This window comes from Pituophis catenifer, unplaced genomic scaffold, assembly GCF_029215685.1.
Source record: "Pituophis catenifer annectens isolate HBS135680 unplaced genomic scaffold, rPitCat1.0.hap2 SCAF_7, whole genome shotgun sequence".
Lineage (NCBI taxonomy): Eukaryota > Metazoa > Chordata > Lepidosauria > Squamata > Colubridae > Pituophis > Pituophis catenifer.
In genome coordinates this window covers 19,609,754-19,753,932 of record NW_027256887.1, presented here as the reverse complement: position 1 = coordinate 19,753,932, position 144,179 = coordinate 19,609,754, and the positions used below count along the sequence as shown (strand labels likewise).

Below are 144,179 nucleotides of genomic sequence, written 5' to 3'. Positions count from 1 at the left end.
AAATCAGTCCCATGCTTGATTTACCCCTCCAATGGTAATCCTCAATTTACGACCTGTTGCTGTTCAACTGTTCAAAGTCATGACAGACTTGAAAAGAGTTACTTATGACCTGTCCTTTTAGTTATGACAGTCACACCAACCCTAAACTCATGTGATCATATTTTGAGTACTTGGCAATAAGTTCAGATTTATGATCATTTGCAGCATTCAATGTTTACATGATCACAGTTTGAGATGTTTTTGTTGTTTTAGAACAAAATAAAAAAATGGCAAAAAACAGCCACTACATAATCTACATTTGGACTTAATCGCCATGTGATTTACTTAACAACTGTTGTAAAAATGATTATAAAATCGAATACTGTCCTGTAGTGACTTGATTTAAAACTGCAATGATTTACCACCAAAATGTTGAGCTCAGTTATTGTCATAAATTGAGGAAAACTACCATAGGTGGAAAACCTGTGTATGTTTTCCATCTATGTAGCAAACAGATTAAATTTCAGATTAAATATCTCTATGTCTTTCAAATTTTCTCCCTTTGTTTGGAGCCATAAAGTCCCCAGTCATTTTTCAACTTCCCTCCTTAGTTTCTGTTAGAGAAACTAACAGGGGTCGTTTGGAGGTCCACCAGGGCTGATTTAACTCCCTTCAGCTCCAGCACCAACTAGGGGAGCCTTTTCCCAGCTCAACGAGGTTTCTCTCACCCTCTGGATCATCGGAGCTGAGCAGATATTGGCATGTGAAGGCACCATGGGAGGCTAACTCTAGCAGTTCTGTTAATGGCAGTTACATCAGTTCCTCCATTCTTAAAGCAACGGCGGTTGGAACGACAATGGTGGCGGGCGGCGGTGACGAACCGCACCATGGCAGTCCCTGTTGAGTCCTAGACACCCTGGGGGCTCCGAATTGGTTTGGGGACTTGCCGGGAAACCTGAAGCTGCCCTCACCGATGATAGCTGCTGGGGCAGTAATGACTACCTCTTCGAGAGGCCTTAGCTAAGGCCAGTGACAGCTTGCAACATCATCAGAGGGAATCTAAAAACTATTAACCCCTGGAGTGCCTTGAGTGCCCTGAATCACGCAAGGTGTTTAGACTCTTGCTGGAATTGGGAGACATCATTATAATCTAAAGTCTGGAGCCTGGCAATATATGCAGAGAACTATTCAATATGCTGAAAGTAGGAGAGGCCAGAGGTTGACAAAAGACTATCTACCTGGTCACCTTGGAAGCCTCCCCCACCTTTCTCAATTCTCTGCCTCGGCCAGTCCCTAACTCAGCTGCCTCCAGTTTATACATTACCACCTTGATTTGACACTGACCTAGCTACCTCCAGACTATACTTTCACTACCTAGACTACCTTCCCTCTTTATATACATCTACCCCCCACATGGAGCTATTATCATTCTACCTTCACTGTTTGGCTTTATTTCCAACTGAGCCACCTTCTTGTCATATGTTGTCTGGGCAGCTACTAATGTGGATGCTGAGGGAGTTTTGAATTACTGACATCATTTGAGCAGACAGAATAACAAATTTATTACGACCATCTCATTCAGAACGAGCTGCCATGAGAGGATGACTAGTTTTTTATCCTCTGTCCATCCTGAGATAGCACTAAACTCCTTCCCCCTGCCGTGAGAGGGCAAGGGAGACCAGTTTCTTACCCACACTGAATTTATTACTCGTCTGCCTCAAGACTCTTACATCAGACTGTTGGACCAGACCCAAATGCTATACCCATCTGACTTACTAGATGTATTTGGCAACCAAACTCTTGGCATTGCGAGATTCCCCCCTCTCGCAAATTTGGCCCTCCACATTATTGAGGGCCTACCTTGATGACGGATTTTGGAATCCCGAGAGGTGGCACAGTGCTAAGAGGGGATTAAGGGCTTTCTTATCTAATTTTCAAACCAAAATTTTAATGGCTTATGAAAGGGGGGTGGGTATAAACAGGGTGAATCATGTGGATTTGGGGGGCAATCCACAGAGGGAGGGATTAGCAAATAATTTTCCAAAAGTGAAGCCAAAATCCACACAAAATTACATCATAGGAAACTCGGAACTGGGAATAGGCAGACTTAATACTGGCATGGAAATGGGCTGTTCCATGAAGGTTATGGTTGAGAGGGGCAGATATGGTGGGAGCAGGAGGCCACATCATGTCAGGGGGGTACACACCCACTATCTTCAAGCGGTGGCGTGCTCTGACCTCCAAAGCTCTTCTCGTTCCTTGGGTTGCTCAAGGTCTCAGAGCCCGAGTCTTAGGCTGATGTTATGCAACGCCAGGTCTGCGGCTAACAAAGCCCCCCTCATTTGTGACCTAATTCAGGAGGGGAAAGTGGACCTGGCAGGTATTACAGAGACCTGGTTGGGCAATGAAGGGGGGGTCTCCCTCGTAGAAATGTGCCCACCAGGTTTCCGCGCATTCCATCAGCCAAGGACTCGGGGCAGGGGTGGAGGTGTGGTGGTCATTATAAAGGAAGGTCTTGATCTAGGGAAGTCACTGTCCCACAGACAACCGGATGTGAGTCCCTCCTCGTGAAGTGGGGTTATGGGTTACAGATGGACCTGTTGATTGCGTACCTGGTTCCCTGCCACATATCAGCAGCCCTGCCTGAGCTCCTCAACGTAATAGCCGAGGTGGCAGTTGAGACTTCTAAGCTACTGGTTATGGGAGATTTCAACCTGCCATCCATTGGTGAAACGTCTGAAGAGGCTCGGGAATTTATGGCTTCCATGACAGCCATGGACCTGATCCAATTAGTTCATGGCCCTACTCACATGGGGGGACACACTCTGGATTTGATCTTTATCTCTGACCAGTGGCTGAATGGTCTAGATATAGGGGATATAGTCATCGAACCCTTGTCATGGTCAGACCATTCTCTCCTTAAGCTTGACCTTCTGACCACTACAACCCACCACAGGGAGGCGGAATCAATTAAATGGTTCCGCCCCAGGCGCCTGATGGATCCTGATAGGTTCCGAATGGAGCTTGGGCCATATCCTGAGACCTTGGCTCATGACTCGGCTGAAGACCTAGTGGTGTCCTGGGATAGGATGGCCGCTGGTGCTTTAGAGTGGTTCGTGCCTTTGCGGCCTCTGACCCGGTGTCGAACCTACCCAGCTCCTTGGTTCTCTGATGAGCTGAGGGGAATGAAACATTGGAAAAGATGCCTAGAGAGCAGTTGGAGGACCAGCCGTTCCGAATCTGACCGAACACTAGTGAGATCTTATATTAAGACCTATTTAGTGGCGATAAAAGCGGCAAAATGTAACTATTTTTCCGCTCTTATTGCATCGGCAGATAATTGCCCAGCCGCCTTGTTTAGGGTTACCCGCTCTCTACTCCAGCTGAGAGCCCAGGAAGACCTCTGCAAGGACGAGCTGAGGATTTTGCACAATATCTGCATGATAAAATCGCTCAGATTCGGGAAGGCTTAGACTCTAACTGGGTTAATTCAGATGAAATGATGAGGGCAGATCTTGAGGACATTATCTGGGATGAATTTGATATTGTGACTCCTGAGGATGTGGATAGGTTACTGGGGAAGCTGAATGCAACCACATGTTTATTGGACCCGTGCCCTTCCTGGCTAGTGCTGGCTCCCCGGGAGGTTACACGTAGCTGGCTCCAGAGAATTATTAACACTTCTCTGAGCGAGGGATTCTTACCTCCCGCCTTGAAAGAGGCGGTGGTGAGACCCCTCCTTAAGAAGCCCTCTCTGGATCCGGTTTTTTAGCAAACTACCGTCCAGTCTCCAACCTTCACTTTTTAGTGAAGGTTGTCGAAAGTGTGGTGGCACGACAGCTCCCACAGTACCTGGATGAAGCTGTCTATCTAGACTCATTCCAGTCCGGCTTCAGGCCTGGATACAGCACAGAAACAGCATTGGTCACGTTGGTTGATGATCTCTGGAGGGCTCGGGATAAGGGATGTTCCTCTATCCTGGTCCTATTAGATCTCTCAGCGGCTTTTGATACCATTGATCATGGTATCATGCTGCACCGGTTGGAGGGGCTGGGAGTGGGAGGCACTGTATTACGGTGGTTCTCGTCCTACCTCTCTGACAGGTTGCAGTCAGTGTTGACAGGTGGACAGAGATCGACCTCGAGGCCCCTTACTTGCTGGGTGCCACAGGGGTCGGTCCTCTCGCCTCTCCTGTTCAACATTTATGTGAAGCCATTGGGGGTGATCATCCGTGATTTTGGGGTGTGATGTCATCTGTACGCTGATGACACTCAGCTGTACATCTCCACCACAAACCACCCCAATGATGCCCTTGAAGTGATGTCCCAGTGCCTTGAGGCCGTACGGGTCTGGATGGGGAGAAACAGGCTTCGACTCAACCCTTCCAAGACTGAGTGGCTGTGGCTGCCAGCGTCCCAGTACAGCCAGTTAGTCCCATCACTAACTATTGGGGATGAGTCATTGACCCCCGCAGAGAAAGCTCGCAATTTAGGCATCCTCCTGGATGCATGACTGTCTTTAGATCATATAACAGCCATGGCCAGAGGAGCTTTCTATCAGGTTCACCTGATTCGCCAATTGTGTCCCTTTCTAGACCGGGACACATTACGCACAGTCACTCAAGCCTTCGTCATTTCCCGACCTGACTACTGCAATGCTCTCTACATAGGGCTCCACTTGAAGTGAGCCAGAAGCTCCAACTGGTCCTGAATGCGGCCGCGTGAGTAATTATGGGAGCAACATGGCGCTCACATGTAACACCTCTTCTACATGAGCTGCACTGGCTTCTGGTGGCCTTCCGAGTGCGCTTCAAGGTGTTGGTTCTTACATTTAAAGTTCTCCATGGCTTAGGACCTGAGTACTTACGAGACCACCTGCTGCAACCGATAACCTCCCACCAACCAATACGTTCTCACAGAGTAGGCCTACTCATAGTACCATCATTAAAACAATGTTGTCTAGTAGTTCCAAGAGAGAGAGCCTTCTCTGTGGGGGCACCTACTCTTTGGAACAAAATACCCCCTGGAATACCAATAATCCCAGATCTTCGCACTTTCCCACGTGCCCTGAAGACCTTTCTGTTTCAACAAGCAGGGCTAGCATAAACATCTAAATTCTATGCCAAGGTTTTAGCAGATACACTAAGTTGACTCAATTTATTATTTACTGTTTATAAATAAATAAATAAATTATTATATGTATATGAAATCTTATTCTGTTCACCGCCCTGAGTCCTTCGGGAGAAGGGCAGTATAGAAATTCAATAAATAATAATAATAATAATAAACCAATCACAGGGTAGCTAATATGTTTGAATCTCCAGGGTCCTACCCTAACTGTCATAGTTAGAAGTATAAAAGGAGATTGTCAGAAACTCTTTGCTCTTCGATCTTCACTCGTCTTAGCTATTTGGTCTTAGGTCTTAGATCTTAACTCTTCTAGGATCTTCCGTTAAACAACTGTGAGCAGTTTGGAAGTCTGTTAGAAGAGCAGTTCTGTTGGCTTATAATAATATTTCTTCTGAGGAAGAATAGTCAAAGATAACATAGCTTAGAGAGAATAGATATAGATATATAGCTGACAGGATAATTAATCATAGTAACTAAGCGCTGTTTATTAATTATATATATATTGTTATGTTTTTATTATGTAAATAAAAACATTTACTATTAAATGATTTAAAGGCTCATTTGTTAAAGTAGAAATTCATAGAGACAAAGGTTCACGGTTCATTGATTTTATTAACCTCCACAACAGTTTCCTCAACTTTCATTTCCATGCACGTGACCTAGCAGTAGAGGAGCTGTGACCTCCCATCCTCCACCGTTGATCCACCTATATTCAAGGATGGGTGAAGATAAGTTCTACTCTATCTCAGGAAATGGCCCTTCATTTGTTCCATCTACAACTTACAGCAATTATTTGTAATAGTTGAATTTGCTCTGTTGTACTTTCTGACCTTATAGCAAATCCTGGTATTTGCTCTTCTAGATCATTGGAAGAATGGACCTCTCTACAATGAAGTTCTCCTTTGAGTTTCAAAGATGGCACTGAGACTGTGTGTGTTGTGTAGCAGATGCTAACTATGGTATAATTGGTTTTAATATGCTGCAGCAGGTTGGTAGTATGGAGGATTGGACTAAGAGATGGTTGAATTTCTGCAAATGTGAGTTTTTCTTCTATCAAATATATGGTTGATACTGATTTTGCCATGTAATTTGTCTCTTCTTAGGCTCTTTAGAAGCTTGGACAAAATTTCACAGGGTGCCTGAATCCCGCCTGCTTGTTTGAACTGTCACTGACTGACTATCATCTCCCCAGGATAGATGAACAATGAAACACTGTAAATCCATGAACTCTACTGATGGATAGACTAGGTTTTTTGATGGGAAAGTGTTTTTTCTTGTATCTATGGGACCTTTATGTGTCCCCAATTACATGCCACCCATTTAAGGCAAGCATAAGATAAAGAATACAGAAGTTCAGTCAAAATGCCTACCTTCAGACTTTCAAGATTCCGTTAATGTAGTCTTGCAATAAGATAGAATTAACTAAATCAATCATGTTTCCTGTCTGGTTTACCTGGGAGGTCTGACACAATGTCTGGAGATTTTATGGGGTATGTGTGTGTTTATGTGGTAGCTTCCCAGGTAAAGCAGACAGGAACCATAACTAAATGTGTTAATTCTACCTTATTGTTAAGGCTACATTAACAGAATTTTGAAAGTCTAAAAGTAGCTCTTTTGAGAAAAGACCATATTGTATGAATAAATGTGATGACACTTCCCGTCTGCCTATTTGGAAACCTGCTCTCATAGACAGACGAATCTTAACACAAAATATAAACTATAGATCAAAGGTTCATCAAAATGCCTGTGTTGCCACCAGTTCCAGCATAATTTATCCATTGACCCACAACCAAGCAACAGCACTTCCACCCAATCAAAATACAGCTATGTCATCAGCCAATCAGAATACAACATGTCGACCAATCAGAATACACCTTTGCCTCTTTTCATAGAAAAACGTCAGTTACAATCTCACAGTTTGCCCATAAGCACCAAACCGAGAGCATCAGACAGAAGATGACGAATGCGATTTCGTCGAAACGTCGCTACTACCCTTTTAAGGATATGTTTACAATTACACAGGAAGAAACCCGAGATATTAACTGTACACATATGTACCTATATGTATATGTATTTATTTTTCTTGTCATATTCTGTTTTTAATGGTTTAATTGGTTTTATGGTTGTTTGCCACCCAGTGTCACTTGTTTGAGATGGGCACCTGTACAAATTGAATAAATAAATAAATACACTTTGGATATTATTCCTTGACCTGTTTTCCTAAAAAATATATGCTCTTTTTTTAATTTCATTATTTTTTAAAACTTATATTTGTTTGGTTATCTGATCCCCATATAAGTTTGTGTCTTGAAGTAAATTCTGCATTGGATCCATCTAGGGCACCTTCTGTCCATAAAAACTTTTGAGTATAACTGAACTGAAATTTTAAACAGCCAGGAGAAACAAGCCCATGGACTTGTTGAGAACCTAAGGAATGTTTTATAAGAATTTATAAAGTCCCAAAAGAACAAACATTTGTTTATTTGTTTGTTCATTTGTTTTAAAAGCATCATACAGTATATCTTTAGGAAAAGATTGAGGGGACTTCCGGTGCAGCAGTCAGGGCGGAAAGATCATTGTTGCATTAGCTCCGCAGCGACGAGCGTTTTCCAGATCCTCCGCAGCTTTTTTTTTGCCGTTTTCAGCCCCGGAGAGGTTGGGAGAGCAGAGGGGCTTTCTTTGGAGGCGAGGAGGGGGAGTGCGACCCCCTCGCCACAACGAAGCGTGAGCTCCAAGGATCCAGAGGACAGGAAGAGGGCCGCGGAAACAGCGGCCCCAAAGCCAATGACGCTGCGTTTCTCTTTGACCGGCACGGGGAGACAGGACGGAACGAGATAGGGAAGAAATAAGGAAGAGACTGACTTAAGAATTAAAGGGACGGTACAGCGATTGGAGATAACAGCGGCAGCTGAAATTACAAGTGAAGGGAGCCTTTTTGCACTAAACTTTTGAATATCTCGCTGCTGTGGATTTGGAAGGCGGAAGTATGAACTAAGTGGCGTAGTGAATTACAATGAATAAAAGAATAAATTTGGATTTATTAACTGTATGAAGTGGATGATGATCAGGGGGTGACTCTTCTCCTGAACCCCCTTCCTCCCAGGAGCCTTAATAGTGAGCCCTTTCCGGTGTAACTTAACCACCCTAATGAACTGAATTAATCAAAGTGAGATTGGAGATTAACACCCTCTGAAGAGTTAATTAATAATTGATATATGCTCTTTCAATATCTTTAATATTTATTTATTGTATATAGTGATTACTGAGTATTGATGAATTGATTGATTATTTACCTTTTTGCTTGTTTTTTTTTCTTGTTTTTTTGTTGTGATTTACTATTTACTATCATATATATACATTTAGATTGTATTTAATTGTGGATAGATAAGTTAAACTAGAATTGATTAGCAACTATATAGAATTGTGATTGAACAATAGTAAGAGTTTAGTTAAAGGTGAATATTAATTTAAGTAATTTAAATAGTATCTGTGCATGATAGTTTGGAAAAACCTTCTTTGCCTAGCCAATATGTCCACCATAGTGACATCTACAAAAGTGGCGAAGAAACATATAGCCTCCACTGTGGCATCGTCTCCGACAACAACCCCTCCAGGAGTAAGGAAATCATCAGAAAATTTACCAATAGTAGAAAAACCAGTCACGATGCAAGGAATGCAGGCGATGTTTCAAAACATCCAAGAAATAATGGGAAAAAATCAAGAATCAATTTCTAAAAACTTTGATGATTTGAAAGGGGAGATAAGTGGATTAAGAGGAGAAATTGTACAAATAAAAGAGACCTTGGGAGAAATGAGAACAACTATTATGGAACATGAGGAGCGATTGATAGAGGTGGAAAAAACTACAGAAAGAGTTGAAACCCAGATTGATAGATGCGAAAGGAAATGTGCGCAAGCGGTGGGGAAACTTGAGGACGAAGTAGTCTTTTTAGAGATGGAGAAATCCGCCTTTTTCTTACGTCTTCAAAACGTGGTCAAGGACAAAGAGGAACAACTGGATGAAATTGTGGGTGAAGTGATTGCAGAGGTAGTGGGGAGGGGAAAAGAAGAGGTCTGTGGTGATATTGATGAAGCATATCGTGTGTATACCAATTATGCAAGATATCATAACTTGCCCAGAGAAATACATGTGAGGCTAACTAAAAAGGCGTTAAGAGATGAAACTCTCCACAAAGCTAGGGATCAGAGTGTTACATACAAAGGACATCAGATCACAATTCTGAAACAGATCCCTAGAAGAGTGAGAGAGCAGAGACATAATTTATAACTACACAATTGAGGAAACACAATGTGCCGTACAGGTGGTTATTACCAGAAGGACTTTTGGTGACATGGCAAGAGCGGAAAATTAAAATTGAGAACTTACATGATGCACAGGAATTTTGTGAAATTTTTTTTGAATTTGATGAAAGTGAAAGAGACAAAGAAGTAGTCAAAGAGAGTCAGAGAGATCAGAAAGAGGGGTGGAAAAATGAGAGAGGAGCACAAGCGTACTACGGAAAGGGGAAACGAAATGAGAGGAAGGGGGAAGAAGGAGAGGTAGAAGAATACGGGGTAGAGACTAGATTAGCAGCTAAAATTAAAGGGATTAATAGAGAGAAATGAATCAAGGAGTGAGATTACTGACGGTGAATGTCAATGGTCTCAATGCTCCGTCCAAAAGAAGACGTATTTTAGCTAAAATTACTAAAACCAAAGCAGATATAACATGTTTACAAGAGACTCATATTAAACTGTCACAAACAAATTTATTGAAATGCCCTAAAGCAGGGAAATTATTTGTAACTGCTTCAGAAGAGAGGAAAAGAGGAGTAGCAATATTTGTAAAAAAATATCTCTCGCCGAAACAAATATTTGCAGACGAAGAGGGAAGGATGCTAATATTAGAAGTGGAATTATTGCAAAATAAGATTTTATTGATTGGAATTTACGTCCCTAATACTAAACAAACATTATTCTTCCGAAGATTACGAAGAGAAATTCGAGAATTGGAATACGAGCAAGTATGTCTTATGGGTGACTTCAATGCAATTAGCAATAGGATTCAGGATTATAAAACAGGAGAAAATTCCCCAAAAAGAAATAGAGGACAAGATAAAAGGATTCTTCCAGCCATTTGTGAGGGAATGAGAGACGAATTAGGACTGAAAGATACATGGTGTGAGCATAACCGGAATGTAGAGCAATTTACTTATTATTCTCCCAGACATAAATCGTGGTCCAGACTGGACATGATCTGGATGACACAAGAACTTAATTCCCAAGTAGAAGAAATTAGAATTCTACCGAATGATTGGGTGGACCATAATCCGGTACTAGCTGTATTAAAAAAAGAGGGGAAAAATAGAAGAAGGTGGATGATGAGATCAGAAATTTTAAAGGAAATTGAATTTACACAAAAGCTTAAGACAGAAATAACCCTGTTCTTTCAAGAGAATAAAACACCGGGAATGCCACTTCAAACAATTTGGGATGCTGCTAAAGCCTTCATAAGAGGTCTTATTATAAAACATATGGCCATAAAACACAAAAAAGAAGAACAGGAAAGGGGTGATCTAATAAATAAACTAAAAAAGGCGGAGGAACAGCTACAAGATAACCCGCTGGCTAGAGAGGCGAAAGAACAGATAACATTGTTAAAGCATCAGCTTAATCTTTTAGAATTGGATAAATTGAAAAATAAGATAAAAGCTGCAAAGCAAAAACATTTTGAATCAGCTAATAAATTAGGAAGATGGCTTACATATAGACTTAAAAAAGAAAAACAGAATAGACGAATTGATCAGTTAGAAGATAAGGAGGGAAACTTAATAAGAGACAAAGGAGGAAAAGAAAGAATTGCAGTGGATTTCTATAAAGAATTATACAAAAAAGAAGAAATTTTAACAGAGGTGACAAAAAATTATATTGAGAATTCGGATTTACCTAAAATACCCAATTTATCAAAAGAAATATTAGAAGAGGAAATTACCCTAACTGAAATTGAAAGAGCAGTCAAGAAACAAGGGAATCTGAAAACACCGGGTACAGATGGACTCCCCGCAGAGCTATATAAAACAATGTTTGAGGTAATGGGAGAGCATATGAAAGACTTATTTAAAGAAGTCCTGGGGAAAGCAGAAATTCCGCATTCATGGAGAGAGGCTAATATTAGCCTAATTCCAAAAGAAGATCTCCCCTCGACAGATATAAAAAATTATAGACCAATATCTCTCCTGAACTCGGATTATAAAACTTTTTACAACAATTTTAGCAAATAGATTAAAAGGTTTCTTGAACGAATTTATATATATATATATAGACCAAAATGGATTTTTACCATCACGCCAATTACGAGACAATCTGAGAATCATGTTAAATATATTGAAATATTACGAAGATCATCCCGGTAAGCAGGTCGCACTAGTTTTCATAGACGCCCAGAAGGCCTTTGATTGGGTCAACTGGGAGTTTATATTACTACAGGTAGAATATATGGGTTTTGGACAGAGATTTACAAATGCAATTAAAGTGATCTATTCCAAACAAACGGCCAGACTATTGATAAATGGGGATTTGACAGAAGAATTTTTTATTAGTAAAGGCACAAGACAGGGTTGTCCCCTATCCCCTTTATTATTTATTTTATCACTAGAAACCTTACTACGAAAAATAAGGAACGAAGAAAGAATAAAAGGCCTCAGAATCGGACAACAAGTATACAAAACCCAGGCTTTTGCGGACGATATGGTTTTTATTTTAGAAGACCCCATAAAATCTGGCCCATACTTATTAGAATTGATTGAGGAATTTGGAACAGTCGCAGGATTATTGATTAATAAAAAAAAAACAAATTTATTAACGAAAAATACTTTAGAGGAAGATAAGAGGAGTTTACAGGAAGCGACCGGATTGAAAGTAGTTAACAAAGTTAAATATCTGGGAATTTGGTTATCTGGCAGATGCTCGAGTATACAAGAAGACAACTATAATAAATTATTAATTCAAATAAGAAAAGATTTAAATAAATGGGGTAAAATTCAACTTTCACTTCTGGGACGAGTAGCAACAGTTAAATCCTATATTCTACCAAAATTTAATTTCTTATTTCAAACGGCTCCAGTGAACCTATCCAAAAAAATTTTTATGGAATTAAATCAGATAATAACTAAATTTGTTTGGCAGGGGAAAAAGCCTCGGGTTAAAAGAAAGATGATGTAGGAGATAAAAGAAAGAGGGGGCCTGGCTTACCCTGTTGGGAGAATTATTATTCAGCAGCTTTGTTAGTATGGGTAAAAGAATGGATTACCTTGGGTAACAATCGTCTTCTCAAATTAGAAGGTTATGATCTACAACAGGGTTGGCACTCGGCCCTCTGGCGAGATAGTAACCCACAAAGTAAATGGTTTAATAAACATTATATAAGAAACATCTTAATTCGAAACTGGGAAAAGATTAGCAAAAAATACTATATTAAAACACCGTGCTGGATATCACCGGTGGAAGCACAGACATATCCCAAAATCTACAATCCGACAAAAAAATTAATATATAAGGAGTTATTGAATGCACAGGGAAATTTAAAATCCAAACAGGAATTGAACTCTTTAGGAATACAAGTGGACTGGTGGACTTACTTACAGATTCAATCTAAATTTAAGAAAGATAGAGATGGGAAAGGCATACATGTGGACCTACAAGAATTAGACAAAATTTTGATGGGACAAGAAAAAGGTATGATTGCAAAAAGTTACAAATTATTAATGAGATTAGAGATAGGTGAGGAGGTAATCAAAGATACAATGATCGCTTGGGGGAAAAATTTTGGTTACCCAATTCATTTAGACAAATGGCAAGGGATTTGGGATGAGAACATGAAATCAGTGGTATCCACGGCATATAAAGAGAATATCTATAAAATGATATACAGGTGGCACCTTTCCCCCGATAGATTGGCTAAAATGTTCACTGGACAATCGGCGGAATGCTGGAAATGTGGGCAGGAGAGAGGCAGTTACTATCATCAATGGTGGACATGCCCGGAAGCACTTAAGTTTTGGGGAAGAATTAAAAAATGGCTTAATGAGATTGTAAACCAAAAGATGGATTGGGCACCAGAGACATGCTTGCTTGGCTCCAAACCGGATAATATAAAAAAAGATTTATGGTATTTAGCTCTACATATTATCACAGTGGCGAGATTGATATACGCACAATTTTGGAAAAACAAAAATATCCCATCGGAGGAAGCAACTATAAAAAAGATTTTGGAATGTGCGGAAGCAGATAAATTGACTAAAAAATTAAAAGAGAAAGATCTAACTCAAACATGTTTATCGTGGGAAAAATTTTATACTTGGTTAGCGAAGAGAAAGATTCAACCCAATTGAAAAGAGGAAAAGTATTTCTTGAGAAACCTATATTATATTAACAAAGTGAGGTCGGATAGACCTAATTGATGCATAAAGAGAGATAAGTCGTTCTGTCTCCCTCAGAATATAATGTACTTGCAGATATGTTTATTATTTGTTACGTTGTCTTGTATGTTATTTATATGGTGTGTTGTTCTTTTTTTGTGTGTGTGTGTGTTCTCTTTTTAATGGAAAATGTAAATAAAGACTATTTAAAAAAAAAAAAGGAAAAGATTGAGGTGCCCATTAAGTTAACTGTATTTCACCATAAGGAACAGAGATTATCTCTATGATCGCAAAAAAGAATAAGATCTGAATAAACCTAAAGGATGCTTCTTAAAATTAAGTACATTTTTAGGAAAAGGTTTCACAAGGGCATAAGAGAATCATACATTGGGTGTTGTTTGATATGATTTATATGACCTGGGAAATAAATAAGACAAAAGACAGAGAAAGGCCAAGTATTGCAGGAAGTTAAAACAAAGACAAGGCAAGCCCTGAAGGAGGGTGCTAAGACTGAAGGTAGAGTCCCCTAAATTAGACCAGATACAGGACCTCATCCATCCTCTGTGATTCACAGATGGTCTAAACAGGGTGAGAGAGTAAATGGAGGTGGGGGGGAGAGAGAGGAAGGAAAGTAATGGGAATAACAGCCAAAAAAAGAATAAGAATAAGATAGTTGGTGTTTCCATGTAGGCAACTTGATTTTGTAGGAAAGGTAAAAACAAAAGCTTTAAGTTTGATGACTTCTTTTTCAATGTGGTAGATCTAATTGTCAACTCTGAAGCTGGCCTGACTGAGGCTTTAGTGTTACCACTATGGAGATGAGGGTTAGGAAGGGGGGGAATAGAGATAGTTGTGGGGGTTAGTAACCAAAACAAAATAGTTTCCTCTGGGAACCAAGGACATTCCCACAGGTGGCTAAAGAGAGGAGTAGTGAAGTTACCAAACAACTGGACAGCACATTGATTGGACTACGTGACTGACTGATTGGGAAAAAGGGGGAAACTTTTACTTTTAATTAGGTGAAAACCTTGGGAACTGTTAGAGTCGGTTTTCACCAGTCTGTGCCAATATAATGTATCCAATAAAATGTTCTTTAAGAAATCTACCTGCCTTGGAGTTCTGTTTGCCATGGATATATTACTTGGAACCCTGACACTAATAATATTACCAATGCCTAGATTAGAATTAGCAACTATCTATCTATCTATAGGTGGCACCTACCACCGGCGCGGATTTCTAAAATGTTTCCCAGTACATCTTCACTCTGCTGGAAATGTAAAGCACAAAAAGGGACATACTACCACATGTAGTGATCATGTCCCAAAGCTAAACAATTCTGGATCAATATTAAAACCCAATTGGAACAAATAACAACTCAAAAAGTACCATTAAAACCGGAAACATACTTATTAGGAATACCTACACGTAAATATGAAAAAGAAATAATATATTTAATAACACATATCTTGACTGCATCAAGAATCACATATGCACAAAATTGGAAACAAGAAGAAATCCCAACTCAAGATAGAATAGTATCTAAAATTATGGAGTGTGCTGAGATGGATAGACTCACCAAGGAAATTCAAGGAAAGGAAGAATCTGAATATTATCTATCTATCTAAAAAAATTCTGTTGGGCAGCAAACCAAAATGGCGGCTCCGCAGTGAACCCCGAGCTTAGGGAGGCGATGTTTGACATTTTCAGGGGTGTTGGGGGTCAGTTAACCATCTTTTGACCCCCTCCCAGCGAGCCGAGGTGTTGCCGGCTCGATAGAGCCATGAATGGAGTCCGAGGAACAGCTGACTGTCGGGGAGGAGGTTAGAGGATGGCGGCAGTACCTGGAGGCTTGGCTGCAAAGATGCCCCTGTTGTTGGTGGAGAAGAGGGCAGCATAATGAACGTTAAGATCCCTCAGTTTTTGAGGGATCTGGACACTCCCCCCCTTTTTTTCTGAAGCATGGAAGGGGCTTAATGGGCTGAATGGCCTGAAGATCAAGCTTATGGGGAAAGAACTGAGAATTGTCAGCTGGGGGATGACAGTTGGTCTCCCCCTTAACTGTTCCCCCCCGCTTATTAGGCTTAGGCCTAATAGGGCCACTCAGCATAAATTTACAACTTTTGATTGATCTGCAGCCTTATTTGACCATTATTCGACCATCTTGTCCTCCCTGGGTTACCCGGATTATTCAATATTCAATCATTTATTCCATCCTACGACTACATCTTGCTTTTTTCTGAACTAAGCCTCGGCTATCGCTGGTGTGAGAATGGGAGGAGGCACAGACACCGAGAGTCTTGGACTATGGTGGTACGGACCATCTCTCATTTGACCTTATGACTCTGGTTTGGGTCACCTTGAAAGGGCGGCCTTTGAGACTTTTTTACCCACCATTGAATAGACTTATTATAATCACAAGACTTCCCATTGTCATGATAGGACGATGATGTCCCGATGCTCAGAGGAGGGTGGGACAAGCTATACCTGTGATGGTGGGAAGGGGTAGAAGAAATCGAAATAAGAGTGGGGAGCATCACACCAGATGCATTCGGATGGTGACTTGTTCCCATACCTCCTGCTCACCCTGCTTTCCTGGGAGACTAGGGTGGGTCTTGAGAATAATATCTGGATTGAGTTTGACCCTGTTTCTGTCAAGGAAGTGGACAGGATTGTGGGCAAACTTAGTTCCTCCACTTGCTTATTGGACCCTTGTCCCTCCTGGTTGGTTTCGGCTGCCAGAGAGGTGACTAGAGACTGGATCCAGGCAATTGTCAACGCTTCGTTGAGAGAGGGGAACTTCCCCGCCTCTCTTAAGGAGGCGGTGGTTCGACCTCTCCTCAAGAAGCCTTTCCTGGATCCAGACTCACTTAATAACTATTGTCCTGTCTCCAACCTTCACTTTATCGCGAAGGTTGTTGAGACTGTAGTGGCTCAACAGCTCCCACAATTCCTGGAGGAAACGGAATACCTTGACCTGTACCAATCAGGCTTCTGACATGGTCACAGCATGGAAACGGCATTGGACGCTTTGGTGAATGATCTCTGGCGGGCTCGGGATGGGGGTTGTTCCTCCATCCTGGTCCTACTTGATCTCTCAACGGCTTTTGATACCATCGACCATGGTATCCTACTGCAGCGACTTGTGGGGTTAGGGGTGGGAGGCACTGTTTTACGGTGGTTTTCCTCCTACCTCTCGGGTCGCTTTCAGTTTGTATGGGCGGGAGGGCAGAGATCCACTCCGAGGCCCCTTAATTGTGGGGTGCCTCAGGGGTCGGTTCTCTCCCCCCTGCTCTTTAACATCTATATGAAGCCACTGGGTGAGATCATTTGTGGCTTTGGGGTGAGATATCATCAATATGCTGATGATACCCAATTATACATCTCCACCCCAGACCACCCCAGAAATGCCCTTTCCGTGATGTCCCGTTGCCTGGAGGAGGTACGGGCCTGGATGGGCAGAAACAGACTCAAACTCAATCCCTCTAAGACTGAGTGGCTGTGGATGCCGGCATCTCGGGTTTCAGAGGCTCCATCACTTTTGATAGATGGGGAAAAACTTGCACCCATTGATAGGGCTCGCAACTTGGGTGTCCTCCTGGATGCTCGGCTATCCCTAGAAGACCATCTAACAGCCGTGACCAGGGGGGCCTTCGCACAGGTTCGCCTGGTGCACCAGTTGCGCCCTTTCCTGGACCGAGATGACCTTCACACAGTCACTCATGCCCTGGTTACTTCCCGCTTGGATTACTGCAATTCCTTCTACATGGGCCTGCCCCTGAGATGCACCCGGAGACTCCAGCTGATCCAGAATGCAGCTGCACGGGTTGTTATGGGAGCCCCTTGTTACTCCCATATAACACCCCTCCTGCGTGAGCTGCACTGGTTACCAGTGGTTCTCCGGGTCCGCTTCAAGGTGCTAGTCCTCACCTATAAGGCCCTTCATGACTTAGGTCCGGGATATTTGCATGATCTTCTCCTGCCTGCCTCTCACCGTCCTGTTCACTCACATAGGGCTGCTCTCCTCAGGGTTCATGTCACCTTGCTGTGCCCAGGGGTAGGGCGTTCTCTGTGGGTGCTCCCACCCTCTGGAATGAATTACCTGCTGAGCTCTGGACGGCTCCTGATCTCCGCTCCTTCCGTCGGGACTTGAAGACTTGGCTTTTCAAACAAATAGGCGGAGACTGATTCTGGGCTTTATTATTTACTACTAATTAATTATTTGGATTAAATTATGATTTTATTGTACTTGTTTCTTAACTTGTGTTTGCTGCCCTGAGTCCTTCGGGAGAATGGCGGCATATAAATACATGTAATAAATAAATAAATAAATCTGGTCTGGCAAAGGTGGTATCAATGGTTAGAGGGGGAAAAAAAGAAAGAAAAATCAAATAAAAGGAAGAGCAAAATAAATTTCTATATCAAATGAAATTTAATAAAGAAATACCAGATATCAATAAAATAATATCATTATATAAGGTGAGAGAAAGAATATATACTGAAGAATATAGGTTATTGATATTGTAATAATTCAGACATTACATTTAAATGTCATTAAGATGATGCTTGTTGTATATTGTTTTACTTGTATTTATAAATGTATTTTGTGGTTTCTTAAATTAATAAAAGTTTACAAAAAAAAAAAAAAGAATTAGCAACTATGATTCTGTGCAATTCCCAGTCTCAAAAGACAATTTGCCTTTGGGAGTTGTGGGTGCCCCAACACTCACTTTTAAGAAGAGACTGGAAACCATTTATCAGAAATAGTATAGGTCTCGTTCTACAGCAGGGGGTTGGATTAGATGACCTCCAAGATCCCTTCCAACTTTGTTACTGTACAAAGTAACAAGCAGGGCTGTCCATGTTGCCCCTTATTATTTAATTGTTATAGAAACCCTAGTAGTAGGTCTTTGGAACAATAAAGAAATCAAAGAGAGAAAAACGAGAGAAAAATTACCTACAGCCTCTGTGGGCACAGCCAAAGGGAGGCAGACCACGGATTACGCCGAGTCTTGAACTTCTGGCCTTCACGTTCAGAGGGTAAGGGGGGAGGGGGCCTTCTAATGCTGTTCTTGTTTTTCAGCAACTGCCCCCTCGTTCTCTGGCCATTTCATAAGTGGAGAAGAAGAGTCTAGTGAAACTGCTTTACTGCCTCCTCTGTCAGGTTTTCATGTGAACCCAGATTTCAAAAAAGCCATGCAACTACAAAGAAGCCATATAAATATTGCGGGGGGGGGGGAAGGAGCTGGAGGGGAGGATCATGTAGGTGAAGAAGTCCACCCCCCCTTGAATTCCATTAACTCTTACCTAGCACCAATTTAGTGCTGACCATTAGTGGACTAGATTCTTGTTTGTAGGCCTGAGCAATAAATCTTTTGAATTTAACATGTCCTGATTCTTCAGGATTAACAGTACTTTTTTTTTCAAAAGTCAAAGTTCATGTTCTTTCATCCCTTTTCTAAAATACTAAGTGAGATAACTAGTATTTTAAATATATCTATGGAAAGGAAATCCTTCAAATCTCTATGAATTAATATTATTAAAATATCAACAAACCATTTAATAATAATTTCATCCCAATATTAAAAAAAAATTAAAAAAGAAATGACAAAGTGGGATAAAAATATTTAAATATTCTGAGTTGAATTGTGGCAGTTAAAATGTTGGCTCTTTCAAAATTAAATGTTTTATTTCCAGCTCTTCCACTAGAAGTATCAAATTAAATTTGCCTAAGAAAAAATGATTTTTCTAATTTTAGAAGTAAAAAGTGAAGAATTAATAGAAATACCAGATATAGACCTCAGAAACAAGGATGATAAGGAGTTTCATTTTTATAAATATACTATCAACATCAGATTTGAGGCACATCTTTCTATAAAATGGGAACTTCCCCACTACCACTACCACCACACCAGTCTTGATTTAGGGTTTAGCATGAGGGAGAATGCATCGTGATGTTGAGTTGGAATGAAGAGGAAGAGATAGAAACTGATTGCTGATCTTAAGATATGGCTCCATGTCTTGAGGAGGATGTGGTTGAGAAGGGATATTCTCTTTCTTGCTCTCTCTTGTACATGGACTTTGCATGCAGAAGAAAAAGAAGGGTATCTTCATCCAAGCAAAAAAAATTGAGAAGGCTGAGCAGTGATGTGGACCACAGGGACACTGCCAGGAAAGTAACTCGAAGAGAGCAGTACGGTAATAAGCAGTCTTGTTCAAGTGGGTGCCTTAACAGAGCTTCCATACGGTGGCAATCTACACTGGGAGAGCTAGGGATCAAAAAGTCTGATCCTTTGCCTTCCTTGAGCTGGATCCCTCACCTTTGGAACATGTCTAAAAGAAAGTTATGTGATTTGGGCCCCTAGCATCATGAAACTACACCATATTTTGTCTGGGTAGAATGTGAATATGAATACATTTTTTTCTGGATTGGATTACTGTATGAAAAATGAGCTCGGTAGTTAAAAACCTGGGGAGTATTTTAAGGACAGAGAGCTCTGTCCTTAAACTCAGCTCTTTCTAACAATTCTCTGGCATACAAAAAAGCATATAAACCAAAATAACAGAGGCAGCTGATCCTAGACACAGGGTTGAAGAAAAAAAAAAAACAGCCTGTCATCTCCATGGGAATTCTATTGGCTTTATGATTTCATCCATCCAGGCTCAACTGTCACTAATTATCAGTTGTCAGTTAGTACAGAGAAAGATGTAAGTTGTTCTTCAGAAGGGCTGCTCTAGTGCTTTTCTTAATGTTTTCTTCTTATTTGGGGTGGGTGGGTGAGGTTTGTTTGTATGTGGGGAAGGAGATAGACTGTAGAAGACATCTATGATCTGATGTTCAAAGTTGTCCAGAGGGAACAACACATCTGATCACTATATACAGCAAAGGAGAAAAAAAATATTCCTACTGATCTGTAAAAAGCATTGTGGTGAGAAGACCATTTGCCTAGGAATGGGGTATTGAGAAGGGTAAGGTAGGGAAGGGATGCCCTCAGGACTGGGCTCCTTCACAGAGATTTATTCAGAAGGAACTTCTCTCTCTGCCAAATTCTCTCACCAGCTCAGAGATTGAGCAGAGGCCAAATCTTTTTTGAATCACTAAGAACCCCTTCCTATTGAAGCTCTTCTGACCACCCTGCCTTCCCTTGAGGCTTTCTGCCTTCTGGGAAACACTTCAACAATTTACCAGAGATCCACACTGGCAAATTTAGACTGTGATTATCCTAACCAGGCCAAAGAGTGCTATAAAGAAAATAATTTCCAATGGTAAGAAATTATTTTAATATTGTGGTAGAGGAAAACAGGAGGTATCTTCATCCAAGCAGAAATAAAATTGTGAGCTTACGCACGAGAGGGGGATGTAGGGACAGCCACAGACAACATGCTTCCAAAAGTCAGTGAGTCTTGCTCAAGCAGCTAACTTAATGGAGCTTCCACATTAAGAGGCAGTATACATCTAAAGAGCTAGTCCTCTGCAGCAATACAATGGAAAATAGGCTGTTTTGTGATTTTAGAGGATAACTTCCCAAAGACACCGGCCTGGCATTGCTAGTATGCAGAAATGCTGAGCTAAAGGATGACAGCTACCACCTCACAATGCTTAATGGCAAGGAGGTCTGGAGTCTCCTTGGAAACTCCAGGGCTTTTGTGTCCTCCTCCATCTGCCTCTGGATTTAACTCTCAGTTATTCCCTTTCCTCAGTGAGTGAAAAGTTCCATTTCCAGAACTTCCAGTAAGTTGGATTTCTCAAGAGCTGCTGGATTCAAAGCAACCCTACTCATTTTGTAGCTAACCTCTCAGAGGATTGGGATAGTCCAGAGCTGGGTATTTGTTGTCATTTTAGGAAAGGGAAACGGGGCAAATGTGTTCCAGAGCAGTTTTATCTTTTAATCTTTTGTGGTGCTAAAAGATTTATTCTTGGATAAAAAAGTTGGTCGCTTTTCCAGTTGATTGGGATCACATAGCATCCTTAACCTCTGAATTAGGAAAAGCTTTACAAATTTGATAAACTCATATAGTTTTGGAACACACTGTGATTAAATCTACCATTCATCCCAAAAGTTTGATTTTTTGACTTTGGCTTCTTTCCATCACAGGGATGTTGTTATAGGATCTTGTGTTCAGTTGAGTCAAAATAAGTCTGGCTTTAGTTCATTTTGTTTCCTTAGATTGCTTTTTCTGCGTTTTGGGACATTATTCAGGTGTTTCTCTTTTCTGAGGAGAAAACCAAGAAAGGCCAGAATAGCAAGTCCTCCAACATGTAAATTGGATGACACGAGCTGGCCTCCTGACAGAAGAATCAGATTTGTGATTGATATGGAACTCCACAAAGTGAAGCAGTGTGGTGAGTGCACACTTTGAGTTGGGGGGGGGGACTTTGAGAGGGAAAGAAAGGGAGTTTCTTCAGGAATGGACTCCTCCACATAGGAACCACTTCTGCCTCTTCTTTTTTAAAATTTTCGGTATTATTTTATTTAAAGGGAAGTTGAAATACAAAAAACACAAAACAGTCAAGACATTAAAAAATGTATTAAAAGAAAAAAACCCATCACATATACACGTTACCCCCTACTTGAATACTGATTAATATATTACTACAATAATAGTGCCCATCCCTTGAGAAATAGCCCACCAATTTTTAAACTAGTAAATTTACAAATTAGTGACCTGTTATCATTATACTATATTAATGACAAAATAGTTAACAAGAAGGACAATAATAATAAAATAAAATTGCAAAACTCTCTATTAACCAACTGTTTTTCTTTGCAGAAAATTTGCCATGGCAACTTATTTATGCCAAATCATCCCAAAAGTTAAGAGTAATTCATCCTGGATCAAATATCTATGTTTGTTTCTTAATGGCATCTCTTATCAATTGTCTAAATAAATATAATAAATTCATTCTCCAAAGTAGGTCTATCTTCCCAACAATGTCCAAATAGAAGTAGTTTCCAGTTAAATGTAATAAATCCAATCTCCCTCAGTCCTCCTAGGAAAAAACAATTTGTCACTTCTCCCTTCAGTCAGGCTTCTAAGATTGTAAAAAATGCAGGCCTGAACTTCAAAGAGACATATGCGAGTTAGTTTTCGGTCTATGGGCCTCATAATATTTTGGACTGCAACTTTCATATTAGAATCTTTTTGTGAATCTAACTTATCCAAAGCTGCAAGCCTCTGCATATTTTCCACAGCCATTATCATCTCATCAAACTTCTTTTTTAAAATCCAACTGAAAGTTGCCTATTACTAGAAAGTCTTTTCTCAGATTTCAGCCACTGTTGTTTGTCTGTAAGGTGATAAATAACTCATAAGTAAATAATTATGTATAATTTGATCAGGAAGCAAAGAATGCTGAAGCAGAAGAACAAAGGAAAGAGATATTTTCTGGATATTTTGATGCAGTATTAAAACAAAAATCCAAAAGAAATAAATTCCCAGTATTTTGCAAATACAAAAAATGCAAAAACCTGACAAGAGAGAAAAAAGTATCTTATTGTACAGCACCCATCTTTGGGAGCCCACTTCTGTTTTTTCCTATACTCAAGGATGTACACTGGGCCTGGACAGAGGTCAAACTCTTCCTGACCCATTAAGCACCCCTGTTCCTGAAGCTCCTGATTCCACCCTGACTTTTGACAAGTTGTTCTGCTTCCATGGGATTCTTCTGGGAACCTTCTTATTTGCTCAGTGGCATCTATCTACATATTGGCAAATGGGGAGGGAGAATATAGAAAATGCAGTTTGTCTAAGGCCCCTATGAGGTTTCTCATGGCCTGGAGACTTTTCCAGCTCTATGAACCACAAAAGCTTTTGAATGGATGGAATCGGGTCTCCAAGGGAGGGACATAAAAAGACAGGGCTGATTTTGGTGTTTTTTCTTCATCGGGAGGAAACTTCAAAATTTGCTGAGGATCCCCCCACCTGTCTATACCTTCATTATTCAAATTATTGGAAAATAATTTCCAATTGTAAGACATTATCTTAAAGTTGCGATAGAAGGAAAAGGCAAAGGTTCAGGGAAGAGAACCTTCCTCATGGAGCCCAATAGGGGGCAGGCTGTCTAAGAAGAGACTCGAGGACCAGCCAAAATCTATGGCAAGAGGTCCAGGAAGAAAAGCAAGACAGCCCATGCAGTAGGTATCTCTTGCAAGTAGAGGTTTCCATGGCTGGGCTTTGCCCCCAGGTTTCAATCCAATTCTCTTTTGTCCAACTCAGTGTGGTGCAAAAGATTCCTCAGGATGGAGAGAGTCTCAGAAGGATTTCAAGTTTTCCTTCTAAAAGGAAGAACACTGGGGATCCTGGGAGAAGACACCCCACAGCCTTCCTGACTTACAGCCTGACTCTTTTTCTTTGCAGCAGGAGCACCTCCTCAGTGCAATCCCTGCAATGTTTTGGCTGAAAAGATCGGGCAGATGAGATTCCAGTTGCTCAGGAACAACAGCCTGTATAGTCTTGCTATGATGGTAAATAAGTGGGAGGGGGGTTTAAATGGTTGGCAAAAAGGAGGATAGGAAGATACTGGAGAGAGAGGGGAAAAGCTACCCCTGGATTCTCAGAAGGTTTAGCAGAAGCTCATCTAGTCTGTCAGAGAAACAGAATGCAGCTTTCAAAAACTGCCCGGGAGAAAGGTCCTTAACCTAGAGGTAATTTTCCTTTGCACTGAAAGACAAGCTATAGCAGTATAGCAGGTCAAAAGGGGCTGGGACAAAGAGGAAGAGCTGGAGAAGCCTGGTTGAACTTGAATTCTCTGCTTCTCTCCACTCCTGCTTCCTGCCAGGATATCCTGGAGGACAATAATTTAAACAGTTTCGCTGCTGGACTAGCTACCTTGCTCACAATATATGACATCAGGTAGCCTTTTGTAGTGGGTAAAGAAAATCTGTTTGCAGTTTTCAGCAAGTAAGAAGGAAGAAGCTTTTCAGAGAGTCACTCATACCAGTGGTGGGTTTCTACCGGTTCGCCCCAGTTCGGGCGAACCAGTAGTGGCAGCGGTGGGAGGCTCTGCCCACCTGCCGAGACGTCATCATGGACCCTCTGCGCATACGCAGAAGCGCCATGCGCGAGTGCGCTCCCGGTTCCAAACCAGTAGCAAAGGTAAGAGGAATCCACTACTGACTCACACCCTGGTCATCTTGCAGCTTGATTAGTACAACACACTTCACATAGGGGCTGCCCTTGAATAGCACCCAGAAGCTTCAATTGGACCATAGCCATTTGGGACTTTTTCAGCTGGGGTCACCAAATCAAAAGAAAGGTTTTTCCTCATGAGGTGGAGAGAAGAAAGGGTAGTTTGACCTCCCCATTTCTCTTGGCAGCTGGCCCATCTTATACTAACTCAGAGCACTTCATTTTTATTTTGAAGGTAAAAGGATAGAAGGAGATGCAACTATTTGCATGTCAAAACTCCTGTTAACTGTCCCACTGTCAAACTATCCACAATAACTGGATATTGTGAGTACACACATCAAGTACTATAAGAATATGGCTTGTTACAAAAGATGTTTTTCTCCAGGCAGGGATCTCTTCATAAAGATGCATATTCAACTGTAATGTCTCAAGACCAGAATTGCAGAGGAGAGGGGACCAGGATCTTTGTAGGAATCTAAAGTTCTTTTCTGGAGGTAACTATTATGCATCCCAGGGACTACAAAAATAACAAACAAGTCCTCACCAAAAATATCACTTGAAGCCAAGATCACCAAACAGATCCTGAAAATACTTTGGCCATGTCATGAAAGCTGACTCACTCGAAAAGTCAATCATGCTGGAGTGATCAACGGAAAAAGGAGAAGGGGCCATCCTAGCACCCCTGGCTAGACAGTATAAAAGATGACACTGGAATGACCATAGCAGATCTGAAGGAGACAGTGCAAGACAGAGAGGCATGGAGATTGGTGACCCATAGAGTGATCAAAGGTTGGACATGACTGAATGACTGACGAGGACAGAATTCTTTGCTGAAGTATGCATCCCAAAGCTTCCTCCTTCTAAGAGGCTGGATTTTAAGAAAGCTGGAGCAATATTAGAGGGACAGGATGGCTCCAATGATGGAGAAAAGGCTTTATTATCAGTTGCATGTCTATGCTTTGGAAATGAGATTCTTGATTCAAGAAAACGAGCAAATGTCCTTTTTCAGTTCACTTTGAGCCACACGGATGGAGATTGTTCTCTGCGGTATTGAACCAGCTCGTCTACTGTGGGAACCATCATCCTAGGATCAATGTAGGTAGCAAAGCTAAAGTACCATGAACTGTAGGCTTTGAGTCCCTCTTTGCTCTTGGGAACTCACCCTCATATAACCTCTCTCTTGGAACCAAAGGGCTGTTCTTTTTCCTCTCATTCCACTTGACAGTCGACTAAGAAATCCCTGAAATGGATGTCTTGCTGGTAATATTTCTGTTGATGGACCAAGGGAAGGAGAATTACTCTCCAAGACACCTTGGCAACAGTGTAAGACACCTCTTTATCTTACAGCTCGATGAAGTCCAGCAGGCATTTCCAGAAGTCAGGGAAATCTGGCATGCTGCAAAGACATATGCTTACATTAATGAAGGTAACTTTATATAAAGGCGTGACGGTATTGGCACATGAAGTGACAGAAAACCAACAGTACAATTTGAATTTCCAATGGGGTACAGGTAATCAACAACTTACAAGCAGACATTTAACAACTGTTCAAAGTCATGACAGCGTTTTAAAAAGTTATTTATGACCTCTCTTCAAAGTTACATTAGCCCCCGGTAAAGTAGGACGTAAAGTGAGATTTGGATATAAGAGTGAAATGATACCGGGTTGGCTTGGATGATCTCTAAAGGTCCCTTGACCTAGTTATTGTAAGAGACAGTTTCTGAGTTCAAAAAGTCAAACCGCAGAGTTAGCTAACTTTCTCACTTCCATGTCAAAATGCAGAACTAAAAACCACATGGGTCAATACTTCCTGCATGACACCTGTGTCTCAGACACAAGATATAATCAGCTTTTCTGCCCAGCAATAAGGGGCCTAGCCAATAGGAATGATTTAACATATTTCCATGTTTTGCTGCTTTTGGAGACTATAAGAATGCGTGTTCTGATCAGAACGTTGTTCAGATGTTAGATGGTTATCTTTTCTGTCTGAACCTTTGGCCAAAATAAAGCTTCTCTTGCTCTCGAAATCCGAGTCCTTTGATTTTCTGCAACACCACCTCCTATGATATTTGGCAACCACCTGAAATTTATTGTAGGAGGTTAGCACCCACCCCTCTCCTAGAAAAACGAAATATTTTAGGAAATATTTCCTAAAATTTAGGGCAGAATATTTCCCCTAAAAGGGAGGCAGAAACTCAGCCCCCCCACCCCTTTGTTAATGGGCCATTAAGGCCTGAGCCAGTCCATTCTATAAAACAAAGATAGTATTAGCTTCCTTTTTTATGGACAAATAAATTTACAAAGAGAAGCCTAGAAAGCAAAGGTATAATCCCAATATATAATATATAGATTATTAAAGCAGAAGTCTTAGAGAGGAGAAGAGAGGAGAGGGAGAAAAGGCAAAAAGAAATTATTAAGTTAAGATTTAGGGGAATAAGTATTACTGTACTACTTGAAAGACCATTACGTAACAAACGCTTCAAATGATTGATTATTTATAAATGTTTATTGTACAATGTATTTTAATGTTTTGGTTATATGTGTTATATGTGTTTTATATTTGTGTTAATAAAGTTTATAAATTTAAAATAATAATAATAATAATAATAATAATAATAATAATAATAATAATAATAATATAGTATTAGCCCTCTATCCATCTCACCACATGGCACCTAGGAAGATTACATCAACCAGCAAGGCTCAACCCCCTGGGAGTCTGACAGCCAATGGGATACATTTCTTGTACAGGAACAGAAAACTCTAAGGTGGGGCCCAACAGAGGGCATAAAACCAGGGCACTCTCAGCATCGCTGCCCTTTTCTGCTCAGGAACTCAAGCCATGTGATCCTTTTCAGGAACTCAAGCCATGTGATCCTGTCCATCTTTCAAGCCATGTGATCATTAAATCATCTTTCCAGACAGTCTCCATGTTTCCACTGTCTTTTTCCCCACTTGGAACTGAACCCAGAAGGATATTTCTTCCAACATTATGACCAGTTGCAGCATACCATAGTAATGTCATCATGTTTTGGATTGGGTTTTTTGTTGCAAAAAATGGCAAAAACACTACTTCATACGCCTTCTGGAAGCTCAACCATGTGCTTTTATATAATATAGAGAACTCTCTGGGTAGATAAGTGGCAAATGGATGTTTTTAAAGGGGTTTGAAGGAGAATGGGAAGTGGACTTACTACATTTAATTGGGGAACAATCTTATCTGTTTTTTGGAGAGGGGAGATAGATTGGCTTTACTGTATTCAATCGACTGATAAGAGATTAAATTAAGAAACAAAAGTGGATATTTGATCTGGGACAAATTAGGGTTAATATTTAGGAGGATTTGGGATTGGAGACATGGTAAATTTTCTGAGTAGATTACAATAACAGTTTGTTAAGAGAGGGTTTTAGAATTTCAATGTTGTCTTTCTTTTGTTACTATTAATAATTCTTATTACTTTCATAGTTTTATGTAATTATTATTGTTTATATTGTTAAATATTTTGTTAATATAGTATATAGATGACAAGATAACAATTTACAGTTTAGTAATTTAAAATTCTTTTGGCCTGTTTCGCAAGGGGTGGGAAATTAACACTATTGTATTATATTAATTAGCATTCAATTGGAAGGATATTATGTGTATATATATATTAATCTTTTTTTCTTTTTTAAGACACTTTTTCTATTTAATGCCTTGTTTGTTGTGTTTTTTACTCTTTTGTTTTTGTTAATGTTTTGAAGGTTTCTATTTTAACTATTTTTTAATAAACTAAATATTATAGGGGGGGAAATTCCTCAGAATGGAGAAAGTCTCAGAAACATTTTAGGTTTCCTTTCTCGAAGAAAGAGTAATTGTGACCCTGGGAGAAGACACCGCACAGGGATTGCCACTATTGTATAGTCAGACCATGTATAATTGACACTAGATTTTATTATAGATTTTAATTGTTATTTATTATTTTATACTAGAATTTTAAGTGTATATATACTGAGTGCTTTTATTTGTTCTGGTCTCTGGTCTAAGACTGTAATAAATTGTTGTTGTTGTTGACTTGATCTAAAACTGCACTGACTTACGACCAAAATTTTGGTCTTAGTTGTTGTTGTAAGTTGGGGACTACCTGTATATTTTCCAGCTATGTAACAAAGAACTTAAATTTCGATATCTCTGTGTCTTTCAGTTGTTCTCACTTTGATTAGAGGCATATGGTTCCATTTGCCAAATTCCCTTCTGCCTTTTTCTCATCTTTTTTTTACCATGAAGGTGACCTAGCAGTAGAGAAGCTATGACCTCCTTCTTGCCCCTATTTAACCAGCTAAGGTGGACAATCAAAATTCAATGTAGACAGCACCTGGGAATGGACACATGTTGCATTTAGGCTATTTGTTCTCTTCTCTGGAATACTGTTCCTTTAGATAGATATGCACAATCTTTTGTGCTACATTTTCAGTACCCTTGAAAAGCTTTCTCTACTTTTTCAATATTGTATTGATATGTATTATATGGATGTGTTTACTGGATTTTAGATAACCATTTTATTATCCTCACTACTTAAGATTTATTTTATTTATAAACAACGTAGAAATATCTTACAATAAGCAATATGTAATAAATACAACTGCATATTGCATTTAAAAAACTGTGCTTGATTACATTTATTTTAATTTCCATAATAACACATGATCAAGTAGAAATTGAATCTGGAGTATTTGTAGCATAGTTCAGTATTTTTTTTAAAAAAAATATAACTATGAATAAAAGTGGCCAATTGGTGGCCCACAGTCTATAACCAAATCATACCTGGGTTTTGCAATCACAATTTATTTTACCAGATGAGAAGTGGGTCCTTCTCCTAATACTAAATGAAGGGTGGCACAGATATTCATCAGAGGTTTAGTAGCTACTCTTAGGATTTGCATAAATATTTGTGATATAAATATAAATATCATAGAATCAAAATTTCAGAGGGGGATTTGTTTACTGAATTGTTTGATGTGCCTGACTTGAAGCTAGACAGTCATCTTCATCCTAATTCTCAGGTGACAGTGTAAAAAGGAACATGGCGATCTTTTTTTTAACATTCAAAACCAATGAGAGATATTTCCATCAGCCTTTTCAAGGTAAAGTCATTCCATGCCCCTTTTTTTCTCCTTGTGAATACTGAATGGAATTGACCCATTCATTTCCCATTTAGGCGTTTCTTTTAATTTGCCCAGTTTTTGTAATTGGGGAGATTTAATAATTTGGTGTATACAACCATAATCTCTCCAGTAGGCCTATTGTGAGCTATCATAAAATTATACAACCCACTCTAAACATCAAAACTCCTTCTATGGAACTGCAAGGTTTTGCCATTAGTAAGTTTCATATAGTGGCAAGCAATACCATCTGTCTTCAATCTTCATTCTATAATTCCTTCCATCGATATAAAATTCCAACAAGATAAGTCAGAAAATATTCAATGAGAGTTGGCATGATTTTCTCATTTTGCTGAATGGAAGAAAGCACTTAGTTATTTTTAATGTTATCTAGTCTATAGGACTTTCACTGTAGTTTTAGTGTGATTCCTACTTCTAAATGGGCAATAATATTGTCTCCACTTTTTAACAATAGCCATCAGAAGAGGCTCTAGAGCAGGGGTGTCAAACTTGAATTCATTGAGGGCCGCATCAGAGTTGTGTTTGACCTCAGGGGACCAGGATGGGCATGGCTGGGATGGGCGTGGCCAGGGTGGACATGGCCAGCTGAACATCACTCATGTCCAGGGTACCTGTGGTGGCCAAGTGCTAAGGCAGGACTTCCCTCAGACCCTCCCTCCCTCTAATTATAATGTATTTATTTCCTTCCTTCCTTCCTTCCTTCCCTCTTCCTTCTCCTTTCTTCTTCCTTCCCCTCTTTCCTTATTTTTCCTTCTTTGCTCTCTTCCCATCTTCCCTTCTTTTTCTTTGTCTTTCCTCCTTCCCTTTCTCCTTTCCTGCCTCTTCTTGGAAGCTCAAATGCAAAAGGGGAAACATTTTGTTTTGCTTTTAGTTTGTTTTGCTAGCCTCTGCCAATGAAAACGGAGCTCGGGGGGTGGGGTGGGGTACCAGTGCTCCATTTTCTCTGGCAGAGCACCACGAACGGGTCCTTTGCTGTTTTCAGGATGGCCCCCCGGGCCAGATCTAAACACCTCGCAGGCCATATAACGATATAACGAAAGAATTTTGCAAGCCTGAGACTTCCTCTCTACTTTGTAGAGAAATTGTATAAAATTTGTGCAAAATTACTAAATTAATATGCCACCCATTTTCGAGGAGACTCTGAGTGAAAAGTTATAAATCATTGTACAATTAAATTTATATATTTATATCCTGCCTTCATAATTTTTATAAATAACTCAAGGGGATGAACATATCCAACATTCCTTCATCCTCCCATTTTCCCCATAACAACTCTATGAGGTCAGTTGGGTTGAGAGAGAGAAACTAGCTGAAATCCACCCTGCTGGCTTCATGACTAAGGCAGGACTTGAACTCATAATCTTTTGCTTTCTAGACTGGTGCCTTAACTATTAGACCAAGCGGTTTGCAAAAGTTTAAAATATTTTTTTAAAAAATGATTTTGGATCAGAGAGCCAGTGGTGCCTTCTCAGTTACTGCACCAGCCACATCCAGCAAACAGCTTTTCTTTCCAGGCCCCATGCCAACCACCATGGTGGCCTTACAACATCAATTGCCATTCAATTGTTAAGTGAATCCTTATGGTTTTTAAGCAAAACATTACATGACTGTGATTTACAATCACAGTGATTGATTGTGATTTACTTCCACATTTTCCCTTAATCTGCTTGTCACAAATTGGTTCAAAGTAGTTTTCCTGGCAGTGTCCCATTGGTCCACATTATGACTCAGGCCTTTCCATTCCTTTTGCTTGCATGAAGACATCCTACTTTTTTTTTCTGCACCCCAAAGTTGAAGTACAAGAGAGACAAAGAGAATATCCCTCCCAAACCATGTCCCTCTCCAAGACATGGAGTTTGCCTTAATATCAGCAATCACTTTCTATCAATTCTTCTTTAGCCCAACACAGGATAATGCATTCTCCAATATGTTGAACCCTAAATCCAAATTGGTGTATGTGTGGTTTCCCACTTTTATAGAATATATATTCTGCTCAAATAAAAAGCCACATGGTGTTGTTATTCTTTAGAATGAGGAATGAATTCATGTGATCACTACCCAGTTGATCAGGAAGAAATAGAGCCATCAGCTGAATATTTTATGCGCAAGGAGATTTGCATCTCCTTTTACATTTGTTCATTTTTCCTTAGAAAGTATGACCCAGATTTTGAGAACCTCTGCTTTAGAGAGTTTTTTTCATATTCCATACAGTACCTCACAGGTTTGGGATATTTCTATTTCTGATGGTCTCTTATATTTCAGTTACTTTTCCTTGGCTGAGACATACCCTGGCAAGGTCAAGTTTTGATGTTGATTTTATTTTTGCACTGAATCAGGCTAGATCTCAGTGAAGTTCTTAAGTCTAAATTGGATGTGAGGGGACATCTTGTGTTTGGGGACCTGGGAAGTCCTTTTCTGGTTTTTATGTTCTTTTTATATATTGTTTTTACTATTGTTTGCAAGCTGTCTATTGTCTTAAAGTCACTGGAGAGAAAACAAAGGGAAGAAATGGATGATAAACAAATAGACACATACAGAGGGACAAATAAATGCTGGTTACTGTAAAATCTTCTTCCATAGTTTTCCAATGTGAAGGGAATGATATGACCCAAATGTAGTGCTGATAATATCAATTGGGATCACACAATGCCTTTTATTTGCCAAGAAAACATGAATTTGCCTCATTGCCACTGTCTTCTCCCTCTGTGCTCTAGTGCTTTTCTCAGTGTTTTTCTGTTTTTGGGTGAGGGAAGGCTTGTGTATGAGGGAAGAAAGAGGCAGGCTATAGATGATATCTATGATCTGATGTTTAAAGTCTAGAGGGAGCAACAGACTCAGTTACTTTGTATAGGAAAGGAGGAAAAAAAGCTATTTATTCCTACTGGTCTCCAAAAAGCATTGTGGTGGGAAGATCCTTTGCCCTGGGATGAGGGAACTGAGAGAGGTAAGATAAAGAAGGACTGTCTTCAGGACTGAGATCCTTCAGAGAGATTTATACAGAAAAAACTTGTCTCCTTGCTCAAATGCTCTCTTTGGCCCAGAGGTTGAACAGAAGCCAAACCTTTTCTGAACCATTAAAGAACCCCTTCCTACTGAAGCTTCTCTGACTGCCCTGCCTTCCCTTCAGAATGGGAAAATGTTCTCCAAAAGGACTGGCACTATCTCTGTGTTTTCTGTCAGATGGAGAAGACGTTTGCTTTGCCTCATATTCAGAGGCTTTCCTTGGGCACTCTCCCACCTCAGAGCACCTCATTTTTATTTTGAAGGAAAGGGGGAGACAATTAAGCAGCCTCTGGTTAAGGAGGAGGCTGATTACACTGGCCCTTCCATCTCTAGCCTTCAAGCTCTGAGGGGGAAGGGGAGGGGCCTAATGGTATTCTTGTTTGCAGCAACTGCCACTTTGGCTCAACGGCTATTTCAGAAGTGGGGGGGGAGGAGGTTTTTTGAAACTGCTTTACTGCCTCCCCTGTGAGAACTCAGATTTTGAACAGCTTTGAAAGAAGGGAAGGGCGACGACAATGAAGCCATGGAAGTTGGGGTGGGGGAGGTAAATTGGAGAAGAGGGTAGTGTAGGAGAAGAAGAGGCAGAGCCTCAGTGGCTAAGACACTGAGCTTGTCAATCAGAAAGGTCGGCAGTTTGGCAGTTCGAATCCCTAGTATAGGTCTTCTGCGTGAGCAGGGGGTTGGACTAGATGACCTCCAAGGTCCCTTCCAACTCTGTTACTGTTAGCCTAGGGGTGAAGTCAAGAGAGGAACCGATCTGGAGTCCTTAAGTTTCCACAAGCAATTCAAGTTACACACCCCTTCCCCCTCGAATTTTGTTAACTCTTATCTAGCACCAATTTAGTGCTGTTAGTTGACTGGATTCTTGTGTATAAGTCTGAACAATAAATCTTCTGAACTGAAACTTAACCAGTGGTCCTGATTCTTTGCCCCTGTCAAGATACCTGATTCTGCCTTGATTTTCATTAAGACAAAGAGCATGTTTTAGGAAGGAAAAAAAAAAAGATGATCAGCTCTGGTGCTGTACAGATTTTTCAGACCACAATTTCCATTGTCCCCATGCAGTATGAATATTGATGGGGTTAGAAGAATTTTCTTGCTCCAGTTTCCTAAGCTGGATCATGAATAAATACTAATTTCAGCAGCTGGAAAATTACTTTAATCACAAACAGTGGTTAAAGGTATCCTATATAGTTAGCCTACATAGATACCAGTAGAGGTATATATAATGACAAGCAGGCTTTAATCTTTAGATTTGCATATTGAGGTGGTTCTGCCCTGGGCTTTGATCATGAGGAGCATACGTTGGCTTTATATATTCAAACATTGCCCAGAAGAAATGAGAAGTCTAGAAAGGAAGATGGCCCTTAGATATGTAGATTCCTCCCTAAATGTAGATTTGTTATGAGGGGGTCATGAATTCTCCTTATCTTGAGGGTATTCCACTTCTTTGATGGAGTCAGTGATATGCTCTTAATTAATTTACCATATGTGTTTGTGTGTGTGTGTGTTTTACCAAAAGGAATAAAATACAAAACATACATCCAACAGTATGAACAACAACAAAAAGAAAAAATGTGTACATAAAAGGAAGAAAAGAAAAATGACCCAAACATCCAATATTAAACATATGAAAAAATCCACCCTGGCTGGATGCTGAAAAGAGAAATAAAAAAACCTGATAAATTCTCCTCATAGTCTAACTTCTAACAATGGAAAGTTGAGCCCCACCCATCTAGAGGTGCATCAAGTGGGGGAAGTTGATTACTGGTAGTTGGTGATAGCAAATCTGTTCTTGATTGAAATGAAAATTTCCTTAATTTCCATAGTTATTAACACAATAAAATGAATAAGAAAATAGTAAGCATGGATTTTGTAGTATATAATAGTCATATTTGTACAATAAGGTGAACACGACTTCAGATTTCCTTTAATAATCTTTAAAAGGTACATATAACTAAACATAATAATACCTATCTCTCTTAAATAATAATTGATCAACTTTAATGTATATTATATCAATGATATATAGCTTGGGTGTACTAAGCAACATATTGTTTATCCTTTTTTAAAAAGTCACTTTTTATTAGCACTAACTTTATTTGATTATCAAAGATATGAATTAATCTTTATTACTAACTCAGCTAAAAACCATTTTCATTTATAAACCACAGATTGTTTTCAATGTATTGATTGCAATATGCTTAACAGTGAATGAAATGCTGATGTTAATAGTGATCTAGTGTCCTTCAAGCAAAGGCCACATAGTGATCTGTCTGAAATGTATTAATTTGGATTCCTGTGCTGAGCAGAGGGCTAAACTTAGTGACCTCAATGCCTCCTTCTAATTTTATGATTCTATTATGACTGGAAACATTTTTGTATTATATACAAAATGTGGTAGGCTTTGTTCAGAATCCAGAAATGAGATGGCCAATTCCCTGCAAGCTATGTCTGTTCTATTATTACTCCATGCAACCTCTGGCACATTGCGCTGTATATAATATATAGTAGCAATTTATGCTGGGATGAGGAAACTTTTCTGCCAATCTGAAGTACTTCTAACCCTCAGGTGCTTTTCCATTAGGTATGCTGACCAGTCTCATACAAACTAATAGGGACTTAATTAGACAATTTATTGATTAATGGGAAGGCCTCAGTTGCCAGAGACATGTGGACAAATCAGAATGTGAATCTGCAAGGGATAGGAACAGGAAAAAAATAATTAAAAAATACACTACAGTAGAATAATTAGGTTTCCAAGGATAGGATAAAATAGAAAAGTGAAAATAGAAAGTGAAAGAAAAAGATAGGATGGAAAAGCCAGATAAGTGAATAATTATCCACAAATAGAATATAAGAAAGAATTAAGCAGAAAGATTTTTCTTAATGTGTGTATGTGTGTGTGGCAAAAGTAAATACACACACTAAATTGTTTGCTTTAACTGTTGTAATTTTAATTCATTTTAATATTTATAATCGTTGAAATGTTTTGTTTTATTTTGTTATAAACTCAGTCACCTGAATTGCAAGATGGGTGGCAATTAAATTTGATAAAGAAATAAAATAAGTAATTCACTTTGACCCATGCTGATTGCCATCCTGTCCCTTTTTGGTAGAGAAAGAAAGTGATTTGGTAGTCTTATGGGATATTTTTCTCTACTTCTCAGTTTAGCCATTAGCCCTGGAATTTCCAGGTGATCCCAATCCAAGTGTTAACCTGAGTCAACCTGGCTTAGTTTCTGAGATCAACTAAAATAAGCTAGTTGCTGCCACCTGCTGAGGATAAATGTGAACCACATACTGAAATCTTCAAAATGTATTAAATATGCAAAAAAAAATAAATTAGAAAGCATTTATTAAAGAGCATCATAGAGAAAATCTGTGCACATATTGAAATTATGAAGTAGGCTCTGAAAAAGAAAAGCCCATTTTGAAAGAAGTGATTGCCTTTTTTTCTCCGAGTGCCAAAACCTGCTTTTTTTAGATCATAAAATTAGGAGAATTCATAGAGGACACTGCTCCACACCAGGCTTGAGAAAATCCAAACTGCTTTTCCAACAACTTCATTCAACCTTCCACAATAGTGTGTGTTGTGATTTGAGATAGCTGTGCTCCTCTTCTGAATGACAGGATGTTCCTGGCCAAGCAATTTAATCAATTCTAAGATGACGAGGATATGTGTCTTGTTTCTCTCAGCAAAGAATACACAAGCCTATACCTTTGGTGACTTCTGGGAGATCAGAACACACTGTTAATTAAAAGCACAATTAAATCCAGTGGTTTATAGGTAGAAAATATGTAGGTTTAGAATAATGTGGTTGTAATTCTGCCTTTCTGGCAATCATAGTTTATGTAGAATCAGGTAGCTTTAAAATGAAGATATTCTAGTTTTTAATGTTAAAAAGCGGGTATTATTTGCAAAACTTGATTTACAACCCATCAGCTGTAAGTTGTAGCTCTGAAGCAGCCTTAGACCTTAAAAGTCAGCTGCTTTTCTAGAGAAAGGAAGAAGTGTCACTGTTATTAAATGTAGGTTTGCATCTAATGTCAAGTTAATCTCAGAGATCTCATTGACTGCCAACTGTTTAAATGTTGGCCTTAGTGGTCATTCAAGGAATTATGCAAAACAAAACACATTTTTCTTCTGTTATTACCAGATTGTACAAGGCCTGCCTGTCAGTTTTATTTTGTCACTGAGCCTTTGCCTACAAAAAACTGCTACAGTTTTGTGCCAGACATTTTGGTGAGTTTTGTTGAGAAACGTAAGAATTAATGTTTATCTCACTATCTCTTTTTTGAACCTTGATTCCAATATAGATTATAATTTGAAGATCATCGTCTTCATAGCCTTCTGAAATGTTTAGGTTGATATCTTGGTACAGGTCACAAGCCAGTAATTTCAGGTGAGCAATTGTAGAGACTAAGGAGAAGATAGAGAAGCTGTTGCCTAACCAAAAAGGGCTAAAACATTCTTTTTTAAGTTCAGAACAACCAGAAAACATTTGGAAGTGGCTCAGACACCTCCATGATTCATTGGGGGGGGGATGTATAAGAAGGGGGTGGGGAGAAATACAGCATTGGCAGTTTTACAAAATTCTTTTATAGCCAATCTCAATAAAAAGTATTCCAGTTTTCCTGTGGTGTTGATTTCATGGTCTAGTCTACCTAATGGAGCTGACAGTACTTTGCATTCTATCAATAAGGATAACAACAAATTACTTTGTTTTTATCAACATGTATTGTGTAATATTCCCTCTGCTGTTTTATAGCTCAAATTAGAGCCTTTCCCAATTTGCAACTAACTATGAGAAAAACAAACATACCTTAGCAAACTTTTTCTGCAATATTCCCATACTTTTGCTTCCATCTTATATTAAACTTATACTTAAGGCAGCTTTTGTGTCTAAAAGCAAGCAAAAGCCCCAGAAAAGTAGATGGATGCGACACTTCACCTACCATTTGTTCAGCATCAGAGATAGATGATTCCTGGGGTGGGGTTAATTCAGTCCCTATAAAAGTTTAACAATGATCCCTTCTCTTTGGTTCTTGGGCACTTGCAGATCCATTCTGCTTTAGACAAAGGGAGAATCCAGTTCTTTCAAACTGAACTGTCTAGTGGCGGATTAAGGCTCACTGGTGCCCTAAGCACTGACAAATCTTAGTGCCCCCCTCCTTTGTACATACTGCAAAATCTATATATTTTTTCTTTAACTTTGTGGTGCCCTCTTTGGGCCTGGTGCCCAAAGCATGTACTTAATTTGATTAATGGTTAATACACCACTGGAACTGTCCCTCATGTCTACTAAGTCCCTGCACTGATTTCTGATTTAGTGACTTAGATCAACCTGAATAAGAATCAGTGGCTTCTCAGTAAAGTGGGAAAGAAAAAAGAGTGCTTCCTGATATTTCATGGTGCAACTCTCTCTGTGCATGGGGGCTGTTCTTTTTTGAAGATGGGTTTAGCTTTCTTTTAAAACAGTTCTAAACCCATGTCCAAATGAACCAGGATGATCAGATCTGATTTTGATAATGTTTTGCACAGGTGTATTCAAAGGGAGCCTGAGTATCATCTGATACTGGCTCCCTTTGAATGCACCCACAAAAACACACAGCAAACCAGATCCTCCCCCAGCCTCATTCTCATCCCATTTTAAGGTGAATGTGGGTGATGAAATTTTATGGACAGAGAGGAAAACAAATTAAGTCTACATTTGATTGTCAAGCTAACAAAGCCTAGCCTTCCAATAAATTTCACAAGATCATACCCACCCAGTGTATCAAGAATCCCATCTCCTGGTTGTGCTAAAAACCATGCATTACAACATTCTTCTCAATTGCTGTATACATTTTAATTTTTGTAGTAGATGTAAATTTGTTTTAATTGATTTTACAACTGTTCACTGCTCAGAATCACTTGTTGAGATTGGCAGCCAAACAGAAAGAAGGAGGGAGGGAAGGGAGGGAGGAGGAAGGAAGGAAGGAAGGAAGGAAGGAAGGAAGGAAGGAAGGAAGGAAGGAAGGAAGGAAGGAAGGAAGGAAGATCACAAAATATTCTTTTAAAATAATAGAGTTTATTAAGAACACAAAGATTTAGTGATTAAAGGCATAGATTTGAAATTGGAAGATGGTGAGTCCTAGCCCTATCTTAAACACAAAGCCAGCTGGGTTAACCTGGGCCAGTCCCTCTTTCTCAGCTCTTGAAAAGGGGAAATGGCAAGCCACTACCAAAATATTACAAGAAAGCCGCAGGGACATGCCCAGGCTGTCATCAGGAGCCAAGATTGAACTGAAGGCACAGGAAAGCAAAACAAAACAAAGCAAAACCACATGATAATCTGGTTTGAATAAAAGGTTTAATCTCTGAAAGAGGAAGGATGACTAAAGTCAATAAGGTCTCAGAGAAAACCAGATTGAAGGAAACTGGGAGAGGCTTGATTTGAGTCATACAAAGTAAAACCAAATCATGATCCCACTCAAGTTATTGCTTCTTGAGATGTGGATGGGTTAGATTTCTTCTTTGTTCTAGAACAGGGGTGTCAAATTGGATTTCTTCGAGGGCTGAATCAGCATTGTAGTTCTTCTCTGTGTGCCAGTGGGCAGCTGTGGTGGGAGGGAGGATGATGCCTCCTGCAGCACCCTGTCAGCCAAAACGGGGCACGGGGTGTGAGTGTGTGTCCACGCATGCCCCCCACCCCGTGCCTCATTTTCACCCTCCATGGCCGCCTCCAGCACTCTGCCGGCTGTTTTTGGGCCCGTTTTCAGCCCAGTTTTTGGTCGGCAGAGTGCTGCAGGAGGCCATGGAGGGTGAAAACCAGGCGCGGGGGGCGCATGCGGCCTTGTTTTAGCCACCAGAGGCACCATGGGCCATTCCTTTGATATTTCCAGGCTGGCTTCATGGGCCGAATTTAAGTACCCCATTGGCCAGATCCAGCCCACAGGCCTTGAGTTTGACACCCCTGTTCTAGAAGATTTAATCCTACAACTCTTAGGGTGGGGAAACATAGATTTCTTTTTTTTCCCACTGTCTGCTGCTGCTCTAAGGCAAAACCAAACAGAAAAAAAACAAGTAGCAAACTTCTCCCTTACTATTCACAGTATCATTAAGGACAAGGGCTATTAGTCCTGCTCTGGGATTTAGTCACTCACAAATTAAGGCAAATATATATGCCCCAGGATAATGTTGCAGGATCCAATCTGAATCAATCACTGAGACCAGAGTTTTAGTTTTCCAAACTTTCAGACTCATGCTGGACCCCATCCTAGAGGAACTTATCTCTCTCCAGAAAGTGTGCACTGGGCTGGCCATCAATACCACAATTAATGACTAGAAGCCACACACAACCAGGCACCACATAAAAGCTATGCATAGAATAGCCCAGTGCACATATTCTAGAGAAAGAGAGAGAGAGAAGTTCCCTGAGAATGGACCCCTTTGCTGCAGTTTCAAGAATAAAAATGGAAATATTTAACAATGTTTGGCTATAAAAATGTGTTACTTCTTTAGCATATCTGAAATTATTACTGTTTCTGTAGTATAACATTTTATAACATATTAAACTTTCTTTAAAAATTTAGAAAACTTAAATAGTGCCGTTTTGAGACTTACATAACTAGGTAGATATATGTTGGAGTGATATGCAAGTATTCTAATGTGTGTGTGTGTGTACACACACACACACACACACACCTGTAACATGATTTATAGGACTTAATTTTGTATTACCTTTCCTTTTCATGTCACTGATTGTATAAATCATTTGAGGAATTATAGGATAAAAATGTTTTAAATAAAAGATTACATAATCTTGAATATTTAAATGAAAGAAGGCTACACATATTTCTACCCTATTTGGTGTATAATTTGCAATTATGTCTATACGAGTCTATTGCTATTAGGATTTTTACTAATCTCAGAAGGACATGTGTGTTGGCAAAGTGGGAGGGGGCATTAAAAAAATCAAGATTGTGACTGCAACCATGCAATGAAACCCTTTTGTAACATGTATTAAATACAAAATGCATTTTGAAAAAATATGGGTTTTTTTCTTGGTCATATCTGCCATCTTGACTCCAAAGATCCTTGCAAGACAATGTACTGTATCTTAAATCAACCCATTTCTGATAATCTTAGCAATTCTAGAACATTGATGTCTTAAATCATCTTTTTTGTACTTTTTGATCAAGTAGCTTCACTTTTTTTTTTAATTTCAAATTTTGAAACATTGCTCTACTTACCTTAATCTGTGACCTTTCATATAACAGAACATATTTTACAAAACAAAAAGGTGAATGAATATTAAAGTCAATGCCATGGAAAGATGATCATGGAAAAACTGACGGTACATGAGGATGAATTAACTGAAACAAAGTATCACATTTTGTACATACATATGTATATATTTTATGGGGCAGGACCCACCTGAATTTTCTAGACCAACACTAAGAATAGATGTGTATAAAATCATTGGCCATTAATGGTGTAATGGTTAATATACCAGGCAAGAAACTGGAAAACTATGAATTCTAGTCCCATTTTAAGAACAAAGCCAGCTGGTTACTTTGGGTCAGTCCTTTTCTCTCATGCCTAGCAAACAGGCATTGGGAAAGAACTTCTGAAATCTTGCCAAGAAAACTGCAGGGACTTCTCCAAACAGTCTCCAAGAATCAACCCTGACTCAGAGGAGGAGAAGAAAGGAAAAGAAAAGAAAAAGTATCACCAATTATAGTATCAGGGCAAATAAACTCTTCAAAGAAGCAGCATCTGTAGATCTACAAGTAGTAGACTAACATTTCCTTAGGCTATAATGCAATGCTTTGTCACCCTACTGGCATCTTCCTCTCATAATTCAGCAACAAAACCAAACTACATTATGAAAGTACGACTTTTCCAACCAGGAAGAGAGCGGTATTACTAGTAATATGTTTCCTTTTCACATCTTCACTGTGGCCATTTGGCTCTCTATTTGGTCCTCAGGATACAGAATGCATTTTCCAAGGTAGTGTGTTTGACTCTGATCTCTCAGTAATCAAGAAAATTATAAAATTCACATCTCCTTATTAAGTTTTATTTGTTAACCAAATTACTTTTAATAAAGGTTTTAATAGAATCACTCAGCTTTATATCTCTATCCCAGGCCCCTTGAGTAATACCATGGATGTCCTATCCTAGTGACTGAAGGTTGTTGGTATCGATGGGGCAAAATGGGTTCCAACTCAACCCAAGCAAGATGGAGTGGCTGTGGGTATGTGGATCTCTCAGAGACAAGGTTCTTCCATCTCTGATTCTGGATGGGGTTGCACTATTCCAAACAGATTTTGTGCACAATCTGGGGGTCCAGAGAAGGTGGTAGCTGTGGTTAGGAGGGCCTTTGCATAACTCCAAGTGGTGTACCAGTTGTACCCATACCTGGATCAGGAAGCCCTGCTCATAGTCACTCATACTCTTGTAACCTCCATATAAAGTACTGTAACACACACTACATGGGGCTGCTCTTGAAGATCATTCGGAAACTCCAACTGGTGCAGAATGTGGCCGCACAAGTAGTAAATAGTGCCAGATATAAGACATATGCAACACCACTTCTGCATGAGATGCATTGGTTACTGGGATGTTTTCAGATGTAATTCAAGGTGTTGGAGGTTAGTTATAAAGCCCTACATCATGGCTTGGGACCGGGTACCTAAGGGATCCTTTTTTTTCTAGAGTCTCTCTACCTATCCAATTAGGTCAAGCAGAATGGGCATGCTGCAGAACCTGTCAACTGGTGAGGACCAAAAGGTGAACTACTTCTCCAGTAGTCCGGGCTCTTTGGAACATTCTCCCTTCAGAGATCTGAATGGCCCCAATCCTGTTAGCCTTTCATAAGGCCTTAAAAACTTGGCTATGTTTCTGACCCTGGTTTGCTGAATGTGCCAAAGGCCCTGCTTCCAAGCTATATTGCTAATGGGCCAAATATCTTGCTCTTGTGTATTGAATTGGATGTTTTCAATGTGTTTTTTTTTTACTGCTTTTATTGTTTTAAAATGTTTTTTTTTAATTTTGTAATATTTTCTGAATTGTCCAGAGGCATTGACTGAAATGGGCAGGTCTAGAAATTGAACAAATAAATAGTGATTTTAATTTAATTGTATTTTTATTATATTTTACAACTGGTATTTTGTTATTTGTCTAAGATGCCTTGAGTCTTGCATAGACTGATAAAATACAAATTTAATTTATAAACAATAAATAAATGCTACAAGGAGGTGCTGCCACAATGAGGTTTAGGCAAGTCTGCAGTGAATGGGAAAGTTTTTCATTTTTATTTATTTGGATGCATATTGAAATTGTTTCTTAAGAGCAGAGGGAAAAGGGGGAGGGAAAAAAACAATACTTTAAAAAAAAGAGGACAGATTTATATGTACACTAAAAATATTGCCTTAATACTGCTGCAAACAGGAAACATTACATGCCAGGCAAGCAAACTACCAAATATCTCTGTGCAATTCTGTTCAAGCAATTTGTGTCCCCACATTTGCTGTGAAACTGATTGCCCAAGTACTAGGTTTAGATGAGAATGCAACTCTCAGAGTCTCCAATACTTCCAATTTTAAAAACTAAACTCTAGAGAGAGAAAAGTAAACCCAACCATATGCTTCAATAGTAAAGTTCAGCCAGCTGTGCTTCACAGCTGGAAAATCACAGGGACAGCTACCTGTGGAGCAATGTTCATTAATAACTAATGTTATTAGTAATTCACATATTTTTGTTGGATATTTACTGCCAAATTGCAGGAGAGATGCTTGTGAGATTGTTTTTTTTTTTTAATTTCCAATGTCAGAATAATTTAGATGGTCTTTGGTGCATCACATCAAGCAGTGCTATAAGTTTGTTTGTTTGTTTTATTTGATTTGTATACCGCCCTACTCCCGAAGGACTCAGGGCGGTGAACAGCCAAGCAATAAGATACATAAATACAAAAATTTAAAAAACCAGTTAAAATCGAATTAAATCATTTTTTGGCCCAGACAAATTAAAACACCCCAATAATTTAAGAACAGATTTAAAATTTATATATTAAAAGAGGGAGGAGATTAGGCCAAGCCTGCTTGATGGAATAAAAGTTTTCACAGCGCGGCGGAAGGTGCGCAGATCCGGGATCCTCCGTATCTCTGGGGGGAGCTCATTCCAGACGGTAGGTGCCCCCACAGAGAAGGCTCTCCCCCTAGGGGTCGCCAGCCGACATTGTTTGGCTGACGGCACCCGGAGGAGTCCCTCTCTATGAGAGCGTACTGGCCGGTGGGAGGCTATTGGTGGTAGTAGGCGGTCCCGTAAATAACCAGGTCCTAAGCCATGGAGCGCTTTAAAGGTGGTAACCAAAACCTTGAAGCGCACCCGGAAGACCACCGGGAGCCAGTGCAGCTCGCGCAGGAGAGGTGTCACATGGGAGCGCCATGACGCTCCCATTACCACCCGCGCGGCCGCACTCTGCGCCAGTTGGAGCCTCCGGGTGCTCCTCAAGGGGAGCCCCATGTAGAGAGCATTACAATAGTTGCTTGGTCTGGCCTTGGCCATTGCTTTTGAGAGAAATATTAAAATAAGTAAACAAAACCTTCATTTTGAAAGTTCCAGACTGGCAGCCAAAAATACAGTAGCATGAAAAAGGTGTGGTCCAACCCTGATGAAAGACCATGGATAGTGTTTAATTGAGAGGCTCACTTGCCTGGAAGGCCTGAATTCTTGACCATGGGTGAAGGAAGTGGAGAAAACGCCATCATTGGAGGAAAGACAAGTTATGGTTTCAGAACAACGGCCCAGCTGGAATGTTGGGTGATGACAAGGTTTCCTATTGAGGGAAAGAGGTGATATGTAGGTGGCCGTGATGACATACATTTGGAAAAATTGTTTACATGGGCGTGTCAATTTGAAAGGAAGTTAGAGTGACTCATTGTTCTTTACACCCAGATTTTCACATTTGCGCTGAAATGCCTGTGACAAGATGGCCACAATGCCAATATCAAAGAATAGGGTCCTTACACAGATAGTCCTCACTTAATGACTGCCCTGTTTAGCAGCCATTCCAAGTTATAGTTGTGCTCAAAAATAACTTTGCAACCAATCCTCACATTTATGACCATGGCAGTGTCCCCACGGTTATGTGATTGTGATTCAGGTACTTTGCAAACTGGTGGGACTTTAGCAGTGGTGGGATTCAAAATTTTTTACTACCGGTTCTGTGGGTGTGACAGGGGGAGGATACTGTAAAATCTCCATTCCCACCCCAATCCAGGGGAAGGTTACTGCAAAATCCCCATTTCCTCCCGATCAGCTGGGACTTGGGAGGCAGAGAATAGATGGGGGCGGGGCCAGTCAGAATTTTTACTACCGGTTCTCCGAACTACTCAAAATTTCTGCTACCGGTTCTCCAGAACTGGTCAGAACATGTTGAAACCCATCTCTGGACTTTAGCACCATCACAGCATCCTGGGGTCACCATTTGCATGCTTCACAACTGGCTTCCAACAAGCAAAGTGAATGGGGAAGCCAGCAGTAAAACTACAAGTCTAGGTCATGTGATGTCTTGCTTAACAAAATCAGATGATTCACTTAATGATTAATGGAAGTGAGGTAAGTCTGTCATGGTCACATGTCTTGCTTAATGATTGTCACTTAGCAACAGAATTGCTGGTCCCAATTGGCAAGAACTGCCTGTACTCATACATAAGGGAAAAAGGAGTGATGTTTGATCACATAATCACATTTTTAAAAACTTTTTTTTTGATGTTAACCCCCTCTGGAAATCCTTGCAGCAGCTCTTCACATGTAGGTGTTACTTTTGCAGACAATTGCACTAGTATTTGGCTATTGGAAAACAAAATGGTTTTACATTAAGAAACATGTTTTTAACTTCTATTTCAAGCTAATCATGGTTTAGCTTTATGTCTAAATCCCGACAAACTATGGCCTTGATTATGCTTACCTTTAAGCTATGGTTTATTAATCTGAATTTGTTTCAATAAAAGACAGTAAAGAACAGCTATAATGGTAGGATTCAAATATGACACAACACTGTAATTAACAAAGCAGAATAAGAAACTTGTAGGTCTTTCATTTCTTGAAGCTCAGGACCATTACAATATCAATAATTTATCATTGTTATGCCATATCCAAACATTGCTTTAATTATTACTGGTGCTACAAAATTTTGCTAGCATTATGCTAAGACAAAAGGATACGTCAAGGCAATGTACTAAGCCAATCCAAACAATAGTTTAAACTGCTTTTGAATCCCGCAGTGTGGTTTTCTAAACAATGATATATGGCTTAGTGTTTTGTATAATCCCAGCCCAATGTAATTTATCCTGCAAACCATAGATTAGTGCAATGTGAAAATCAGATTTTGGTGTCCTTGCAGTTTGCTTTATGAAACACTATAGGCTTCCTCTGAAGGAAGACTTGTGAATCTGGAACTAGATTTTCAAGACATGGAGTTACATGAGAACAAGCTCTGAGTGCCCCTGTTAAGCCATGTTAAATGATGTAGAGCTACCTGGAAGGGTTCTTGGGTGGATCTCTGTGGGAAGGGCAACCCTTTGCACAGGTTAAAATGTGACTAATTCATCTTTCCTTCCTTCCCCTTTCTTATTTTTCATTACTTTTCTATGACTGCAAGGACACATCTTAAAACAGCAAAACCATAAAGACACATCCTAACTCTAATTAAGAACATAATAAGATTTAAACAGCATCCTGCCAAACAGATGGCAGGCAAAGCAGAGATATTAACAGCATGTTGGAGCAGCTTTCTGAAAGATGATTACTGTATAATAGAGGCCAATTGGATTTTTTTTTTTGGGTGGGAGGTATTAGTGATGGAGAAGACCTGCTTCCAAGCTCCCAGCTCTCAAACTGAAAGTATTTGGCAGGATGTTACAAAAGATAGGTTGAAAAAAAGTCAGGATGGTGGGTGCAACAATGCCATTGTGGCTATCAAGTTGCCTTTTTTTACCTTCTTTGTACCCAAAATTCTACTCTTTTGAGTAGAATTCACTGTCCAAATAGAATTGAGGACAGGAAGAAACTCATAGGTTTGAGTCCTTCCCCTCTAGGACTTCTTCAGTTAAAAGCAGCACCTTAAACCTATCAGAAGCCAAAGCAGCTTTTGCTGTGTAGGTGATCTGGCTTGTGTTGGTCAGGAAGTATATCATTATTGTGTAATTTCCTCTCCAGTGTGGCCTTGAGGAGAAAGGATGCTTTGGGACACTCCTTCATTTGCAGTAATTGAAGGTATACTTCCTAGCTAAAAAGCTGGCCACATTAGAAGTTTAGCCCAGTTCTAACCTAGCAACAATGCAGGCTTGCCTCAGTTTTGGCCTCCTCTCAGCACTGATAGCCAGTGGTGAGTAGCTCCTTCATTGGTGGTAGTGGTATAAATTGGTGGAGGGGAAACAGATGTGGTGCCTTTCTGTTGTCCCTTCTATGGGTACACATACACAAATGTTTGGAAAGATTGACACAATAAAAGTTATTTATTTTTCTATAGAGATCGGATTTTTTGGATTGGACAAAAGAATACCAAGTGGGATTCATGTTCCTTGGTTTAGAATACAGTGAAACCTCATGTTAATGGACTAATTGGGTGGGGAGATGTTCCTTATTCCTTTAAACCTTGTAAATTGAAAAGTAAAGCCTTGTAACAGTGCAAATGATGCAATTGAAGTAATTTAAACAGTCTGGGAAATGACATCATTACATAGATGATGGAAATAAAAAAATCACATTATTTGGACCACTTATATAAGAATTTTATTGTGCAAATGACCAGAATATCTGGTCAAGATCCGATAAATCAGTTTTTCACAATGGAAAACCATTTTTGAAAATCTTGCTAAGAAAATGCAGGGACTTGTCCAGGCAGTCTTTCAGAATCAAACAAGATTGAACAGGAAAAAAAAATATTTACATGACATGTAAAAGAAGAATTCTGCTGTTACAATATTTGCTGGTTCTCAAAAAAATCTTCCTATTTGGTCAGGCATCCTTTTTTATTGAATGGCTAGGTTTTGATCTAATGCCTTGTTTTATCTGCTGTACCCCTTTCAGGTTTTATTATTTCAAATATGATTTCTTACTGTTTGTAATTCATACTTGTTTTCAATCATCTAGCTGCCTTCAGGGAGTACATTAATATTTAAAAACTCAGATATAGGCATTTCTGTAGCTACATCATTAACAAACAAAATAATTGTATGTTCTTCATTTTCTGAAATCTCCTGGCATCTCACTGAATGACAGATTTATTTGTGCAAATTTGCCTGATCTATATAAGGTTCTGGGGATTTCACTTTCTTGCAAATTTGTTTGTATTATTTGTAGGAAAGAGTATGTACAATGCAATAAGTTTGTGAAATGACATAGCTTACAGAATAATTGTTTGATCTAAACCAGAGAAATGTTTTACTAATGAGGCCAAGCTGGTTTATGAACAGGTTTACAAACAAGTAATACGTCCTGGCAGTCATGCGCTTCCATTTATCCCTGATCTCTGGCAAAAATCCAGAATAGCGTTGCAGAATAATTAGTTCATCTATATGAAGTATGTGGGCTCATTTAATATTGCCCCAAATAATACAAACTTCTTGCGCTCTTTTTTTTCACACGTCATATAAATAAATGAATATATATATATATATATATATATATATATATATATATATATATATAATTTTAGTTAGCAATGGGAATTGCAAATAATATTTTTGGTTATGAACCCTAAGGGGACATTTCAGACTTCAGAATTAAGTAAATTTAATAATTTCTCTTCCAAAAATTAAATAGGTATATATAAATGACCATATTTTTCTTTCTGCGTTCTCTAGGTATTGCTCTGAAATGTGAAGTTTGCATTGGTCAAGGTCATAACTGTTCTGGTAATATAGAAGTATGTCCTCCAGAACATGATTTTTGTGGTATTACTGCATTTGAGAGTGTATTGGGTAAGTAACATTGGAAAGTGGGTTTTCCTTTGTAACCAAAATTATATGTTGATTTCAGTATACTCATATATTTTGTGTTCTCTGCTCTTGAAGATTGATAAATAAACTTTAAAAAAGAACTTCCATGAAGAATTGAATGGGTTAAACTAATTTGGCACAACAAATACCAATTGCATGTTAGAAAAATAAATCCTATGAATAAAACAATAAAAGTTGTTTGAAAATGGAACCATCTTGAAAATTAAAAAAGAGAGGGTGTGGTGACCCTTCAAACAGAAGCCACACAACCACTTGCCATGGAATACATTTCTACATGGAGAAGGAGGTTGGACTCAAGGTTTGATGGACCAGAATCAAACTGCAAAAGTTCAGCTGGCCAGTAGGCAATAAAACTTTAGCCATCTTCTCACCATTTGGAGACCATCTACAGTTTTGTAGCCCTGATCCAGTAATCCTACTGCATAATCCCTTCCCACTCTGATGCTATGAAACTACAGTGGGACTTCTTGGTGGAGTCCTATTTTTCTATTATTTTCTATCTGGGGAGAGTTGGGTATCCAAGAGGGTAAAGGTTCCCTGGTAAAGGTTTAATAGTACTTTATTCTCCACTCATTTCATTTGTTTTAATGATTATTAAATTTATATGCCACATGACTGTGCAGTTTTGCATGCTTGCATGCTTATTCTGCAATTTGTTTATTAGTAAACTTGGCTAGAAGGTAAAGAATAGCAATAGAAATAATTTATAATAATATTTTTTACATTTGTTTGTTTATTAAACAAATTTATATAGCCGCCCAACACACGCACACTGACTCTGGGCAGAAATCAATATTAAAAATCCACAGTTAAAAATTCACAATTTAAACCCGTACCCCATATCCCACCGCAACATCCACTTGATTGGCTCCAAATGGGATTCCCAAGCTTCCTGACAAAACCGTGTCTTCGGGCCCTGTAGAAAAGTAGGGTGGGAGCCAATCTTATCTCTGGGGAAATGATATTTCAAAATGAAGAGCCCTATAGAAAAGGCCCTTTTCCTGGGTCCTACTAGGTATACTTTCTTAATAGTTGGGATCAGTGGTGGAATTCACATTTTTTTACTACCGGTTCTGTGGGTGTGGTGCGGCTTGGTGGGCGTGGCTTGGCGGGCTTGGCAGGGGAAGGATACTGCAAAATCTCCATTCCCACCCCATTCTGGGGCCAGCTAGAGGTGGTATTTGCCAGTTCTCCGAACTACTCAAAATTTCCGCTACTGGTTCTCCAGAATCTGTCAGAACCTGCTGAATTTCACCCCTGGCTGGGATCCACAATATATTCCATGTTCCTACTCTGGTGGGCCAGGTAGATGTAGCTGGGGAGAGGCTGAGGAGAGGCAGTTTTGACCTAAAGTTTAAATTGTTGATGCAGTCCAGCAGTGAGAAATCCTACAGGAGGGGAGTAATGTGGTGTGGGAACTCAAATAGGAGGCCCTTTAATCTAGCTAACTAACACTAGGAGACTGGATGTAGGCTTAAACAGATCCTACTCATAAATCAGATTAAACTAATTGAATCCCCTTTTATATGTGCATTAGCCACAAGCATTTACAAAAGTGGTGAAGCTTGTGGCAACAATGCCACAATATTGCTTTTAAGGAAAATAGCAGGGTTCTGGGGATGCTCATGCCAACAGAACAGAACAGAACAGAACAGAACAGAACAGAACAGAACAGAACAGAACAACAGAGTTGGAAGGGACCTTGGAGGTCTTCTAGTCCAACTTTAGTTCTCCAAGAAAAATTCCTGAGGAGAAAGAATGGCTAAGAATATAAGGGCTGCTTATAAAACACACATTTCAAACCTGGGATGGCTGCAGTGACCAAGCTTTGCCAACTGCTGCATCTCTGCCTCTATGGCTAGTGGCAAATAGGCTACAGATATTATGAAATTGCGTCACTCTCGGTGCAATGATTAATGGGTGGTGGAGATTCTATTCCCAAATTATGACAACTGAACTAGTTAATAATGGTTGTATGATACACCAGTCACCTGTAAAGTTCTTTCCTGATTAGTGATTTTCAAGGTCATACATGTTATCCGAACAGGGTGCTACTCTTTGTATTTACTGTAGTTTTAAATAGGTTTTGCTACTTTTAGTGTCGGCCTATTCTCATTATCTGCTAGAAATGTCAATTTATTTTCCTCCCTGCAGAAGAACTTCAGGCTCAGGGGATTATTAAAAGCTGTGTTCCATCAAGCATCTGTGAAGGTGGTTCTGCTCACATTAATCTGGGTAAAAAAGGAAGATCAAGGACAAGTGTTTTTTGCTGTAAGCACGATGCCTGCAATACAGATTTTCCAGTCAAATGTAGGTATCTATCCTGAGCTTTACTCCCTTGTACTTTTGTACAAATGATTTCACTCAAGGAACGTTTATTAAAAGCAGAGTGACCAAGCTAAGAGCAGGCTAAAAAAGAAAAATTAAATATAACCAAATAGCCTGATAAGAAGGAAAAAGTCAGCACGGAAGATTTAGACCTCCCACACTGTACAAGGAATGGCCCTGGTTCAAATCTGATTAAATAAATTTTAAAAAGAAATTGGGGAAATACATCATTTCCATATTATTCATTTTAAGCCCAAGTGATCAGCAGACCCTGACACATGTTGTTGGCTTGTACTTATAAACTTAAACTTAATTGTACACTTTTGGAAGGATCATCTTAAATCTCTACATAATCTAAAAAGTGAACTTGTTGCTCTCAAGGTCTTTCCATTTCCATATTAGCAGATGGAGCAGAGGAATGAGATGTAAAATGTTTCAATCTGGAAATGGCTATTCCAACCTCTTTGGAAGAGTTATGACAACATTGTTCTGAATTGGAAACTCGTCTTCAGGGGTCCTGCCCTTCTGGCAAGGTTGGAACAAGGAAGAGGAATATTGACATGACAGTGAAGTAAACAAAAGAGAGGGAAGAATTCCAAGGCCATTAAAAATTTCAGAAAATGCATTTCTTTTTTTAAGATCATAGTGAAAGCAGAGACAGCATAAAAAGGACATTAAAAATGACTCACTAGATATATATAACAATATATAAATGGGTAATTCGCCTTGTGCACATTTATAACAATTCAATGAACAGTCTAAAATGAAATAGCCTAAAGTTATCAATAAAAGCAGTCAAACAAATCCTTTATAAGAAGCATTCTTTCATTCACTGGGCTCAGTTCTTAGGGACAAGAAAATTGCTCGAATAAACATAAGAATTATGATTGATGAGGAATATGAATCTTAAAATGCTTAGTTTAGGTTTACTTCTATTGTGAGTGGGGGGAAAAGATCTTGATAAAGATAGAACAAGGTACAAAATTGTTTTATCTTCTGTAATATCCCATCAACTGACTAATTGAAACAATTCATCCTGAGCTCGAAACAAGGAATCCCCTCCCCCCGCAAATATTTAACCCATAGAGATGTCATTGTCTTATTTAATTATGCTATTTGATATAGTTTCCACAATTTTTCTATTTATTCAGTGCCAGAACTAGATACCAAGGTCAATGGTCTTCGGTGCCCAGCCTGCTATGCTTCATTTCCTGATTCTTGTAAGGATGACACTGTTGATTGTGTTGGATCCGAATCTCAGTGCATTGATTTGGCTGGATACATACGTTTTGGTAATTCATTCAGCATTTTATATGGGTTCTTATGGGGTTTGATAGTAGACTGCATCTTAGAAAACATCAATTTCTTTTAAATAAAATGTATACAGCATGGAGAATCTCATGTAAGGCATGGAAGATTAGAAAATAATAATTGTGTCTAATGAAAAGTATCCAAATATATATCCTATGACAATTTTATGCAAAAAGTTTTCAAGTAATTAAAGAGTTTACTGAATTCCACTAAATTTCTTCCTAGTATCTTGGCTATGTCAGTTAGCCACTATGGCCAATAGTATTAAAAGTCACCAAGATATTTTGTTATAGTTCCTTTGTCTCTCTCTTAATGCAGAGCATCTATCAGGGCAATGAGGCTGTCTCTGAGCAAACTCCATGTCTCAACCCAGACTGGTGACTATCTAGATCAGGGATGCCAAACTTGCGACCCGCAGCCTGATTGTGTCATGCACTGGCCACGCCCACACCCGGTTTAGTGAATGGGGAAAGAAAATCACGATATGTCACATGATGACAACATGACGCCGCGAGTTTGACACCCCTGATCTAGAGAATCAATTTCCAGTAAGAATTCTGAGGTTGCAGTACCATTGCCTTGACTGTTCATGTGATAATAAATATCAGCCAATCTTTGTTAAACTCATCAGATGCAGGGATTTTGTGAAACTGGGAACTCTGGCTGTCATGGTGTTAATCTCAGGAATCATTTGGCAGGACATAGTCCTTGAAGGCTCTTATATGCCAAGCCAAGGACAGGTCCAACAAGAAAATAATGGCATGGACTGATTCAGGCACTGTCAATTTTCTTGAAAGATTAGTAGTAAAACTTGTTTGGAGACGTAATTAGAAGATGCATGAAACACCTTGGATGTTTTTAAAGTATATTGCCAAAAGGAACATGAAGTCCAACATGAATCTAGGAAAGTTAGAGATGAAGAACCACATCAGCAGCTAATGACATTGTGCAGGCATCTGAAATCTTAAGCTGGAATGCAGTCTTTAGCCAGTGTTTTCTCAGCTGTGGCTCTTGAAGATATATGGACTTCAGCTCCCAGAATTCCCTGGCCAGTATGCTGGCTAGGGAATTCTGGGAGTTGAAGTCCATACTTCAAGTTGCCAAGGTTGAGAAACATTGCTTTAAGCTATTTACCTGGTATTCAGAATCTGAACTATGAAATCTGCAAAATACTCATAGGAACAGGACAGGCAGAAATGAATGTTGTGCTCATTCAGAGATACAGATGCATTCAGGTCTTGTGCAGTATGTGTGTTGTGAGGGAGGAGGTACATGGCTTTTTCTTGCATTAAGATCCAATAACATGAGCAATGGAATGTTGCCAGTCAGATGTCATCAGTAAAATAGATGAGAAAGTTTTCAGCAGGTATGGAATGTACATTTATAAAGAGGAGGTTTAGGTCTTTAAACGTTTGGGACATTTCTTTCTAGTGCAATATTTGTAAACTATTTTGTATCTTTGAACCTTCTCAATTTCTCAATTTTTCAGATAGATACTTGGCAGTGCTTAACTAACTTTGGCTTGTCTTCACAAGCTGAGCAAGATCACACATGGATAGTACCTAGATTAAATACCTTCAGAATATCCCAGGGTTATAAAATATATGGGACAGGGATCAAAACAATTTCAGGAGGCTATGGCAAACGGCTTCCATGACATTCCCCTGAAGTCAGACTTGAAAGAAACTTTGCTTTGTTGCAGTAGATGAAACTTTCATTTAACATGTCAGAGCTGCATTTAAAATGTAGGGCAAGGAATCAATTTTTTAGAGTAGCTAAGTGTGGAAGTTGGCATTGTGGATTAGAATGATGAGACCCTAATTGGTATCTCTACTCAGTCTTAAAATTCACTAGTTTATTTTAACCAAAGACCATGTCACAGCCCAAATTTACCTGGGAAAATAAGATAGGAAAGGGAGAATATTAATTCTACCTTAAGACACTGGGAAAAAGGCAAGATAAACTGTTAGACAAATTGCCCAGCCTGTTTTGAGCTCTCCTGACCTGACACTCTAAGCAATGCCAAGACTCTCTAAACAATGTCAAGACTAAGTGATCCCACTTCTGAAGGAGCTGGCAGACCTGATCTCATAACCATTGAACCATATTTTTCAAAGATCCTGAAGCACTGGGGAACTACAAGATGCATGTAAAAGGTCTGATGTAATTCCCATCTTCAAAAAAGGGGGGAAAAATCTTATCAGCCTGACATCAATACCTGGGAAGATTCTGGAAAAGATAATCAAGCAACATATTTGCGAACACCTAGAGGCAAACAAAGTCATAATGAGAAGCCAACATGGGGTTGTCAAAAACAGATCATGCCAGATAAATCTTATTGCATTTTTTGACAATGTGACAAAATTAGTGGAGCAATGAAATACTGTGGATATAATTTACTTGGACTTCAGTAAAGTTGATAAAGTAGACCACAACCCACTACTTGAAAAAAAAATGGGTTAGACAGCATCATCACCAGATGTATTCGTAACTGGCTGACCAACCACACGTAATGTGTATTTCTCAATGGAACTGTATCTACAGAAGGATGCAGTGGGGTACACAAATCTCTGTCTTAGGCCCAGTAGGCTCTTAGGCTCAATATTTTCATCAATGATTGAGATGGGGGGATAGAAGTGGAACTAATCAAATTTGCAGACAACATTAAATTGGCAGGATAGCCAACACTACAGAAGATAGGCTCAAGATACAGAAGGACCTTGACAAACTTGAATAGGGGGCCCTATCTAACAAAATGAAATTCAATGGTGAGAAAAGTAAGGATCTACATTTAGGCAAGAGAAACCAAAAGCACAGGTATAGAATAGGTTGTATCTGGCTCAATAATACATAGTATCTATGAGAGGGATCTTGGAGTCCTAGTGGATAATCATTTAAATATGAGCCAGCAGAATGTGGCAGCTGTCAAAAAAACCCCAGCACAGTCCTATTTCCTGCCAGTTAAAAATTTCCTGCTTGAGCAGGGGGTTGGACTAGAAGACCTCCAGGTCCCTTCCAACTCTGTTAATCTGTTAAATATCCTTCTGATGATCCTTTCTATTTCCCATAGCACAGCAGATCAATATTAGATGTGGAAGAAAAACCTATTTTTCTGCAACTATTCTGGACGGTCTTGCTATTTACTCCAAAATATGTCAATGCTCATCATAAGAGGTCCCAAAAAAGTCCCAATTTTTTTTTTTTTACTCTATAGGCAAATGGCTGGCAAGTTTCCAAGTATGTTTTAGGCCCACTACATCATTCAGCTAATTTATGGGAAATATTCTGAGTTTACAGAAGCAAAATGAATTAGCTGAGGCAATATGGTTGATACTGGGTGTTGATCTATTGTCTGTAAAAGGTTTTGTGTTATTGTCCTCCTTTATTACACTGCTTTCTGTTTATTAGGTTGCATAGGATTTGACTGTTGACTATCTTTAACTTAAAGGAAAGGATATCAATCATTCTCTCAAAATACAAGTTATAGATGCAGCAACTTGGTTCCTTGGGAGAAGGAAAGTCATCTGGGAGAAGTGGGTGTAGACTACAGTATTTCTTTAGCCTTGAAGAAATGGATTGATGTGTATCTGTTGCCCCCTTGTGGTTAACATTCATTTTGTAATTTTCTGTCTTTCTAAACACCAGAAGAAACATCTACAAAAGTTGCCATGAAGGGCTGCACTACCCATGCTGTCTGTGATGCTACCATTGGAGGTGCGGCAACATTTAGCCAGGCCAGTTCAGCAATCACCAGCCTTGAATGCATGCCAGCCAGTAGCACGGCCAGCAGCTCTCCTGGACCAACGGGACTCTTCTTTTTAGTCATGATGGGCTTCCTGAGGCTGCAGCTCGGATCCTAACGAGCCAACTATGTTTATGAGCAAACGATGCAGATGCTAAATCAAAGATGTTAATCTTTGGCTCTCTGGTATCACTGATGGAAAAATTCTGGATGAGCTGAGCATTAGCTAATAAGGCCTAATCCATTATCATGCTGGTTGTTTATAGCTTATATAGCATCTATTAAGGAAAGCGGTTATTTAATGACCGGTTCTGATTTGAATTGATTGTTATCATGGTCATAGCAGTTGGTGTAATACTGACATATTGATGTGTTGGTCAAAGATTGAACTCATTGTTCATCTCTTGGATTATATTTGATACAGCATTTTTAGCCTTCTCATTCAATTTGATGGGAATTGAAAGGGCATGTGAAAAAAATGATGCGCTGTTTTTTCAGGCAAGGTTGAAAAATTGGAATCCTTGATCTTAATTCTCAAGCAGTTGAGCGAGTCCCATTCTACACTGTACAATAGCCTCCCAAGCTGTATGCAGCTTTCTAAGCCCTCAATAAAATCCCAAGGGAAAATGTAATATAACAAGTGAATTCTCCAGAGCCTTTCGCAGCTCTGGAGAAAGCAGGAACACTTAAAGGGAATGTCATCTTGCAATGATAAATGCTTGAAGATTCTTCTACTGTAAGATCGTTTCCCCACCGACACTGGCCCCATGTTATTTTATTGCTTCGTGATATTTCATAAAAATCCTCATGGCTGCACCCTAGAGAATTGATGAAGGGAGAGACATGTGAAAGGACCATCTGACAGATGGAGGAAATTGGCACTTCAGCTTCTTCCCTCTACCCTCTTTGCTTCTTCCACAATATGGGGGGAGATACTAACTTTCTGGGTACTCCTGAAGGTACTCAGGGCAGGAAGAATATAAACCAAGGAATTTGAGGACTTTGACTACAGATGGCAGTGTAACAATTCAAGAAAAGTGAGATGAGATGAAGCCGAGGCTCTCAAAAGAGAAGTTCTCTTCTTTGCTACCATCCTTGATGTATTTTGACTGGAGCAGGAGCTGAGCTGAAAGTTAAGCTTTCCAAAGCTTTTGACGTCATAAGAATAAAGAGGTGCACTGATCTGAAGCCGATGGTGGCCCAATGTGGAAGGAACTGGGGGAAAAAAAGAATGTTGTAGAAAAACAGATGCCTTTTTGAGGGAAGAACAGATTTCAGTTCAGAATTAGTATAAAGTTTTCTCCTTTCACACCAATGTTAGAATCTTTTCTGTGGCAAATGTGAATTTTGAAGAAATTCGAATTGCTATATGCAGAGGTGACTTATGGCTATTGATACTAAGCCACAAACCCGACTCTCTATCATGTTCCCCTACTTATTCTAATGAATGAATATGTATAGTCATTGACATTAAACCAGAACAACCATTTGATTAAATGTTGGATTGAATTTGGCTTCTAACCAGTTTTTTTTATTCAATAAAGATTAAAATCAATGAAAGAAACAAAACGCAGGACATTGATTTATTTGTTTCTTAAGTTTAGAGGAAGATTTTATTTATTCTGCATGAACTTTACCACCTCTTTTTAAACCTTTGATCAATGCTTAGCTTGATAGATGAGAATAATAATGATTTTTAGTTCTGTTTCACATATTACCTCTTCTTTGCTAACACTTGGGCAAAAGCTTTAATCTGGATGTCACGGGCTTTAGGAAACAAATACAAGGTAACTGATCCCAAAGTCCTGATGGGCCTTGATGTAAAATGTAAGACTGTTTTTAGTGGAATCTGTTTTTGAATGAAGGTAAAATGAATTCCAGGGCTGATTTAAATCCACATTGCAAAACCTTTCTCAAGACAAAGACAGTATTCCTGCATATAGATCTGGATCAGTGGTGGGTTTCAATTTTTTTTACTACTGGTTCTGTGGGTGTGGCTTGGTGGGCGTGGCTTGATGGGCGTGGTAGGGGAAGGATACTGTAAAATCTCCATTCCCATCCCACTCCAGGAGAAGGTTACTGCAGAATCCCCATTTCCTCCCAATCAGCTGGGACTTGGGAGGCAGAGAATAGATGGGGGCGAGGCCAGTCAGAATTTTTACTACTGGTTCTCTGAACTACTCAAAATTTCCGCTACCGGTTCTCCAGAACTGGTCAGAATCTGCTGAAATCCACCTCGGATCTATTTTCTGGTTCAAGCTAATTCAATTATACTAATTGTCAATTAGAGATTACTATGGTTTCATTCACTTTAGCATTGGAATCATAGGTGCATCTGGGATCAAGATAGTGATCATGATGGTGCAATCAAAACTGTTATCTACAAAACAAAATGGCTGGAAATTCAAGCACACCATTGTGGCTATCATCTTGATGGTTTTTTTACCACACATGCTGGCTGGGTGTATCCCACTTCTCAATAATGAAAATTTTGTGATTCACGAGTATTTAATCAATGTTGGTTTCCGTAAGTCACTAGAACTTACAAAACAGGCTTTATTTATGCATATACACAAGCTGGGAATACGGTATGGGTTCTATTGGATATACATATTCCTCCAATGTGTCAGGTACATGTGAAAAACACCATCAACTCTGTTTTGCATGACAGCCAACAAGCCTCCAATGTGCTGGAGAGAGGAAGACAAATCCATATGATTATTTTAATTTCAGAAGTCTATATTTTTATTTTGTTAGTCACAATAGTACATGTACTTTTAGTAAATAATGGCGTTCTTGTGAAGATCCTTATCTGAGGTCTTTCTCATTTATTAATACTTTTGTTTATATTTTTATTCTTTAAAAAACTTTTCAAATTCCAAATTGGATGTTTCTTGTTCTTTATACATGCATAGCACTTAGCCAACATTGATGGAGGGGGAGTTTAATGTTGTCAAGTCTAGGGTGAGGAACCAAGAAATTCTAGAATTGAAGGCTAATCTGAGAAACCAAAGCAACATGCAAAAAAAGTGAAAAAGCTCTGGGGAACTGTAGCCAAGAAACCTCCATGGCAGTGGTGAAATTCAATTTTTTTTTTATTACCGGTTATGTGGGCGTGGCTTGGGCGTGGTGTGGCATGGTTGGCATGGTGGGCATGGCAGGGAAAGCATACTGCAAAATCTCCATTCCTACCCCACTCCAGGGGAAAGATATGGCAAAATCTCCATTCCCACCCCACTCTGGGGCCAGCCAGAAATGGTATTTGCCGGTTCTCTGAACTACTCAATTTTTCCGCTACCGGTTCTCCAGAACCTGTCAGAACATGCTGAATTTCACCCCTGCTCCATGGACATGTCCAAGTAGTCACCAGGATTGTGAGCTTCATTTAAAGTAAATTTCTTTACAGGAACAATAGATGAGCCAACATTCCACCCTCCTTTGCAGGTAAGATGCACCATTGCAATTCAATGTTTCTGCTTCAACATTTGACAGTAAAGCTTCAGAACCTCAGTTATCTCCAAACCACCCTTCACATGAAGTATCTTAAAGGAGATGCTCATAATCAGTAGCAAATTTATATAAAACAGGGCAGTGGTAAAATCCAATTTTTTTTACTACCGGTTCTGTGAGCGTGGCTTGGTGGGCATGGTGTGGCTTGGTGGGCGTGGCAGGGGAAGGATACTGCAATATCTCCATTCCCACCCCACTCTTGGGCCAGCCAGAGGTGGTATTTGCCTGTTCTCCGAACTACTCAAAATTTCCGCTACCAATTCTCCAGAACCTGTCAGAACCTGCTGGATTTCACCCCTGAAACAAAGAGAGGAAAGTGACTCCCAGTGGAATGAAATATCTGTGCGTACCATAACCAGCAATTGTTGGACAAATGATGATTGTTGAAACTGTGTGAGTATAACAAACCATTAATGCTGGTTCAATTTTTATATATTTTGTAGTAAATGTATAAACCATAACTTAAGCCACCTTTATCAAATACCACATTTATTTAGATTTCCATACAAATATTAAATATAAATACAATTTGAGCATCATATTAGAACCATAAAGCCATAAGTTTACATACTGGTTAGTCCTTGACTGACAGGCAAAGTTGGGATCAGAATTTCCATTGCTAAGCAAGGCAATTAAGTGACTTGGGCCGATTATGAATCTCAGCCACAAAGCTAACCTTTCTTGCAGGGTTGTTGCATAGTTAAAATGGAGTCAGAAGGTTTTTATCCCTAGGGCAGGGGTCTGCAACCTTAAACATACAAAGAGCCATTTGGACCCGTTTCCCACAGAAAAAGAAAACACCGGGAGCCACAAAACCCTTCCCATGCCTGACTATTTCTTGAGCGGCCACAAAACTAGCATATGTAGTTGAATTAAACATTGTTTTTCTTCTGAAACTTTTCTTTTCTTGGATTTATCCATGGTTGGCCTACCAGGGGTTGAAAAGCTCAATAAATCGCATGCCGGCAGGTGTCGCACATTGCCGGTTGTGACGCATATTTTGAATGACAAGGAGCCGCAGCAGAGGGGTGAAAGAGCCACATGCGGCTCCAGAGCCACAGGTTGCTGACCAATGCCCTAGGGCATCCTTGTGGCTTCTTCTCCATACACAAGTTGCTCTGCATAAGGATGTCCAGGGTGGCAGTAACTATACTTAGACGTTGTAGAGGTGAAAAATATCGGTCTGTTGAAAGCAGCACCCCAATGAGAACATGCTTAAATGATACTAAATTATTGAAATGATTAACTGAGAAGACACACATATTCCAATGATGTCACTTTACTCTCTTTGTTTCAGGGGTGAAATCCAGAGATAAGGAGAATCCAAGACCTTCGTGCCTTCCCCCTTTCCCTTAAAACTTTCCTTTTTCAACAAGCCGGGCTGGCCTAAAAAATCCTTTTAAATGATTTTAAATGATTTTAAATTCGTTTCTCTTTTTAAATTTTGGGCCAAATTGAGATATAGAGCCTTGGTAGTACAGGGGTTTAAGGCACCCTGTTATTAAGCTGGTTATTAAGACCAGCTGCCTGCAATTACTGCAGGGTTCGAATCTCGCCAAGGCTCAAGGTTGACTCAGCCTTCCATCCTTTCTAAGGTAGGTGAAATGAGGACCCAGTTTGTGGGGGCAATAAGCTGACTTTGTATAAATATACAAAAGGATGAAGGCTATTGCTGAGCACATTGTAAGCCGCCCTGAGTCTTCGGAGAAGGGCGGCATATAAATCAAATTTAAAAAATATATATATTTCCTTTTAATCTGTTCTTAATCTATGTATTATGTATTATGTATTTATGTGTTTTTACTTGGCTGTACACCGCCCTGAGTCCCTAGGGAGAAGGGCGGTATATAAATTTGAAGTAAAATAAAATAAAAATAAAAAATGTTTTGAAATAAACAGCAGCGTCCGAAGGAAGTGCAATAGAACAGGGGTCTCCAACCTTGGCAACTTTAAGACTTGTGGACTTCAACTCCCAGAATTCCTCAGCCAGCAAACCAAACCAAAGCTGGCTGAGGAATTCTGGGAGTTGAAGTCCACAAGTCGTAAAGTTGCCAAGGTTGGAGACCCCTGCAATAGAAGATGAGGGAAGCTGAGAACGAACACAGCCACAGCTGGGCTGTATGGAAAACGAAGTCAGCAAAGCATGAGCTATATAGAAAACCAGGAATGGATTCCACAAGAAATTGAAAAGCACCGAAATAAAGAAAATGACCTTTTTTTTTAAAGGTTGTATTATTCCTAATGTCTTCTACACACACGTTATTTAGTAATGAATCAAATGCAATACAACATTGTTCTTAAAACACTTAAGACATGGAGCTAACATAAGAAAGAGTAGTATGTTGTAGCATGCAAACTTGTTTCCAGATTCAGTCCAAACCTTATTTCGATTAAAGTAACAGCGCACCACGCATTTTTCCCATGCTTTCCCCCAATCTCTTCTGTGTGCTATTATTGGCAAAGAGTAGTCGGATTATCCAATCAGAGATGGAAAGGCGTAGACAAGGGCGGGAACTGAACATTTGTGTGGCAGATTGATGTTTCCCCGCCTTCTTTGCACTCCTTTTCCCGATTGGTCCGACTCAACATTCTGTGTACACATTCAAGCCAATAAGACGTTGCAGATTGTCCTCTTCTTCCTCTAAGCACTTTGATTTTCCCTCCCCTGCCTGCGCCCAGTGGTAAGAATTTAACAGAAGCTGCAATCCGGGTAGGAAAGTTTTGATCTAAATGCCGTTTGACATTTTTCCTGTAACTTGAGGCTGAGTCGCTGATCCAGAAGTGAGGCTTCCAGTAGGCTAAAATGAAATTCGGAATTATTGCAAAGAAGAGATTCTTTTGAGATCTTTCTTGCCAACTCCCATCGCCTAATTTCAGATGTTTTGAATCGACTGTGCTTTCTTTGGAGAATTGGAATTGCTTTCTGCACATGGTCAGAGGAGTAGATTTTTTAAAAAATTGCATTTGCACATTCGGAGCTTAATCTTGCTGGAGACATAGGTCTCCCCCTCCCCTTTTTAATGTTACATTTTACACTTTTGAGGATAGTACACAAAATTTGCAACTGTTTTCATTTTAAATGAAAATTGATTATCCAAATTTATTTAGACCAGTATTTTTCAACTCTTTGGCAACTCTTACAGTGTGTGGACTCCCAGAATTCCCCAGCCAGCTAGAGAATGGCATCTAATGTCTTCCAACTGGATAGGAACATTCTCAAATTCAGTGTTTTTCAAACTTGGCAGCTTCAAGATGGTCATGCTGCCTGGGGGATTGCTGGGAATTGAAGTCCACAGCATGCTCAGAGTTTTATCTTATTCTTGCTAGATCCTTCGACACTGATCCTGAAATTATTTTCTTCAGCAGGATTTTCTGGATTGCACCTAACAGGTAAGAAGAGAGTAATGTTAAGGGCAGCATTGGGTGGTATTTCAAGAGATTGAGAAAATTGTTCTTCTGTACTTATTCAAGTCTTTGGACCAACCTTTCTCTCTTAGCTCAGTGTTTCTCAGCTTCAGCAATGTTAAGATGTGTGGACTTCAACCCTCAGAAATTCCTTAGCCAATTTGAGAATAATTTCTACGGTAAGTCCAGCTGGATAGGAACATGCTCAAATTCAGTGTTTTTTCCAGCTTGGCAGTTTCAAGATGGTCAAGCTAGCTGAGGAATTCTGAGAGTTGAAGTTCACATATCCTGAAGTTAGCATTCAGCAACTTTCTTTAGTTCCAGTTCAGAACTTATGCAATTATTGGGAAATATGGTTGTTTTAACCAATGAACTATAGCAAAACAAACTAGAGCTGGAAATAGTGGTTGGATTTTGCCTTACTTTGGTCCTCCTGGACTCACGGCTGTCTTTAGAAGAGCACTTGACGGCCGTGACCGGGAGGATTTTTCATCAGGTTCGCCTGATTCGCCAGTTGCGTCCCTTTCTAGATCGGGACTCGTTACGCACAGTCACTCATGCCCTCGTCACCTCTCGTCTGGACTATTGTAATGCTCTCTACATAGGGCTCCCCTTGAGGTGCACCCGGAGGCTCCAACTGGCGCAGAGTGCGGCCGCGCAGGTGGTTATGGGAGCAACGTGGAGCTCCCATGTAACACCTCTCCTGCGCAAGCTGCACTGGCTCCCGGTGGTCTTCCGGGTGCGCTTCAAGGTTCTGGTTACCACCTTTAAAGCGCTCCATGGCTTAGGACCTGGTTACTTACGGGACCGCCTACTACCATCAACAGCCTCCCACCGACCAGTACGCTCCCACAGAGAGGGGCTCCTCCAGGTGCCGTCGGCCAAACAATGTCGGCTGTCGGCCCCTAGGGGGAGAGCCTTCTCTGTGGGGGCACCGACGATCTGGAATGAGCTCCCCCCAGAGATACGGAGGATTCCGGATCTGCGCACCTTCCGCCGCGAGCTGAAGACGCTTTTATTTCATCAAGCTGGCCTCGCCTAAATCTTCTCCCTTTTAAGTGTAAATTTAAAATTTTTAATGTATTTTAAATTATGGGTATTTTAAATTATGGGTATTAATTCAGCCAAATTTATTTAATTCATTTTATTCGATTTTAAATTTTGTATATGTGTTTTATTTCATGGCTGTGCACCGCCCTGAGTCCTTCGGGAGTAGGGCGGTATAGAAATTCAATAAAAAAAATAAATAAATAAATAAATAAATAAATAAATAAATAAATAAATAAATAAATAAATAAATCATAGGTGATAGTTTATCCTTGTCAAACTAACAATTATGAGTAGTTTGGATTTGAAAGAAGATGCTTTTAGTTTCTTCCTCTGGAATGGTCTTGATGACTGGAAGAAGTTGTACTCTGTCTGAAGCTTAAATAAGCTTGTTCACATTGTGCTCAGCTACAGTTTAATGTTAAACTGAACCAGGTTCAGATGATTGCTCTATTAAAATTTGTGAGCTGTAGCATCATTTCAGACTGTCAAGCAAAATAACAATTGATGTCTTGATTTTGCTGGTTCCCTTCTTGATGCAAGTTTTGTTTCTTTAATGAACCACATACCAGATATTTGCATTGTGTTTTCAAACAAAGTGATGGCAACTGGAACAGCCTTGGTTTACGATGGTGAAATGATCAACCATAAGCTACTTTGGGAAGAGTAAGTACAGCTTTTGTTGTTGTTGTTGTTGTTGTTGTTGTTGTTGTTGTTGTTTCATTTAAGAAACCTCTACTTTGCAATAAAAGGGAATTACAGATACAGATTGTCCTTGAGTTACAATGGTAGTTAGAACCAGAACTGCCTGGGTGGGGGAGGCCTGGGACAGGATGTGCAGAAGTTGGGGGAGAGGATGCTGGGATGCAGATATGTGTGTGTGAATGCAGCAAGGCCCAGGGAAGGAAGGCATAGCACAGTGTGCAAGAAGATAGGGGATGGGGACATGCCAGAGTGACTTGTGACATTCCTTCTGACTTTCCTTATGGGAGGCTGGCACGGAAGGTCACAAATCATGATCAGATGCTTGCTGGACAGTGAAACTGTTCAAGTAAGCCAATTGCACTCACCCAGAGCGTCAATTATAAGTATCCCTCATTGAGTATAGTTTCAACTTTGAATGGTTGCTGAGTGAGTGGTCTATAAGCAAGGATTACCTGCATGCGTGTTTGATTCAGGGAAAAGAAAGAATGCCAAACTATTACAGAAAGGATATTTGAGTCCTGGGAAAGTAGAACAAAACTTAAAACAATTCCAACTTGATACCGTTAGGTATAAATTGTGAAATTTCTAACCACATTAAGATACATTTCAAGATTCCTAGCAATTTCTATTTCCTGATCTTGACAGATTACACAATCTTGAAAACCTGTCAGACCCTCTGCTTCAATTTATACTGTACCTATCCTAATTAATATGAAATTGTTTTGTGTTTCTTTCGCATAACTTTCTACTTTCCCAACATTTATATATTTGCTGCAGTTGCATGTACATAAAGAATGGAATGCTTTTGCATTCTTTTAAAGCATTTGAGACAAAATAACCAGAACAAGTAGAATTTATGTTACTTTTGGTGGTTACGGGATGATTTGAACATGGCTTATTTCATCTGCATTTAAATAAGATGCCCTGAGATGCACTGACTGCCTGTCTTTGACATAAAAAAGTTCCTTAACTTGGGCTACAAAGACCCAGTCATGGTTTTTCTTCGCAGGAATACAGAAGTGGCTTGTCACTGCCTCCTTCTGGATTCTCTTTTTGACATCTCGGTCTGCTTTAGGATTTCCTAATCATGGGTGTCCCATCCAAATACAAACTAGATCTTATATTTCTTTCCTTAGCCTTGTAAGTATCACTTTCTGAAGTAACATTGTTGGAGGAAGTTGAAGAATAGCTAACCTGAGATCCTGACACTTAGGCTTCTTCTGGGGGAGGGACACAATGATGCCCTTTCTGCTGTTAGAGGAAACCAAGAATAATGGTTTATTCTGACAGAATTTACAGACAGTTCTGAGACTTTTTCCCAATAATATTTTTTTAGGCACATTGATCAGTTAGCTATCAATTCCAAAGTTCCACAGAACTTCATTAATCATGCATGTCACTGTGGTCCCCACAGCTGTGCTCCAGGAAAGATTTAATAATATACCTGTGGTTCTGAGGAGATGGAGACATTCTCACTTTTTTTTTTAACTATGCCAGGATCTAAAGACTGAAAATCTTTTTATAAATAAAGAGAATCAGATCTTTCTTCCTTGATTCTCCGGCTAGCTTATAAAGACCAGACCAGATTCTGTGCTGCAGCCGATAAAATTAGATCAAAAGGCAATAAGGGAACATTATTGATTACAATCTGTTCTTTTGTCCTGTTGCTGACTGGTGTGGTTTCATGATTTATGTTTATTGCACCACTGGAAAATTTTGTTTGTTCAACAATTATTGATAAGGCTTTATTGTACTCTGTTTATGATGCATGTTGCTGATGTACACACTCCTACTAAAAATGCTCATTTGTTTTATGCTGGTTTTTGTTTCTGATAAACATTAACAAAGGAACTCTTAATTCCAACCAGATGTGACTCTGCTTAGCTTTCTTCAAGATCAATAGGTGTTGTTTCACCTGGTGTGATACCCTGCTATAATGAGATTTGATCCTTATATGATGTTGATTTCCATACAATTTGGGATTTTGTGCTCACTCAAAAAAGCACTGGTGCCTTGGTCCCTACTTAGCTTTTTTTTTTTTTTTAGGTCAGCCAGGCTGGCTAGATGGTGCTCGTGTGCTATGATGCACGTGCAGATTTTTTACATGCATGAAATATACTAATGACCAATACTGCAGTTTATTTCTATTTATTCAATTTCTATAGCCGCCCCTATCAGTCAATGGAGCATCATGATCAGAAACCTGCATCTTTTGTATGTTTGTGCATCGTTGCTGCATGTGCAAAAGGAGAGGGGCTTTGATGCTGATACATGCACCCTTGCTGTGGATACTATTGCATGCTTCAAAAAGAAAATCTGGTTTTGATTTTGCTTAATCCATTGTAGTGCTTCTCAACCTTGACAACTTTAACATGTGTTGACATGATAGCTGGGGAATTCTGGGAGTTGAAGTCCACACATCTTCAAGTTGCCAAGGCTTAGAAATACTGGTCCATTGTTATCATAGAATCATAGAGTTGGAAGGGACTTTGGAGGTCTTTTAGTCCAATCTCCTGTCTAAGGCAGGAGTATCATGGCAAAGTTAATTGTCTTGCTCTTTTTACCCTCTGCATGTGCAGAGGGTAAAAAAAGGTTATTTCCTGGTTAAAACCAGGAAGAAACAACCGGGCAGGTGGGCGGAGCCTCGTGCCACCATTCCTACCGGTTCTCTGAACCACCGGCCGCCATTGCTACCAGTTCAGTCGAACCGGTCTCCAAACCAGGAGCATTTCACCTCTGGTTTTAGTTAATATCTGAGGTATTTCATTATCAATACTATACTAAAGGTCACATTCCTTCCTTCAGTTTTTTTTCTTTCTAATAATCAAAAGTATCTTCTTTCTTAGCTGCAACATAGATTTCTAATGATTTAACTGGGAACCCAACTCGTGGTCTCATTTTTAGCCCAACATGTGAGGTGGAGGTCCCTGAACGGCTTTCTTGCTGCTATGGCCGCCTTCAGCACTATAACCTGATTGAAAGATGCATTTCGGTCTCTGCCAGAGAAGGAACTGAGAGTGAAATCATGCTGATTCACAGGTATGCTCTGAGTAATTAGATAGTTACCAAAAGCTAGGAATATTTTAATTTCAGGAAAATTTTCCAGTATGGAATAGATTGCAAGGGAAGAATCAGGCAAAAAGCAGCAAACAAAATATCAACCTATAGATAAAGAAGCTTTTACACTCCAGTGTAAAACTTTTACACACTACTTCTACTGTATATAAACCTCTCCCAGCATATGCACAAAGAGATTCTCTTTATCTCTTGTTTTGTAATCTGGAGTTTTTGTTTATTTAGTTTGTCAAACATGTATAAGATAACAGATACAAGTGTAAACATAATTATGAATACATAAAATGGATATGAATAAAAAGAAACATTAGGACAGGGATGGTAGGCACGCTGGTGCGCTTATGCATGCCCCTTACAGACCTCTAAGGAATGAGGTGAGGTCTACAGTAGACAATCTAAGGTTAAAGTTATGGGATTTGGGGTTTTTTTGTTTGTTTTTGTTGAGCATATGGGTCATTAAGCTCATTATCCTGATAACTAGAAAAGGTCATTTGCTGGGCAAGCTGCAAAGAGGTAACATGCCATTCAGAAGTGGATTCTGTTGAGATCCTAGAAAGAATGGAGAGTAGAGCAACAAAATGATAAGGGGACTGAAGGCTAAACCATATGATGAACGATTGAGGGAACTAAGTATGTCTAGTCTAAGGATGAGGATATGGTAGCAGTCTTCCAGTCTTGAGCAGCTGTCAAAGAGAAGAGTCAATTTATTCTCCAAAGTACCTGAGGTCAGGACAAGAAGTAGCCAGAGGAAATTCATTAAAAAATCCAATCTAGAATTAAGGAGAAATTTCCTTGACAATGAAAACGATCAGTGGCTTGCCTCTAGAAGTTGTGGGTGCTCAATCATTGGAAGTTTTCAAGAAGAGACTAGACAGCTATTTGTCTAGAATGGAATAGGATCTCCTGCCGTGGGCAACGGTTGAACTAGAAGACCTCTAAAGTTCCTTCCAACCCTATTATTCTAGATTCTATGTTCTTCAGTTAAACCTTGATTTCTGAATATTTAAATTACCCTTCCAATGAATTTTCTCTTGTCTTCTAGGAGCTCTCCCCTGCTTCCCTTAGCTATGGCACCAGACCATCATCTCCTCTTTAATGGCTCCCAGCTTTTCCACTCCCCACAGTTTCTTAGCATCAACACTGATATAAATATAATTATTCAGATTACTCCATAAAAAAGAGGAAAAAGGGAATATGTGTTTGAATAGAACGAGGGATGAGTTCAAGGCTGACATTAATTCTCTGTCTCTTAAACTTGGGCGATTTATTGTTGCGCTGAACTGAGCCACAGTAAGGAATGAAGCATCAGTAAGAAATGTGATTTTGTATTACTAAATTCAATGCATCCTAGATGTCCCAAAGGTGCTTTTTTTCAGGAGGCAACTCAACTTTCTTGTTTTTTCTTTTGAAAAAGAAGCTTCTTCAATTCTGACAGGATAGTGGGGAATGGAAGGATTGATATTCCTTGCAGACAGCTGGTCATCTGCATCCATTTAGCGGGTTGTTGAAGCACTTGGAGGTTTATCTGTGTCCTCAGGGTTTTTCCAACACAGATGACCCTGAGGGCACAGATAAACCTCCAATCAGCCCAGTTTATATACATATTGGTTTAGCATCTTGTCTCAGATCTCAGTTGGCTTGTTCTATATAAATAGCTGTCCTGTCACTTTATCTGCAACCAGATTCCTGATTAGCAGAGTAATAGAGACGGCAACATTTTATTTATTTATTGATTGATTTGATTTGATTTGATTTCTATACCGCCCTACTCCCGAAGGACTCAGGGCGGTGCACAGCCAAACAGTAAAACACATACATACAAAATTTAAAAGTAGAATTAAAATCAAATTAAATAATTTTGGCCCAGACAAATTAAAACCCCAAACTATTTAAAACCAATTTTAAAATTGAATATATAAAATACTAAAAGATATTTAAAAATTAAAAATGTTTTATAAAAGAGGGAGAAGATTAGGCCAGGCCCGCCTGGTGAAATAATAAGGTCTTTAAAGCGCGACGGAAGGTGCGCAGATCCGGGATCCTCCGTATCTCCGGGGGGAGCTCGTTCCAGATAGTAGGTGCCCCCACAGAGAAGGCTCTCCCCCTGGGGGCCGCCAGTCGGCATTGTTTGGCCGACGGCACCCGGAGGAGCCCCCCTCTATGGGAACGTACCGGCCGGTGGGAGGCTATTGGTGGTAGTAGGCGGTCCCGCAAGTACCCAGGTCCTAAGCCATGGAGCGCTTTAAAGGTGGTAACCAAAACCTTGAAGCGCACCCGGAAGACCACCGGGAGCCAATGCAGCTCGCGCAGGAGGGGTGTTACATGGGAACTCCAAGTCGCTCCCATTACAACCTGCGCGGCCGCACTCTGCGCCAGCTGGCTCACACCCTACGTTATGTCTATGGGTGACACCATATTTCTTTTTTTTTTTTTCCAGTATGGATTATGTGGAAATTGTGAAGAGCACTGAGAAAATGGAAAAAGAAGAGCTCCAAAAAGTCTCTGCTGAATATGATGCTGTTTACTTTCATCCAGTATGAAGCCTAATCGAGAATTCTTCCTAGATATAATTTACCTTAGTCATAAACCGTTTTCTCCAAATTCCGCTGTCCACCCAAAGAGTTGTGGGGTGACTGTTCTTCAAAATTAAAACATATTGTTCTTAAGACATAAATATTTCTCAAGGATCCAGGGTCATTTTGGAGGAGATGGAGAGTCTTTGATGACATGGTTGCAGCTGTCATTTTGGCTTTTTAGCTTTCTTATGGAAGGCCTGAAAAGGATCTGTTGCTGTTGCTACCACCACTAAGCCCTTTTCTGATTTGGAGATTTTTTTCCCCTCCATTTTTAAAATCTCTAATCCAAATTATGTAACGAGTAAGATGCTGAACACCATAGTCATTTTGTTAATGTTTGCAGAAGGAACCAAATTTAGCCATTGTTAAATAACTCAAAATGGGTTTCAATGGCCATCCTTAACTTTAAAATGTTTCTACAGGCTCACAGTTCTGCCTTCCCTGGAACTAAATATATGTTCATAAACTTGTCCCTTTGAACAGGTGGAACTTTTCTTATGGCCAAGACTCCAAGCTTCCTCCAGATGTATCCTTCTCCCCATCTCCCCAAATTCCTACTTTCTTAGTTCTCCTACTCCTGGAAATGTAAATTGGGAGAAGGTGACTGCTGAGTGCTTCTTTGAATTACAGTTCTAATACCCAATGCCTGAATGAGGGGAAATTCAGTGTTGTAGAGTGCCAATCTGTTCCCATCTCTCCAGCCTTCATTCATTCTTCTCAGAAACTGCAGTAGAGTCTTTGAATCATGAACTTGTTCTGTTCTTCAGACAACATATCGTTGTGCCAAAGTGGCTGTGGGAGCAACACTGCAACTGGTAGATGCTGTGATGTCGGGAAAGACCCGTAATGGCTTGACTCTAATAAGGTAACCAAATTGAACTGTTCTCTAGGTCAGGGGTCTGCAACCTTAAATACTCAAAGAGCCATTTGGACCCATTTCCCACAGAAAAGAAAACACCGGGAGTCACAAAACCTGGGTGGGCGTGGCCAACTCGATGTCACTCACTTCTACCAGTCACATGACCCCCCCAGCCACGCCTACCCAGCCGGTCATTAGGGCAGAGAACCAGTTGTTAAAAAAACCACAAAATCCTTTTGACATCTCTCTCTCTCCCCTCCCTCCTTCCCTCCCCCCTCTCTCCCTCTCTCTCTGTATCTCTCTATGTCTCTCTCTCCCCCTCTCTCTGTATCTCTCTGTCTCTGCCCTGGCTGCTTCTCCATCCCCTGTCGCCCTTACCTTCTCAGGCCAGGTTAGGAGTGATTGGGAGGGGAGGGCGAGGGGCGGAGCCAGCCAGTGGTGGGATCACCTGATAGGGAGCCACAGCAGAGGGCCCAAAGAGACAGGGAGCCACAGGTTGCTGACCCCTGCTCTAGGTGAATGTTCTTTGGTATAGTTTATGGTTAACTGACTTAATCATGCTTGGTTGCAGGCCTCCAGGTCATCATAGTCAAAGAAATGCAGCCAATGGATTTTGTATCTTCAATAATGTTGCTATTGCAGCAAAATATGCTCAGAGAAAATACGGCTTGCAAAGGTGAAGTATATATATTTAAAATCACAAATCTTTGAAGGTCTTACCTTTTAATGAATGTTGTTGGTTCATGCAGGATCCTCATTGTTGACTGGGATATACATCATGGACAAGGAATTCAATATGCATTTGATGATGACCCCAGGTACTGCATGAGTTTCAAAAAGTTTTTATTTTGGAAATGAATTACCAATAAACTTCAGTAGCAGACAGCAGGCCTCAAGATATTTTGATAGCTTTCACTACACAATTATGTATCATTTTGGTTTTTAGGCAAATTGTATTAATTTTGCTATAACCTATATCTTACAGTCTGTGTTTTTAACGTTGTAAAACTCCCTTCAGTGTTGAACTAAAGTGATAGATGAGGTCCTATTCAAAGATAAATAAAGATGAAAACAACTGATTAAAAGTATACATGTTATTGTGAGGTACATTTACAAAATGGATGGCACTCATACCAACCCCCACATTTTTGCAGGAAACTTTAGTGACATCTTAAAAACTACTCTGACTCTATAACTATGAAAAATTAAACTCGTCCAGAACACCCTATATTTAAATCAATTTATAGAAAACTTAAAATAGTGAAAATTCATAGATTTCAGACCTAGTTCAGCTATTCTGTCCTGGAATAAGCACTGCTGAGAGTAGTTTGCTTAGTGTATCAGCAACTTCATTAAATACTATTTTGTTCTTGTTAGTGTTCTCTATTTTTCCTGGCATCGGTTTGAACACCAGAACTTTTGGCCTTGGCTCAGTGAGTCTAATTATGATGCGGTTGGTCAGGGGAAAGGAAAAGGATTCACCATAAATGTCCCTTGGAATCAGGTAAATGTTGTTTAATAGCACTATAATATAAATAGATGTTAAACTCTAGCAGTCATGCATTTGATGCAGTTTTGTTTTTAATTCCATTTACACACCTAATATACATATTTGCAGTCAACTCAGAACTCATTTTGTAATTAGAATAGATTTGTGTTCTCATATGCAGCTGATGAATTATGCACAGTGAAGCATGGTTTCTGCTGAAATACCGTAATTTAATAAAAACACTCATTTTCCTACTCTACTGTTTATAAAAAATTTATTTGTAGTACAGACTTTTAAGAAAAATAACAGTTTTATTACTGTGGTAATATTAATGAGGGCAATATTTGAGGCTAAAAAAGTAAAATACAGATTGTATATTGTCAGACGGAACATAATACACATTTTAAAATGTCCATATAGTTTTCCTTCCTGGGGATTTAGAAAACTGTTTGCTGAATACAATTTAGAATTTGTTGGAGAAGCACAATGCTCTCCAGAGACGATTTCCACAGATATTTGTGGACTTAATAGGCCCATATAATGGCAGTTTGGGGTTGTTGGGTTTTTTTCTGTTTTAAAAGAACTGTTATTTTGTATTATGCTTGGTTTTGCAGGTTGGAATGGGAAATTCAGATTATGTGGCTGCATTTCTTCATGTCTTGCTTCCAATAGCTTTTGAGGTAACTTTTGAATTCTGGACCTTTTCCTCCCTAATTGCGGATGCTATTTCAAAGTAGAATACAATAGTAAAATACTTTTGTATAGTATCAGAAATAATCTTCAATTATTTAAAAGCAACAATTTCCTTTTTTAAAAAAATTACGTTTAGGATTATCTGCAGGAAGAAGGCCCAAAAACCAAGACAGCAGCTGTACTACACTCTTGGTTTTTTTGCTACCGTTGGGATCTCCCCAGATTTGTTGTGCTACAATTATCTCTGTATAACGAGAGCTGCTAGTTGTTGTTTTTTAAAAAGACTATGAGCCCCTTCACAAATGTTACAACTCTTGTTGTACAATTGTGTAACAGAGCCAATTCTCTGACATCTCTGTAGTGGTGTGAAAGAAATAGCTCCAGAAATGCTACAGGTAGTCCTCAATTTGTAACCATAACTGAGGCCAGAATTTCCATTAGTAAGCAAGGAGGTTGTTTAGTGAGCTACACCTCATTTTATTACCTGTTTTTCAAAGGCTGTTAAGGGAATCACATGATCATTAAGCAAATCCTGCTTCCCCCTTTGACTTTGCTTGTCAGAGGCAGGTTGGGAACATTGCAAATAGTGATCTACATCCAACCTTGGCAACTTTAAGACTTGTGGACTTCAACTCCCAGAATTCCTCAGCCAGCAAAGCTACATGACCCCAGGATGGTACAACTATTGTAAACACATGCTGGTTGCCATATTTTGATCACATGACCATGAGGATGCTACAAGGGCCATAGGAGCATAAATCACTTTTTTTTTTACTGCTGCTGTAACTTCAATCACTAAACAAATGATTGTGACTTGAGCTCATTACCTGTAATGAGAATGCCCTTGGTCTTCACTTTTCCCTGTCTGTTTGAGATCCATGGTTTTAAAATGAATGGAAAATCTATCAACTCAAACTGCTACTGGGACCGAATTGGACAAGAAACAAATGAGCAAGGAGTGAAGAATGTGTGAGGTCTGATTAGACAATTTTTGGTCCTGCATATTCTACATTGGTCAACTGGAGGGATTATTTGCACGCAAATTCTTCTAGCAAAAAGGCATCAAAGCAGGGAACTTGTGGGTTGCTTTTTGTCAGCATTTTTCAATTGTCTGGGGAATTCTGGGAATTCCACACATTTTAAAGTAGCTGAGGTTGAGGGAAAACTGCTCAAAGGTTTTATGAAAAGTTCGAAAGGGAACAGTAGGTCAGAAATCAAATCTTGATTAATTTAAGGACTAGGTGGTTGGACATGCCTTGAAATATGTATTGGAGAACCTGTGACTTTTCGGATCTTGATGAATTACAACTTGCAACATCTTTATAATGTGCACATTATACTAAAATATAAACTCTGTTGATTTTTTTCCCAACTGTAGTTTGATCCAGAACTTGTTTTGATTTCTGCTGGATATGACTCTGGAATAGGCGATCCAGAGGTAAGCTCTTTTCTAGATACTGTTTTTCTTTCTTTTTTCCCATGAAAATAGATCACAAAATGTCTTTGTTTCTGCTTATTTTGTTTTTAGGGGCAGATGAAAGCGACTCCAGAATGCTTTTCCCATCTTACTCATTTTCTAATGAATTTAGCTAATGGAAAGTTGTGTGCAGTTTTAGAGGTATGGATTTTATTACAATCTTATTTCCAACGTAATAAATGCTTTTTAATATAGTTACTGTTCAAATTTTTCTTGGATTATGAATATTTACATATTGACACAAATCTCAGATGCTCACTGGTCTATGAATACAGATAGTCCTTGACCTATGACATATCGCTTAGCAAGCAATCGAAGTTCCAATGGGCCTATCTGAGGGATACTTACAACCTAAATTTGAAGTTCCAATGGCCACCCTCCCACCCACAGTCATATGACCTCACTTTGTGTACTTGGCAACCAGGCCACCTAGGCCATTCCAGAGATCATAAAAACATTTGAGGTTTTGGAATATTGAGATAATACTATTACTACTTACAATTATCTTACTTCTTTCTTTATGAAATGAGTTTTTTTTGGGGGGGTTACTTATTTTCAATAGTGATTGCATCAGGTGTTTGGAAACCAGCATACGCTGGTGTCTTATGAATACCACTCTTTAAATTTTCTAATAATTTAACACATCGATGTTGATTGCTTAATCGTTGCTTGGAATTTTGTATACTCTTTTATATTTTACATTGGTTTGTTTTTATTTAGGGTGGATATCACTTACGGTCACTCTCTGAATCCGTCTGCATGACTCTAAAAGCTTTGCTTGGAGATCCTTTACCTCCTTTGTCTGGTGAAATGATGCCATGTTTAAGGTACATGTATGACAATGTTCATGTGTGTAGGCCAGCAGTGGGAATCAAATCCCATCGCTACTGGTTCGCTCGTGGGCACTCTCACGTGTGCACAACAGTTCTGCACATGCACAGAAGCTTCTGCGCAGGCACAGAGACATCCGAGCAGGTAGGTGGAGCCTCCTGCCACCGCTACTACCGGTTCGCCCAATCTGGGGCGAACCAGTAGCAACCCACCACTGGTGTAGGCATGTAATAACTAAAAAGATAGATCTGCATTGACAAAAGGCCAGTTCTAAACAAGCCTGTGGCTGGGACAATCTTACAAAATTATTTCCACTAAGGGATTGTCAAAAAAGGCAAAATGGTGATCACGCAATTGAAACCACTATCAGAATTTTTTTTATTCCTGTGTGAGCATTTCTGTACATAGGATTTCACTATTTTGATCTTTTGAGTCAGGCAACAGTGCAAAGTCCAGAATGCATTTAGGTTTTTACTGGTCTACCCAAGCCCTGCATTTAAATGCAGCTTCTAACAGTTTTCTGTATGATGACTTGTAGTAGACAAACCTGTGAAGATTTTACAGTGGAGAGATTGGATGTACACTTGGTATATACCTGTTCTTTTAGTGTTAGGTCTATAAACCATATTGCATTGTTCCATCATAAAATCATTGCTCAGTGAGGAAGATATGTTCTTAAATCTGTTCTCCTTAATTGTAGGAGAACAATGGTGTACAATTACGACATGGCTAGGTTATAATCTTTTTAATTTGAAGATTTCATATGGCCCACCATATCTTTAAACTAGCGTTTCTCAATCTTGGCAGCTGGAAGATGTGTAGGTTTCAATTTCCAGAATTCCCCGACCAGCATGCTTTAAACGTTGAATGACAAAGACAGAAGCTCATACAGAAGTGTTACCCTAAAGAATGGGAATTTCTAGTGACCTTCACACACTCTCTTGATAAATGGCATAAAATATAGGCAGTATTGGATGAGATCTCTGAAACTGGTGCAGGAGGCATCTACCCACAAGGTATTTACTTGCGCAGTGGATTAGTCCTCACTGTTTGGAGGTGGTTATAGGTAATTTGAAAAAAGGTAAAGGTTTCTCTTTCAGTCGTGTCCATTCTAGGGTGCAGTGCTGTGCTGAACTCTGCTTCTTGGCCGAGGGAGCCAGTGTTGTCCACAAACATTTTCCATAGTCATGTGGCTATACTCCAAAAGCACAAAGCAGGCTGTTATCTTCCTACTGAAGAAGTAGTCATATTTGCATGCTTTTGAACTGCTAGTTTGGTAAGAGCGGGAGCTCACCCTGTTGTTGAATGAAATTCAGAATTAGTATTAAAAAATATAAAGGTTTAAAAATATTTTTTAAAGAGATTTAATGCATTTGATCTTTTTTAGTGCAAGAGAATCCATTCAGAATGTGAGAGCTGCACATAAGCCATATTGGAAGTGTTTGACATATGAAGGTAATGGCAGGAATTGCCTTTTTTCTTTATATATTTCTGCAGATATTAAAACATTTCTGGATTTAGTTTACTGTCTATCTTTTTCTTAATTCACAGAAATCTCACTCATCAAGTTTAAATATTCCAAAGCAGATCTTTAAGTAGAACAAGTCATCAAATTCCTATTTCAATTTAGAAGCAGTATTATAAACTAGATTGGCTAATTTTAACATTGCCAGGTGATAAAGTCACAAAATTGTCAATATATTGACTAAATTAATTTAGTCAATATAAATTAACAACTTGTCCTAAAGTTATTCTTCTTCTTTCTGAATTGTCAAATGAAAGATTGACGATATAAAGGATGTCGGTGGCAAATTTAGCGTGAATAATTATGACAGTATATTTGGTTGAAATAACTGGAGTTGAATTAATTTAAAAATTTGAGTGTACTTAAAAATATGCTGCATGTACTTAAAGACTGCATACTTAAAAATATCAACCAAAGAAGTGTTTTTCAGAATGTGGGAGCATAAGCACAATGAGTTGCAATAAGGACATGATGCTTTGATTCATTAATGCAGGGCTGTCAAACTGCCAGCCCGCAGGCCAGATGCGTTATGCGCTGGCCACGCCAATGCCTGGTTTAGCGAAGGGGGATATATCACGTTAGAGGTGGGTTTCAGTAGATTCTGACCAGTTCTGGAGAACTGGTAGCAGAAATTTTGAGTAGTTTGGAGAACTGGTAAATACCAGCTCTGACTGTCCCTGGCCACATCTATTCTCTGCCTCCTGAGTCCCAGCTGATAGGGAGGAAATGGGGATTTTGTAGTAACCTCCTTTTGGATTGGGAAGGGAATGGAGATTTTACAGTATCCTTCCCCTGGAGTGGGGTGGGAATGGAGGCTTTAGAGTATCCTTCCCCTGCCACGCCCACCAAGCGACACCCACAGAACAGGTAGTAAAAAAAATTGAAACCCACCGTGTCACGTGACACCGCTGTGACTACATGAGTTTGACACCTCTGTATTAATGGAACTACATCATCATCTTTCTTGGAGCAGTTGGGAAAATCCCAGCTGCTTTAATGAAGTAGTGTGCTCCCTCTACTTTGAAACATTTCTTCCAACTCATTTTCAAAGTAGGCACAACCCATCTATCTGACTTGTAGATCATAGTATATAGCTCCAACGATAAGAGGATTGTTAAATATTATACACTAGGCAACAAAAATGTAAAAACTGTCTATTTTTAATATGTTTTCTACTAAAAACAATAAAGTTAAAAAAAAATTAAAATAAGTTTATTTCCATTTTTTAAAAACCAATTCTTTGCATATACACATACAAAGTTATTGCAACGAACGTACACACATATGCCCCTATACAATTTAGATCACTGATAAGATCCATTTCATTTCCCTCTCTTTTCTTTCACCCAAATATACCATAGGTTCCAACATTCGTAATAATCTGAATCTTTTTGGTTCCTAAGTAATTTCGTTAACCGATCTGCCTCTGTGCATTCTAAAATTTTCCAAATCAATTTATTCTCTGTGGGTATTAATTCATTTTTCCACTCTTGCGCGTATAATATCCTAGCTGCAGTAGTGATGTGGAGGATCAAGTACTATTTTTCCTTAGTTATTTTATCTGGTTTCATTCCCAATAAGAAAACTTCTGGTTTCAGCTCTATATTATAACCTGTAATTTCCACTATCTAGTTCTGGACCCTCGACCAATATTTGCCTGCTTTAGGGCAGGTCCACCATTATTGGTAGTATGTCCCATTACTGTTCCATAATGTTAAAATTTTGAACTAAACGAATCATTTCTGAGCTAAATGCTTCCCCCTCCCCCCGGAAATCTGTTCAGAGATTGGAAAATGTGGCAATACCCAAGCCCCAAGTATAACTAGCATAATCAACTTTCCATAAATTGGCTAGAATTTTGAGAGTTGTAATCCCAACAGATCTGGAGGCCACTGGTTTGACGAAAACTAGGATAATTTGTCTTCACTATGGAGACAGGCTGTGTTCTGTTGTTGTTTCCAGATGCAACTCCAGTGCAAGATCTCAGTACTATATCCTGTCAAGCAGAAAAAGCTGAGCTTACACAGACCAATGTGGAACTCCTGAGTCCTCAAGAAGTTGGAAAGGGAGATGTCAATGAAGTCATCAAAACAGATAGGTTTTTGGAGACGCATATGAAAAGCATTTTGTCTTTGAAACCTCCTATTAAAACCGCAGCCGCTGTTGATGAGAGTGGCACACACCTGCTCCCACCAACTGTTCACATTCCAAAGGGACTGGATATGAAAGAGTTCGAAACTACTATCAGGTTAGCCATACTGTTCACCGGCTCCAAACTGGGTGTATCGTGATACAACCAAATATTTAGTATTCAGCTTTCGGTGAAAAAGAATGTTCAGCCTCTCCAGTTAAAAGGATTGGTAGCAAAAGCTTGTTTGTGTAAAGTGCAGGAAGTCCTCTACTTACAACAGTTCATTTAGTGACCATTCAAAGTTACAATGGCACTGAAAAAAGTGAGTTATGACCATTTTTCACACTTGCAGCATTCTCCATGATCATGTGATCAAAATTTGGATGCTTGGCAACTGGTTCATATTTATGACAGTAACAGTGTCCTGGGGTCATGTGATCAGCTTTTGTGACCTTCTGACAAGCAAAGTCAATGGGGAGGCCAGATTCACTGAACAACAGCGTTATTAACTTAACAACTGCAATGATTCTCTTAACAACCCGTGGGAAGAAAGATTGCAAAATGAGGCAAAACTTACTTAACAAATGTTTCACTCGGCAACATAAATTTTGGGCCCAATTGTGGTCGTAAATCAAGGATTACTGGTAGAAGATCAATTAGAAGTGGCCTGTGATTATTTATTTATTTTGCAAAATTGTAAGGCTGCCAAAGTCACACAGAGGTGTTTCCAGGCGTCTTATAACATTTAAAAATCCCCATATTAACAAACAAAAAACAAAAAACCCCACCCTCCCCACAGTGATAATTTGTTTATCCAGAATTCAAAAGTCCTTCTATTATGTTGCAAGAAGAAATTGCTATGGGTTAATTAATGTTGCAGTTAACATAATTGTTAGGGTGTGTGTAAAAAGTATTTGTTGCTTGTGCAACGAGCAGAGCAGAAACACACAGGGAAGGAGATAAACGTCCAGCTCTTGTGAGAATAATACTTTATAGATAACAGTCTCGGTGTAAGTAAAACAGTCCAAGGTCATAAACAGTAATATCAGTCCAGTAAGTATCTTCCCTTACCAAAGCAAACAGACTTTAGTAACTCTTGGTATACAGTACCATACGCAGTAAGCAACAGGATACAATCAGGTATCAATCCGGAAGAAGCAGGAAAAACCAGGAAGAAGGAACGCTTCTCTGTGCTGCTTATTTATGCACTGTAGCCTAATTACAGGGTTCAGCAAACCCTGATTACGTGGCTCAGTTGTTTCTTAAAGAAACAGATATTGCCTGGCCAACAAGTTAGGAGTACGCTGCAAGCTGAACCTAACATTCTCCCCATTGGGCAGGACAATATACACAATAGATACAGAAACAAAAATACACATCCAAATCATACATTGTACAGTGGTATCAGTTACATTTCAGATTCTTAATCCAAATCTTTCACAACAATTGGTGTGTTTAATGGCACCTTGCGCTTTAGTAAAGTTGTCGGCAATATTGTCCTCTGATGCGCAATATTCCAATGTAATCATGTTATCCTTAACACATTGCCGAACATTCAGATAACGTATATCAGTGTATTTAGTCCTTGTCTTTACAGAAAGATTCGTTGCCATTTTAATGGCTGCCTGGTTCTCCTCATAAACCGTGATAGGATAATCCATTTTGAATCCAATATCTTCCATCAACTGTTTATAATAAATCAGTTCAGTACATGTAAGTGATAGACAAGAAAACTCCGCTTCCATGGTAGACAAACTTATGTGTTTCTGGCGAATTGATTTCCATCCAATCAGGCAGTTATCCAACATGATTGCTATTCCAGACGTAGATTTTCTGGCAAAACTGGCATCAGCATATGCCTTTAATATCATATTGGCATTTGGTTCTAAATACATAGCAAAATGCAATGTTCTTTTAAGATACCTAAGAACACGTTTAGCAGCCTGCCAATGCCTATCAGTAGGCTCTGAACTATATTGTGCTAGTTGATTAACACTAAAAGCTATATCAGGCCGTGTCCAGTTGCTCAAATACGACAAACTGCCTATTAATGATTGATACAGTTCTTTACTGAACTGTGGACTCTGCAAACTATCCTGCTGAAATTCTTGTGCCATAGGAGTCTTGGCAGGTTTACATAATTCCATCCCATATTTTTTCAACAATTTGCAGATCTTATTAGATTGTGATATTTTAAATCCTCTAGATGTTTTCAGGATATCCAGCCCTAGATAATGCCGTATATGTCCTAGATTTCTAAGTTTAAATTTTGTTTGCAACTGACTGATAATCTCTCTGGCCTCAGCGTCAGTTCTGGTAATTATGGCAATGTCGTCTGTAAAGAGTAACAAGAATGAAACACATCCATCCTGTTCTTTTTTAAACAGACATTTATCTGCTACGCCCTCATAGAACCCAATGTTATGTAATTCCTGCACTATACATTGGTTCCACTCGTAACCTGATTGCCTTAAACCATATAGGCTTTTTTGTAGCCTCCAACACTCAGTTCTATCCTGTGTATCATAACCAGGAGGTTTCTTCATATATATTGTATGCCTCAACGGAGCGTTCAAGTAAGCTGTCTCGACATCTAAATGAGTAATAGAGCATTTATTTCTAGCTGCCCAAACAAGCATCGTTCTCAAAGTGCTCGCTCGTAGACTTGGAGCAAAAACCTCATCATAGTCTCTATCTGTCTGTGAGAACCCTTGTGCAACAAGCCGAGCTTTATGGGTTACTAGCCCATCTACACTTTTCTTTACCTTATAGACCCACCTACAGCCTATAAGTTTCTCATTTGGTGGTATTCTTACAACTTCATAGACACCAAGCCTCTTCAATGAATCAATTTCTCTATCCATTGCCTCTTGCCAGGCTTTTTGCTCCTTTTCTGGATATAATTTTATATCATGATAACTGGATGGTTCGATATCTACTTGGCAAACCACTGTGGCTTTATAGCGATCTGGTGGATGCCGGTCCCTGGAAGATCGTCTAGGCATAACAGGACTAACATCAGGTATATTGGGTTCATCCTCCCCTAACCCTGATTCCTGTTCCTGTTCTTCAACCTTAATAGATGGTTTATCATCCATCTCAGATGAACTATCATCAGGAATATGGTCTACCTTAACATCAATATCTGTAAAACCATAGTCTGCTTTTTCTAACCTGTCCCAGCCTTCATGTTCTAGGAATTTAGCATTAGCGCTACACAAAACTTTTGTTGTTCCTTTTTCCCAGAACCTATAGGACCTATGGTTAGCCTCATAGCCAACAAAAATCATTTTCTTTGCTCTCTGTTGGTCCTTCCTTCTCTGACTAACCGGTATATGCACCCAGGCTGGTGCACCAAAAGTATGTATATAACTTAAATCAGGCTTCCTCCCGTGCCATAAAGTAAAAGGTATTTTTCCTGTAGAGGAGTGCACCACATTATTTAAAATATGATTGGCACATAGTATTGCTTCTCCCCACAATTTATCAGGTAAACAAGCATCAGCCAGCATAGTCCTAGTCATAGCTTGTAGGGTCTGGCCTCTTCTTTCTATATATGCATTATGTTCTGGCCGAAAAGGGGCAGAACGTTTATGCTGTATCCCAGCATCCTTCAAAAACTTAGCCAACTGATGGTTAGTAAACTCAGTTCCATTGTCAGTAACAATGCATTTCACCTTAAACCTCTGCTTCCTTTCAACAAAACGAAGCCAATTTGTGATACATTGAAACGTATCACTTTTGGACTTCATAAGGTAGCAAAAACCATATCTGGTAAAGTGATCAACTATACTCAAAATATAGCATGCTCCCCCTAAACTGGGTTTCTTTGGCCCTATTAAGTCTAAAAAGACTACCTCCAAAGGTTTAGTTGTTTTAAATCCATTGCAGCGGTTTGCAGGTGTAACTTTACTTTTATGCTGGTTACAAGTATTACAGTTCAGGTATTTGCTGCAAGCCCTTAAATTGATGCCGTTAGACTGCTTAACAGTCAAATTCAACAACCTGAAATTCAGATGACCAAGCCTTCTATGTAGTAAATGTACGCATTCATCATGAGGCTTTACATTTCCAAATTTAGCTTTTGACTGAACTAACAGTAATGACTTATCCCTAATGACAAATAAGTCGTTTTCTAATTCTGCAGTAACTACAGTGCCTTCACATTCCAGCAAACATTTGTTATTTTTAAAAGTTACTGTAAACCCAGAATGTAGTAATGACTTTACAGATAAAAGGTTATATTTCAAACTAGGGATATAAAGCATGGGTAAAGGGTGCTTACTAATAGAACATTGAACAAGTCCCTCCCCAGCTACAGTCACATTCCAGCCATTAGCTAATTTGACCTTTTTAGTACTTTTCTTCATATTTAGAAACAGTTTTCTGTTTTTTGTTATTGATTGAGAGGCACCACTATCAATCACCCACCAATCATCTCTTATATTATTAGATGAACTGGTTGCTAAATTACACCTTTTCCTGGGTTTAGCAGAGTTTCTAGCAGACACTTTCCTATTTTTACAATATTTTGCAATGTGCCCCTTAGCCCCACATGCATAACAGCGTTTAACAATATTGACATTCTCATATACAGCTTCCACTTTTGGTTGCTGTTGCATCCTTAACTGGTCTCGTTCTTGCCTACGTTTGGCCTCATCCAGTAACCTACCAGTTATACTGGCCAATGTTAGTTCATCTCTAGACAATACTTCTAATGATGAAACAAAAGAGTCATAACTGTCATCCAACGATGAAAGAATAATATAAACTTGCTGCAGTTCAGTAAACACAAGGTCTTTCTCATGTAGCTCCTGGAAAAGCCCTGTCATGGAGTCCAGGTGAGCCATCATGTCTCCTCCTTTCTGAAGATGTAAGCGAAATAATTTCCGTGTCAGGTAGATATGGACACCCACAGAGTCACGAACGTAGAGCTTCTTTAGCTTTGACCAACACCTCGCAGCAGACTCTTCGCCCCGGAAATGGACAAGTTGCTGGTCTCCCAGTGTCAGGCCAATGATGCATAAAGCACGCTCGTTGTCCCTGTGAAACTTCACTATCTTTTTGGCATCTTCTTCATCATCAGCATTCAGTGCAGTTATGTCCGGTGGATTATTAACCATGTCCCACAGTCCTTCTTTTCGCAAAAGTAGACAGCACTTTGTGGACCAAGTAACATAGTTTGTTCCATCCAACCGGGTTATGGTAGAATAACTTGTACCTTGCTCAAAAGCCATCATCTTGACTACTACACCCACTGCCTGCACTTCTCACTTCCACAAAAACAAATTAAAGAGCCCTGGAACGTTCTGGGCCCATAACCAATGTTAGGGTGTGTGTAAAAAGTATTTGTTGCTTGTGCAACGAGCAGAGCAGAAACACACAGGGAAGGAGATAAACGTCCAGCTCTTGTGAGAATAATACTTTATAGATAACAGTCTCGGTGTAAGTAAAACAGTCCAAGGTCATAAACAGTAATATCAGTCCAGTAAGTATCTTCCCTTACCAAAGCAAACAGACTTTAGTAACTCTTGGTATACAGTACCATACGCAGTAAGCAACAGGATACAATCAGGTATCAATCCGGAAGAAGCAGGAAAAACCAGGAAGAAGGAACGCTTCTCTGTGCTGCTTATTTATGCACTGTAGCCTAATTACAGGGTTCAGCAAACCCTGATTACGTGGCTCAGTTGTTTCTTAAAGAAACAGATATTGCCTGGCCAACAAGTTAGGAGTACGCTGCAAGCTGAACCTAACAATAATATTCCTCCTGAATAATAGGGACAACACTTTTAGTGTACAGTACGCAGAGTAATTTATAATTTGGGCAACTTTTATATGTCCATTAAAAAGTCATAAATTCAAACCTCAACATGTTGTTCAAGTAGTACAATTGTTCCAAATGTTCTGGTGTATAATGATCATTCAAATATATGTATTTCACAGTGCATTTGATGTGAAAAATATGAAAGAAGAAGCTCTAAACTTACTCTTGAACATGCTGGCTGTCCTTAACAAAATCATTAAAAAGGAGGTAATGTTAATCATTTGGAAATCTGGGTTGATTCGAAATGACATATTTTCTTCTAGTTAGTTTTGAGGAGAACTAAATATATTTTAGTCCAGTTGCCTTTTTTTTCCAAAATAAAAAAAACCACTTGATATGTTTCTTTTTTGGTCATTTTCCATAGCATCTTAGATGTAGGCTGGTGGATCTCACATTATGTCTCTCAAGCAATTAGGATGTAAATTCATTCTCTTTAAAGAGATATATCACAAGTTCCATCTGCATGCTTAACTACCCAATTATTATATGGCTGGTTAACTCTTTATATTCTCCTAGAACAATGCATTATTATCCCATTACACTAATTGCTGCATAATTTCTCTATTACTGCTAAGGTAAAGGCTGCATATATTCCCACCTTGGGCATCGTGCTGTAATGTAAATGCTAATGCTAGTAACAATAACACATTTCAATTAACTCAGTAAACCTGTCAACTGTATAGAGAGAAGACTAACCTGGGTTACAGAGGTGTGAATAATTTTTCTGAAACCAGTAAATCACATCTTATGAATAAATATTAAACATTTTTGCTAGAGCTGGAAAAGCTTGCTTGACGTCAAGACGGGCTGCGTGCATACAGTAAATGTCCTCAGGTAACCACAAGGCCAAAGAAATAACAATGCAGATCTTGGCTTTTGTTCCAGTGTGGGATATAAGTCCCAGAGCCGGCTGGGTGACTTTGGGTCAATCACTCTCTTTCTCTCAGCCAATTCACCTCACAGGTTGGAAAAATTTGTTGTTGGAAAATAGGAGGAAAAGGGAGTATTAAGTGTGTTCACTGTCTTGAGTTGTTTTATAAAAACAGTAAATTGGCAGAAGAAAATATTTAAATAATAATTGTGGCATCATGATATGTATTTCATTATTTGCCTCCATCCTCCCTATACTGTATATCTGTGGCTGTATAACTTGTATACATGCCTGTACAAAATTATGTAAGAGTTTGAAGAGGCCCAGATGGGAAGTAGTCCATCTCTATGCCAAAGTAGACATTTATTCATGCATAATCTTTGCTAGGATAAAAGTTACTGAGTAGAAAACAACTTAAGTCAGTCCTAATACTTTTGTTAACTTAAATGACAATAATTCCCTCTTTGCACAGTTAATATGCCCAAATGAATAGTAGAGGGTGGTACCAAATTATTAGTGTTTAGTTAATTAGTTAATCAAATTTCTTTGTGCGAACAACATGCTTTTTAGAATTGGAATCCTTCTGTTTATACTTGGGGAAGCCTAAGTTTCTTTCTATTTGTCCCATATCAAAATGTTTTCTTAATATTGGTTGATTGAAATCAGAACATGAATGTATCCTGTAAACAGACTAAACATTCCTATTTTGTGCATTACTAAGATTTAACTGACTGTTTAATTTAAGGAAAATATGTCATCAGACACTTGTGTTTGCTGGTAGCTCTTCAAATAGAGATCCTTCTCTAGATGTAATAATGTAATAAAGTTATTCTTTTTGTGGCAGAATAGGAACATATCCAGACTTGATATGCTTTTAAATGTCCAAATATTTTGTTTTGATATAAATTTTACAGTATTTGCAGAGACTTTATTTGTTCTTATAACTATACCAATCTAGACATTCATATGCAATGAATGTATCCATATAAGGCAATACAGCTATATAATCTTGATTGTAAGTAATATTAAATAAAATAGTAACATTTTAATTATTATTATCATGTTATTTAGGTGATCAATGGGCTTGCAGTTTCATCTACACCTTCACTTTCTTCTGCCATTGCGGTAGCACATTGTCAAAACCTGAAGGTACAAAAGTAGGTATAAGAACGTTGTGCCTAATATTTTCTTGCACAGTTGTGTACTTAAAGGACAATGTAATAAATTATTATTCAAAAATGATTCAAAGACATTCTGTGAATGTCACATTAAGGCAGCACCTCTCTACTATTCATTGAAATAGTTAAATTTTTTTAGCCATCTGCATGAGCCTGAAAAAAAGTATTAATGTTTTTAGGAATCATACTAACTTTAATTAGCCATCTTCTGCAAACCAAGTGCATTTTTTCAATGGGGTCCTTGGTGTTCTCTGAACTTAGTGGTTTTCTTGCAGACTTTTCATTACCAAATAGATGTTAGCTAGTTTGGCAGTGAAACGTCTGCAAGAAAACCACAAACTCAGAGAGCACCAAAGACCCCACAGATATTCTCTTTTATCAACACCTTTTCAAAGCGTGCACAACTCTAAATATTGTGACTTTTTTGACTAATGCTTTCAGTTCTTAACATTGTCTATTATTTAGGGACTTGGGAAAATTCTTGACAGATTTTGAAAAGCAATGAATCTGTCATAACCTGGGCTATTTTATATACATACGCACTCTATATGCAAAGTGAACAGTACTCATTAGTATATGAATAAACTCCATTTAACACAGTGGGATTTTTTTCTGAGTAGTTTATTCAGAATTGCACTGTGCGCAATTTGATCCATTTTAAGAATACTATGAATGTATATGATAACGAAGACGCAAAAGACTACATAGTTGTGGTGGTAGAAAAAGACTAAATAGGTACCGTATACCTAGGGGATGGTTGGGCTACGGTAAAAAGCAGAGGTTTGCTGCTACTGAATGAATACAGAATATATTACTTGGATAGAAATAAATTAGACTGCACATCTGTTGTTCATGATGCATAATATTAATTTATAGACTAGGAAACTTTTGCCATATATGCTATAATCCTTAAATTGTTTTTTCTAGTTAGCATATTGTCAGAATTATACATATAGAATTATAAAAGAGCTCTTAAATTTAGAGGTTTAGATTATCAATTCCTTCACTGAATTTTCAGGATTTGTTATTCATACTGCAATTATAATGGTAGCTGGCTATACATGGTGAATTTTGTTGGACTCTCAGCTATGCCAGTTTTTTTATGTAGTCCATTATCAGATTACCTTACATAAATGAAGCTATTTATCATAAAGTTTTGTCAGTGAAATCCAGAAGCTTCTGACAGGTTCTGGAGAACTGGTAGCGGAAATTTTGAGCAGTTTGGAGAACCGGCAAATAACACCTCTGGCTGGCCCCAGAGTGGGGAGGGAATGGAGATTTTGCAGTATCCTTCCCCTGCCACGCCCACCAAGCCATGCCACACCCACAGAACCGGTAGTAAAAGAAATTGGATTTCAATTAAGTTTTGTCTACTGAGTTTTGTCTACTGGTTAAGGCACCAGGCTACTTCTAGTTATGCCTTAGACTAGTCAGTCTCTCTCAGCCCAACATATCTCACAGGGTTGTTATTGCAAGAAAATGAAAGAGGAAGATGTATTTGGTAAATTTGCCACCTTGAGTTATTTATAAAAAATAATAAAGGTAGGATATAAATAAATATTATATATATGCATAACAGATCTTGAAATATTTTGTTTTGCAGAGTCCTGTGTGTATTTGTTGGTGACATGGACATGAAAATTGAGTTGGATGATGAGTAAGTCTCAGTATTGCAACCAGTTTATTTAAATTTGTGCAGTTGGTTCTGAAAATGAAATTCTGCTAAGGTCAGTGGGGCTTCGTAAGAAAAACATGGAACTTTGAATCTCTTTTTTTTTTATTAGAATAATTTTACATCTAAAACATGTATTTGATTATAGCAGTTCTTTACAGTTTGTATATTTCCCAGATATGTGTATTTGCTTTATTTTATTATTACCAGTGTGGCAACTATTTTATAGAGTTAATATTTATAGAACCTATTTTCTTTAATATTTTACAGCAAAGTGCTCTTGATCAATATTTGTGCTAAACATTTTGAACAAGTTAACACCAAACACAATATCTCTCTCAACTGGAAAGAAGTAGGTGTGGCATTTTATGGTCTTTTTTTTATCACCCAAGTATGATTTAGTGAGAATGCAAGGACATAAATTTTGAGTTGAACTATATATTCAGCAATTTTCACTGTGGAGATTTAGAATGTGGATGACATGCAAATATTTGAATATTGTGCTCCAACTGATAATTCTGCCTGCTGGAAATGTACAGTTTGCCACCTAGAGTCATGCTTTGAGTTGGGTGGGCTATAAATTTAATAACCAATCAATCAGTCTTGTAGCAAATGCTATAAATATATTTGAGATAAACTGAAGAACTGCTACGGTGGAAGAAATTGGCACATCATTTTTAGAAACTTCGAAACGTTAGCACAATCTTTAACCCTTGTCTTCCTGGCATGAATTGGAAAGGACTGAGAAAAAGCACAATTGTAAAACAGATAGATGGTTTTTCCCACCACTGACTTCCACATAGTTTTTTATGGACATCTGAATCAAGGAAGTCTGATTATATTAATCAGACATGAAAAGAGTTACTTGTTTGTTCACTCTGGGATCCAGGAACAACAAAAGTTTGTTCATGCAGACCTATTCAACCTATTCAGTTTATCACAGTCATAGAGCAGTACAAATAAAAACACTCCAAGATTTTACTAATGATGTTCAGCAGCAAAATGGCCAAATTTCAGCAGCATAATTTTGAGGGTTTTTTTAACAGTATGAATGCACATAATTTGAATGTAGGAAGCCTCCAATGTTTAAAGCAAGAGGCTAAACCCCTTCCCCATCCCCCCCAAAATTCAAAACACCTCTTCTGGTGAAGTCACAGTCAGCAGAAGGTGAATACTTCCTACCCCTACTTCACCCCACATAGATGAAAGTAAACATCAAGCTTCTGAGCATTCATATACTTAATTATTGGGCTGGAAAGAACTGCATGTTAGTGTTATGGCCCTATAGATCTCTCAGGTTTTTTAATCCCTTTACACAAGTAATATGTAAATATCGTTTTTATATTGAGAAATTGAGAAATTTAGTTTTGGATAATTTTAATATGCTAACATTCATTAACATAAATAAAACCAAAATATTTTAATTTTTTGTTTCTTTTTGGAAGGATCCTAAAACCAACAACTTCTTCTCTGCTACCTTTGGATTTATTCTTCCAGTTGCATACAGCTATCAGCCTAATTTAACCATTGTAATTGTTGGACCAAACCAGAACCTTGGCAAAAATAGAATTTCCTTGCTTATTAGTTTACTGCAAGGATTAGCAGAATCTCAGATTCTTGCTGTAATTCAGGTAAGGAGTACATAAGTGGTTTTACAACAAAATAGCTTATTTTTTAGAAGAAAGGATCCAGGGGAAATGTGTGAGTAATTCCTTCTAAAACTGTCTATAGTTTCAGATTCTCTTGTTTTCCTGAAGCAAATACATGAAGAATCTAGTAAGGTGCTATAGCATTTCAATTTCGGTTCTAAAAGAGAGTGAAAGGCAACTGAAAATTCAAAGAAAAGATGTGTTGTCTTTAAAGTGGTTCAGACAATATTTTGTATCTGTGTGCCAAAGCATCTTTTTGAGATTCAACCTGAAGAATAGCTTTGCTTCTAAGTTTATGTTCCTATGCCTGGATCCTGGAAAAATCTAAATAAATCAAACAAACAAAACATGCATAACAATTATTGCAGGGGTTCTTTAACTCTGCAGCATCATGACATCTCTAAAATAATAAATGAACATATGTGAAACAACACCCCTCCCAAATACAATGAATGATTTCATTGTGGTTAGAATTTAGCAAGAAAGAAATATGAAGCTTCCTATTAATAACTCAATTTTAATATATTTATCACCAGGGGTTCTCAAACTTTGTAACACCACAACTTTCCATTGTTAGACCAAGCTGATGCAGGCAAAGCAAGGAACAAAACTCAAAGCAAGTTTTGACAGGACACCATCATCAAAATCCATTCCACTTTGGGAAAACTTTTAGCCATCATGCCCAGATAAAGGGAGGGGGTGGGGGAAAGTTGAGAGCAAGATTTTGACAGTGCTTCTGTTTCATTGCTCTAGCTCAGGGCTGTCAAGCCCACGGACTGGATGCATCATGCGCTGGCCACATTCACGCCTGGCTTAGTGAAGGGGAAAAATGTGATACATCACGTGACGCCATGAGTTTGACACCCCTGCTCTAGCCTGATTACACGTACACATACAAACTGTTTGCTTCTCATCTAAGAAACTTTTTCAGAAGAAGCTTCTTGGATGACAAAACAAACGTTTTCAAGGGAAAAAACCAAAGTCCAGTTGCCTTTTAGGAAAAGCACCCTGGGACAATATAGACCAGTGATGGCTAAACTTTTCCAGACCGAGTGGCCAAAGCATGCATGCGCACGAATGCATGCGTGTGCACCCAAACACCCAAAATGCGGGTGCAGCCCCCACATGCGCCCCACCCTGGCCATGCACATACAGCTCCCCGCATGCGCCCATCCCCCACTCCCATGTGTGTACCCCCACATGTGTCCCACCCGTGCATGCACACGCCCCCCACACGCCTGTGCCCTGCCCCCTGCGCATGCGCGGCAGAGACACAAAGACCAACTGGCTGGTGGGAGGCGCATGCCCAGTGGAACTGAGCTGGGGTGATGGCTCGCGTGCCCACAGAGAGGGTGCTGCGGGTCACCTCTGGCACACAAGCCATAGGTTCGCCATCACGGATATAGACAGATACTTATGTAAGGATTCTGACCTCACAAATTGCTGAGAGATTTCTCGGGAGTTCCACCTCACAGTTGAAGAAGACTGATTTATAATAGTAAAGATAACTGACTCCTAAATGGATATATTCCCACATTGCACTAAGCATGGTGTGTTTCATTGTGTCTTACCAAATAAATCCAATTTGTTTGGGTTTGCAGAAAATGCCAAGCTATAAACCAAGGTTTACCAACCACAGAGGTCTAGTTATACAATTCACTAAACCAAAACTAAGCAAGCCGTATTATGGCTTAGTCCAGTAATTCAATACAGTCATTCAATAGACTACAAATTCTCAGAAATGACACTGCAAGCAATAAAATGCTGTTTCTTTTTCTTTTTTGGAGATCAGTACACATTTATGCAAGTGTTTTACTTTATTTTTAAAGGATACTGAAGAAAAAATAATGCAAGATATAGCCAACATCTTAACAGGTGACTTTATACCCAACTTTGAGAACTTTGCACCAGATTTACAGGAGAATGTGGAAGTGATAAAAGAATTAAGAGCGCAATTTCAACAGGAATGGAAATTGCTTCAGTGTTCAGGTAACCAATCAGAGATGAATGAAAACAAAATGTAAATCTTCATTACCTTTAAATATCTTACTGCTGAGCTTTGAATTACTTGAAGTTAGAGATTCTCAAGAGCATTTTTGTTACAAAATCTGACTACATTGTCTTTTTGTTTTGTGTAGCAAAAAACTTCAAAGATGGAAAGTAATCTTGATTTCAACAATCTCTTTTCTTCCTCAAGAAAACAAAACAAAAGATCAGAACAAGATATGCTTTATGAATAAAAGGGCACAAAATCAGTTTCTGAACTGATTTTTATATAATTTTTATATTGAAAACTATCTTCCAGCCTGTTAACTTTAGAAATGCTGTTGGCTTTGCTATAAAGACTTTTTAAATTTTTATACAGTAAAAATGTATAAATATTTTATATCTACTGTATAAATGTATGAATATTGCATGAATACTGAATGAATGCATGAATAGAAGGGAAACTCATCAAATTTGCCAATGACAATAAACTGGCAGGAATAGACAACACTACAGAAAATAGACTCAAGAGCCAGATAGATCTTGACAGATTTGAACACTGGAACCTATTTAACAAAATGAAAAATAAGAAAAATAATAAATTTTATACTTAGACAAGAAAAATCAAATGTACAGGTATAGATTAGGTAAAATTTGGCTCAATAGCAGTAACTGAGAGAGAGATCTTGGAGTCCTAGTGGACAATCACTTAAAAATGAGCCAGTAATGGGTAACGGCAGCCAAAAAAAGCCAACACAGTCCTAGTTTGCATTAAGAGGGTTAAAATCAAGATCACGTGAGATATTAATACCATTTATAAAGCCTTAGTAAGACCACCCTTAGAATACTGCAACCAGGTTTGGTCACCATATTATAAAAAATGTTGAGACTCTGGAAAGAGTGAAGAAAGGAGCAACAAAGATTATTATTATGGCTTGGGACCTGGTTACTTACGGGACCGCCTACTACCACCAACAGCCTCCCACCGACCAGTACGCTCCCACAGAGAGGGGCTCCTCCAGGTGCCGTCGGCCAAACAATGTCGGCTGTCGGCCCCTAGGGGGAGAGCCTTCTCTGTGGGGACACCGACGATCTGGAATGAGCTCCCCCCAGAGATACGGAGGATTCCGGATCTGCGCACCTTCCGCCGTGAGTTAAAGACGCTTTTATTTCATCAAGCTGGCCTCGCCTAAATCTTCTCCCTTTTAAGTGTAAATTCTAAATTTTTAATGTATTTTAAAATATGGGTATCTTAAATTACGGGTATTAATTCAGCCAAATTTATTTAATTCATTTTATTCGATTTTAAATTTTGTATATCTATGTGTTTTATTTCATGGCTGTGCACCGCCCTGAGTCCTTCGGGAGTAGGGCGGTATAGAAATTCAATAATAAATAAAATAAATAAATAAAATTAGGGGCTAGAGGCTAAAACATAAGAATGGTTGTAGGAATTTGGTTTGTCTAGTGAAAAGAAGGATTAGGGGAGACATGATAGCAATGCTCCAATATTTGAGGAGCTGCCCCAAAGAAGGGGGATCAACCTATTTTCCAAAGAAGGCAAGACAAGAAACAATGGATGGAAACTAATCAAGGAGAGAAGCAACCTAGAACTAAGGAGAAATTTCCTAACAGTGCGAATAATTAACCAGTGGAATGGCTTGCCTTCAGAATTTGTGGGTGCTCCATCACTCAAGGCTTTTAAGAAGGGACTGGACAGCCACTTGTCTGGAATGATATAGGGTCTCCTGCTTGAGTAGAAGGTTGGACTAGAAGACCTCCAAGGTCCCTCCCAACTCTGCTATTTTGTTATTCTGTTAGTTGGTTTATTGTGTCCTTTTAGTCTTTACAAACTGTTCTGGCAAACAAGGGGTTGTGATATATAGGCTTTGTGTGGCCCTGCTCTTAAGTAGGCAGACATATGGGATAGCCAATTAGCACTGTACAGCTCCACTTTTTTAATATGGAAAAGGAGGTTAATATCTTTAGCTCAAGCCAAGGAAAAAAAGATATAGGGATCACAAATGGGATTGCATTCCTGTAGTAACTCCCCACTGACATGTATATTTATAAATTAAATCTGAATAATGTCAACTACTGAGTAAAGCCTATTTCTCATGTATAATTTTTGCAATGTTAAATAAACTTAATTACAAACTCTCATGAGATTATCTTACATGTGTAAGAAATCACTTTAATGTATGATCAGTAAGATTACTAATATCTATGAGATGTTAGTGAAGTTTTAAATATTTCAACAATGACCAATAATTGGAGCAAAAAGCCGTAACTGGAGGAAAAAATGTTTTTTTATATTACTCAGCAGGTCATGGCATCTGTCTGATGTAGTCTGGAACTGAAAGTTAAATAGGATTGGCACTGGTTGTACTTGGAGAAATTGCAGGTTGGACTAAAGGAGGAAAGGAGTCCCTGTGGATTTTACTCCGCTAATAGTTGCTGACTTTAGGGGATGGTGCCCATCTCTGTTTCAAGGCCATTGAGCCAGCATTGTCCAAAGACATTTCCATGGTCATGTTGGCCAGCATGACGTCACGGAGTGCTGTTATTGCAGGTTGGACTAGGAAGTTAAAAAACATCTCCAGAGAAAGCTTCTATATTGTTTCCAAGATCACTACATGTATGTGTCCAATTACAGTACATGGACTTGTACTCAATTTTTGCAAACTTTTTCAGTAAAGACTTAGCAGAAAAAACAATTGCTATCAACCTGCCTTCCATTGAGGACCTGTATACTGCACGAGTCAAAAAGAGAGCTGTGAAAATATTTACATACCCCTCACATCCTGGACATAAACTGTTTCAACTCCTACCCTTAAAACGACGCTATAGAGCACTGCACACCAGAAGAACTAGACACAAGAAGTTTTTTCCTGAACACCATGCCTCTGCTAAACAAATAATTCCCTCAACACTGTCAAACTAGTTACTAAGTCTGCACTATTATTAATCTTCTCATTGTTCTTATCACCCATCTCCTCCCACTTATGACTGTATGACTGTAATCTTGTTGCTGATATCCTTACGATTTATATTGACTGTTTCCTAATATGATTTGATTGTTTATTTGTTTCCTATGACTATTATTAAGTGTTGTATCTTATGATTCTTGACAAATGTATCTTTTCTTTTCATGTACACTGAGAGCATATGCACCAAGACAAATTCCTTGTGTATCCAATCACATTTGGCCAATAAAGAATTCTAATCTATTCTGTTCAGATGTGCTGGGAACTGAATAAAAGTGAATTTGGTTCTGGGGGGGCCATCAACTAGATGTAATGAAGTTGGAATATAATTTGTACATGATAATTATACTGAATTCATTCATGATTATCTACTATGCTGCACAAAACCACAGGTTTTGTATTCACACAATCCCAACCTGAGCCAAGATATACACATTAATCCAATTTTAGATTCGGACGACTACTTGAAAATTAATCAATTCACCAAAGATACAGGCCAATCTAAGTATTAGCAAGCATCACCTGTCATATATAAAAAAGCCAGGTCCCATCTTGAAGAACTCAAACCCCTTTTCTTGTCCTCGGGTGTTTCACTGCTGTTAAGCTTGAAAATCTTAAAACCTCTTGCCTGCATTTCTATCCCCACCCGTGGAGCATGTTCACGTCAATTGCTATAGCCAACGCGCGGTGGGAGGTTTTTGGATTGGGGGTGGGGCGTATTGTTGGAAACCTACACAAGCCATTTAATTCAGGACCGGGAAAAAAATCCGAGCTTTAATCTCGTACAGCGGGGGTCTGCAACCTTGGCAACTTTAAGACTTGTGGACTTCAACTCCCAGAATTCCTCAGCCAGCAAAGTAAAGCAAAGCTGGCTGAGGAATTCTGGGAGTTGAAGTCCACAAGTCTTAAAGTTGCCAACGTTGCAGACCCCTGTCGTACAGGGTAGAGTCCCAACATAGGACAGCGCGAGATTGTTGCTTCAGGCGCGCGCGCCTTGCATACATACCCAATAAGCACCACCCGCCGCCTCCCAGTCAGCCAATCGCCTCCCTTCTCCCTTTACGCCCCGCCTTGTTGAGCGCCGGAGCCTGAATCTTCCTCCCTGGCTTGTCAGGGTGAGATCATCGATCCCAGCCCACCCCCCTATTACGTGCCTCCCTTTCCTACCAGAGCGGCCCTTCTGCGCCTGCCTGACTCCTCCCTCCTGCGGTAGCTCCGCCTCAATCCTGCTGTTTCTTTTCGTGCCCCGCGGTAGGTCGGCTTTTCTTTGAATTTTAAGCGTTGGAGGCGGCGGAAGGTCTCCCTGACTTGGCGACCGGGATGGGATGAGGGAAAGCTTTTTATTATTATTATTATTAATAATAATTTATTTGGGAGAGGAGGGGGAAATGGCGCCTTTTCGACTCGGCTACCCCAGGCTCGTCAAGGGCGGATTCCCCCAGTATCGGTTGTCCAGTTAGGAGCTCCGGCTTCTCTTGCCTGCCTAAGTTTTCAGTCACCTCGGGAGGGCGGCGACCCACCAGAAGTGGCTCGAGACCCGGACGACCCACCTTTCCTGGAGACGGGAACCGGGCCTGTGGTCCGCCAACGCCCGGGTTTCCTTTCCCTCCGAACGCCATAGAACCCTCCGCCTTTCTACGTGGGTCCCCACTTTTTCCCAAATTGGTGGCTTCTAGGATACCGACAACAGCAGCAACAAGGATACCGAACTATAAGACCCATCATCCCCAGCCAGCACTGGGGCGTGCCGATGGCGGAGAGAGGAGGCATTGTACATTGCTACTTACCTAGGGAATTCTACCCGTCGCCACGCTACGGTAGTCCCTTCTCTGCAGGGGAAGATAATCTGCGAGGTAGCCGTTGTATCAGTTGAAAATAATTGTAAATAATAAAATAATCTCCTTCTTCCGAACTTCAGGTGCATCCTTTCCGTTTTCTGACCATTCTTAACAGTATTTAGAATAGAATAGAATTCTTTATTGGCCGAGTGTGATTGGACACACAAGGAATTTGTCTTTGATGCATATCCTCTCAGTGTACATAAAAAGACAAGATACAGTAGTAATATTTATTTATTTATTTATTTATTTTTCATATTTGTATACCGCCCTACTCCCGAAGGACTCAGGGTGGTGAACAGCCATAATAAATACAAATACATATAGAAGTTAAAAACTATTAAGAAACAGATTAAGTAATTTAGGCTCAAAGATTAAAAACATCCAAATTTATCTAAAGAGGTTTAAAACCCAATTTAAAAGCCAGTTTAAAAGCCAATTAAAAAGGGAGAGTTAGGCCAGACCAGCTTGTTGGAATAGAAATGTTTTCAGGGCACGGCGGAATATGCGTAAGTCTTGGATGTTTCGTAACTCCGGGGGAAGCCTCTTTTTGTTATTTAGAGACTAAAAAATGTTTTAGCATTTGTTTCAGTATCATTCTTGGTTGTTCTTATCATCCCATGCAAATCTCTTAAATGCTCCTTGCAATTCCCTCTGTTACAGTTTTATTCTAAATAATTTTGTCATTTTTAATTCCCTTGGACACGCAGGAGGCTCCATGTTTCGGCCGCTCCATACATTTACAAAACATCTTTAATCTTCATGAATTAACCCATCTTCTCCCACTTATGACTGTATGACTGTAACCTTGTTGTTGGTATCCTTACGATTTATATTGACTGTTTCCTAATATGATTGCTTATTTGTTCCCTATGACTATCATTAAGTGTTGTACCTTATGATTCTTGACAAATGTATCTTTTCTTTTATATACACACAGAGCATATGCACCAAAGAGAAATTCCTTGTGTGTCCAATCACACTTGGCCAATAAAGAATTCTATTCTATTCTATGAAAAATGCTTCTGCAGCTTTTACTCTGACATTCTTGTTGTCTTTGACTGCCTTCTTTGCAGTGTTCAGTGTAGACCCTAACTCAAAGCATTTCAGTTTTTTGCTATTTTAATAGAACTATTTTTGCTAGTTCTTTTCCATGGTCTCTTTCACTTCATCACTGTACCAAGTTATCTAATTTACATTTGTGCTGGGCAGAAACTGGCATCTAATACTTTTTATTCTTGCAGATTATACTTCCCAACTTGGTTCTTCATCACAGTTATATATACTTCATTTTTTGCTATAGTTGGCACCATCTGCCCTAGGTAGTGTGGGGTATAAGCCCAACAGTTGATTCTATATAAAGTGTGTGTGTTCTTTCTTGATAGGTTATGCATTTAGTTTACGCTGGATTCTTTTCTGTCATGCTCACCCCTTTTTCTCTTGCATTGTTTTTATAATGTTTTGCCAAGAAATATAAAGTAAATAAGTGGCACCTTGAAAGAAATTACAGAAAATAGTGTCATAGCCTAATTAAAATAAGCAGAGACTTGTCCAGGCTGTCACCAGGAGTCAAAAACTAACCTCAAAGTGCTCACATGCAGTTCCCACACACATACAAAATGTGGCTAGGGTCTTCTGAAAAAAGAGTAGCAAGTTTTGATTAAAGATTTGTGTATTAATTAGACTAAAAGATTTAAAATAGATTATTACTCTGACAAAAACCTTAATAGTTACCTGAGCTGCTATGACAGTGTTATGTTTGCAAGTGGGACATTACCAAAGTCTTGGCTGTTAATTTTATAATGCAGAGAAAATCAATAGAGACAGCATTCATTATGTTAATAATTTTTCTTTCTTTCATTTTTTTAGGAACACAAATCAATGCTTGTTTGACTATTGGTGCTGGATTCATTCTGAGTTGATTGTGGATATCCATAACTGATGGAACCATGGAGAGTATTACAAAACTATTTGGTGACTTGTGTGAGGCTCACATAGTATCTGTGTCAACAAAGTTCCATTTGAACAAAAGAAAGAGCAGCAAAAAAATTTCAAGGAAAAGTCTCAAAAAGATTGTATATAATACTTTGTTTGCTAATCTTTTTCTGGATGAAACCCACAAAGTTCCTCAATCAAATTTTTCTAGACTCCCTGTGAAAAACAAAATATTAATGCTGTCTTTCAATTTGAGAGTTGCTGGACTGAGCTTAGAAGCAGACAGGCTGGAGCAACTTGTAGAGGAATTAGAAAAGTCTACTTGCTTACCATTTACTGAAATTACTTCTATTTTGGATTTTCTGGTACAGCTTGCAGGAACTGGGCCTCCTCATTGTTCACCCCTCAAAAAGGATTATTTCGTGAATAACAAATATGTAGGAAGAAACACTAAATATCAAGGTTATGATTATTATGATGTTAGCATATTTGAAGCAGACGTGCAGGCTTTTATTGCAAATGAAGAACTTCAATGTAATGATACAATTCAAAAGACCTTGCAAATTATGGAGGCAGCACCTGGTACAGGTCTTCCTATGGTGGAACTGTTTTCACAGAATTGTTCAATGGGGGACAGATATGAGAGAGAAACTCGGGTCTCGCTCTTTGGTGCTCTCATTCACAGTCGTACATATGATATGGACATCAAGCTGGATTTGCCACCAGTGCCTGACAATGCAGATCTGTCTGGACTTGCAATCAAGGTATAAGATTGTTTTGTCTATGCCAATATTGGTCTTAATGAACTCATTGATATTTATACTTCCTCTATAGAATACAGATGACATTGGTTAAGAAGCACCACTGTCTCCATTCACTCTACCTCTGCAATTCCACAATTATTAGCTCATTGGAAGGATAAACAAAGCAAAAATGTAGATTTTCATTTTCATGCATCCCTCTGATCTGATGCTGTATGTTTCCATCTTGAAGTATAATGTGATTCACATAAATATACTAAGAAAATCAGTATGTCTTGTCCCTATCTCAACATTACAAAATGTTTCTTGACCAGTAATATGCTTCTGACACGTCAACCAATATTTCACAACAACTTAGGGTTCTAAAATGTTTTATTGCTTTCATTTATTGATATTGTTTATTCCTGTTTGAATGGTATAGTGTAGCACTATTATCTCGTGAGATTTTCTATAGAAAGTTGGATACAAACTAAATCTAAGTATTAATTTTAATTTAAACAATTTGTTATAAGCTCTACTTTTATTAGAACAATCCCAGAGCACAATTGTTAAAAGTAATAATATAGGAACAGTAAAGGAGTATGTTTATATTTGCAGGTTCCCCAAAGTATTGATCCTTCTGAAGATGAAGGATTCCAGTCAGCATCCAATCTTACTCCAGACTCTCAATCAGAACCCAGTGTGACACCAGATCTTGATCTCTGGGAGGCAGCACTTACTTATGGACCTAGTAAACGACGGTGCTGGGAAAGAATTGGATTGTAAGTATTTTGCTTTATATTTTTAAAAAGTGCTTGTAATGAGCTATTTTGGGGCAGGAGGATGCTGTGATTAGTACAACAATGTTCCAAGTCTTTTCATTAGATTTCATACTACAGTTCAATTTCCAGAGTTACCTTGCTGACAACTAAAATCTATTTGTTTGCAATGAATGGAAAACTGGAGAATGGCAGTCTTTGGATCCAAAATATCACATTCATATCTAAGTTGTTCAGTTATGTTTCCTTCCTCTTTACATTTTTGATAGTGGCAAAACACAGGAAATGTGTGGAGTTGCACACCTAATAGTGTGGAGGCTGTAGTAGTAAAGGAAAACTGATAAACAATATGCATATTTGCATTCCTTTGGATGATACATAATTATTGATGAAAAGGAATGCATAGTAACAGGTTTCAGAATATAATGTACCCTGTTTTCCCCAAAATAAGACATCCCCTGATAATAAGCCCAATTGGGCTTTTGAGTGCATGGCAATAAGGCCAAGTGCTTATTTAATGCAACAGGTATTAAATAATATTTAATAAAAAGATCTTTACTCAAAAGGAATTGTGAGCTATAATGCTTAGATGCCAGTAAATTGGAAACAGCTTGTAATCTACATCTCTTTATAACATGGTGGATACTTATGCATGATTCATAGCTTAGCTATACTGAAGATCAAACAGAAAAGGAAAACCGTATATGTTATTCATGATTTTGTCAATAATCAGTAATTCAGACTTCTAGTTTTAACATTTTTGTGGTTTTTCCTGACAGTCCACCTGGGAAAAAAGAGGAGCCATATCTTTCAGAAGCTGGAAGAGAAGCCTTTGACAAATTTTGCAGACTTCGAGAACAAGAACTGCAACTTTTCAGCAGTACTAAATTTCAGTTACCACAGCGTGTATTAGTAAAAGAACCAGAAATTGTTAAAGATGTGTTAAATGTTCTTATTGGAGTTGTATCCACTTCTTTCTCATTTAATCAGGTATAACATTTTGATATAGTATATAATAGTTTTATTTTTAATAGAAAAAACTATATATGCATTTTTGCATTATATCATGCTGGACAAAGTAGCCTAAGAAAAGTATACATTTCTCAATTTTGCAAAATCTATCAATGGTATTGTTTAATGCAAGGGTGCCCAAACCATGGCCCACTACTGGGCTGGGTGCCATTTTGAACTCGGCTGTGGAAGCGGGCAAGTGAACGGGTGCGCATCCCCATTTGCACGAGTAGTAGGTGAGCGTGTGTGCTGTTCCTTACCGCTTGCCTGGAACCATCCCGTCTTCCCCCCCCCCCCCCCCCCCACCAGTCCACAAAGCTGGAAAGGTTGAGGAACTCTGGTTTAATGCCACTGATTTAGGAACAGCACCATACTGTGAGCAGAGAGACTGGTTCACAAAATGGACCTTATTTTCCCCTCTCTTTTGCAATACTTGTCCTCCCCCCCTCCCCAAATACTTCTAAGGTGACTCAAAAGAGTCCTCTATCCTGAAATAAACATTGATTGTTGCTGGTGAGGAGGTATAGTGGAAGGAGAATGGTTCTTCTCAAGCAAGATGTTTTCATAAATGGAAATGGACATTGGACTGCTCCTACATTTTGCATATTCTTGGAAGACATGATTATTAAAAAAAACTCACTAAGTAAAGGAATTGAATTATGTAAGTACCCAGTCTTATACTGTGGAAAAGAATACATTAGTTGCCGATTTTAAATGCCCACATTATTAAGTTAATTTGTTACTAGTTACTAATGTTTTACATTGTTCTACTTTTTAACTATTATAAGTAATTTCATAAACTGTCCAGATTCTTTTTGAATGGTTTAAAAATATATTATCAAATATTAATGGCCATAACTTTGATTTAATTTTAAGACATGAACTGTGTATTCAGTAAAATTAACTTTTTGTTGTTACAAAAGAATATTTGCCATATATTTACTGATTAATTATCAATACCCTAGGTCAGTGGTCCCAACCTTTGTGGCACCAAGGACCAATTTTGTGTAAGACAATTGTTTCACAGATCAGGGAGAGGAGGAGTGTGCAACCTAGATCCCTCAAATGTGCAGCTTGCAGTAGGGTTCTCGCTCCTATGAGAATCTAATGCCTGATGATCTGAGGTGGAGCAGCTACAAATACAGATGAAACTTCGCTCGCTTGCCTTCAGCTGTGTGGTTCCTGACGGGCCACGGCCTGGGACTGCTCCAGTTGTCCTATATAATCAAGTTCAGGCTATAATTTATTTATTATAAAGACATTTCATAGAAACGTATAGAAAAGAAATGTTCTAGTGCTCCTTTTAATCAGCAGTCTCCAACCTTTCCGGCTTGACAGACTGGCTGAGGCAGGACGTGAGGGGGATGGTTTCATGTGTGTGCACATCACTTTCACAAATGCAGCTTTGCGCATGTGCACATACATCCATCACTTCTGCGGCCCAGTTCCAAACAGGAACATGGGGCCGCCCAGTTCCAAACAGGGCGGCCCCCTGCCCTAGATAGTAAAACCTTCCTATTGAATTAAAATACAGATTTAAATTACTTAAAATGTATTTAATTTTACTGGAAGCTTATATATTCTTACAATGTCAAATTAGTATTTAGCATTGAGGTAATATTTTCTTAAAATTGTTAACAGTATTCAGTAGGTTTTTATTTTTAAAATTAATATAAAAATAGTACATTTAAGTATTCACAATTGGATTTATGAGGACGTGCATTTGTTTAGTAAATATATTCTATGCTGTGCATTTTAGTAATTTCCTGTTACTGTTTTCCCAACTTTATAGGCAGTTCAGATATTTGTGGTGAAACAAGGCATTTATGTATCTGGAACTTCACCTGAAAGTATGAACTGTCTACTGTCAGAAGTGGCTGAATATGGAACTTATTACACACGACTGAGCCGTTTTTCTGTTCAACCAGTCCTGGACTCCTCATACAAAAAAGGGCTTGTATTTCAGGTAATGAACTTGCAGTTTTTATTATTAATTTGGTTGAATGTAGTCTTCTCTTTACCTAATAGTAACGTCTGGTATATCCTCTGTTTTGGAATAAAAAATTGCCTTTTGTTCTTATGCTGTTCATTTAAATTCCAGTTGTACAAAACTCTTCTTCACAAAGTGTAGGGAGAATGAGGTGCTGAGAGCAAGCAAAACCTTGTCCATGCATAAACCTAACTGTTACATTTCACTTGGGATTCAACCTGGTTATGAGATTGAAGATGTGTTGGTCCTTCTTATAGATAACTTGCACCAGAACCTAGATTGTAGTCATGCAGCCCTCTTAGTCCTATTATATTTTTCATTATGTTCTAATACCATTGATCATAACATTCTTGTGGACACTTGTGATGTTACAGACAGAAGGTACTATTTTGTAGGTCTCCATTCTGAGCAGGTGATTCCAGTCAGTAGTTTTGACCAATCAAGCTCTTTGTCTCTCCAGGATGCATGCTACATGATTCCTTTCTCTCCCAATACTAGTGAGACACATCATTTGTTGATTCTGGGTGAAGTATAATTAATTTGCTGATGACATTCACTTATATAATACTGAGCCAGGTAGGGGGATGATGTAAATTTCTTTATAGAGTCTCTCGAGATCATAAGATAGTGGATGGGACAAAGCAAGCTTCTATTGTGTCCCAGAGGATAGTGCTGCTGTCTCTACAGAAACCATCAGATCTCTAACAAGGCCTAAGCTAGCTCTTCTTGGGGACTGGATTTGCACTTTCCTGAAGAAACAAGTTCATTATTTGGGACTTCTTCTGGATTCTTACCTTCCTGCTTGATAATCAGGCAGAGTACTTGGCTAGGAGAAGGCTTTGCCAAGCTTTGGTGTAACATTTAAGGTGCTTTTTGGATAGGAGGTACTGACAACAGTGCCTCATGCCTTCATTAACTTATTAACCTCATTAACAACGTCTCTGCATACAAAAACACATGCAGATTCATGTCTTAGACTTAGCCCAATATACCTAATAACTGAAACAAATATTCCTTACACTGTATATCTACACATAAAGACACGAAAAAGCCAAGGGAGCATCCATATATCTTTGTCTTATTCCCTGCTCAGCATTGTATCATTTGTTATGCATTCCATTTATTCTCACAAATGCCTTCTATGATATACTGTTCTTGATTTATTCAGCAACCAACATTCAGATTCGTATTTGTGCCAAAATTCTATAATGTAACCTAAGACTAATACCGGTCAATTTTGGCACATTTTGGTTGATATATCACAAGGAATACAAAAGCCCAGTTCCATTCCATACTGCTTATGCTATTTATACATTCAGGGGTCTCCAAGGCTAGAGTTTGCCTTAGAATTCAACATACTGTTGTCCACATCCCACAAAGTAGTAGGTATATGTAGTGTACAGAATATATTGTTGATTATATTAGGTAGAAATCTTTCTGTGCCCACTGCTATATATTTATAAGTGGATATAAATTAAACCAAGTTTTTAACTGGTTTTTGGTTTTGACTCGGCGTATTGTAGCCCTCATGGTTTATACTGTAAGAATTGACAGTAATGCAGTCGTGTCTCAATTATCAACTGATTAAGGAAGCCATAACTTAACATGATACACAAGTTCATTTGTTCATGCATAGAATGTGTGCCACTACTGAACAATGGTTTTATGTTTCAAAAGGTTGGTGACTAAGCTGTAGTGTGTGAAAAGACCCTTATCCACTGAAAAAGATTAACGTATCCTATCTCCATTTTCCAGTTTAGTAAACTATGAGATACATTGTATTTAATATTTTTAATTTTAAAAAAACCTTTCTTTTTCCTGTTGTTAGGCATTCACAAGTGGACTGAGGAAATACTTACAGTACTACCGAGCGTGTGTTTTGTCCACTCCCCCGACTTTAACTCTTCTAACAATCAGCTTTCTCTTCCGAAAACTAGGACGACAGCTAAGGTAACATTGTAGGATTAATGTAATAGGACAGAAATGGAAGATTGAACACTTTTCAACAGTGTCCCAAAGACAGTTGTGTGAAAGGTGCTGCCTTTATTTTAACACAGGGGTCCTGAACCCCACCTGGCTATGACCCACTACTGGGCTGGGAGACATTTAGAACCAGACTGTGGAAGCAGAATGCACACATCCCCATTTGTACAAGCAGCGGGCGAGCACGTGTGCGCATGCTCCATTCATGCAAGCGCTGCTCATGCATAACCATCCGCTCTGCCCTCCCCCCGTTGGTTCACAAAACCATAAACACTTACTGTAATTTAGTTGTAGCTGCTAAAATAAGTTCCTGAATTAAACATATAATTTTTATGACTAAGAAGATGTTGTTATGACCCAGGAGATCAAGGCAAGGCAGGCTTTAGAGAGTCTTTTTATTGTCCGCAAGACATGTTCAACAAATGGCCCTCCAATGGCCAGTAAGGCTCCACCCCTGAAGGCAGCCACCGTCAGTCCCCCAAACAGCAGCCCATATATTACCAGGAAAGTCCAGTCATAAAACAAGTGGCAATCCCCAGGGCAAGACAAGGTGCACAACAAAGGCAGTTCTGAAGGTAAAACAAAGCAGCCCACAAGACTAAGGCAAGACAAAGAGCAGTCCTCAAAGCAAAAGTGAAAAGCGGTCCTTGAAGCAAGGCATGAGTCAAAGCCACGGGACTATAATCCAAAACAAACAATTGTTCCTGGCAAAGACTAACTCCCCACAGCTTCTCCTTAATTCATTCCTCTCCATATGTTCTTTATGAGGAGGGGTGGGGTGACCACTTCCTGCGTAGCCTTGCAGCTCTTCTCTGGACTTGCCTGCACTCCACTCTCCTTGCCCTTGGATTGAGTGGAGAGGCAGCTGTTCCTCATCAGAAGAGATCTGCCTATCAGCCCCACTGCCTATCAGCAGCCAATCCTCCCCTGTGTCTGTGAAGGCAGGCAGTTCTCCGTCTGGTCAGGCACCTCCCCCAGTGCCTGAGGGGCCTCGGACAGCTTTGTCCTCAGTGCTTGGCCTCTCCAAACATGCCAAGGGAGACAGGCCATCCCTCTTGGATGGTCCCGGTTCCAACTCCTCCAAACCGGGTTCCGATGCAGCCATGACAGATGCCCTTAAGGCTAGAAGAGCATTAGGGAATAAAAAATGTAGTCCTGACCCCTCATTTCTAATATAGCTCTATAAAAAAGCTGCTGCCTCAGTGTGGTGCACATACATTTATTTATGTAAGTAATGTCACATTGGTTAGACACATCAGTGTTGTTTTCATGGGACCAAGTAGAAATGGTTGGCTGGTGGTTTGTTCAGAGATCTTTTTTCGAAGTCCCAGACTAGCTTAGAACCACAGGATTCCTTGTGAACTCCCACCCAAGAATTAATGAAATCTGGCTCTGCTTAGCTTTTCAGGTTCAAACCTAGGTTAGGCAAGATAATCTGGCACACCTACTTATTACTAATGGACTATTCAAAGAATTGAAAAATATTTTATTATACAGTAGTACAGTATATTAGTTAGATCAATGTAACATAATTAACATACTTAGGTATTTGCTATGAATTGTTTTAATTGATTGTGATATTTTGAAATGTATGGTATATTAAAATATTTAATTATATAAATTAAAATGTTAATTTAAATTGGATTTAATCCAAGACCTATAATAAAATATATTTATGTTATCTTTTCCTGAAAGTTTACACTTAACATATATTGTTTGAGAATCCTGGGTTAGAAGGCAAGATATCTCATCATTTGTTTGCCTTAATAACTCCATAAAAACTCCATTAAGGATGCAAGGTTCTAATCATCATCTTCTGAGCCAAACATCAGGGTATAGCTCAGAGCTTATCTTGTCTGTCCACTACCTTGGACAGTTTTAATACTCTGCAAGTGATTGTGCAAGTGTAACTGTTTTGTCTTTGCGTTAAGGTATTTGGCTGAACTCTGTGGCATAGGAACGACTGCTGTGGGAGCTGGTGGAGGCACCAGTGCTTCCTTTCCAACTGTGAGTACATGGGTTTGTTTCTGTCACAGCAAAAAAACATTGTATATTTTTATTTATGGCTTGGTTGTAATAAATAGTTGGTCTCAACATGTTTAGAGGCCATGCATTTTAAATGGTTTGATAGGATTTCTATACTATTCAACTTGTAAAATTTGTACTCATCAATATTTGAAATAATATAACTGAGCAAAAAATATTGTGTACTTCCCCACCTGTTGAGAGCCTGAATATGTAACTACTAAAACAGGCTCACTTGAGCAAAGAAACAGCTGTCAACATTAGCTTTATCCAGTTGATTTCTTGGATAGAGCCAGGCAAATGAGTCTGAACTGAAAAAAATGTGAATATTATGCTTTTTTACACAAACTGGCTTGTATGTATTTCAGGGAGTTAAACTTCTTTCATATCTCTACCAAGAGACTCTTAATAACTGCAGCAGTGAACATTATCCAGTTCTCCTGTCCCTACTGAAAACAAGCTGTGAACCGTACACAAGGTAGGAGCCATGCATTGTCACAGTGATCTGGCAAAATGATGTAATAGATTTCTTAGAACACACAGATTTTCCCGGTTACTGTAACTGAATCCTTTTAGTAATCCGATGTGATATCATATTAATCTTACATACAACAGCCATCCTAGAATATCTTTTTTTAAAAGGACGTCCAATGTTTTCTGCTTTAGATTTATCCACGACTGGGTGTATAGTGGTGTATTCAGAGATGTGTATGGTGAATTCATGATTCAGGTGAATGAAGATTATCTTGGCTTTAGAGGTAAGCTTTCTTTGAAATATTATTTGTTAGATTTATAATCCACGTTTTGTTCAGGAACTCAGGGCAACACAAATAAGGCTCCCTCCACTCATTTTTCTCCAACACAACAGTTATTTCTATAAGATATGTTGGACTGAGAAATGGAATCTAATGAGTGAAAAATATTTGCAACACAAATGCCATTCAAAGGAAGCTGCCTGGCTTGTGAAGAACAAATGGGTAGTATTTGGGTTCTTACTGCATTTTATTCCTTTAAAACCATGCCAAAACGATATAATTCAGAACTCTTTTTGATATGTTGTACTTCTTTATACTTAGACAAGCATTACTGGACCCATGGATATGTTTTGATTTCTAAAGAAGTAGAAGATTGTGTTCCTGTATTCTTGAAACATATTGCTAATGATGTATATATTTGTGGGAAAACTATAAACTTACTGAAGCTGTGTTGTCCCAGGGTAAGTATTAGAAGTTAATTTATTATTTTCTTTAGTATATTTGAAACACTAATTCTAAGGCTATTGATATAATTTTAGAGCTGTGTATACTCGCAGTCGTTACCATCAAGTATGATATTCATTCTTTGAATCCATAGGCAAGAGGCATTGTTTTTCTGCAATATTGAAATTGTCTAAGAGACTTGCTAAATTAGAAACTTTTCTTCTCTTTTCCAAAGTATATTAGCTGGAACCTAGCAATCATTAGGAGATTTCTGTTAATAATTTTCTTTCTTTTGTACTCAAAGGATAGAGATTTTAGGGAATGCTTTTGATAAAACCATAGATTTCTAGAGTGAATAGGGCCATTCTGTCCATATAATGCCAACTCCTACTCAGGGCAGGATTGGAAATTATAGCCCTTTCAAACAGATGATAATCAAATTTCTACCCAAACAAATTCAGCGAAGGGGAGTCAACCACCTTTCACTGATTTTATTGCTGGATTGTTCTTTCTGCTAAGATTTTTCCCTCCTTAGGTTTATTTGAAATCTTCTAATTTTAATCTTTTGTTCTACAGCTTGTCCTCTTTTTTCATCCTGATTTTCTTTGAAAATTTCCTTCCAGTATTTGAGAAATACTGTCATGCCTCCTCACTTCATATTTTATCACTGCTAACATGTCCAGATCCCTTAGTCTCTCTTAAGGCTTATTTTTGAACCTGCTAATCATCTTTGTAGCTGTTTTCTGAATCTGTTCCAAGTTTTCAGACTTTGGTGAAATAGTGCCCAGAACTGGATCTAGGGCAGAAAGTACATCTGACTAAAGCAAAATATACTAATGATAATTTACTGTTATTTAAAAATTAGACATCTGTTGATACAACCTAAAACTGCCTTTGCAGCCCTATCTCAATGCTGATTTAATTACAATCACCTACTCTTTTTTTTAAAAAAATCATAGTTTGTTTTGTCTATTAAATGTTATTTTCAACCCATTTTTGTATTTTTAGCATTCTTTATTAACCTAAACTCTTTCTGTCCATATGTTTTTCTCTACAATTCTGTGCCCCTACCTTTGCTCTGACCTTCTTTCCATTACCTGTATATTGTCTTATTTGGGTATAGTACTATTGGCTTCTTCTGCTATCCTTCACTATTCCTCTTCACCTGAATTGCTTGCAGGTGTGCTTGTAATATATTTAGGAAACCATTCTCTTCTTGAGCCCTTTCTGATTAGTTTCTCTTGCCATCGAAGCCTACCAGTCATTCTTTGAGTTTATCAAAAGCTTGTTTTTAGAAGTCCATAATAAATGCTTGAGTGTATACCGTTTTAGTTTTTCTGAAAATCAAGAATTTCCAAAATTAGGTGATCATTTTCTTCCATGTTCCTTTCACTACTTCAACTAATTTCCCATATTGAGTAACATCAAGTCATGGACAGCTGATTTTCTTATACCTTCTTTCAAGCTTTTGAAGGAAAAATGCAAGCAATACAAATCAGGAATTTCTGGAAGGAACATATTGGCAGAGTTTGTCTGCTAATAGATATTGAAATAAGTCTTCTATGAATAGAGTTTTATCCCTTATTAAGATACATGCTTTCTTTGGGAAAGTATGGTACTATCCACATCTTTTCCTTGCTTCCTGTAGTCTCCAAGCAGGGTTAATATTTACAAATTCCTCTTCCCTGCTTTGTATTGCTTCTGTTTCCTTTTGAATAAATAGTATAATTCGCAAATAGTATAATTCGCTTGCTGTGTTGTAGTCATAGTCATTTCACTCAGCCTCTGTTGTACCTTCTATATTCTGTATTGAGAACTCAAGCTCATGTTTATTTCCATACTCCAAACATTAGTACTAACATTGAAGGGCATGAACGTTATGAACTAAAGTTATTTCTCAGTTTTCTTTGAGTGGCTTAAGAAGCACAATTTCTACATTACACAAATCTCTTTCTGTGGTCCTTCAGCATTTTTATTTCCGTTTTGTAGTGGATTTGGTTTCAAGCCTTTTGAACCTTGCCACGCTTTGTCCAATTTTTTTTTTAAACTAATCCTTGTTAGGTGCCAACAATCCATCATCTAGATAACTCAGATTGCGGTCCCAGAAAGCAGATTTCTCCCATTCACCCCAGTTTATTTATTTATACCACTTTTATTTGCATGACCAATCATGTTCAACATAGGTGGAGGTTCTGGCTGTTTTTTTACAGTATTATTTATTCCCATATGTATCAGAAGGAGGTTATAAATGGCATTGGATTTGATAAGTCTTGTAAGTTGTTCTGTCCTATCCTTTTATCTTTACTGCTGATGGCAGGAACCTCAGGCTGTTATAGTAAGGAATTGCCAGCTTGCATGGCTATTCTTTTTGTCTTCTTACAAGGTCCAGTTGCATCCTCCAAGCTAGGGAACTTTAAGACTTGTGGACTTCAACTCCCAGAATTCCTGGCTGATGAATTCTGGGAGTTGAAGTCCACAAGTCTTAAAGTTGCAAAGTTTGGAGATCCCTGCTCTATGTGTTTTAGGGATTTCACGTCCTATCTCCTTTTGTGCCATGATTTCCATGAAATTCTAGAGTTCATTTTATTTGCAGGTTGTGGTTAGAATATCTTCTACATTGCTTGCTTTAGATTATTTCTTTATCTTCTTCGTAGTAGAAACACTTGCTAAAAGTATACGGTTACAGGAGGAATAAAGGCCAGCAGATTCAGAAAGTATAGGATTGTGGCCTTTAAACAATGTATGTAACTAGTGAAAAATAAAAGGTGTATAATTTAAAAGCAAAGTTGGTTTTAATCTTTCAATCTTTGCAGCACTACATATGCTGGTCTGATATTCCTGTTCCTCGGATTTCAGTAACCTTCTCCCTGGATGAGTTAAAAGAGATTGAGAAAGATTGTGCAGTCTATGTAGGTCGAATGGAAAGAATTGCTCGCTATAGTACCATTAGCAAGGAAGAAAAGGTAAATATATTTAACAGAGTAATTTCAGAATGGAAATGATTCCATTCCATTGTCCATGATCTAGACAAGATTTTGATTTCTGAGTGGTAATATTTTGAATTTCAAATTTACGTAATTACATACATTTATGTAATGTATGTCTCCTTTTATGATATAACATTTGAAAATTACAGTAAATCATGTGGATTTTCTTCTAGATTTTGCGCATGGAAATTGAGAAACAGGAGTTAATTGCTCATGCTCGAGAAACGGCTAGCAAAGCTCTCAAAGCCATTACTGGTAATTTTCACTTGTCTTTGCAATCTAGTTGAGTTTCTTCTATGTTTTTTTCTTATAAAAATATGCATTTTAACTTTATTTTTAGATCAACAGATATCAGAAAAAATGGCACTGGATGTAAAAAAATGTGAACAATTTCAGAAGTTGAAAGAACAATTTATAAAAGATCAAGAGGTATGTTTTTATTCATCTGAAATGTACATTTTCACTAGCAGCTGTGTGTGTGTGTGTGTGTGTGTGTGTGTGTGTGTGTGTGTGTGTATGGATGGATAGATGGATGGATGGATGGATATTGAATTTGCCTGAAAAAATATACAGCTCAGTTTAAGGTCTTGGAAAATTATTCTGAAAATCTTTCTGAATATTTTGGTAGCGTCGACGTACTCTGAAACAGGAAGAAATTGATGACGATTTTAGTTATGCTCGGGAACTCAGAGAGAGGGAGAAGAGACTGAAAGCTTTAGAAGAAGATTTAGAGAAAAGGGCAAGGTAAGCAAATCATAGTATTTCATGTTCAGATTTTTCAGTGATCAAGAGCAGGTTTAGTTTAGCATTGACAAGAATGTTTATTTTTTATGCTAATACTAAAAATCTCTTAAATCATGAATGCGTAGCTTAAAAAGAGATGGTTTGAAATATTGAAAATCAAATGCAGCACCTCTCTGCAGCTCATTAAATGGAAAAAGAAGCAGTTGCTTTCATGAGTTGGTAGAGAGAAGCTGCATTCCTGTTCCAACCTGTTCTGAAACACCTTGCCCAAACACATCTGAAGCCTTGCATGGTCCTAGTGTGCCATATTTTTGTCTGTGGAGTTGTCAAACATAGTGATGAATTCAGCCAATCTAATGGATCATGCACCACTAATCAGAGTAAACAATTAAAAGAACACAATATACTTACCACAAGCTGACACAAAAGTACCAACTGAAGTGTATTTTTACTTACAGTACCGAACTATGATAGAACAATATTAATCTTGCCATCTGATTGTGTAGGAAAGAGTATTGTGCTTTCTGAAGACACAGCAACACGTGGCATTTGTGTTTTTTATTCTGTAAATTCGCATATAGTTAGGGTAGATTTTTTGGGTAATTATTTTGTAAGCTTTGAACACTATAATTACATTACAGGTAATTTCATTAAATTGAAGTCCATGAGTGTCTATCTTGCTCATTGATTTTGACTGTTTGGGCTGAATTTATTTTGGAAGTAATGCAATTTGTATTAATCAACTTTGCTAGTTTTGCTCTGCTTTAATAGTATCTTTGATCTAAGGTACAAGTGGTATTTTTTTCTTTCCATTTAGACAAGAGTTAATTGACCATTATACTAAGCTGTCTGAAGATGCAGCTCGTAGAGAAAAAAAAGCTTTATGGAGAATTCAGAGGCATAAACTGGAAGCAGCCCGTCTCAATTTTCTGTCAAAAGATCAAAAACATATTGAGGTACTGATACTTTTCTTTCTTTTTTAAAAAATCACATTGGACCTATTATTACAAACATTAATATTTCTATTTTATGTTTAGGACATGCTTGAAAAACTCCCTGGTGGAAAGTACAGGAAAAAAATAAATATAATTCCAGAAGACCAAAGTCAACAGGTTATGCTGCCTGTAGGCCAAGGGAGAGATGCTGATCTTCAGGTTTGTATTTCTTCTTACATATATGGCTTGGGGCCAGAGTTTAAAAATTAGTAAAATGTCTAGTAAAAAGAGACATTTTATCACAGACTGGTATTTGACATAGCCATTTTTACAACTATAAAAAGTATCATTTAGCTCTGTGTTATTAAAAAGCCATAACTTTTCCTGTTCAAAAGTATAAAAATTGGATAAAGTTTCAATATTATAAAGTTAAGATTAGTTTGGTACAGTAAACATAATGCTTTCAGGGTGTACTTTATTATACCGGTACATATTGCAATGTACCCCTTTCAATGCTTTGCTCCACCTCTAATGAGTAATAGCATGTAATAGTATATCATGTATATCTACACCATTTCCTGGAATTCAAGAAAGTCATTTTTATATTTTTTTTTAGCATCTTGGCCAATAACAACTGATGCAGTTTAAAAATAAATATAGGGAATTATCTTACTTCAGATCATTTCTCCTTTTAGCCATGTTTATTCTATTCAGATTTGAAGTAGCTGTCCTGATCGTTGTTTTAAGTTGCAGTCCCATGCACTGGGACTTTCTTCATACATGTAGCCTACCATTGGTTTAAAGATGGATATGGTTGATTGGTTTAAAGATTTGTTTAAAGATGAATATTTGGTTTATGAATATGCCCTTTGATTAGTGCTTATATGTTTGTGGTAACCTAGATGATTTCCATGGCGTATGAAACACTGTTGAGCCCTTTGAGATATTTAGTGAAGACAATAAGATGAGCTACTAAATACCGGTACAATTGTAAAATAAAATTGTATATTACAGTAAGTAATTTCAGAAACTTCAAGTGAAAGAAAATAATTGAATATAAGTCAGTTATCTAATTGAATTACATATATATTGTTGTAATTATTTTCAATTTTTGCACCCAAGGTAACTTCTTTAGAGTCTGACCATCAAAAGATTATGGACATGGGGAGAGATACAAAATCTGAACTAACAAATTACATTTCAAATGATCAGTCATTGGAATTAAAACAGCCCCTAAATGTGCAGCCTACGGACTGCTCTGAATCAGAAGAAGCAGAAGTTGCTTCTCAAAGTGCCTGTAGTGATCAGATGGCAACACTTTCAAAGGGTATGTCTGAGCTTGGTCTGAATTTTGAAGATTTTTTGCCAAAACCTCAGGAAGAAATACTCCAAACAACGCAACAGACAAACCTGTTGGATGAAGCTTTGGAAAGTATCAATTCAGATCTTTCCTTAAGTGATCAAAGAAAGGAAAGTAATTCTCTGCCAAAAGAGGCTATAGAAGGAGAAACAGTCTTCCATGCTTCTCTGGAAAATGAATATGACTTTAACACTGTTCTCAGGCCTTCGGTTTCACAAAGCCACATTCAGGTTGGTGAAAATGTGTTCAATGTTGAAAGCAGGAGACCTCGGTGGAACATTCATGGCCACATATCTGATGCGAGTATTAAAATAGGAGGCTACATTCCTCATACTGAACTCTCCCAACCACATTTAAATCCACATGGTCATTCCTCAGATGCACACATCAAGGTTGGAGAATATGCTTCTGAAGTACGGCCTCACCGGCCTCGCTGGAACATCCATGGGCATGTTTCCATAGCTCATATTCCTGTTGGAGAATATGCCTCTGAGGTAGAGCTCTCGAGACCTAGGTGGAATATTCATGGTCATGCTTCAGATGCTAATATAAAGATCGGTGAATATGTGCCAAAGGTAGAAGCCACAAGAACTCGATGGAATATTCAGGGGGACATTTTGGATACCAATATCTGTACTGGGGAAAATGTTTCCGAAAGTCTATCTTCTCGACCTCGGTGGAATGTCCATGGCCATGCCTCTGAGTCACATTTTAAAGTTGGAGAGCTGGTTTCGGATTCTGAGAGTTCAAAGCCTCGATGGAGTGCCTTCGGTCATGCATCCCAGTCCAGTATTCAACTGGGGGAATGGACTCCTTCAACTGACAGTGATCCATTACCTCATCTTAAAGCAGGTTTTGGTCCTGCATCAAGTTGTACAGTACAGATGTCTCTATATAATGGAGGATTCTCTGATGGGAAAGGAGAAAAACAAGAAACAAGACCACCTGACCTTGGATTGGCTAACTTGGATAAAACGCAAGAAGAAAGCTTTGGGGAAGAAGAACAAGGTGAGTGACATATCCCAATATATAATGATAGAGCTACTAAAGAAATCTGTTGAATTCAGAGAAGTCAAATAGCTGAGTGGAAAACATCTGAGTTTCCTAAGCACAACCCTTATCCCAGTTGTTGCTCTTTAATATGGTGGGTTACAATCCCCAATACTTTTCGTAATTAAAGGGAGCAGTCAGGAGGTCATGTTTGGGGAAGTTATGTAGCAAAAAATAAAGATTTGTCAGGTACATTAAAATAATTAAAACTGAAATTAATACGTAAACAAATCTTAAGAATGCCCCCCTTATATAAAAATAAATGGAAAATGAATGGCATTTAATAGCTGAAAGCTGTTTATGCAACAAAAACAAGAGGTTACAGGTTATAAAACAACTTTAAAAATGTTAAAATATTAAAATCCAAATTACAAAATTATTATTAAGAACTTTACTAAAACTGAACTAAGAGATATGGCTCCAAAAATATATTACCCTGATGTTTCTTCTCGGTCAGTAAAGTTATATACAGAATGCCTAAATTATAAAATATTTATATGAAATATAAAAACTGAATACAAAAAGGATATTCAATTTATGTATATGAATTTTATGTATTTCTTCTGTTCCCCCACATAATATTTCTTTTTTCATATAGTGGTCATCCAAGATGATATTGAAGATCTTCAGCCTTTCCTGGTGAGAAGAATCACTTTATGAATAATATCTTTTTGTACCATTTCAAAATGCAAAGGGACTGTTGACTTTCCAATCACCATTTTGACAGAGGCTTTTGAGGCTAAGCCAGCAAGGAAAAAATTATAGAGGAGTAGTATTTTGATATTGCTGCTTTGGCTATTGCTGCTTAGCATGTTTTGCTTCACTGAGCTGATTTTGCTTAGCAATGCCAGCATCAATGTGTAGCTATGGAGTCTGTTGTCTCCATAAGGAGCAGTTGACCAACAGAAAGGAACAGAGGTTTATATTATTATCTTCCACTGTTTCTTTTAACATTAAAATGGGATTCCCTTCTTCTCCAACTAGCTAGCTAGGGAGTTAGCAATTTTAAGGAATGATTCAGAGACCATGTGATGATATTAATGCTAATATGTTTAATTGAAATTAATTGTTGGTTTATATGGGAACAAACTAACTTTTTTGCACTATGGAAACTGGAGAAATTTCTGTTTTTATTCCATTATATTTGTATGTCAATTTGAATATTTTAGAATTTAGAAAAATGAATGAGACTACTTAAATATACCAGTTGAAGGAACATTATAATACCAACATTTCTTTTTCATCAGGTAGAAGAACCTGAAAAATCAACCTCATTGTGTGTTGTGACTCAGCAAATTTCTGTCTCTGAGGTTATTGTGCCTGAAAACCAGGAAGGAGGAAGCACCAATATTGCTATGTGGAAGAAAGAAGATGATTACCTGCAAGCTTTATCTAATCAATATTGCCTGGAAAAATATCAGGATCAATATGAATTTATGTGTGAGTAGTCTCAAAGCGAGATGCATTAAGACAATGTAACTGCTTGATATGATACAGCCTTTCAAAGAAGATAATTCAGAGTGTTGCTAACCTATAACTCAGTAGCTCAAGGGTGAGGAGTTTATGATCTTTGTTCTGACCAAGACTTCCTGAGACAGTAACAATCACATGCTTAGTCCCAAAAACCCTCTTTTTATTTCAACAGCTGTGAATTACGTTCATTCACAGCCTGTAATGAGTCCCAAGCAGTTTGTGAATAGTCCGACAGAAGTCTGCCACAGTCTTTCGGGATAAGGCTGATAAGCATCCACCTTTATCTCCTTTGAAACACTGACAAATACCTAATTGCCAATTAGCTTTGAAAGGCCAAACGGAGCACAAAGTCAAAACGGATCTTCAGAGTTTAAACCAACCAGAACGAACAAAGTTGCTTCCTGCAAAGGCTCATGTCCCTTTGCTCCACCTTTATGTCTTATGGGAGGGGCCAGTCACCTCCAAGCCTTACTTGCCCCTCTTGTCTTAACTGTTCTTGCCTTCTGGCAGCTCTGCACATGCGTGCACTGGGAACAGACTTCCCCTGTTCCTCTGCCTCGCTGATGTCAGACTCTGGAGGCTCTGGAGTCAGCACATAACTCCCAGATGGCCCTGGCCCATCTCTGCCTCCCATGCAGAGCCCTCGTCCGAGCCTTCCCCAGACTCCAGGACTGGCCCATGTTCCTCCCCAGCCTCCTCACTGTCCGACTTCGCTGCCAGCTTCGCAGGCTGCCGGCAGACCACAACAATCTTTAGCTCATGGGTATACAAACATTTTGGCTTGCCTGATCTGCATTGAGTGAAGAGTGAATTTGTCTTGGGCCACATATAAAATACATAACATAGTATCACTAAAAAAAAAATCTCATAATAGTATTGAATGTTTACAATCTTGTGGGGCCGCATAACTAGCTGTTCAGGACTTCATGCTGCCCGTGGTTGGTCACATTTGCTGTAGATGTTCTACATCAGTTGACCACTTTGTTTAGCCTAGGGAGAGTGAGTTTTTAAAATATTTTTTTTAATTCTAATTTGATTTAATTCTAAAGGTTGCAAGAAAAGAGAGGCTCAGTAATAAGTCAAGATTTAACATGCTTCTTTTTTCATTGTACGGCCACTACAGTACGTAAAACTTTGGTGCATGATCTGTAAGTATTTTAGGGCCTGCAAAAATGTACAACTCTCTTAATCTCTGACTAAGGTTATGCAGAGCTGAATGTTATGCGAAATGTACCTATTCTGGATGTTTTCCTGGAGGTTAATTATCCACTCTGGAAGATCCATGTAATGCTCCAAACATAGTCCACCCCAAATTTTGTCTGGGACATTTTAACTTGCTGCTGGTTTAAGTTTAACTTCTGGGGATGATCCAGAAGAGAAAAGGGTCAATCCTTGAAAATTTGGGGTATCCCTGTCTGACTGTTGTTATGACTACCTCATACTAATATATTTAATAACATGTTGAAGATCACATATTGTCCCCTTTACTGTAAAACTTTGGGAAATTGTTTTTCGTAGTAATTTTGAACTCTAAATAAAAATACTTCCGTTGTGTAGAAATGGCAAATCTCCATTCTTGTAGCTTCACGGGTCACCTGAGTTTCATAATTCAGGCACTAGAAATTGTTATCCAGAATTCCTAGGCATAGATATATATGTATTATGTACTAAGGCAATTTTTTTTATTGGTGGTTAAAGCATGTGCTAAATTATGTTTATGTGTACCTTCCCCCCCAATTAATAATCTAATTTACTGTAAATCTTTTCACTCTGGCATTAATGATTCCATTCAGTTTTCAACTTTTTGAACAGCATTTTATAAATACTTCCATTGCTTTATGGTTGTTATCTATATACTAAATAGATGGTGAGTGCAAACTACAGATCGTTGCATATTGATTGTTCGATTTATTGTATTTTACTTTTCGATAATCTTTAAAAATAATGTTTCACCTTACAAATTTTTGTTTTACCTGTTATGCAGCCGAGCTTCCAGTTTCCCATCTCTTACATCACATGATCCCCAGATCCTACACTTTCCCTGTGGATCCCTCAAAACAATCTGCAACAGATGAAACAGCTGTACAACTAAGTGAGCTCTTATCACTTCCAGTACTGATGAAACGGTCAATCACTACCCCCTTAGTTTCTCAGTAAGTAGTATTGGAACTATTAAATCAATACATAAGAGTACTTTGTTCTGCTGTTCATATGGTTTTGTTAAGGACAAACAAATTATCATCTCCCCTCCTTTTATTGAGTCAATAGTATAGACAATTTAGTGATTACTGCAGAAAGAATGTATATCATATCATATATCATATACTGTATTTTTCGGAGTATAAGACGTACCTTTTTACCCCCCAAAAGGGGGTGAAAATTTATGTGCGTCTTATACACCGAATGTAGCCCTGCCCACCCACTGACCCCCATCCTTTGGCCTGTGCCTCGCAGCACTTAACTTCTTGCAAGCAAACAGCAAGAAAAAACAGCCCCTTTCAGCTTCAGCATAGTTTAATTAGCACAAGTTGATTAGATCGGCCTCCCGACTCTCAGCTGTTTTGTGCAGGGCTCTTCTGCTTCTGCAGAGTGCTGTAGAGTGCCCTGCAGAGTGCTGGAGCAGATTTTTTTTCCCTAGCTAAAAAACGAAACTGAAAGTAAAGCAAGGTCTTTGCTGCAACGTGACAAAATGAGGCAGAGAGAGATTTCTTTTTCTTTTTCCTCACCAAAAAAGGTAGGTGCAAACAATGGGAAATTTAGGGCAGAAGAGGAGAGTTCAAGATTTTAAAACACAAAAGAAAAAAAGCTATTTTTAACTAGGGAATTGTAATAATTGAGATACTATTAATTGTATATTGTGTTAAAAGCAGAAATGGTTAAGTTGTGGTTTGGAGGAATATATGGGGGAAATTATTTGGTTTATTATTATTGGTAAATATAATTAATTGATTTGTAAGAAATTGGATTGCATGGAAATAATTGGAATATTCATGTTAATATTGATTAATATACAAAAAAGATAGTTATATAATTGATTTATATTAAAATGTTGAATTTGTATTAAACAATTGTAATATTACATAATTAACCAATGTGAGGATGGATATAAAAATAGATGACAATGGGAAGGGGTATAATATAGAATAGAAGGGAAAAATTGAATTTGATTAAGATTAGAGATGAGGATGAAGGGTAATATTGGTTTTTTTAAAAAAAAAGATGAGGAATAAATATGGCAAAAAGGAAATATAGGAATTGTAAATTTAATTGAAATGACTAAACATTGTTTAAATTTGTGAACCAGCCAAATATTCTGTTCAAAGAAAATACATTGTATGTTTGTATGTGTGTTTGTCTAAAAAATAAAAAAACCCTTTTTTAAAAAAAAACAACCAAAAAAGGTAAGTGTGTCTTATACTCCGGTGCGTCTTATACTCCAAAAAATACGGTAATAACTTGTATTAGATCTATAAATGTCATAGCATATTTCCTCTTCAGTCTTTTCTTCATTAGGCCAAAGCAATTATATACAACTATGAAGAAGAGTTAGGGTGAAAAACAAGGTGTATTTAAAAGGAACTTTTTATTTTCAACACACATGGTACATCCTTACTTGAAAAGCAACCAAAGGATGTTTGAACTATTCTAGTAAGTTCTTTTGTAGAAACTAATCATTAATTCTGTATACAGGATCAAAAGGGTCATTTTTTAAAATATACTTCACAGCTTGATTTATGATTCAGTTCATTTTATCTTAATCTAGCTTATCATGGTTTTGTTTCTTTCCTTTTATAATGAGCAGAGAATTTTAATTATTCTACATTTTAAAATTTGGATCATCTATTTCTTTTTTCTAGTGTTTCCCTTGTGAACAAAGCCATTGTGGATTATTATTTTGTGGAATTGAATGTTGAGAAACATTTTGAAGCATTGAGGCATTTTTTGTTAATGGAAGATGGAGAATTTGCTCAATCACTCAGCGATTTGCTTTTTGAAAAGGTATTGAATTATATCTATTTGCCAAGATGTAAACCGATGATAGGTCAGAAAATAGCCATTTCATGATTGTGTTTCCAATAATGGTCAAGAGCAAACAGCCACTCTTGGAACTTTGCATTATAGGAAACTCTAGCACAAGGAGATTTTCTGGTAATAAACAGCATGCTTAACTTCTGCTTACATCCTGCCCAGTGAACTCTCAGCCTCTAATATGCTATTTTCTCATTCAAGCTGGGATCAGGACAGACACCTGGTGAACTTCTGAATCCATTAGTCCTCAATTCCATCTTGAATAAGGCACTTCAGTACAGTCTTCATGGAGACAGTCACTTGGCTTCTAACCTCTCTTTTGCACTGAAATACCTCCCAGACATGTTCAAACCCAATGCTCCTGATGCCCTAACCTGTTTGGAACTACGATACAAGGTGAGATGCCCATGGAACTTTTCAGCTTAAAGCAGGGGTCCCCAACCTGATCCACTGGAACGCAGCATGCCAGAAACTGGACTACAGAAACAAGTGAATCCTTATCTGAGGGATGCAGGCAGCATACAAAACCATGCCCCCTCTGGTCCATGGAAAAATTTCTCTCCACGGAACCGGTCCCTGGTGTCCAAAAGGTTGGGGGCCACTGTTCTAAAGCCATGATTGATTTATTAGAATAATTGATTTTGAATATTTCCTGATACTATTTATAAATGCATACTTGTGTTGTTTATAAACTTTTATCTCAAAAGGTTGCAAAATATCAATTCGTATGCAGTGAGAATTATTTTCTTTTTCTTTTAGGTTGACTGGCCCTTAAATATTGTAATTACTGAAAACTGTATGAATAAATATAACAAGATATTCTCCTTCCTGCTACAGCTGAAACATATGGTATGGACTCTTAAAGATGTCTGGTTCCACTTAAAGCGAACTGGTAAGACTGATTTGTGTACTTCTGCCAAATATTTCTTTTTTTCCCATTAAAGTATTTTGCAATTTTGCATTCTAGTGATCATGTAATATTTTATTCAACATTATTACATTTTAGCAGTAAGTCATTAACCTTAAATTATATTTATCCTTTTTTCTTTTAAATTTGGCTTCTAAAATACTGTTTCTCATTTTTAAATAAATAACTGGATTTTCAGACCCTGTGATTGAATGATTAAATGTAATATTTGTTTTTCAGCATTAGTAAAACATGCATCGAACTCCGTCCAGTTTCGACAACTGCAGCTTTATAAGCATGAAATGCAGCATTTCGTTAAAGTTATTCAAGGTTATATTGCCAATCAGATTTTGCATGTCACTTGGTGTGAATTTGGGAATAAATTGTCTTCTGTAGGGAATTTGGAAGAAATTTACAGAACACATGCAGACTATCTCAACAAAGCAATCTTTCGGTAAGGAAGATGTATAACTTGTCTGCTTATGTTGATCAGTAGTGTTCATAGGTGTAAAAGGTTGGATAAACATGGATTTCCATTATACTGACTTGGTTTGGGTTTACTTCTACTATAATGTAGCAGAACAGATGCATTGTGCATTGATGGACCACAGAAAGTATTTGCTTGCATTGCATTGCAGGAATGAAGAGAATCTTATACAGTACTTCAACTAGCAGAAATTATTCCTTTAAGATTGTTAAAAAAATCAGTCTGTGTATGTTCTGAGGAGCAATCTGGACTGTAGCCACCCTAGTACAGAACCACTTGTGGCTTCTCTTGGAAGTTTTTATAAATTTATACTTTGTTTGAATCCTAGAGCCTGTTACATGATTGATTGATTACAATAATTTATATACTTTTAGGATAATAGGTCTCCCAAAATGGCTAATAGTAAATGATAAATAAAAACAAGTATAGTTAGGATCTTTTGCACAAATGATTTCTTTCCTCAATCCTCTTTGTAACTGATTCCTTACGGTAATGATGACTCTATGCAGAGCAGGGACGAGTCAAGATTCATGTCAACCCTTTAAGGCTGTCCAGGGTCACAAGAGAATTCACCCAAATTTGACTGCCAAACCTCTGGAAATGACCCAGGCCTTCTCTGGTTCACAAAAGCAAAATTATTTTCCAGATATTGAAAATATTTACAAAATGTAAATCAGGGGTGTCAAACTCACGTCATCATGTGATGTATTGTGACTTTCCTCTTTGCTAAAATGGGGGTGGGCGTGGCCAGCACGTGACTCATCCGGGCCGCAGGCCGTGAGTTTGACACCCTGATGTAAATCAATTACACTCTTACTATTTTTTATTTGTTAAAAATTTGGAGGTTTTCATGAACAAAAGGTTAGTATCTAATGGGGCTAGTATACTTTTTTACATGATTCAATAATAAATACTCGTGACTCAATCAATTTTAATTCTGAATATGGTAAAAGATAAATATCTACAAAAGCTTCTTTTGGGCTCTCTAATTTTTAAAAGTGGGAAAGGGTTCTGAGAACAAGATGTTTAAGAAGCAATGAGCCAGTTTGTTTCTTTTTAATATTTTCTGTGTTTCCAGACTTAAAGCATGTTCTTATAACTGTTGATACATAGTTTTAAAATCTATTACAAAGTTAGAGGGATTGCATTGCTGCCTGTCAGTTAATTTCACATTGGTATATGTTTAAAATATATCTTTGCTTTTTTCTTGACAGGGGATTATTGACGGAAAAGGCAGCCCCTGTGATGAATATAATTCACAGCATCTTTAGCCTCATTTTAAAGTTCCGTAGCCAGTTAATCTCTCAGTCATGGAATTTTGATAGCAGCAAACATGTGGCTGTTCACCCTAACTTTGGATTAATGCAGCAGTCCTATAACACATTCAAATATTACTCTCATTTTCTGTTCAACGGTAAGACTTGCCATGCAATTTTTCTCTAATGTTAATCTGAAAATCAAAATGAAACTCAAGCACAGCATAATTGACTAATCTATTTAAGATTACATTAAAGACTAATTAATTTATCAGTTTTCTTAGAGCAAACCTTCAGGGATGTGATAACATATTCTGTATTTTAAGGTGTAGAAGAAAAACTCACTTGCACTTCATTTCATATTAAATTAAAGCATCATTTAGTATCAAGATGGTGAAACCTCCGTGAAGTCAGCTGTGCTTCTGCAGTCTGCAATATCCTGTCCACTTTATCTTGCTATGTCAGGTTGTAACAGTTTGCATAAAGAGGGCAGATGGCAATAACACTATCTCTCTTTCCATAGTCCTCTGTAATTGTGTGGTTCCTTACAATAAATATGCAGCAGGTTCACCCTGCCCTCACCCCCAAATTAAGGATCATCTTTTGCACAGCACGTATTTTTTCCTTCAGGCCTACATTCACCCCCTAATTTTAAGCCTTATTTCCTTTCCCTTTTTATTCAGAATTTAAGTCCCACTGTTTACAGCTGTTTTATAAGGAAAGCCAGCTAATTATTGCTATGCTTACCAATGTACTTGATAGCATCCCTCTTTATGCAGGATATCTAAAACACTCTTAGCGGAGCAGGATGCTGGACAAGATTCTCTGCAATTAAATGAAACTGCTGGGAGAAATAATGAGAGTTTAGGATTTGATATGCATCATCCAATTGATGCTCATGATTGCAAGGATTCATTCCAGGGCCATTTTGCTTTTTCCAATAAGAACATTTGGAAGAGACCCAGTAACATTTCTCTTGCCGTAAGCTGTTTCTGTGAAGAGGCAGATTCAATTGATCAATTGGCTTTTCTAAGTTTTCCCTTTTTCCCCCCTTTCCCTGCAGTAGTAACAAAGCTTATCAACAGAGGATACCAGCCTCACCTGGAAGATTTCTTACTACGAATTAACTTCAACAACTATTACAAAGATAATTGAGCCTTTAGAATAGACTAACTGCTCTGTATATTATAAAGGAACCCAGGCCATTTGAAAGCCGCTGACCTCAGAAGCTTTGAAGAGTTTCCACTGAATGAAAACAGTGACAGAGTAGAATGGTTCCATTGATACAGCAAGATGCTCCATTTTCTTCACGTAGCATGGCACTGGTTCATACTGTCTTCTCACGGAAGCATGTTTCCCATGTTGGTGTGATATATCAAAGTGTGCATAAATGTAAATTTGTTAATGTGTAAATTCTTCCTTTAGCATTGTAAAAGCTGCTCATGTAAATGTGTAATAAAAAGCAAAGCATAAATTTATTATTTTGTAATCAATATGCAGATGTTCAGAGTAAAAAAAAACCCTTCCTGACAATTACCTCTTTGTGGATAAATTTAATATGTACACAATCCAGAATGTTTAATTATGTTGTAATGGCCTATAATTGTAGATACTGTGAAGATTTTTTTAAAGAGATCTAATTAATCATTTCCCAATATAGCTCCTATACTCCTCACATTTCCCTCAGTGTTCTTATTGTATCCTTTATTATTTTTTAATTAGCATCAAGGCACACGAGAAGACATCCAGGGTCAATGGGATTTGGGCAAGCATATAAATTTTACTGTGTATTGCTTTGCAATGGGAGGGAGGGAGGAAATGCGAGGGATAGGAGAGAGATGACAGAGTGGTGCTGGATGCAAAAGTGTGTTATATTGCTTTAGTCCTTGACAAGTTGACTAGTATATTGCCAAAGCTTCTAAGTTTACCTTATTCCATTGCACTTTGTAGGCTCAAGTATGTAGGTTATGTAGGTGTTGCATTCAGATTCTTTGCAACCTTACTTTGTACTTTTATAGGACAATTCTGAATGTGTTAATGGGCACCAAGAAGGTAGAAATACTTGTTTAAGCAATGTAAAGGTTCTTTGCTGTCCAAAGACAAATTCTGCCCTTTTCCAAAAATTCTTGCACTAGTTGGGATGTGTTATTTCACTGTAGTTGCTCCTTGTCTAGTTGCTTTCAAGATCCAGGCAGGACTTCTCACCAGGATATGCTGCTCACCATAGTTTGTAGCCATGGCAGTTAACTGAAAGTCCTCTTCTCCACTTACAATAGCTATCAATCTCCAGACATAGCCTCTGATTCCCTAGTTTGCTTATCACCTTCCCTCCTCTACTGTCTCCTATACCTCTGTCTTAGCATTTGCTTTGTAAGCCAAGGGCCTGGGAGAGGTGAGGCTGCTTCTGGACTACACATCCTTGAAAAACCTAGAGGTGCAACTAATCACAGTCGCATCACCATCTTGGATGTTTATGAGTAAATGTATAAGGGAAGTAGAGCTGGCATGCATTTCTGTCTAAATGCAGCTGCTTTTCCAAAGTGGACGGCAATCCCACCATTACTCCTTCACAAACATATCTTTAAGTCAAAGATATTTCAGTTCCTAGGACAACACTAAAAACAAAAATCTGGGATCAACTTACTATAGCGCCATCCAAAAACAAGAAATTAGTTGCATGTAACAATTTCAAACATTTTACTTCTTATTTTTCTTATCCTAAAAAATGGACATTTGCTATAAACATCAAATTCATTTATTTTCAATTAATATAGCTCATGGTGACAGCTTGCAAATTTTATGCACTATGATGAAAATCATAACACTCATTCAAAATACTTAAATCATGATAACATTCACATGGTGTATTTTTATTGTCTTGCCAAAAACCCTGAAACTCAGAGCCAATAAAATTAATTTTTTCACATCATTTGTCCTATTTTGTTTTATTTAAACAAGTACCAAAAGACCTAAAAACATAAGCCCTTTTAATAGTATAACTTAGTGACTTAGTAGTAGTTATAGTATGATTTAAAGTCTTATTAATATCTCAGTACAGGTAGTCCTTAACTTAAACCAGTTGGTTAGCGACTATTCAAAGACGGATCCACAAAAGGAGACTTACAACCTGGATCTGAAGTTCGGACAGTTGCCCCAACCTTACTGTCATATGACCCCACATTTGAGCACTCGAAGTATATACACTGTGCTCAAATATACTGGTGCATTTACACCTGCTTGCAGCATCCCACAGTCACTTGACTGCATTTTATGACAGTTTTGCCCAAAACTGGAGTTTCTGGATTTCAGCAAAACCATGGCATTAATGAACAATGGGCTTGCTTAGCAACCACGGCATTTGCTTACCAACTATGGTGTTTGCTAAGAAAAGATCATAAAATCAGGTTGGTCCTATGACTGACCCGTTTTACAACCGTCATAATTTACAACCATAATAGGCAGGCTCCATTACAGTGGTAACTCAAGGACCACCTGTAGTCTAGATTTTTATTTTTCAGAATTTCCCTTATCTACTATTTGTCAACTTATCAACAGAAGCAAGAATTCATTATTAATGCAAAAAGAGCATATCTTTTATGTTCATCACATCCCAGCACCAAATCAATGAAAACATGACAAAATGTCTTCTAACTAGCCATTGCCACCCACCCACTGAGACACATATTCTTCAGTAAGAGATGTTTTCATCCAGTTACTTTGTTGAACAATCTTCAACTGAAATATATGCTGAATGCTATAGTCAAATGTAATCAAAATATAACTGGGCAATTAAACCCCCGACAGCAAAAAGTGAAAAAATGGAAGTCTCTCCTGAGGTAGCAAATTTGAAACACAAAAAATATGCAACCTACACAAAATGCAACATTGGAATGCGGAAGGCTCGTTCAAAATCAGTAATTTATATTTTTACCTATTACAGCAATATTGTTTAAAGATGTCACTCTGAGGCTATATTCCTTAAATTAGGGTGCTAATGAATCACCCCTTAAGGACCCTTTGATACCCTTAAGGAGTAACAAAGCTAAATTTAGTTTGTTCATCTATTCAACAAGTCATTGGTGCTATTAACTTAGAAAATCTGTTTTGGGGGGAGTAAAGTGTTAAGTATTCCTCATTCAGTGAACTGCATGCAGAGACCCAGAAAGCAGGATACAGCCTTGAACCAAAAAGAAAAATATAATTTGCTGTATGGTTCCTAATTCACAAGGAAGTGGAGACAGTGACTCAAGTTTCTGGATGTACATCCATTTATATATAGATTATCTTCAACTCCATGTAAAGTAGTTGTTGAAAATATTTGTCTGAATTTTACCTATTTGCTTTTTTACAGTGTGCAGTTTTACTATTTCCCTAAAGCCCAGTGATAATATTTTCATGATCAAGTCACAGAGGTTCACAATAAATGAACAATCTGCTTAAGTCAAATACATCTTTAAAATAAAAGAAACTCGCTTCCCAATGAAAGAATCAAAATATCCCTGCATAAGTAAAAATTAAAAACATAGCTTTGAAGTACTAGTAGTTCGTTTTCAGACAAAAATACATCCAGCATCTGGTTTTATATTTTTGTCTTCATATATTTCATTTGGATGTTCACCAGCTAGTATGCATAAAAATAAAATAGCATTTCCTGCTCAAGAAAGAAGATAAAACTTCAATCTACCGAGTTCCCTGGCATATGATATTAAGTGGGTGCCCGGAGAACTGATTGTCACATCTGATAAAATAAATGTGGCTCGGGTGAGACAGGAAAACACCCAAATGGTCTGTTCAGACTTAATAGCACTTCTACAGCACCTTGCTACTTTTTCCACTCCCAAGAGCTTTGCAACCTCTTTGTGGAAAACTTTAGCAAGGCAGTTACGAAGATCATGTCACACAGAGCTCAGATGCCCAAAGGGGAGGCTTGCTGCTATATGGAATTTTTTCCTGGGTTCCTGAGCTACAGGTAGCAACAGCAGAAGCAGCTGCCATCACACTTTCTTCCTCCTCCCTCTCCTCCGATACCTCCAGGAAGCATTCTGAATCTTCATATGGCCTTTCTAGGAGTTTCAAGACTCTTCTCACCTGTAGAGAAAGGAAAGGAAAACAAGGCAGCAATACAGGAATGTTCTTAATAGTGTCCTCTAGATCTGGAGCCCCCACCCCACTCCTGCACATCTCACAAGAATCTGATTGGTTTTATTTCTTTTTGTGGGAAATCTAGAATGATTTTTCTTGACCCTAGACTTGGGTAATGGGGATTAGCAGTTGTTCAATTTTATTCTTGCTTGGTTTTAACTACCGATACGTCACCCAGAATTCCTGTGATGAGATGGGTGGGCAAAGAAAATAACATATAAATATGGGGAAAACTGTTTACCTCTAGAAAGTCACCATTTTCTGCTACTTCAATAGCCTTTTGAGCAATGTAATTCCTCAATATATATTTTGGATTGCTGGCATTCATAATTTTCAGACGCTCATCATACCACGTGTCAGTATTGCTAATGTGTTCCATTTCTTTTTCCAGCCTAACTCTGAAAGCAGAATAAAAGCGAGTGCCTAGATCAATACAGTTTCTTAAATCTCTGAAATGATTCATTTAAAAGAGACTGTTCAATAAGACACTAATTTGAATATATTTTAAAAATACATAATTCACGTTAAATCTCATACTGCTTAGCTAAGTATATAATATTAACAAATGAAAAACTAGAAGTTATGTAATAACATTAGACTCAAACATTCATCTGCATTTCACGGGACAATGATTGAATTATTAGCTGATTTATAAATATATATCTCAACAAAAGGAAACAAAGGCACTAAAGCAAAGAGAATGTAAATAACCTCACCTGTAATTCTGCAGCCAATTTTTCCAGGTTTTTTTATTTCTATTGACTAAATTGGAGGCTGTTAATTGCTGCAGCTTAGAGAACTGTTCTATTCGTTCCAGTTCCTTATTGATATTAGACTTTGTCCCAAATAAGGCAAAGAGTTGTGGGTTAGATTGTGCTAACATCAGCATCATAGAAAGTTGTCTAGAAAAAAAAACCACTTATCAATTCCATATAACCTATTATTAGTCATTATACTTGTCAAGAGTTCTTTCTTATCCTTCTAAAGCAGTGTTTCTCAAATTTAATGACTAAGACATGTGAACTTAAATCCCAGAATTCCTCAGACAGAATGCTGCCTGAGGAAATCTGGAAGTTAAAGTCCACAGGTATTAAAGTCAAGAAGTTTGAAAAATACTGTTTTAAAGGCAGTTTAAAAGTGGGCAGACTTAGGTTTTCATATATCATCTGTGCTTTTAACTCTATAACAAAACAGGCAGTGTCATTTCAGGCTTTTCTCCCAAAGATCCTTAAAATACAACAGGCAGTTTCCATCCTGAATGGAACCACAAAGCAGATTTTGCTTGTTATCCTCCTTGTATTGATTATTCTATTCCCTTCTCCCCTTGAACTACATGTATATTCCAGCCAGAAAAGGGGGGTGGGGTGAAATTTACAGGCTGCCTGACTCCCAATTTCTCCAGGTATCTTACACTTTTAAAGTGAAGAATAATTATAATTGAGGAAAAAAGGTCATATATAGCCAGAAAAATTATGCTGCACACATCAAAAGGGTCAGAACTATCAGTTTTCAACAACTTCCAAAATACCACTGGGGGAGAGCTGTATGGATCTCTGGAAAGATACTGTTCTGGAGGGCATCTCTGAATTAATTGTCTAATTCGTCTTTCTGTTTTCCCTTCTCTATTGGTCTTTCACTTACAGCAATTCCTTAATCCTGATATGTGTAACAAAAAATGGAGATCTAGTGGCAGAGCTATTCCATCACATCCCTGTACATGCATAGAAAAGGGCATGTTTCATTATAAATTTGTAATATTATAATATTTTATAATTTGTAATATTATAAATGTGTAATTCTTAGGTCCAAGAATCCCTGGAGTTACAGTAAATGGTATGTTGAGCCTTATTTCTGTAAGATGGGTGGTTAGTAGGCAAACCACAGAGTCTGTTCATTTCACCTCATAATTACTTCTAGCAGCTAATAGCTTAAAATCTCGAGTTTAATTTAAATATAGAAGAAAATGTTATTTCAGCCCCCTAGCCAGAGGTATAAGAACATCGTACAGCAACGTTGAACTTTAGTAGTCAATCTACATATTTTAACTATTCCATAGCTATATTTTAATATATAAAATTTAATTTGTCAGCAATTATTCTCTCATAAAAACGGACACAGCATCGTTTGCTCTCACAGCACGGTCTCATGGCTCAATATACCTGGGATCCATCTGAGGCTTATAGGCAACCTTCAGTTCCTCCAAAGATGCACATTGCTTTGAGATCTTATCCAGAAACTCTTCTAGGTTTAAAGGATCAAAATCCACAGGGAAGGAGTTAAACAAGCGGAAAGTATTTGTAAAATCTGCACCTACAGAGCAGATTAAACAAGAATGTTAATTTCAGCCATATAAGAAAGTTTCTGCTTTTTCTTTCAGCTTTCTGTAACGGAATTCCAAGTATTTTTACAATTGTAATATTTTTAATATATCATAACTATCCAAATGTTTGAATTTGTTTTTAGTATTCTTAAAATGATTCATACTCACCTGTGATATGCATAGTCTCCAAGAGATCAGAGACCAGCTTATTATCTTCATCTAGCTGAAGCTGAATTAAACCTAGTTTCCTTCTCATGATTTGCAAATAATGCTTTTCAAATTCTGCATCGTATTCCTCCTCCAGAATGGGCATGCTGATTTCCAGTGGAAGTTCTGGAACTAAGGCTTCAGCAAATTTGGTTAGATTCCACTTACAAATCTCTGGTTGCTTATTATAAGCATATCGTCCTGTGTTATCAGATCCATTGCAAATATGTTCCGGATCATATCTAGAAAAGATACAAGATATAAAATGATACAGGATAAATATTTAAGTGATACAGATACATGGCACAGAATCATTAAATACTGCAGGAAGCACTTTGATATTTGAAGATAACATGCATCATTTTCTAAGATGAGTTAATCACATCTAACACAGGTACAAACACAAAGTTACAAACAACAGGTAAAGATGGGGAAAAATCAGAGTATATAAGCTGCCATCACATTCATTTTAAACACTGTATCATCATATTCATCCAGATAGCATTGCTATTCTAAACAACAATTTCAACAATACTTATATATCATATAATCTTTGAGTATGGTCCACCACTAGGGACAAGATCTTTTTGTAGCTCATCTCTTTCCAACTTGAACTGGGTCTAGGACCACTTGCTGTGGCCAACTCACTATGGCCAACTCATCACAGCCAACGTGCCACAGACAATTCATTGTGGAACAACTCTCCATGGCCAGCACACTGCAGGACAAGAGTTACACTAATACTGAAGAAATTGTGGAGTAGAATCATTAAAGAAAGGTTGCTAAAGGAGGGACAAAATGAAATGTGAATGACAAAAATGACAATACATTTTTAATTATTTTAACTAATTAAACTGAATTGTTGAATTGTCCCATGGCACGTTGTTCCGCAGTGAGTTGGCCATGGTGGGTTGCCACGTGGTGGGTTGGCCACAGCACGTTGGCTGTGGTAAGTTGGCCATGGCAAGTTGTAGGAGGTTAGTCTCATCTCTCCATCTTATCTGAATGAGACTTCTATATGCAAAATTAATCATTTTGTACTAGCTCCACAATTACTTAAACAAACTGCATGGCAAGAAGACAATTTATCTGAAATAATAATTCAACATGCTTCAGTACTGGAATTAAATTATTGACCAAAATTGCAAGGGAGTATCAATACATTGTAAGCACCCGAGCTACACTAACCTGTCCATAAATCCAAAAGGTCCATAGTCAATTGTAAGTCCAAGTACACTCATATTATCTGTGTTGAGCACACCATGACAAAATCCAACACACTGCCATTCAGCAACCATCCTGGCTGTCCGCCTTGATACCTTAAAATATATACCAATTAATTGTCAAGATCTTTTAATCTACAAATTGTATTTTAGAAGACAAGAACTGTGAAGAACTGTGTTGTAATAGTTTTCTATTCTAGAATTCATACAATTTTAGATTTCAGTATCTAATACAGCTTTTAATTTGGAAGATACTCATCATATAAGCATCGGAGTAGAAAATGGGACAGTGGGATCTTAATTTTTCCTGTATATGGAAGTTTAATTTCACTGGCCCTTAAATGATTTGTTTTTTTCGCAGACTGACAAGTACTTCAAAAGTACTTTGGAAAGTCTGAAATTATATAATTAATTATACAAAAAATAAACTCAACATAAATGTGAGTCTCAGGAATCTTCTGCAATAAAAGAAAACACAGTAAACTAATATCTTCATAAAATAACACAATAAATTTAGAGATTGAGAGATTGCATGATGCTATTTAAACAAGCTTGTGAACATGAATTTTCCATTCCGATTCCTACTCAAGGATAAGCAAATGAGAGAAATTAGCCTAAATTAACTATGGCACTAATAACGGGAATATTAAAAAGGCACCCTGAATCCCTTTGAAGGAGAAGTGTAGATTAACAATGAATACTTTAAATTGTCAGCTCTCACCTTACCTCTCGAAAGAAAGCAGCATTCCTCTGAACATTATTGTCAGGGTGTATTTGTAGAATATCTGGATAGAAAGTGCTGATCACATAATCAAGCATTTGAACTCTAATATCATTTCTATCAACACTGGGACCTTTACGTCCTGTAAATTCATCAGATGACTTAAAAATTTCAAATGATCCAAACCTGTTTAAAACAGGAATTGCCAATTACCCCCATCCATTCATAAGGTATTTTGACATTTCAGTAAGATCTTTTTTCTCTGTAACTATTTTTTTAAAAAGCACATTTAACCATAAAATGAAACTAAACTGCTTTCTGATATAATTAATAATAGACTAATATTAATAACTTCTATCTCAGGACCTTGGAAAGGACTTGATAGGTGGATAAAATGTCAAATCCAATCAAAATATCTGACTGACTGTGTGACCAAGCATATTCATCTCTAAATCTGCAGTCATACATATAAATAAAAATAGATAAATAATAATTCAGAAATGAAACTAGTCACTGAGTTGCAAAAATGCATCTTCCAGATATTAGTCTAACAAACAAAAGCTAGTCATACTAGCTTTGTGATCCTAGAAAACACTGAAGCTGAACATTTACAATATATCATGACACTATGCAAAAAAACCTCTGGACCTAATAAGAATTTATCCACATTCTGTCATAAAGAACACCACATTTAATATTACATTCAACTGGAACAATTACCTAAGAAATGTTGGCGCTATTCTGAGTACAATTGTACACTTTTCTTTTTTGGGATTTCCATCATAAAATATATCCCGAATAACTTCTGAATCCGATGTTACACATGTCCCTGCTCTGGTGGTTGGTATTCCGAGATGAAACATGGCTTCACTGCAAAGGAATTCTCTTATGCTTGATCTCAAAACTTTACGACCATCTGCTTGTCTGAAAATAATGAAAATAATATGTGTAAATATAAACGTAGCACATAAGGGCCAGAAATCATCTTACGTTACAGAATCCTTTAAGGCTCAAAAGGAATTTGTTACTTTTGTTATTTGTTATTTTCTAGCTCCAGTATTTCCAACCTAACAAGCATGCCCAAATGGCTTTAGTATAATCCCATCTTGAAACAATAGTAGTGTACTATAAAACTATAAAATGATCATTTCTAACATTTTAAAAACACAAGTGAAAACAGAAAATGGGAGAAAAATATGGGAGAAAAAGGAGTGAAACTTGGCAGATTAGAATCACAGGCCTTCTTTAAAAAATTGGTTTCCATATCACACTATTTTATAAGGTAATTTGTTAACTTTGATGTCGCATCAAATGACAGGTTTATCACTTAATATGACTAAACTCAATTTGGTTGAATGATTTATTTGGTATCCAATGACTAAATAAACCATTATGTTTTAATATTTTATTTGTACATTGCCCAGAATCTCTTTTTGAGGTAAATGAGTGGTTTCTAAGCTAAAAACTGGGAGACCGTGAGCCAGCAGGTTAACTCCATGCCAGTCTCTCTCACTCAGCCCTAAGAAGGAGGCAATGGCCAGCCACTTCCAAAATCTTGCCAAGAAAACAGGGACTTGCAGTGTGTATGTGTTGTGTAGGGAAGGGAAGGGAATATATGCAAATTAAATCTTGCTGCTTTGGGAAAAGAATTCCGAAGTTTGAATGTGAAACAATCACAAACCAGTTGGAGAATTGGGAATAAATCCAGAAGTGGATTTACCTCCATAGAGACACATCGCCATCTAAGCCCAACTTTTGCTTTGTTCAGAAATCTAAATTAAAACATCCCTGAGAGAATAATTGCTTCAACCCGTAATCAGGTTCCATGCGCCTTTTTATTCAGAGTCCAGATAATTGTACCTGACCAAAGGGCCTGGCTGAGACAAGGAACAAAGTCCTATACAGGATCGTAGAACTGGAAGAGATCTCAGAGGTCATCAAGCCCAACCCACCATAGAAAGCGTCCTCACTTATTGCATCTCAGTATGGCATGCTGGTCTGACAGCCGCAGGTAGAAAGACATTACAGAGGGTGGTGAGCATAGCACAAAACATCTTGGGCTGTCCCCTGATACCACTAGATGAGATCACTAGGGCTCGCTGCCTTAGAAGAGTGAGGAAAATCCTCAAGGACAACTCTCAGCCTGGTTACCACTTCTTTACCCTCTTACCATCGGGAAGGAGATACAGAAGCATAGCCAGCCGCACAAACAGGCTGAAGAACAGTTTTTATCCGTGGACTGTCAGACTCCTGAATGAGAAATAACATCATAACGACGTAGTATGATGAACTTGCAGGGCCGGTGCAATGTGTAACATGTTCACACTGGTGCATTAGGACTGGGTGTTTTGTTATTATGATTTATTGGGTTAGGGATTTTTTTGTCTTTACTGTGAGTTATATTGTGTTGTGGGGAGGGAGGGTGCAGTGAAAGAGCTCCTCCAATCTTATTGTACATATGTCATGCACCAGGGGTGCTATTCAGCACGTTCTGACAGGTTCGGGAGAAACGGTAGTGGAAATTTTGAGTAGTTCAGAGAACTGAGTAGTTCAGAGAACCGGCAAGAGAACCAGAGTGGGATGGCAATGGAGATTTTGCAATATCCTTCCACCAGGAGTGGGGAGGGAATGGGGATTTTGCAGTATCCTTCCAGCAGGAGTGGGGTGCGAATGGGGATTTTGCAGTATCCTTCCCCTGGAGTGGGGTGGGAACGGGGATTTTGCAGTATCCTTCCCCCTGGAGTGGGGAGGCAATGGGGATTTTGCAGTATCCTTCCCCCTAGAGTGGGGTGGGAATGGGGATTTTGCAGTATCCTTCCCCCTGGAGTGGGGTGGGAATGGGGATTTTGCAGTATCCTTCCCCTGGAGTGGGGTGGGAATGGGGATTTTTCAGTATCCTTCCCCTGGAGTGGGGTGGGAATGGGGATTTTGCAGTATCCTTCCCCTGGAGTGGGGTGGGAATGGGGATTTTGCAGTATCCTTCCCCTGGAGTGGGGTGGGAACGGGGATTTTGCAGTATCCTTCCCCCTAGAGTGGGGTGGGAATGGGGATTTTGCAGTATCCTTCCCCCTGGAGTGGGGTGGGAATGGGGATTTTGCAGTATCCTTCCCCTGGAGTGGGGTGGGAATGGGGATTTTTCAGTATCCTTCCCCTGGAGTGGGGTGGGAATGGGGATTTTGCAGTATCCTTCCCCTGGAGTGGGGTGGGAACGGGGATTTTGCAGTATCCTTCCCCCTGGAGTGGGGAGGCAATGGGGATTTTGCAGTATCCTTCACCCTGGAGTGGGGAGGGAATGGGGATTTTGCAGTATCCTTCACCCTGGAGTGGGATGGGAATGGGGATTTTGCAGTATCCTCCCCCCCCCCCCGCTACACACCCTCCCTCCCTCCGCGGCCCCTCTTTACCTGGAGAAAGGGGTGAGTCCGGCGCCCTTGAGCTGGATCTCCCAGCGCTCCCCTGGCGGGTTCAACACCTCCCCCAGGTACATGGCGGCGCCGTCGCCCAGCTGCCCCGCGAAGCTGCCGAACTGGTGGCCGCAGTAGCAGTGGGCGGCCGGCTCCGTTCCCGGCAGCAGCCGGTTCCCGCTGAAGCAGAGCGCGGCCTCTTCTTCCTCCTCCGGCGTCTGCGGTTCCTTCAGGCCCAGCAGAGCCAGCGCCGGCCCGGAGGCGGCCACCAGCTTCGGGCACCTCACCGGCGTGGGCCGCACCCGGGAGAAACAGGCGCCCGACACGGACCGAGGGACGTTCTCCTCGCTCGGATCCAGCGGCAGAGCCCGCAGAGCCCGGTTGTCGAAGCGCAAAGCGCTGAGCCACCGCGGGGCCGGCGTCGAAGGCGAGGCGGCCGCCTCCATGCTGACAAGGCGTCTCGCCGCCCACCAGACGGGCCACGACGACCCCAAGCAGCGACGTTTATAGCGCAGAGCGGCGGCCATCCATTATTTTCCGCCCTCTCGGCCACCGTCTGACAGATCGCCTGTCACCCTGCTCTTAGTCCCGCCCTCGGCTACTCCATGCAGCCTATCCCAATTTTTTGGCCGAGACACCGCCTCAGGCGTTCACCCTATCACGGCACGGGAGAGGCTTAGCCAATCTGAGGACGGGATATGTTGAGAAGCGCAACATAAACAAAAAAAAAAAAAACGTGCCCGTCCGATCTCGATTTAACACAGGGGTCTCCAACCTTGGCAACTTTAAGCCTGGCGGACTTCAACTCCCAGAATTCCCCAGCCAGCAAAGCAAAGCAAAGCAAAGCAAAGCTGGCTGGGGAATTCTGGGAGTTAAAAGTCCGCCAGGCTTAAAGTTGCCAAGGTTGGAGACCCCTGATTTAACAGATTAACAGAGTTGGAAGGGACCTTGTAGGTCATCTAGTCCAACCCCCACCCACCCAAGCAGGAGACCCGCCTACACCATTTCTGACAGATGGCAGTCCAGTCTCTTCTTGAAAGCCTCCAGTGATGAAGCTCCCACAACTTCTGAAGGCAACTTCTGTCCTTTGGTGGATGGTTCTCACTGTCAGAAAAATTCTCCTTAATTTACCTGTCGGTTTAGGTGTTTTCCGGGTCCTCAGTGCTGATTCCTGCCATCAACCCGCCAGGGCTAAGCCAAGATGCCAGTAAGGCAGAGAAGTTTAAGAGCCCCTGCAATAGTGGCTAACCCAGGATCTCTCAATCTTGGCAACTTTTTAAGATGTGTGGATTTCAACTCTTAGAATTCCTCAGTCAACATGCTGGGTAAAAACGATGGCTCCCGATCACAAATTCCTAGATGCAGCATTAATATGCTTTGCATTCTTTTCAAAATCTGATATGCCTACAGCATGTGCTTTTAATGCTTTATCTCCTTTTCAAAACTCCAATTGTTGCCCTGGATGCAAACAAGGATGATTCAAGTGTTGGAGATGCAGATGCAACCAGTTGTTGGAGCCTGTGCAGCTCCTGTTGGCTGTTGCAGAAGATGCTTCCCCAAGAAAGGCTGCTTATGCCCAGTTTTGCTTAGGCTGCAGGAGAGGCTGGACCCCAAGCATCCCCAGAAGGAACTCCTCCCTGCATAATACCGGATTGCAGCTTTCCAAAGTGTTGATGAGCCTTTCTACAGACTCTTGGAAATAGGCAATCCATACAAACTATTGCAAACATAGACAATTGGGTGCCCTTTTGAAAGAGTGCTAGATTTTTTTTTTAAAGGCTTTAAAAAGTTTTCTCTCGTCTGGAGAGTGGAAACATGGCTAAATGCACTTTTCAAAACATCCACTCTCTATGGCTATCTGCAGGGCAGGGCAAAAAAGATCATGTTTTGGGAGGTTTAACTTGTGAACAAAGTTTCATACTTTATTCGTGTATAGAGTTTCATGCACAGACAAAAGGGGTGGAGTTTTAAACGCACCATTGTACCTGCCATCTTGGCCTCTGTGCTGAGCCCTGCACAGCCCTTTGATCCTGCATCTAAATGGGGTGATGGAAAATGGGAGAGGAAACAAAACCAGGGGTATTTATTTATTTATTTGTATGGCTGCTCATTTCAGCAAGTGACACTGGATGCAAAAATAAATTTTAAAATTTCCATCATAAATACAAAACTTAAAATGGATAGCAGTGTATCTATATGTATACGGATCCCTTTATTCAACAGCATTATTGAGGCCAGAAAGAATTTGCCAGTCATCTCTCTCTCTCTCTCTCTCTCTCTCTCTCTCTCTCTCTCTCTCTCTCTCTCTCTCTCTCTCTCTCTCTCTCTCTCTCCCTCCCTCCCTCCCTCCCTCCCTCCCTCCCTCCCTCCCTCCCTCCCTAATCTATCCTCTCCTGCCTTTTATTATTTTTAGAAATAATTCAGGGAGGGAAACACACCTTCCTTCTCTTATTTTCCCCACAACAAACCTGTGAAGTCAGTTTGGGTTGACAGAGATAGACGCTGGGGCCCAAGGTCACCCAGTTGGCTTTCATGGCTAAGACGAGATTAGAACTCAGTTTCCCACTTTCTAACCTGATGTTTTAACCCTGCTTTTTCCTCGGTTCACAAAGTGATGGCATAATATTTCAATGTGACCATCCAGTTATGCTTTTATCAACCATCAGTTAAGTTGTGGCTTAAGACCAATCCATAGAAGCTATTGCAAAGATAGACAACAAGGTACCTCTAGACCAGTGGTTCTTAACCTTCCTAATGCTGCGACCCTTTAATACAGTTCCTCATGTTGTGGTGACTCCCAACCATAAAATTATTCCTAAAACCATTGAAAATAGGTATTTTCCGATGGTCTTAGGCGACCCCTGTGAAAGGGTTCTTCGACCCCCAAAGGGGTCACGACCCACAGGTTGAGAACTACTGCTCTAGACTTTTCAGTTCCAGCTCTCCTCAGCCCCATTATGTTAGCATCATTGCTTGTCAGCAGTACGAAAGCATGGAATGATGGTTCAAAATATCAAAAGGCAACTACGGTAACTAACTGCATTCCACAGGGATCTGCAGGTGGTGATCAAATGATGAAGGCAATATTGCACCGATACCTTTTGTGCGTATCGTGACATTGCATGCATGTAGGAAAGAGGTAGAGCTTGTTGACAATGGCGTAACACTGCTTTTGTCATTTTCATAGAATTGGATCCTGTGCATGCTGCTGCTCTTTGTTTAGCTCTGCATTAGAAAAATCAATTCCCAGTGCTCTGTTCCTAAGCCAGCCTTTATCTTCCTACAGTAACAATAACATTTTTCCTCTTTTTCTATCTTCCCTGAATTTTAACAGAGACACTGCTGTCAAAGCAGATAAGAATTCACATTGGCTGCTATGCAAATGACTAAGAGGATCTGCAAAATATAATCAAATTTGGCGATACTTTAAGAATGTACTAAGCGTTCTTGTTTTTGCTACAAGTTTAATCCATTACATCTCTGAGATCTAACTAGAAACAACCTCTCACTAATTGTAATCTAAGTTATGTCTATTGTTTATTTAGAATACCCGTATTAGTGATTGCTAACATAAACCAACAATCAGCAGGGTTATATAAAGCCTATTCACATTTGTGATATCACCATATTATAGTATGGATGGTATCTGTATTCTATTGTGTTTTACAACAATATGACTGTGATTCAATTCTGAAATATGCCTAAAGGATAATAAGAATCTCCAGAAAGTTGGTCCATTGAAATTGAAGATGGTTTTATGTTTTTATGTATGTTTGTTTAAAAATAAAATAATTTTTTTTTAAAAAAAAGAAAGAAAAGGGTTAATTTTCATACTGAGCTGCAAGAATTCCAGATTACTAGCAACCTTTTTCCTACAGATACCTCTATTCTAGTAAATATCAGCAAAGGAAAATACTGTTGTGAGGGCCTAAGAACAACTCTCTCCAGTAATTATGCACTTGCAGAAACATGGGATTTGTGGCAGGTATACTCTCAAATTCAGAATAGCCATTTTAATGTTTTGTGGGATGCCGAAATCATTAAAGCCAACTCTGAAAGGTGGTTTTAGGTGGAAAATAACTTTGATTCCATGCAGACACACAGAAAATCTATTGCTTCCAAAAACTTATGTAACAGCAACTCTGTCCAAAGGGAGTATTAAGTGCTGCAACACGAAAACTGAACAATCCTGAGTTATAATGACTTACGGTGTCACTTTCTCTTTTAACATGTATTTGTTCACACACAGTGAAAAACTGGGACAATGTATTGGTTTTATATATCAGTTATTTCTTCACTCCCTTATTTTGTTACACATTATTTTACATTATTTTACAATGTATACAACCAATATTTCTTTAAATTTCCTTTATGCTGGATACATAGGATATATTTAACCAATATGGAAACAGCTAGGGATGAATGAGGAATTCAAGTTAAAGACTATCCCATGATATCTAATCATGCATGCTGTAGAATTCTGGGATATACACCAACAAATAGCCAATACATTTTTTTAAATAAAACACATACAATTTATTGGTAAAGATGAGATACCTGGATACAGGTAATTTTTATTTATTTTTGGCAAGTGGAAATACATACAGCACAGCGTGCCTCAAGTCCATCATTAAGCATTAATCCATTCAAGTTAAGGCATTTGTTTGCCATGAATCTTTTTTTAAATCTTATGTAATAATTATCCAATTACAAATACTTCAAAGTAAACATTTACCAGATGAGGAAAACACTGAATCCTATCTATGTTTATTGTGAATTAATTCCCACTAAACTTAATGGGAGTTATTTCCCAGTAAATAGAGAACTGTGCTTGAAAATTGAAAATACTATAAACTGTTCAATGAACTAAGGTGTAAATGGTAATACTCTATAGTTCCTCCGTTCAGTTTTCTAATTCCTCAAAAAGAATAATTTTCACAGAATTTCCTTGTAAACATTTGATTCAACTGAAGTGTTAAAAGTGAAAGGAAACTCTAAGAATTAACATAATCACTATACTCTGTTTTATTAAACACCGCTTGTACATGATACGTTTAAGTGGAATTTCTTTCTAGCCATGATCCAAAAGCAGTATGAAGAATAGTGACACTATCTTTGCACACATGTTGATTAAATCCCCCATCATTTCATGAATCAGACTCTATGCTCTGACAGGTTTATCATGAGGGGAATATATATAGTTAAGGCTGTTTCTCCCTTCCCCCCTCCCCCCAATTGTACAACTACTTGTACAACTACTTTGATTCTTGAATTCAGATCCCATATTATGGATCCATATTCTTCAACCTTGTTGGTTGGGAATGTTGGGAGTAGAAATCTCACATCTCTGATGTCTACTACTAGACTGATTACAAGTGATTGGCACAATCTCAAAACAAATTGTTTCTAATGCAATTAACTAGCAAGATCTGGTTGTTGTTTTTGTAGGTATAATAGCAGCGCAGAGTGCCATTAAAAAAAAAGAAATTAAACTTCAATTAGCAGTATTTGTCCCCCTTGCTGCTGGGGAACACAGCCCATTGGACTTTGGTTGGTGTACCACTCCTAATTGATTTCAAGAAAACTGTCTTGAAGTCCATCTCGACCTATGATGACATTTCTCTATTACAAGATCAGCAGTAAGAAAACTAAGGCCATTGCCTCCAAGGCAAGCATTAAGCATAGACCTAACCCTTATAGCCAATGGTGCTTAAGTCCTAGTTATTCAGTGGGACCTAATCACACTTCTCTGCTCCAGATTATGCTAAGGAAACAGAGATGAGCCTAAGAACCTTTCAAAAGCAGGTTTCCAATAGCCCTCAGTTGAAGGTTTTGATTCCCATGTTTGCTGTGCTAAATATGAGCATAGTTGTTACAGGTAGTCCTCGTTTAGCAACCACAATTGCTAGATATGCAATCAGAGCAACTTGTTTGTTGAGGGAAACAGTTGCTAAGTGAAACCACAACTGTGCTTATGATCTTATTTCAGCTCTTCTTTACAGTCATAAGTGCAAGAGTAAGGACTTTTACATCACTATCGTAATTACTATCACTAAACAAGACAGTCACTAATAAGATCCACTTGTAATTTCAATCACTAATTGTGCACTTTTATCCATCTTCCCAAAAAATGAGAAGAGAAGAAATAAGATTTTTTTTTTTGCCAATTCAACACGAGTTGTAATCCTAAAAATATGTTTTCAGTGGGCTGAATATTACAGTTATTATGATCTTTAGGGAGACAGAAATACACAATCCTAATTCTAATGGCATTTAAATATACATGAGGTTTTTTTAAAAAAATGTGATGTTAAAAAGTTCAATTAGTTGAAAAGTACCCATAATGTAATGTTAGCAAAATCCAGACAATTTAAAAACACTAATATCTGTTAAAATAACATTCCATTTAGTCTTTTAATTGGTATTTTAATTACATTCACATGGAATTGTGATAATAGCTCACATGGTATTCAAGAAATGAAGGATAACTTCTACATAAAGAGCTGTTCCAGATTTTTTCCCCAAAAAAGGAAGAATGAAAGGAATGAAAAAGTCTACAGTATAAATGCATGATTTTCTCAGTAATTTTGAAACGCTGACATTCACGCCAACAGGAACGAAGAGTCCTTATAAACATAGGTTTTCTAACAGAAACTGAAATACAGAGAAAAAAAAAGCAGATAGGCTGCAGCTAAACTTTTCATTTAAGGGGGGAAAAAGTTATA

The 144,179-nt window shown here is 38.6% G+C and overlaps 4 protein-coding genes across 4 annotated transcripts; 3 read left to right on the top strand and 1 right to left on the bottom strand.

The window, feature by feature from the left end:
* Positions 1–47,150: 47,150 nt before the first annotated feature.
* Positions 47,151–56,334, top strand: LOC139319002 (phospholipase A2 inhibitor and Ly6/PLAUR domain-containing protein-like). Its single transcript, XM_070946623.1, has 5 exons — positions 47,151–47,199; positions 48,680–48,796; positions 50,990–51,145; positions 52,315–52,455; positions 56,120–56,334. The coding sequence occupies exons 1-5, from the start codon at positions 47,151–47,153 to the stop codon at positions 56,332–56,334; spliced, it is 678 nt and encodes a 225-aa protein (XP_070802724.1).
* Positions 56,335–64,779: 8,445 nt separating this feature from the next.
* HDAC10 (histone deacetylase 10) lies at positions 64,780–92,900 on the top strand. Its single transcript, XM_070947254.1, has 20 exons — positions 64,780–64,844; positions 67,788–67,922; positions 70,396–70,492; positions 71,302–71,399; positions 71,965–72,069; positions 72,143–72,211; positions 72,771–72,897; positions 73,497–73,562; positions 74,954–75,013; positions 75,104–75,193; positions 75,773–75,879; positions 77,271–77,338; positions 79,371–79,656; positions 85,486–85,573; positions 87,309–87,394; positions 89,019–89,072; positions 89,358–89,439; positions 90,533–90,718; positions 92,566–92,725; positions 92,875–92,900. Exons 1-20 carry the CDS (start codon positions 64,780–64,782, stop codon positions 92,898–92,900), a joined length of 2,055 nt encoding a protein of 684 aa, XP_070803355.1.
* Positions 92,901–99,496: 6,596 nt separating this feature from the next.
* Positions 99,497–127,335, top strand: TUBGCP6 (tubulin gamma complex component 6). The gene is made up of 25 exons (XM_070947948.1): positions 99,497–100,246; positions 100,841–101,004; positions 101,781–101,991; positions 103,805–103,978; positions 105,831–105,952; positions 107,917–107,992; positions 108,379–108,488; positions 108,677–108,768; positions 109,087–109,226; positions 112,023–112,172; positions 112,370–112,451; positions 112,537–112,625; positions 112,825–112,940; positions 113,758–113,896; positions 113,978–114,094; positions 114,998–116,243; positions 116,884–116,924; positions 117,533–117,725; positions 119,743–119,911; positions 121,616–121,757; positions 121,989–122,183; positions 122,547–122,679; positions 122,935–123,148; positions 124,396–124,595; positions 125,501–127,335. Exons 1-25 carry the CDS (start codon positions 99,497–99,499, stop codon positions 125,590–125,592), a joined length of 5,157 nt encoding a protein of 1,718 aa, XP_070804049.1. The 3' UTR covers positions 125,593–127,335.
* SELENOO (selenoprotein O) lies at positions 127,118–137,981 on the bottom strand. Its single transcript, XM_070947950.1, has 9 exons — positions 137,455–137,981; positions 134,771–134,974; positions 134,056–134,236; positions 133,295–133,425; positions 132,068–132,348; positions 131,739–131,889; positions 130,296–130,481; positions 129,821–129,977; positions 127,118–129,525 (listed from the first exon to the last, which is right to left on the bottom strand). The coding sequence occupies exons 1-9, from the start codon at positions 137,979–137,981 to the stop codon at positions 129,319–129,321; spliced, it is 2,025 nt and encodes a 674-aa protein (XP_070804051.1). The 3' UTR covers positions 127,118–129,318.
* Between the last annotated feature and the right edge of the window lie 6,198 nt (positions 137,982–144,179).

Bases quoted from the DNA above. Each gene is read 5' to 3' on its own strand.
- LOC139319002 (XM_070946623.1), top strand. From the start codon at position 47,151: ATGCAGGCTTGCCTCAGTTTTGGCCTCCTCTCAGCACTGATAGCCAGT. The intron at 47,200-48,679 runs GTGAGTAGCTCC...TGCGTTCTCTAG, and splicing joins CTCAGCACTGATAGCCAGTG to GTATTGCTCTGAAATGTGAA. The intron at 51,146-52,314 runs GTAGGTATCTAT...CTATTTATTCAG, and splicing joins TACAGATTTTCCAGTCAAAT to TGCCAGAACTAGATACCAAG.
- HDAC10 (XM_070947254.1), top strand. From the start codon at position 64,780: ATGGCAACTGGAACAGCCTTGGTTTACGATGGTGAAATGATCAACCAT. The intron at 72,212-72,770 runs GTACTGCATGAG...TGTTCTTGTTAG, and splicing joins GCATTTGATGATGACCCCAG to TGTTCTCTATTTTTCCTGGC. The intron at 90,719-92,565 runs GTAAGGAGTACA...TTATTTTTAAAG, and splicing joins AGATTCTTGCTGTAATTCAG to GATACTGAAGAAAAAATAAT.
- TUBGCP6 (XM_070947948.1), top strand. From the start codon at position 99,497: ATGGAGAGTATTACAAAACTATTTGGTGACTTGTGTGAGGCTCACATA. The intron at 109,227-112,022 runs GTAAGTATTAGA...CAATCTTTGCAG, and splicing joins TGAAGCTGTGTTGTCCCAGG to CACTACATATGCTGGTCTGA. The intron at 112,626-112,824 runs GTATGTTTTTAT...ATATTTTGGTAG, and splicing joins AATTTATAAAAGATCAAGAG to CGTCGACGTACTCTGAAACA.